The 137,799-nt window shown below is 57.4% G+C and overlaps 5 protein-coding genes across 11 annotated transcripts; 3 read left to right on the top strand and 2 right to left on the bottom strand.

The window, feature by feature from the left end:
- Positions 1–14,204: 14,204 nt before the first annotated feature.
- Positions 14,205–29,972, top strand: GIPR (gastric inhibitory polypeptide receptor). 2 transcript variants are annotated; one of them, XM_030544459.1, is made up of 13 exons: positions 14,205–14,442; positions 14,967–15,066; positions 15,944–16,051; positions 16,420–16,541; positions 16,910–17,013; positions 17,668–17,824; positions 18,545–18,704; positions 19,142–19,202; positions 21,134–21,203; positions 21,707–21,795; positions 28,452–28,590; positions 29,014–29,055; positions 29,532–29,972. In XM_030544459.1, the coding sequence occupies exons 1-13, from the start codon at positions 14,386–14,388 to the stop codon at positions 29,907–29,909; spliced, it is 1,587 nt and encodes a 528-aa protein (XP_030400319.1). In that variant the 5' UTR covers positions 14,205–14,385; the 3' UTR covers positions 29,910–29,972. The 2 variants fall into 2 exon arrangements, with proteins under 2 accessions (XP_030400319.1, XP_030400320.1); XM_030544460.1 differs by lacking the exons at positions 14,205–14,442; positions 16,420–16,541 and having other exon boundaries at positions 14,987–15,066.
- A 6,149-nt stretch (positions 29,973–36,121) lies between these two features.
- Positions 36,122–59,688, top strand: FBXO46 (F-box protein 46). 6 transcript variants are annotated; one of them, XM_030544456.1, is made up of 3 exons: positions 36,128–36,221; positions 42,813–43,004; positions 55,634–59,688. In XM_030544456.1, exon 3 carries the CDS (start codon positions 55,718–55,720, stop codon positions 57,704–57,706), a length of 1,989 nt encoding a protein of 662 aa, XP_030400316.1. In that variant the 5' UTR covers positions 36,128–36,221; positions 42,813–43,004; positions 55,634–55,717; the 3' UTR covers positions 57,707–59,688. The 6 variants fall into 6 exon arrangements, 5 of the variants coding, with proteins under 5 accessions (XP_030400314.1, XP_030400316.1, XP_030400315.1 ...); XM_030544454.1 differs by lacking the exon at positions 42,813–43,004 and having other exon boundaries at positions 36,122–36,221; XM_030544455.1 differs by lacking the exons at positions 36,128–36,221; positions 42,813–43,004 and adding an exon at positions 43,016–43,038.
- Positions 59,689–69,995: 10,307 nt separating this feature from the next.
- On the top strand, positions 69,996–78,284 carry QPCTL (glutaminyl-peptide cyclotransferase like). The gene is made up of 6 exons (XM_030544327.1): positions 69,996–70,217; positions 74,321–74,608; positions 75,154–75,306; positions 75,493–75,592; positions 76,176–76,292; positions 77,000–78,284. Exons 1-6 carry the CDS (start codon positions 69,996–69,998, stop codon positions 77,143–77,145), a joined length of 1,026 nt encoding a protein of 341 aa, XP_030400187.1. The 3' UTR covers positions 77,146–78,284.
- A 101-nt stretch (positions 78,285–78,385) lies between these two features.
- PGLYRP1 (peptidoglycan recognition protein 1) lies at positions 78,386–85,618 on the bottom strand. Its single transcript, XM_030544329.1, has 4 exons — positions 85,560–85,618; positions 83,844–84,045; positions 82,455–82,573; positions 78,386–79,230 (listed from the first exon to the last, which is right to left on the bottom strand). The coding sequence occupies exons 1-4, from the start codon at positions 85,612–85,614 to the stop codon at positions 79,046–79,048; spliced, it is 561 nt and encodes a 186-aa protein (XP_030400189.1). The 5' UTR covers positions 85,615–85,618; the 3' UTR covers positions 78,386–79,045.
- A 40,419-nt stretch (positions 85,619–126,037) lies between these two features.
- Positions 126,038–129,434, bottom strand: LOC115641311 (prolactin-releasing peptide receptor-like). Its single transcript, XM_030544357.1, has 2 exons — positions 129,234–129,434; positions 126,038–127,204 (listed from the first exon to the last, which is right to left on the bottom strand). The coding sequence occupies exons 1-2, from the start codon at positions 129,432–129,434 to the stop codon at positions 126,038–126,040; spliced, it is 1,368 nt and encodes a 455-aa protein (XP_030400217.1).
- Between the last annotated feature and the right edge of the window lie 8,365 nt (positions 129,435–137,799).

Raw genomic sequence — 137,799 nt, 5'->3', positions numbered from 1 at the left:
TGGTAGGCCAATAGATGCATTTCTAGATGTTCAGCTTATAGAATCATAGAATCATAGAATATCAGGGTTGGAAGGGACCTCAGGAGGTATCTAGTCCAACCCCCTGCTCAAAGCAGGACCAATCCCCAACTAAATCATCCCAGCCCGTGCTTTGCCAAGCCTGACCTTAAAAACCCCTAAAGAAGGCGATTCCACCATCTCCCTAGGTAACCCATAGAAGACACACTGGCTGCATCTGTGACAACCCACATCTTAGAAGAGTTAAATGCTTGTCAATGGGACCCCAAACAGAAGGCTGCTTGTGCATTTCAGGGAGCTACAACATTCTCTGGCAGAGTAGAAGCTTCGCTTAGAGAAAAGTATAACTCTCGTCTCTGCTATACACACTGTAGAGGCCAGCTTAACTTCAGCACCCAGAAAGAGAATGGAGCAAATACTAAAGTGATCAATTTGCAAACACCTAGAAGAAAATAAGGTGATAAGTAACAGTCAACATGGATTTGTCAAGAACAAAGCATATCAAAGCAACGTAATAGCTAGGGCCCTACCAAGTTCACGATCCGATCTGATCAATTTCATGCCCAAAGAGTTTTTTAATTGGTCAGTTTCACATTTTCAGACATTTACATCTGAAATGTCATAGTGCTGTAACTGTGCAGGTCCCGACCTGAAAGAGGGCCATGAGGGTCACAAAACTGTTGTAGGGGGGTCGTGGGATTGCCACCCTCACTTCTGCACTGCCTTCAGAATTTCCTGCAGTCAGGGGAGGTTCCCAGAGGTGCGTTTGATCTCCTCTGTACTGCCGGGGCTCCTAGCTGCTAGTCCCAGCGAGGGTGGGGGGCGGGGACAGGACCTTCCTCTTCCCCTGCATGGCTCTCGGGGGGAGATCAGACCCAACTCCAGGTACCTCCCGTGCCTGCAGAAAGCTCCGTGTCTGTGCTGCCTTCAGAGCTGGATTCTGAAAAGCTGCAGAGCTTCCTGCAGCCATAGGAGGTACCCAGAGAGGGGTCTGATCTGCCCCTGAGAGTGGCCATGCAGGGGAAGAGGAAGGTTCCATCCCTCCCCAGGCCAGCAGACTAGCAGCTGGAGCCCAGTGAATGGTAGGAGCCCCCAGCTGGGGCGCCCTCAGCTCTACCCATCCCTCTTCCCTCCAATAGCCAGATTTCATGGGGGTGGTCTGATTTCATGGTCAGTGAAGTGTTTTTCACATCCGGGAATTTGAGCCTGCTAATAGCTTTCTTTGACAGGATAACAAGTCTTGTGTATAGGGGGGAAGTGGTAGATGTGCTATATCTCGACTTTAGTAAGGCTCTTAATACTGTCTCGCATGACTGCCTCACAAACAAACTAGGGAAATACAACCTAGATGGAGCTACTATAAGGTGGGTGCCTAACTGTTTGGAAAACCATTCCCAGAGAGTAGTTATCGGTGGTTCATAGTCATGATGGAAGGGCATAATGAGTGGGGCCCCACAGGGATCAGTTCTGGGTCCAGTTCTGTTCAGTATCTTCATCAATGATTTAGATAGTGGCATAGAGAATACACTGATAATGTTTGAGGACAACACCAAGCTGGGAGGAATTGCAAGTGCTTTGGAGGATAGGATCCACATTCAAAATGATCTGGACAAACTGGGGAAATGGTCTGACGTAAATAGGATAAAATCCAGTAAGGACAAATGCAAAGTCCTACACTTAGGAAGGAACAACCAACTGCACACATACAAAATGGGAAATGACTACCTAGAAAGGAGCACTGCGGAAGGGACCTGGGGTTCATAGTGGATCACAAGCTAAATATGAGTCAACAGTGTAACGCTGTTGCAAAAATAGCAAATATCATTCTGGGATCATAGAATATCAGGGTTGGAAGGGACCTCAGGAGGTCATCTAGCCCAACCCCCTGCTCAGAGCAGGACCAATCCCCAATGAAATCAAATGTATTAGCAGGAGTGTTGTAAGCAAGACACGAGAAGTAATTCTGTTGCTCTACTTCACGCTGATATGGCTTCAACTGGAGTATTGTGTCCAGTTCTGGGCACCACATTTCAGGAAAGATATGAACAAATTGGAGAGAGTCCAGAGGAGAGCAACAAAAATGATTAAAGGTCTAGAATACATGACATACAAGGAAAAAATGAAATATTTGGGTTGGGTTGTTACAAGGAGAAGGGATAAAAATTGTTCTTAACCTCTGAGGACAGGACAAGAAGCAACGGGCTTAAACTGCAGCAAGGGCAGTTTAGGTTGGACATTAGGAAAAACTTCCTAACTGTCAGGGTGGGTAAGCACTGAAATAAATTGCTTAGGGAGGTTGTGGAATCTCTGTCACTGGAGGTTTTTAAGAGCAGGTTAGACAAGCACCTGTCAGGGATGGTCTGTATAATACTCAGTCCTGCCATGAGTGATGGGGACTGGACTAGATAACCTCTCAAGGTCCCTTCCAGTCCTATGATTCTATGATCTCCTCCACCAGCACTAGTATGAGCTACAGAATCTTCAAAATACATTTAAAAAGCCATAAATTTAATGTCTTCATTAGCCTCTTTTTTTCCCCAACAGAAGTCCAAAAGAACTGGAAGAAATAGAAGATGCTCTGGGTTTGAAGCTCCACTTAATCCAACCTGAGAAAACCCACTGGCTTTCTCATGCGTGATCCTTGGTTGTTGTCTTAAAATTATTGCCAACTGTTACTACCAGCTTTAGAAAGTATCTACCGAGATGGGACGGATCTCCATAGTGAGGCTGGTGGATTCCTTTTGCTACTACATTCAGAGAAGACTATCGCCGTTCTCTCTCTTGTAAGTCTACTGTTAAAACCACTTGGATCATTAAACAATGTCATCCAGGAACCTGCTAAAACAGTAATCAGAGGCGGCTCCAGGCACCAGCACGCCAAGTGCATGCCCGGAGCGGCAAGCCACAGGGGGTGCTCTGCCGGTCACCGTGAGGGAAGCAGGCAGGTTGCCTTTGGCGGCACTTCTGCAGAGGGTCCACTGGTCCAGCGGCTTCAGCGGACCTCCCGCGGGACCAGGGACCTCCCACAGGCAAGCCACTGAAGGCAGCCTGCCTGCCGTGCTTGGGGCAGCAAAATACCCAGAGCCACCCCTGACAGTAATAGAACTTTGTAGATCAATAGAAGCTGCCCTTGGATCCAGGGCCGGCTTTAGGATGTGCAGGGCCCGATTCGGAAGAGCTGCCACTGAAATGCCACCAAAGATGGAGGGCGAAGGATGTGGGTCCCCTCTTCTGGACACAGTGGGGCCCTCTTAGGTGCAGGGCCCCATTCCCAGGAATCGGGGGAATGGCCCTAAAGCCGGCCCTGCTTGGATTAATCAGAGCATTATCCATTGAAAATATTCTGGAAGAAGCAGACTTCAGTCCAGAAGTTGACTAATGAATGCACTTATAGTGGTTTGAGCATTGACCTGCTAAACCCAGGGTTGTGAGTTCAATCCTTGAGGGGGCCATTTAGGGAAGTGGGGACTGGTCCTGCTCTGAGCAGGGGGTTGGACTAGATGACCTTCTGAGGTCCCTTCCAACCCTAATAATCTGTGATTCTGTGACTTCTTAAGTGACGAGGACAAGAAGTGTTTGTTAAGCCAGCTGAAAAAGTACATAGACTTGATGTCACGGAGTGTGGGGAAGTCAGGGCCCTGCACCCCTCTTCCTGCGCTTCACCGTGACTCTAAGTCAGCCAGTAAAACAGAAGGTTTATTAGATGACAGGAACACAGTCCCAAGTGGAAAGTGTAGGTGCAACTAGAACTCCTCTACCAAGTCCTTCTGGAGGGGTTAGGGAGCTTCGACCCCACCTTGAAGTTCCCTGCATTGCACCCCCTCAGCCCAAGACTGAAAACAAAACCTCCCCCAGCCGCTCTCTTCCCCCTCCCCCCAGCTCCTCCTCTCCTTTGCTCAGTCTCCCAACCAGGATGTGTCACTTCTCCCAACCCCCCTCCTGGGTCAGGTTACCGCGCACGGTAGCTTCCTTCAAGTGAAGTCCCTCATCTCCAATGTAACTCCCATGCCACATTCTCAAGTCAAATCCGCCCCGCTTCCTGCTCTGTCACACTTGATTCTTAGACTTCTGGATTCTACTTAACCTCTAACTAGCTTTTACAGATCCCTGTCTTATTAAATATGGACAGTTGAGCGGAGTGAGGTGCTGCCAGCAATGGGGCTGCCATGTGATCAGGACAGAAGAGAGAATTTGAACACAGAGCCACTGGCCAGACACCATCAGTAACATCCACCTCTTGGAGAAGACCTGTCAACTCCCAGCAGAGGAAGAAATCAGAAGGAGAAGGTGGGGTTGGATAGGACATACACTACGTAAGCAGCCAACTAACATCACCAGACAGGCACTGCTGTGGAATCCCCATGGCAAGCGGAAAAGAGGCCATCCAAGAAACATCTGGCGATGCGACCTTCAGGCTGATAGCAAAAAATGGGCTATACCTGGAACCAGCTAGAGCGAATGGCCGAGGATAGAGGACTCTGGAGATCTGTGGTTGGCGGCCCATACCCCGATTGGGGTGACGGGCATGAGTGAGTGAGTGAGTGAGAGTGAAATATTATCCGCCGAATGAATGAAGATTTGACTTCAACTTCTTCTTTATCATCACAGGTGCCTCGACCCAATCTTTGTGATACGTTTCCTTGGATGAAAGAAGCAGGAATTCATCTCTTGCTACTCCCAGTCACGACAGCTAGAGCTGAGAGCGCTTTTTCCTCGTTGAATAGAATTTTGTGTTCTGAAAGACGTCGCCTTCTGCGTACCGGGTACACAAGAAGCCACCAAAGATGAACGCACTGCTTTCCAGAAGTTCATTAACAGAGTTGTGCAAAATTATAACGAGGAACCAAGAAGGATGTAGACGTCATGCTTCATAGAAAGCTTGAGTAGCCAACTTTCATTTGGGTGAGGATTTTAAAACATGAGTTAAATCTAATAAAATGGTCGTGAAACATTTTTTTCAGTTTTTACTGCGGTGCCATTCAACCCACCTTCACCCTCACGGTCTCACCCGCTGGCCCTCATCTCCCCTGTAAATTCGATCCCCCTCCCAATTCAGTTCCTGGGGAAAATACTGCCTGGCTTCAGCCGCTGATCTTGGCATAGGTCAGTTGCGCACTAAGGGCTTTGTGACCCAGCAGTAAAGGGCCCAGGGAACTGGCCACAGACTAAGAGTCACAACTCCTGGAGGGCATTCCCAGCTCTGCCTCCCTGTGGAAGCCTGGACAAGTTACTCCTGAGCTGCGTGCCTCAGTTTCCCTGTGCCAACCCCCCTTTGTGAAACTGCAAGGTACCTATTAAAAAGATGCAGCAACAGTGTCTATCTAGTACTGGCAATATCTTTTTTTTCTTTCTCAGACACAAGCCCCCTCCACCCTTGCAAGGGTTAATATAAATTGACTTAACCTCCGAGATTGGCACCTGCACTGCCCAATGAGAGCCCCTGCTGCACCCCGTCCCCCAGGCACCGGCTCTGCGCGACTGGTCCGCACCGTGCGCCCTGGGCGAGGTGCCTTGGGGAGGTGCCGGGCTCTGGCGGGAGGTGCTATTGAGCTGCCCAGGGGAGGGAGGGAGCCGGATCCCGGCGAACTCCAGCGTTTCCCCCCAACACTCACACACACCCCAACTCTCTTGCATCAATCCACCCCCGCCCCTTCCCCAGTCACCACGCGCTGCCAGCTCCAGCCGGGCGGGGGAGAGCGCCCCTTTAAACTTCGCTGCGCGCCCGGGGCTGCGGGACTCGGGGATGGAGGCTGCGGGCGCAAGGCGGCGCTTCGCCGGAGCGCACAGGTAAGGGGCTGCGTGCGCCGAGGGGCGCCGATGATCCGGGAGGCGCTGGGGAGTTCGGGGGCGCCGAGGAGCCGGGGGGCGCTGGGGAGTTCAGGGGGCGCTGGGGAGCCGGGGGGCGCCGATGATCTGGGGGGCGCTAGGGAGTTCGGGAGGTGCTGGGGAGCCGGGGGGCGCCGATGATCCGGGAGGCACTGGGGAGTTCGGGGGGAGCTGGGGAGTTCGGGAGGTGCTGGGGCTCCGAGGAGCCGGGGGGCGCTGGGGAGTTCGGGGGGCACCGAGGAGCCAGTGGCGCTGGGGAGGGGGGCCGGGCAGCGGGATCGCTTCTGCAGGGCTCTAGGAGGTTAGCAGGGCTCGGGCTGTCTGCGCTCCCACTCGCGTCTCTTTAGCGCAGCTAAATCCAGCCCAGGAACCTCAGAGACACTGGTTACACTTCCCTTCTTGAGGTCCTGGTCTCTGTCCACAGGGGGCCATCCGGATTGGGATCCCCATTTCCAGCAGGGGGCATCAGAAATCTGGTCTGTGTACACAGGAATCAATCCAGATTGTGGTCTCTGTGTATGGGTCAGTTTGGATGCGGATCCCTGTTTACAGCTGGGGTTCTGTGGACCCTGGTCTCTGTACACAGGGGTCAATCTGGATTCTGGTCTGTGTCCACAGAGATCAATTCGGATTCTGGTCGGATAAATTCAGAACCTGGTCTGTGTACACAGGACTCAAACTGGATTCTGGTCTCTGTGTATGGGTCACTTTGGATCTGGATCCCCATTTCCAGCAGGGGGCATCAGAAATCTGGTCTGTGTACACAGGACTCAATCTGGATTCTGGTCTCTGTGTACGGGTCAGTTTGGATGTGGACCCCTGTTTACAGCTGGGGATCTCTGGACCCTGGTCTCTGTACATAGGGATCAATCCAGAATCTGGTCTGTGTATGCAGAGATTGATCTGGATTCTGGTCTGTGCACACAAGGAACAATCTGGATTCTGGTCTCTGTATGGGACAGTTTGGATCTGGATCCCTGTTTCCAGATGGGGCTTTCTGGACCCTGGTTTCTGTACACAGGGATCAGTCCAGTTTCTGGTCTCTGTCTATGGGTCAGTTTGGATCCAGATCCTCATTTCCACCAGGGGCCATCTGGACTCTGTTCTCTGTACACAGGAATCAGTCCAGATTCTGGGCTCTGTCCATGGTCAGTTTGAATACAGATCCCCATTTCCAGCAGGGGCCACCTGGATTCTCTTCTCTGCATACAGGGAGGTCAGTTCAGATTCTGATCTCATTTCACAAGAGGCTTAATCAAGTTTTGGATCGTGGCTTTCCCCAGAATGGAGATGAACTCTTCTGTCAGCTTCCCCTGGCTCTGGTCCAGAATCGCTGCCTTGACACAAGCAGTGGTACTGCAGGAGAATGAGATCTGGGTTGGGCCCCACTGGTGTTTAATTTAAAGGGGTGCTCTTTCAGAAAAGGGAACTGCCATTTATGGACAAAAGTCATGGCTGAGGGGTTGAGGGGACTGGCTGGGTGGGAGTGGGGGGTGGGGAGGGTTGAAGAATGGGGGATGGAGGCTCTCCCACCCAGCACCCCTGTCTGGGCCCTGGCCCTGTGTGGCATGGGGAGGCATGTTGGCAGAGGCTGGGGGGCACAGTTGTGGGAAGCTTGCCCATGAATGAGCCTGGCCTTCTCCGGGGCTGTCAACCAGGCATCGCCGCCCGGTGCCAGCCACCGAGTTGGAGCCCAGAGCTGGGTTTGGAGGGGGAGTGTCAGGCTGGGCTGTGATGGTTTTGCTGGCTGGGGAGGGGTGGGAGTTACATCGCGAGGAGGTCCAAAGAATCAAGAGATGGCTCCTGCTTCATTTGCCCCTTGCAGATGCCCGCAGAGCTCAGACAGAGCAAGGTGGCCCGTGGGGCGAGACCTAGAACAGATTAGAATTCACTGCCAAAACCTGAATATCCCGGCTCAGGCATGGGGGGGTCAGACCCCTCCAGAGGGGCAGGGACCCCCAGATCCCAGCACACACCAAAATGCCAGGCGAGACCCCACAAGAAAAACTAGAATAGAGCCTTTGCCTTGTAGTCAGCGGAGTTCCTCTGGCTTTGTACCAGCATTGGGCCCAGAGCAGAATCGAGCCCCCACTCAGCTTCCTGGCCCTTGCTGTCCATTAGTGTAATGGGGATGGGTGCCCAGGACTGGGCGGGGGAGCACTCGATGCTTGGCTCCCATTCCGAATTGCAGCTGGGCTTTTTAATCAAATCAGAATGTTTTTATTTAGTTTATAAATGAGGAGAACGGTAGCAGCAGAACACGGCTCTGCCAGGGAGCCAACGCCGGACTGGTCAGGGTTCAGGCAACGAACTGTGAGGATGAAAGAGACTGAGACCAGAGCAGAAGTCCCCCTCAGAGCTGGGAATAGAACCCAGGAGTCCTAGCACCCAGCCCCCCTGCTCCGACCGCTAGTTCCCACAGCTGGGAATAGAACCCAGGAGTCCTAGCACCCCGCCCCCCTGCTCTGACCACTAGTTCCCACAGCTGGGAATAGAACCCAGGAGTCCTAGCACCCAGCCCCCCCCGCTCTGACCACTAGTTTCCACAGCTGGGAATAGAACCCTGGAGTCCTAGCACCCAGCCCCCCCCCTGCTCTGACCATTAGTTCCCACAGCTGGGAATAGAACCCAGGAGTCCTAGCACCCAGCCCCCCCTGCTCTGACCACTAGTTCCCACAGCTGGGAATAGAACCCAGGAGTCCTAGCACCCAGCCCCCCCTGCTCTGACCGCTAGTTCCCACAGCTGGGAATAGAACCCAGGAGTCCTAGCACCCAGCCCCCATGCTCTGACCGCTAGTTCCCACAGCTGGGAATAGAACCCAGGAGTCCTAGCACCCAGCCCCCCCTGCTCTGACCACTAGTTCCCACAGCTGGGAATAGAACCCAGGAGTCCTAGCACCCAGCCCCCCCATGCTCTGACCACTAGTTCCCACAGCTGGGAATAGAACCCAGGAGTCCTAGCACCCAACCCCCCCCTGCTCTGACCACTAGTTCCCACAGCTGGGAATAGAACCCAGGAGTCCTAGCACCCAGTGCTCCCCCCCCGCTCTGACTACTAGTCCCCACTCCCCTCCTGGAGTAGAACTCAGGAGTCCTGACTCCCCGTGCAGTGCCCTGTCCCCCCAGACTCACCTGCCAGTCCTTCACCCCCAACACATAGCTGCGTGATTTGGCTGGGAGCTGGAGATCTTCACACACAGAATTGGGGGACGGGGAGGAGTCTTCCACCCCCAGGCCTTGTTGTGAGGGGGGCTCTAAGGGCTGGAGTAGACTCTGCCCCAACCGCCCCCTCAGGGGAGGGGACTGGGCAGGATTCCTCCCTAGGAGATTGACAGTTCTGATCCTTTAGGAGGAGTTGGTGGTTCGGGTGAGGGGGCATTGGTCTCTCTCTCTCCCGGGTTCCCAGCCCCCCAACCCTGCCCGCCCCCAGCTCGGCTCTCTCTGACGTGAGAGGCCGGATGCTGGGAGACGCCGAGAAGTTAACATTGATTTTTTAGCTTCCCCGGTGGCTTTTAGCAGAGTAAATATTATTGCGCAGTGTCCGGGGAGCTGGCGGGTGATTGATTAGAGACGGGAACATGGAGCAGCCGGTTTGCATGGCTGGCTCCGTGCTTCTCCTGTGACTGATTTCCTCCACTGCCACCTCCTCAGTGGTGGGGGCCTAAGAGGGGAAATAAAGTCTAGTAGTTAAAGGAAAGGACTGGGCATTAGGACTTCCATCCACCTCCTTATACACCTATCCATTTAGTCATCCATCTCCACATACACCCATCCATCCATCCCCACATGTATCTGTCCATCCATGTCCTTATGCATCTATCTGTCCATCCATCTCAATAAACATCCATCCATCCATCTCCATATACACCCATCCATCCATCCATCCATCACCATACACATCTATCTATCCATCCACCCATCCCCTTATGTACCTGTCTATCCATCACTTTATATATCTATCTATTCGTCCATCCCCATACATAATCTTCCATCCATCCATCTTCTTACACATCTATTCATGCATCCATCCCCATACACACCCATCCATCCATCTGTCCATTCATCCCCATATACACTCATCCATTTATTCATCCATTTACATATACATCTGTCCATCCATCCATCTCCATATACATCCATCCATCCATCCATCTCCTTATACATCTATCTATGCATCCATCTCTACACAAATACATTCATCCATCTCCATGCACATCTATCTACCCATGCATCCATCTGTCCATCTATTTCCTTACACATCTATCCATCCACCTCATACACATCTGTCCATCCACCTCCATACACACCCATCCATCCATCTATCTTTCATTCATCCTTATATACACCTATCAATCTCTCCATCCCCATACGCACCCTTCTGTCTGTCTATCTGTAGTATCTGGGTCCATACATAGGTTAAACATTGCAGCAAAGCCCATCAACACAGGGCCATCAGCTGAGGGGTGCTCACTGGGATGCCTTCTGCTCTACTGGCAGGGACACACTTTGCCCAGCTCTCGTTGATCCCTTTTCACCCAAGTGCTTTCTGCCACTCCTTGCTGAAGCATGGGGCTGTGGGGCCTGTGGGTAGATCAGGACAGTCCAGAGGCTAATCCCAGAGCTGGTACTCAGAGGCTGTGGGACTGCAGCAAACCACATGCCCTCTCTGTGCCTCAGTATCTCTGGCTGTACAACAGGGATAATGGCCCTAATCTGGCGAAATTCCCCAAGACGCTGATGGGCCTCAGGAGAGCCAGCCATTGGGACTCCGGGGAGCCGTGTCCTAGAGGTTAGGTAGGAGACTGACCAAGAGCCAACTCCAGGCTACATTAGGAGTTTGCCCCCAGGCCCTCCCTCCTCTGATGGTTAGAACCTATCTCCTTTCCAGCCTCAATGATTCCTGGCCAGTTTATCCCCATTTGACTCCCTGGGGTGCTTTGGGATCCCCGGCAGAGAAGGGCTCGCGGAGTGCCACACAGCAAGAGGAGACAGGAGTTTCTGGGGCCCAGAATTTGGGGCAGGGTCCGGGCCTGGTTCTTACCAGACTCGAGCCTTCCGGTCCTTGCTTCCAAGGAGAAGCAGTCATATAGCACTGCTCTGGGTATAGACAGGTCCCTACATTCTCCCCGCTGCTGACTCAACATCCCCAACAGCCCCAACCTGGGCCAGGCATCCCAGGGTTTCCACAGGACAGACACTGGGGTGGGTTGGCAAGGCCCATACTAGGGTAAGAAGGTCTTTGCCCCACATGAGTGGCTGCTGTACTGTTTCTGGGTCAGCTCTAACAGCCAACTCTGGGGCTTGGCTCTTCAATTCTGCAGTAGGGATGTTCAGCACAGGGGGTTGCAGGTTCAAACCCTGCTGTCAGCCCAAGCAGGGCCAGTTCCCTCACCGCTGGGTCTCTAGCAGCCTTTGGTGCTTTCTCCAGGACCATGGGCATTCTGGGAAGGGCTTGGTCCTCTGTGTCAGCCAGTCCTTGGCAGCCCCACCCACCTGCTGCATCTCCCCAGCCTATCCCGGGAGCAAAGTCCAAGGCCGGCTGTGACGGTCTCCATGTGTCCTGATCTCAGCCAGGGCCTTTCCCGGCCAAACCCTAGGATGTGCCACTCCCTTCCCCAGCCGTAGTGGTATATCCTGGTATCTGCACCAGACAGATTAGCAGGGGCCAGACACTGTGGTCACATGTGTGGGGCACAGAGGATCTTTGATTTTCCTGCCCCCTGGGCATCTGATCCCTTTAGAGCAGTGGTTTTCAACCTGGGGTCCGCAGACCCTGTGCCTAAGATTTCCAAAGGAGTCTGCAGCTCCATCTGAAATATTTTAGGGGCCTGAAAATGAAAAAAGGTTGAAAACCACGGCTCTAGAGCGTCCACCCTCTGTACAGGCTCCCAGTCACCAGAGGGCGACATCCCAACCACTTGGAGAGCTGCTTTTCTCCAGCAGGGGGCGTTAGCCCCAGGCAGAACACCCTCGGGTGGGGACACGGTAACTGTGGGGCAGAACCTGCTCTGGGGGGTCTGCCTGTGTAATACTGGCTTCCCAGCCCTCAGCCAGGGTAACACCTGCCGCTGACCCACAGCTGGAGGAGTCAGCTCTGCAAGGACGCCTCCTCTGAGGTGCAAAACCCAGGACATCTGGGGCAATTCTGAGCTGGTCCAGCTGATGCTGGGCATCATACAAATTTCCCAGCTACCTCCAAAAAGGGCTGTGCAAAGCTGGCCAGGCAGCAACCCTCATTCAGGCCGTATGGGATTGTGCCTTGGCTGCGGGTTCAAATCCCACCTCCCTCACACGCTTGTGGGTCTGATGTTGTCTGGATTCCCTCTGGGATTCATTTTCTAGCATTATTTCCAGGCCTTTGCCAAGAGGTGGGGATGTTACAGGACAAGACCAGTGGGAGCTGCTAGTCAGTTAAGGCAGGACCCCACTCCCCTCTCAGAGCCAGGGACAGAACCCAGGCGTCCTGACTCCCAGTCCTCCCGCTTTAACCAGTGGACCCCAAAGCCAGGGACAGAACCCAGGAGTCCTGACTCCCAGCTCCAACCACTGGCCCCATCCCTGAGTACTAGAGAAGACGTAAGACAAGCAGCCTAGGAGATGTCCCCCAGGCCAGCCCCCTCAGACTAACAACAATGAGTGTGAAGAAGCCAGGGATGGGTTTGCATGGGGAAACTGAGGTCTGGCAAACTCAGAACTGGGATGGGCTTATCGACTTGGGGACTGTGGGAGATTCTGGCCCACGCGGCAGAGGGGCAAAGGGAGGGTTGATGGGGGACAGCGACGCTAGGCTGGGGCCAGCTCTTTCTTTAAGCCACAGGGAGCTGGACTCAACAGGGCCTTTCCCCCGACAGTGCCCCCTTGGAGGGGAGAGCGGCTTTCCGCTCCGAGGCCCCAGGACTTGCGGTGCTGGGGCCTCTATCTAGGTTAGATAAATGTCTATTAGGGATGGTCTAGACAGTATTTGGTCCTGCCATGAGGGCAGGGGACTGGACTCGATGACCTCTCGAGGTCCCTTCCAGTCCTAGAGTCTATGAGTCTATGAGTGCTGTGGTAACCATGGGTACGGCAATGTCGCCACTCCGAGGCAAAGAGCCTCTGGTCTCTGGTTGGGGCAGCCAGGAGCAGCTCTAGCTTTTTTGCTGCCCCAAGCATGGCAGGCAGGCAGCCTTCGGTGGTTTGCCTGTGGGAGGTCCCCGGTCCCGCGGATTCAGCGGTATTCCTGTGGGAGGTCCCCGGTCCCGCGGCTTCGGGGCGGGGGGGCACCTGCGGGAAGGCCCCAGTCTCATGGCTTTGGCGGCTTGCCTGCGGGAGGTCCCTGATCCCGCGGATTCGGCAGCTTGCCTTCCGGAGAGCTCCGGTCCTGCAGCTTCGGCGTATCCACCGCCTAATTGCCGCTGAAGCCACGGGACCAGTGGACCTCCCGCAGGCGTGCCGCCGAAAGCCACTTGACTGCCACCCTTGCAGGGACTGGCAGGGCGCCCCCTGTGACTTGCCGCCCCAGGCGCCCACTTGGAGCGCTGGTGCCTGGAGCCGCCACTGGGGGCAGCAGACTGGCGCTGGGGCCTGGGGGTCAATGGCCCATCAACACCGCCTAATCGGTGTGAGCTTCCCCGGCACCAGGAAACGCGGCTGTTCCTAGAAGGGCGGGGGCGGGGGGATGAAATTCCTGCCTCCTGCAGCTTCAACAGGAGACAAGAGTCTTCACATCCTGTCCTCAGCTGGGCTGCAGGACAGCAGTTGAGCAGCTCCTGTGCCCCACCCCAGAGGTGGCTGCATCTCAGGAACCTTATTAGGGGGACCAGATAGCAAGTGTGAAAAATTGGGACACTTTTTTGTGGGGGTGGGGTATAGTTGCCTATATAAGACAAAGCCCCTAATATTGGGATGGTCCCCCAAAACCCTATCCCAGCTGCCAGCCCCCCCATAGAAGCGGCCTGCTCCCCTGCCCCCAGGCTTGTCTGTGGACTGTGTATCGGAGACTCTTCCCTCCGAGGAGCTTCCTCCCGCTGTCAGGTCTCAGGCGTTGTTTTTATCCTGGGCTCCCTGCTGAACTTTCCACCCACTCGAACCCGGCTCCCTCAGCCAGGGCCCTGGATCACAGCTGGACGACACGTCTAATGTGCCCTATAAATAGCCCCTTCCCACCAGCTGCTGCTGCCTGAGGGTTCTCACGGGAACCAGGTCCTGCTCAGGAGGGTGGGGGGAAGTAGAGGGGGTCGGAGCCCTGCTTGAGGGTGGGATCTCTCTGTGCCCATCCCCATGGCATCAGATCCCTCTGCTTGAGGGCCAGGTGGGCAGAGCTCATGGCTTTGCTGATGGGGGATCTGTTGGAGAGGGAGGCAGGTGCCTTGGGCCTCTGCTCTGCAGTTGAGACCAGCAGGGAGCCCCGTTGCCAATCCATCCGGGTTGCTTCCTCCTAGGGCGCCTCTCCCCAGCTACACCCCAGCTCCGTTGGAGTGGGACCAAGACAACCGCCGGCGCCTGCAGGATCCCTGAGCCAGACACCGCTCACTGGCCTCATGTCTGCACTGCAGCTGAAGCATGTGGGAGCCTTTTATTCTCTTCCTGCTGCTTGTATCGCTCCAGGGAACAGCAGAGGTGAGACTGCACCCCAGGGCGCCCCCACCACGGCTGGCACTTAGCTCAGTACCGCCCCCCAGGCAGCACCTCAGACCCCTGTTGTTCTGTCTCGGAGCAATAGCATCCCCTGCAGCAACTGCACCGCAGCTGGCGCTCCTGCCCCGCTCCCCGCAGTGCCCCCTGCTGGGAAAGGCTGGGACTGGAGTAGCTGGGAGCTCTTGCACAGCCAGTTCCTGTCCTGCTCCCCATAGCGCCCCCTACTGGGAGACGCTGGGACTGGAGTAGCTGGGAGCGCCCCACAAGCCGGCTCCTGCCCTGCTCCCCACAGCGCCCCCTGATGGGAGAGGCTGGGACTGGAGTAGCTGGAAGCACTTCCCACACTCAACACTCCTGCCCTGCTCCCCACAGCGCCCCCTGATGGGAGAGGCTGGGACTGGAAGTTGTATTTCCCTCCACGTGAGCCCTGGGGCTGCAGTCTATTCAGGGGGACAGGAACACAGCTGCACGCAGAGCCCATTGCCCTGACTCCCATCCCGTTGCAGGCGAGCTCCTCAGAGAAGTCAGCCAAGGACATGTTTGCGGCCTGGCGGCAGTACCAGCAGGAGTGTGAGCGCAGAATGGCTGAGGAGCCGTATCCCGCAGGTGAGGGAAGTGGGTTGTCCCTCCTGGGCCGGGGTTGGGGTAGGGCCAGCGGGTCTCATGAGTGCACCCAGCGTCCACTTGGGCATCCCAGCCCCTCCTCTCAGCACGTGTTGCCATGTTTGAAAACCCATGTTGTTTGTGCTTGCATAGGGTAGCGTGTTGGTGTGGCCCACGTGCATGCCTGAGTGTGGTGTCTGTGTGAGCTTCTTTTGCATGTGCATGCATGTGGTTGGCATGTGCGTGAGGGGGCTGCCTGGATGGGGGTGGCTGTGCAGGCATGTTTCTATGTGTGTGCGTGATTTGCATGTGTGTCTGTGTTTGCAGAGGCGTGTTTGTGTGTGTGTGGTTTGCACATGTGTGTGATTTGCACGTCTGTATTTACAGAGGTGAGTTCCTGTGTGCGTGGTTTTCACGGGTGCATGTGATTTGCACTTGTCTGTGTTTACAGAGGTGAGTTTGGGTGTGAGTTACACATATGTATGTGATTTGCACATCTATTTAGAGGTGAGTGTGTGTGATTTGCACACATGTGATTTGCACATGTCTGTGTTTATAGGCTTGTGTTTGTGTGTTTCACACTTGCATATGATTTGCATATGTCTGTGTTTGCAGAGGCAAGTTTGTGTGTGTGAGTTGCACACGTGCATGTGATTTGCACGCGTTTGTATAGATGAATGTGTGTGTGTGGTTTACACACATGCACCTGACTTGCCCATGCCTGTGGTCCCTTAGGCCTGCTTGCCGTGCATGGGTCACACACGTATGAATGTGATTTGCACATGTATGCGTGTGGCCATCCAGACCTGCGTGACTGGTGTTTGCCCGTCTCTGTGACATGCAAGTGTTTTAAATGCCTCTTGTCTTCATCCCCTCCCAGGCCTGGTGTGTAACCGGACCTTTGACATGTATGCTTGCTGGGAGGACACTCGTCCCAATACCACCGCCATGGTGCCCTGTCCGTGGTACCTGCCCTGGCATCACCACGGTAAATATCCCTTCCAAGGCTCATTCCAGCCACACCACCTTCCCATGCCTGCCCCCTCGGCCCACCTGCTGGGACCCGCTCCCCGGGTGAAAGCTGGCCCAATTCTGATCTTAGCTACATGCTGGAGTCCAGAGTAGAGGCCTGGGGCTGCTCTGCAGAGGACCAGGCCTGCAAGCTCAGGCCCACGCAGAGTACGGTGATGTTAACCCTTGTGTCCCCACACCCCTATGACTCAGGCTGCAGGGGGGGTCACTTTAAGAGCAGGGCGGGGACATCTGTGGGCAGTGGCAGTGGGGCTGTGGCTGACACACACCCACATACCCCCCCCACCACCTGCCACTTGGCTCCCCTGGTCTCCTCCCTGGCAGTTCATGGTGGGTTCGTGATGCGGCTCTGCGGCCCGGCTGGCCAGTGGGTGACGGACGAGTCGGGGCTGCCCTGGAGGGACCACTCGCAGTGCGAGGATCTCAGCACAGACCACCCCTTCCAGGTCAGTGTCCCGGCCGGCCACAGGCTGCTTCCCAGCTTGGCTCCCAGCTCCCAAGCCACGCGGCTTTTTCTCCTGCCGCTCCCACCCAGCCTCCGGCTCCGTCCTGAGCCAGAGTCCCTCTGAGCTCTGGCAGCTCCTTCCTCTCCAGCGCTGGAGGGATCTGTTGGCTGGATGCAGTGCTGCCCGGGAAGGATCCAGCAGCTGAGTCCCCGCTCTGTTTGCAGATCAATGCCCTCGCCGGTCCCTGATTGTCCCAGCACGGGGTGCCCTCCCCTGTAAATGCTCCGAATGGCAGGGGTGGGGCGGAGGGAGGTGGGGAAGGAAGGGGCAAGGAGCTCAACCTGACCCTCCGCTGCGTCCCTTTGCAGAAGCAGGTGCGGTTCCTGGAACAGTTCCGGCTGATGTACACCGTGGGCTACTCCCTCTCGCTGGTCTCCCTGCTGCTCGCCCTGCTGCTGCTCCTGGCTTTCAGGTACTGCAGAGCCTGTGGGCGTGGCGGAGTTAATGGTCCAGCTCCTGATGTCAGTGGCCCTTGGGGAAGTGCACTGAGGCCACTCAGGATTTGCACCCAGGTCGAGGGGCAGAGTATGGACCCGTGGATTTAATCTGTACCGCCTCCCTCTTTAAAAAGCAAGTGTCTTTTAGTAATTAAGAGCCTGATCCTGGATTTGGGCCTGATGGGGGGCCACTCCCCAGTTTGACACGCCCTTTACTGCAGGAGTCACTCCTGTTTGACGCTCCGCCTGCTGTTGGTTTGCTCTGTATGGATGGGGCGCATGGAGCCAGATCTGCAGTGTAAAACCGGAGTAAGCGAGACTGGGACCGGGCCTGGACAGCTCCTCTTGATTTTTAGTTCCTGCGGCCACGCTGTCCGTTGCTGGCATTGGTGAATTTCACCCCTGGTTAGTCAGTGTCATGCCCAGGGCCCCAGCACAGAGCCCAGCGCGCTGGCTCAGCTGTCTTCACCCGCTGGCTCAGCGTGACACTTAGCATAAGGGCCTGGCACTGGGTCAGTGCCCGGTGACGCTTGCAGGCGCTCGGTGTCGACGGCCACAGCTGCTTAGTTTCAATGCTGGAGTACGGCTGCCCCCCATCCCCCTGATTGATGGTCCCCCCCCCTCCGCAGGAAGCTGAGATGCACCCGCAACTACATCCACGTGAACCTCTTCCTCTCGTTCATGCTGCGGGCCGTCTCCATCCTCACCCGGGATGCCCTCCTCCGCGTGCGCTTCTCCAAGGACCTGCGGCATGAAGGGGACCTCTTCCATCTCCTTGGGGACCAGGTACTGCCCGGTCGCGGGCATCACTCCCGGAGGAGGTGGGGGGAGTAGATCCAGCCAGCTGGGCTGAGGGATTGAGCCCCTTTCTGACCTCGGGGACGGGGGGAATCCCTACCTCCAAGGGGGGCACTGCAGGGAGCACCCTGTACATCGGGGGTGAAAGCCCGGAGACCCCTAAGGTCAGCAGCGAGGCAGTATGGGCCAGACCCCAGCTGGCTTAAATCAGCACTGAAATTCATGGAGCCGCGTCAGCTGTGATCCAGCACCAGTGGAGCTCTGGCCTGTTGACACCAGCTGGGGACCTGGCCCCAGGCTGACCCACTCCCAACAGGAGCCGTTGGCAGCAGGGTTAGGCATGGGATTAGCGAGCTGATCCGGGGGTGGGAGGGATCCACCTGCGTATCTGTACGGTGTCCCCACCAGAGAGGAAGGGCAATTACTCAGAGCTATGAGACGAAAGGCAGTATAGGGAAACTGAGGCTGGATTCCGGGCAAAGCTTCCTGACTTGAAGATCCATGGGGCAGGGGAGTTGCCTCCCCATGGGAAGGGCTGGCAGCCCATCCCGTTGGAATCTGGGCCAAGCCATGGGGGGACCGACTGTAGGGAACACCCCTGCCCTGAGTGGGGATGGGCTGGCCGTGACCTGATGGGGCTCCTCCGTCCGCCACCCTCCAGCATTCCCACCTCTCTCTGCTCCTCTCCCCCCTTCCCCGGGGGCTCAGGCTGCCGCTGGCTGCCGCCTGGCTCAGGTCCTGACCCAGTACTGCGTCGGGGCCAACTACTATTGGCTGCTGGTGGAAGGGCTCTACCTGCACAACCTGCTTGTGCTGATGGCCGTCTCGGAGGAGAGCTGCTTTGTGGCCTACCTGCTTGTCGGATGGGGTGAGTGGGGCCGTGCAGGCATGGCCGGGAAGGGGCATGGTGGAGGTACTGCAGTGCTGGCCAGGGCATAGGGAGACCACCTTTGGTGACCTAGGCAGTGCAGGCTGGGAGCTGGAAAGGACCCCAGGGTACGTCTGCATCCAGAAGCCCCCCGAAAGAATCCCCCTTAGATACTTGCTCCAGCGTGGCCCTGCTCTGCCGCGAAGGGTAGTGCGGGGTTCCACCCACAACGCCTGCGGCGTTCCACAGCAGGTCTAGGCATCTCAGTGGGTAACGTGCCGGAGTCCTGTCTCCACTACCACTAGCACTCCCACCAGTGGCAGAGATGCACCCACCGGAGAGGAGATGGAAAATGCTAGAGGGCGTGTACACAGGGGGGAATCTCACGGGTGGGGCTGGAGAACAAAACCCTAACTGCTGCGTCTGTCTGTCCATAGGAGCCCCCGTCCTGTTTGTCATTCCCTGGGTGATCATCAGATACCTCTATGAAAACAACCAGTAAGTCCGGCCAGCAAAATCTCTCCAGCTTGGGGTCCAGCACAGAAAGAAAGTGCTTGGAAATCCTCGAACTTTGGGGTGACCTTGTCAGAGGGTCTCTAGGAAGCGGGGTGAGAAACGAGGCTTTGGTGCCAGGAAACATTTTGAGGGGGGGAATTAAAAAATCCGTTTTGTTTTCTTCAAAAACATCCAGGTTTTCGTCAAAAATCCAAACCCTGAGGTTTAAAAAGTAAATGATTTTAGGATTTCAGCCAAAATTTCTCTGCCTTCAGTTGCCAAAAACAGGAGGGGGGAAATTGGCTAAAAACGAACATTTCCATTTTGACGAAAACGTCACTTCTTGTCCAGTCAAACGTCCCGAGTGGCTCCAGCCCAAGACGGACGCGGTTTTCCCCATCCCTGTTCCGCACCCATGTAAACGTGTGCCTGTGAGCTCTCTGCATTCACAGCACTTTGTGACTCCAGACCCACGCATGAGCGTCATTTGTAGGACTTGACCCATCCATCTCTGGTGTATCAGCTAACGGGCTAATTCTGCTAGCCAGAGCGAGTGACAGGTCCGAGGCTCTTCTGTGCTCCAGCTGGGGGATCTCAATCTTTTTCCTTCAGCTATAAAAACTCCACGGTCCACCTGTGCCACAACTGTTTTTCTGCCCCCACTCCACCCCTTCCATGAGGGCCCACCCCTTCCCCACCCCCATTTCAATCCCATCCCCCAAATCCCCACCCCAACTCCACCCCCTCCCTGCCCCTATTCTGACTCCTTCCCCAAATCCCCGCCCCAGACCCGCCTCTTCCCTGCCTCCTCCCCTGAGTGCGCCATGTTCCCGTTCCTCCCCGTCCCTGCCGGAGCGTGCTAATGCTGCCAAACAGCTGTTTGGCGTCAGCCGGGCGGGAAGCGCTGGGAGGTAGGTGGAGGCGCGAGGATGTGGTGCGCTCAGGGGAGGAAGAGCTGGGGTGGGAGGTGAGGGGAGCTTGGCTGCCGGTGGGTGCAGAGCACCCACTAATTTTTCCGCATGGGTGCTCCAGCTCCGGAGCACCCACAGAGTTGGCACCTATGCCACAAAGCTAAGTTGCTGAGGCTTCAACTTCAGCCCTGTCTGGCAGGGCTCAGGGCTTTGCAATATTCCTTGCAGTCCTGCGAGGTGGGTCTTTGGCTTTCTGCTCAGGGCCCTAATGAATCTAATGCCGACCATGCTTGGCAGACCCCCTGAAACCTGCTTGAGAACCACTGGCTCCAGCCACCTGTAAGGGTTAGGAAGGGATCCCCCCACCCCCTGCCCTGATGTATTCTGGGTTTGGGGTTTTTTAATCTCCTCTGAAGCGTCATGTACACAGCTGGAGAGGGGAGCATGGACTGGGTGGGCCACGGCTCCCTTGAGAATCCTCTCTCCGGTGCTTGGCTGGCTGGTTCTTGATCCCATGCTCAGGGTCGGATTTGGGGTGCGGAAGGAATTTGCCACCAGGTCAGACTGGCTGTGGCCTTGGAGGACTTTTTCCCCTTCCTTTGCAGTATGGGGCATGGATCCTCCAATCAATCCCCTGCCATTGGCGGGTCCCCAGTGCCCATGGTTCCCTGGTGTTCTCTGCCTGTGGCCCATTAGCGTTTAGTCTCCTGGGGGCTGTAATACTTTGATCTAATGGAGGTTGTCGGGCTTAGGGCGGGGGCGGCTGGATGGGATTTAATGGCGGGTGCTCACAGAAGCTCAGGCTGGATGATCTGATGGCCCTTTCTGCCCTTAAATTCTGTGGCACTGGTGGGAAGCAAAGGCCGGCCCTCGGCTGATCTGGGTCACAGACAGAACTGTGCTCACGGGGGGGAGAGAGAAGGTTGGTGCCACCTGGGTGCCACCTGCTAACTCCTGTCACCACCCTACCCGGCTGTGCAGGTTCCTCCCTCCCAGCCAGTTTGACGTGAGTTGGTTTTCCAGGTGCTGGGAGAGAAATGACAACATGGCCTATTGGTGGATTATCCGCTGCCCCATCCTGCTCGCCATCCTGGTGAGTTACAAACACCCACTGCATTTCAGACAGCCAAGCGGCAGCTACTCCAGTCCTGGTCTGCCCCAGCAGGGGGCGCTGTGGGGAGCGGGCACTGGCGGTGGGGGAAGCTCCCGGCTACTCCAGGTCTGGTCTCCCCCAGCAGGGGGCGCTGTGCGGAGGGTCAGGCGCTGGCTGTAGGGGGAACTTCTGGCTTCTCCATTCCCACTCTGACCCATCAGGGGGCGCTGTGGGGAGTGAGGTGAGTGCTCTGGCTGTGAGCGTGCTCCCGGCTATGCCAGTCCCGGTCTCGCCCAGCAGGGGGTGCTGTGGGGAGCAGGATGGGAGCGCTGGCACCTAGGGGGTGATGCTTTCTCCTCCCCATGTATAAAGCCCCACTCTCCCTCCCCTACGTAAACACCAGCCCTACTGCAGGGGCTCCAAGCCCATCCCCAGGGCAGAGGGTACTAGTGGGGAGTGATGCCCCCGACCTCCCCATGGGTAACTTACTCTCTCTCCCCCAGGTTAACTTTGTCATATTCGTCCGTATCATTAAGATCCTGGTCTCCAAACTCCGGGCTCACCAGATGCGCTACACGGATTACAAGTTCAGGTAGGCAGGGGTTACCCCTCCCGGCGGCACCCCCAGCTGGGAGCCCCGGCTCCCTGCAGCAGCATTGACTGGCTCTTAGATCTGGCAAACTAAGTGTGGTGGTACCACTTCCAGTGGAACAAATCCAGGGAACAGGGCAGGGGCTCACTAGGGGCGCTCTTCTCCGGCACTCAGTGTGAGCCTCAATGTTCCAGTGGGGCACTAGGGAGCGCTGTGTTGAAAGGTGGGGTGGAGGCTTCCTAGGGGGCGCTCTCCCCTTGCAGTCAGTACTGACCCCAGGGCCCCAGTGGGGCAGTAGGAGGTGCTGTGCTGCAGGGTGGGGTGGGAGCTCAGAAGGGGTCATTTGTGATGGGATCCCCAGCAAAGGCGCTGGCACCGTGGGTGCTGCGGGGCTGCAACACCCATGGGGAAAAATAAGCAGGTGCTCCACACCCACCGGCTGCCAAGCTCCCCCTGTCCCCACCCCATCCTTGCCTCCTCCTCCCCCTCCCAGCGCTTCCCACCCGCAGCCTAACAGCTGTTTGGTTGCACTTAGGACTTCCAGGAGGGAGGGGGAGGAGTGGGGACGTGGTGCACTCAGGAGAGAAGGTGGTAAAGAGGCTGGGCAGGGCGGGGCAGGGACTTGGGGGAAAGGGGTGGAATTGGGGTGGGGCGAGCATGGTGCCGGAGCTAGGGGCAGGGAGGTTAAACACCCCTGGGGCAGAGGGGAAGTCGGTGCCTATGATCCCCGGGGTACAACCTGGGACTGTGGGACTGCTGTGCCCCTTTAACTCTCCACCCAGCGCTGTCTCACACAAAGCTATGCCAGTGACAAACAGCAAAACCCCTCCAGGCATCGTGATCACTCAGCCACCAGGCTGTGGAGCCTACACCCAGCCAAACTGCATGAATGCTCCGTGAGTCACTCATGAATCCTACAGAGAGGCACTTGCCAGTCACCCCAGCCCCCAGCCTGGCACCCCAGAAATATACCAGCATACGCTGCTCAAGACACCCTTGGAACCTGCAAACTCATTAATTAGTTCGCCACTTGGTCAAAGGGAAGTGGCCATGCACCAGCCTTTGAAATCTGAGCTGAGATTCCCTGAGCATTTCAGCTGAAACCACGCCGTTCTAGGTAACATAGAAAACCAATTTATTAACGCCAGAAAGACAGATTTTAAATGATTCTATGTAGCAGGCAGAGAGAGCCAAGTTGGTTACCTAAGAAATAAACAGAAACACAGTCTAAATTCTAACTTTAACAAACGACGCGGGATTTGAATCAAGCAGCGTCTCTTGCGTCGATCCTAACAGATGTTACAGGCAGCTCACAGCTCCTCGGTACAAAGACTGGGTTCCTTTCCAGCCTGCGACCAGTCTCTCCAGTTCAAAGTCTTTGTCTTCCAGATGATCTTCCAGGTGTTGAGATCAGGGGAGGGGGGAAGAGGCCACGTGATGATGTCACTCCCCCTCTTTTAGACTTTCTTCCAGCTGCTAGAAAGATCCTTGCTGTGACATGGGGGTCAGACAGTCTCCATGGCATGCCCCAGTAGTTCTCAACCTTTCCAGACGCCTGTGCCCCTTCCAGGAGTTGGATTGGTCTCGCGTCCCCCAAGTTTCACCTCACTGAAAAGCTACTTGCTTACAAAATTCAGAGCTGAAACTACAGCAGGCTCACAGCGCACTAAAAGTGACAAATCACTCACTTTCTCATTTTTTATCAAATAAATCAATTGGAATATAAATATTGTACTTACATTTCACATAGAGTGGTATAAACAAGTCCATCCTCTGGATGAAATTTTAGTTGGTACTGACTTTGCTTGTACTTTTTACGTAGCCTGTTGGAAAACCAGGCAAATATCTAGATGAGTTGCTGTACCCCCCGGAAAGCTCTGTGTGCCCCCAGGAGTACACGTGCCCCTGGTTGAGAGCCACTGGTGTCAGGGTTGGATTAACTCTCCTGTGGGCCTGGGGCTATTAGGTTGTGTGGGGCCCCTGTGTACAGGGCCGGTGCAACCATTTAGGCGGACTAGGCGGTTGCCTAGGGCGCCAAGATTTGAGGGCGCCAAAAAGCGCCCCCCAATTTTTTTTTAAATGGTTGAGCAGCCGCTGCTGCTGGGACAGAGAGGGAGTCTCAGCTACCAGCGGCAGCCGGCAGCCCAGGGTGTCCCCTGGGTCAGGGCACCGCCGCGGCAGCTGGCAGTCCAGGGTGTCCCCTGGGTCAGGGCACCGCCCCGGCAGCCCGCAGTCCAGGGTGTCCCCTGGGTCAGGGCGCCGCCCCGGCAGCCCGCAGTTCAGGGTGCCCCCTGGGTCAGGGCGCCGCCGTGGCAGCCCGCAGTCCAGGGTGTCCCCTGGGTCAGGGCGCCGCCCCGGCAGCCCGCAGTTCAGGGGGTCCCCTGGGTCAGGGCGCTGCCGCGGCAGCCCACAGTCCAGGGTGTCCCCTGGGTCAGGGTGCCGCCCTGGCAGCCGGCAGCCCAGGGGCGGGGGTCCCCTGGCCCAGGGAAACCCTGGGCTTCCGGCTGCCGCGGAGGCGCACTGACCGTGGGTCAGGGTGCCGCTGCGGCAGCCGGCAGTCCAGGGTGTCTGCAGGGGGCGGCAGGCAGCTCCCATGGACGGTCGGCTGCTCGCAGGGCTCCAGTGGACCTCCCACAGACACTACTGCGGCAGCTCCACCGGAGCCGCGGGACCAGCGCGCGGGGCGGCGAAATTGCCGTCCGCCTAGGGCGCTCAAAACCCTAGCACCGATCCTGCCTGTGTACAAGTATTTTTCCTAATTTAAAAGAAAATGATCACAATTATGACACTGAAGCTATTAACGCTATACTAAATTTGCCTTTTAATTAACATAAAGCCGTTCTGTGGTTACATTTCAGTCTTAAAACATGTTGAACATAGTTCCGTTAACTCAGAATAGCCTACTTCTTACCTTAGAACAGCTGATATATTCGTTTCTTTCTGGGAGGGAGTTTGGGTGCAGGAGGGGGCTCCAGGCTGGGGCAGTGTTGGGGTGCAGGAGAGGGTGAGGGGTGCAGGCTCTGGGAGGGATTGGGTACAGAAGGGAATTCTGACCTGGGGCAGGGGGTTGGGGTTCAGGAGGGGGTGCGAGGTGTAGGCTCCGTCCGGGAGGTGCTTACCACAGGTGGCTCCTGGCCAGCAGTGCAGCAGGGCTCAGGCAGGCTGCCTGCATACCGTGGCTCCACGCTGCTCCTGAAAGCATCCGGCTGCTGGCACGTCTCTGCATGCCCCTTGGGGGAAGGGGACAGCAGGTTTCTATACACTGTCCGCGCCCACAAGTGCCATCCCCGCAGCTCCCATTGGTCAGGAACCGGCCAATGGCAGCTGCGGGGACGGTGCAGGGGGCGGGGGCAGCGCACAGCACCGCCTTCCCCCCACCCTGCCAGGGGCCACAAGAGATGTGCCAGCAGCCAGCCACTTCCGAGAGCGGCGTGGGGCCACGGCATTCAGGCTGCCTGCCTGAGCCCTGCTGTGCCGCTGGACTTTTCGCAGCCCGCACATCGTGATCAACTGGCAGAGGCTCCAGGATCGACCAGTCGATCGCGGTCGATGGGTTGGTGGCCACTGAATTGTCTATATTTATGGATTTAGGTTTGCGGGGGGCCCCCTTAGCCCGAGGCCCTGGGCTGCAGCCCCTAAAGCCCTGGCATTAATCCGTCCCTGACTGGCATCCATGCCCTTTGTAAGGAGCCTTTGGGAGAGTGGATTCTCCGTGATGGGCCATTAACACCTGTCTGGCCAGGGATAGTTGGTCCATTGTTGTCACTGAAAGGCCAGCTGTGGGCTTTCCCAGCCTCACAATATATCTCGGCCATGTCTACATCTAAAATTTTGCAGCGCTGGTTGTTACAGCTGTATTAGTACAGCTGTATAGGGCCAGCGCTGCAGAGTGGCCACACTTACAGCAACCAGCGCTGCAAGTGGTGTTAGATGTGGCCACACTGCAGCGCTGTTGGGCGGCTTCAAGGGGGGGTTCGGGGAACGGGAGAGCAAACCGGGAAAGGAGACCAGCTTCGCCGCGGTTTGCTCTCGCGTTCCCGAACCCCGCTGCAAACCGCAGGGAAGGAGACCTGCTTGCTCGGGGCTCCGGGAACTAGAGAGCAAACCGGGAAAGGAGACCCGCTTCGCCGCGGTTTGCTCTCGCGTTCCCGGAGCCACCCTGCAAACCGCAGGGAAAGAGACCTGCTTGCTCGAGGAACGGGAGAGCAAACCGCGGCGAAGCTGGTCTCCTTTCCCGGTTTGCTCTCGCGTTCCCGAACCCCCCTGCAAACCACAGGGAAGGAGACCTGCTTGCTCGGGGTTCCGGGAACACGAGAGCAAGCTGGGGAAGGAGACCAGCTTGATTACCAGAGGCTTCCTCCTTCCACGGAGGTCAAGAAAAGCGCTGGTAAGTGTTTACATTGGATTACCAGCGCTGGATCACCAGCGCTGGATCCTCTACACCCGAGACAAAACGGGAGTACGGCCAGCGCTGCAAACAGGGAGTTGCAGCGCTGGTGATGCCCTGCAGATGTGTACACCTTCAAAGTTGCAGCGCTGTAACTCCCTCACCAGCGCTGCAACTTTCTGATGTAGACAAGCCCTGTCAGTAACACACATAGCACAACTTCATAACTTCCCACTGACAGGACACACAACCCAACAGATCAAGACTTTTAAAATGATACCTCACAAGGCATTGCACAAAACACACCATAATCATCTCACAGTGGGGAATATGGGGGTCCCAGGGTGCTACTTTGAGGTACAGAATCTCACAGGACTCTTCCCTGGTAGTCAGTGCTGGCACCAGAGGGACACTAGGGGGCGCTGGGCTGCAGGGAGTGGAGCAGGAGCTCAGTACGGGGCGCTCTCCCTTCACAGTCAGCGCTGACCTTATGCCCTAGGGTGGTGTTAGGGGGCGCTGGGCTGCAGGGAGCGGGGCGGGGGCTCAGCAGGGGGGGCTGGGCTGCAGGGACCGGGGCGGGGACTCAGCAGGGGGGGCTGGGCTGCAGGGACCGGGGCGGGGACTCAGCAGGGGGCGCTGGGCTGCAGGGAGCGGGGCGGGGGCTCAGCAGGGGGGGCTGGGCTGCAGGGACCGGGGCGGGGACTCAGCAGGGGGCGCTGGGCTGCAGGGAGCAGGGCGGGGGCTCAGCAGGGGGCGCTGGGCTGCAGGGACCAGGGTGGGGGCTCAGCAGGGGGCGCTGGGCTGCAGGGAGCGGGGTGGGGGCTCAGCAGGGGGCGCTGTGCTGCAAGGAGCAGGGCGGGGGCTCAGCAGGGGTCACTGAGCTGCAGGGAGCGGGGCAGGGTCAGTAGGGGGCGCTGTGCTGCAGGGAGCGGGGGTGGGGGCTCGGCAGGGGGCGCTGGGCTGCAGGGACCAGGGTGGGGGCTCAGCAGGGGGCACTGGGTTGCAGGGAGTGGGGCAGGGTCAGTAGGGGGCGCTGTGCTGCAGGGAGCGGGGCAGGATCAGCAGGGGGCGCTGGGCTGCAGGGAGCGGGGCAGGGGCTCAGCAGGGGGCACTGGGCTGCAGGGAGCGGGGCAGGGTCAGTAGGGGGCGCTGAGCTGCAGGGAGCTGGGCGGGGGCTCAGCAGGGGGCTCTGAGCTGCAGGGAGCGGGGCAGGGTCAGTAGGGGGCTCTGGGCTGCAGGGAGTGGGGCGGGGGCTCAGCAGGGGGCACTGGGCTGCAGGGAGCGGGGCAGGGTCAGTAGGGGGCGCTGCGCTGCAGGGAGCGGGGCAGGGTCAGTAGGGAGCGCTGTGCTGCAGGGAGCTGGGTGGGGGCTCAGCAGGGGGCACTGGGCTGCAGGGAGCGGGGCAGGGTCAGTAGGGGGCGCTGTGCTGCAGGGAGCAGGACGGGGGCTCAGCAGGGGGTTCTGGGCTGCAGGGAGCGGGGCAGGGTCAGTAGGGGGCGCTGTGCTGCAGGGAGCGGGGCGGGGGATCAGCAGGGGGCTCTGAGCTGCAGGGAGCGGGGCAGGGTCAGTAGGGGGCGCTGCGCTGCAGGGAGCGGGGCAGGGTCAGTAGGGGGCACTGTGCTGCAGGGAGCGGGACGGGGGATCAGCAGGGGGTGCTGTGCTGCAGGGAGCAGGACGGGGGCTCAGCAGGGGGTTCTGGGCTGCAGGGAGCGGGGCAGGGTCAGTAGGGGGCACTGTGCTGCAGGGAGCGGGACGGGGGATCAGCAGGGGGTGCTGTGCTGCAGGGAGCAGGACGGGGGCTCAGCAGGGGGTTCTGGGCTGCAGGGAGCGGGGCAGGGTCAGTAGGGGGCGCTGCGCTGCAGGGAGCGGGGCAGGGTCAGTAGGGGGCGCTGTGCTGCAGGGAGCGGGGCGGGGGCTCAGCAGGGGGCACTGTACTGCTGGAAGTTCGATCTCACGGCCAAGACGCAGAAAGCCTGGTCCGTGCCCCAGCTGAGGCCAGGGACTATCCCATGAAACTGTGGAAACTGGGAGCATCATCCGGGTGCCCTGAACTGAGCAGTCTAAGAACTGAGCCTGCCACCTGGGGGGCTGGGAAGACACCAGGCTGGGATCCCAGCCCCGCTGGGGGAGGCCCAGACCCTGCGGCTGGTTCCCTTAGCATTGCCTCGGAGGGCCATGTGGTCTGGCTGGGCTCTGGCCCGAGGGACGCATGTGGGGCTTGGCAGGGGGGCAATTCACCCCCCCCCCCTTCCCTATCGCTCTCTCCCAGGCTGGCCAAGTCGACGCTGACCCTGATCCCGCTGCTGGGCATCCACGAGGTGGTGTTTGCCCTGGTGACGGAGGAGCAGGCCCAGGGGACGCTGCGCTATGTCAAGCTCTTCTTTGAGCTCTTCCTCAGCTCCTTCCAGGTAGGGAGCAGAGCCGGGCCCCCACCAGGGCTGGCGGGATGGGGTCTGGGGCAGAGGGGTGCCAGGGCCACCCAGCCCCGGAGGAATGAGGGTGAGGGCACGGGGACCGTCCCACCCAGGGGTTGGGCTTCAGCTCTGGGGATTGTTTGCAGGTGCCTGCTATTGGGTTGGACAGAGACGTGTCCCCAGCATCCCCCACTCAAGCCATGTGGGGCGCTGTGGGGTCAGCTTCGCCCCCTGGCACCAAGTGTGGTGCTGCCGGCGGAGCAGGGAGCTGGCCGAAGGCAGCTCCATGCCGAGCAGCCGTGGGATCCCGCCTGGGCATGGAGCCTCCCCAAAGACAGCCTCACCCCACCTCTTCACCCGTGGTATGTCCCAGGGGAGGTGGGCCCAGCCCTGCCTTTATCTGCTCTTGTCTTGCAGGGTCTTCTGGTGAGCATCCTCTACTGCTTTGTCAACAAGGAGGTAGGTCCCCCCCCCCGACCCATAGGAACTGAGCTGTTTCTGATTCTCCTTAACGGTTCACACGCTGCAGTGCTGGCTCCCGGGCGAAAGGGTGGGGGACAGTGCCCTTCCCGGAGCGTGGTGGGTGAGAGATCACACAGTGCAGGCATGCCACGGGGCGCTGGCAGCAGAGTCGGGCTGGGGAGGAGAGGCAAGGCGTTCCACAGTAACTACGGCCCATTGACACCATTGGAGCTACGGCCCATTGACACGAGCTGGGATCTGGCCCATTGATAGTGAACACCTTTCTTTGCATACAGCTCGCTCTCTCTCCATTTACAAGATGCAATGGGGTACCAATATCACATCATCATTTAACTTGTGTAAAGCCTCTTACACTGCTATGGCCTCCCCCTGCCCCCCATGCACCAAGGGTCTCATCCTGTCCCCTGGGCATTACTTGACCCCCCCACCTCCTTTTCTCTGCCCTGCTCCAGGTCCAGTCTGAGATCCGGAGGAAGTGGCAGAGGTGCCAGCTGGGCGCGAACCTGCTGGAGAAGCCTGGCCACAGCTGCAGCCATGGGCCGTCCTGCCGCTGCCAGCAGGACAAGGCCTCTGAGGAGGGCTGCCCCCGGCGCTCCAGCCACCCGGGGAAGAGAGGAGCTGAGGTGGAGTCCAACTGCAGCTCGGAGAACTCCATGGGCGGCTCCCAGCTGCAGCAGCAGCAGCGCCGCCCCTACACCAGTACCACGGGCAGCAAATCCTACTGCTACATCCTGGTCCAGACGCAGCCGGCAGGCAGGCTGGGGGGCCAGGAGCTGCTCCCCAGTGCTAGGGAGCCTGGGGACAACAAGATCTCAGAGAGCTGTTGCTAAAATCGAACTTGGGGCCCTTCCCGCCTGCTGGCCCAGGGGCTGGGAGAGAGGGGCCAGGTTGTGAACTCCTTCAGACTCTCCCTGTCTTGGGCAGGGGGCAGACACTGAACCACTAGGGATGGAGGGAAGGGGGTGTTGGGGGTGGGGCATGGCACACAGGGTCTGCAGGACCAGCATACCCACACTACCTGGTATCCTTTCCGCAAGGCATGGTGCCCGCCTGGAGTGCCCGTGGACAAATGACATGGACGCGTATGAGTCAGCTGTTGCTGAGACTCGGGGGACGTCCAGCTGGGGTCAGTGCAGAGGTGCATCTCCTTGGGCCTGTGGTGGGCACACTCAGCCCCTTGGGAATCCAGCCCCCTACCTCCCTTGTAGGGGTCTCCATGGATACTGTGGAGCTGGCATAAGGGGCCTGCTCTCAACCTCCTATGTAGAGGCGACTCAGGGCGCAGCCAGAGAGCACTGCACTGTGGCTATTCTCTGCCCCGCCCCCACCCCACCAGGGCCCACAGGGGGTGGATCAGGGGCATGGCCAGAGAGCACTGCGCTGTAGCTATTCTCTGCCCCCCCCCCCAGCCTATAGGGGGCAGATAGAGAGTGGAGCTGGAATCCACTGTGCTGTAGGTATCGGGCCCTTAGGACGTGGAGCAGCAGTTAGATCACCCCTGAGGTTGCCCTGACAGAGAATAGGAGCAAGGCAGGGCCTAGAGACTGCACTGGAGCTTAAATCCACCTCCCGCCATCCTTGCCTCAAGTGCAGAGATGGGGAAACGGGCCTCTGGTGTGTGTCCACCTTTTTTGAATGGCTGGTGACACCCTGTGGCAGCGAGTTCCACAGGTTAACGGTATGTGGCATTAAAAATGCGTTAATTTTCTTGCATGCGTTGCCTTTGAATTTGATGGGATTTGAACCTGCAGAGGTGTGGGGTACTGCCTGTGTAAGTGCAAGGCTTATGTGGGAGGGTGTGACGGGTTTGATCACAGAAACTCCTTTGGGGCTGCCAACTGATGTGCTGAGACTACTTCTAACCTGATTTCCCTGACAGCTCGGGACTCCAGAACCTTTCCTGTTTGAGCTAGACACACCTGCCTGCTGGAAACCCAGACCCAGCTCTGAACCACGTCCTCCACAAGCTGCAGGCTCCATTGAAAACAGCTTAAAAAGAAGTGCTCCTGTCTCCAACACTCAAATGCCCAGCTCCCAATGGGGTCCAAACCCCAAATAAATCCATTTTACCCTGTCTAAAGCTTATACAGGGTAAACTCATAAATTGTTCGCCCTCTATAAGACTGATAGAGAGATATGCACAGCTGTTTGCCCCTCCTCGGGTAGTAATACTCTGGGTTAATTAAAAAGTAAAAAGTGATTGTATTAAATACAAAAAGGTAGGATTGAAATGGTTCCAAGTAATAACAGACAGAACAAATTACCAAGCAAAATAAAATAAAACACGCAAGTCTAAACCTAATACAGTAAGAAAACTGCATTCAGATAAAATCTCACCGTCAGATGAAGAACTGCCACTTTTAGGTCTGTTATTGAATGACCAGAGAGGTTGACGTGTTCTCCAACTGGTTTTTTAATGTTATGATTCCTGATGTCAGATTTGTGTCCATTTATTCTTTTGCATACAGACTGTCCGGTTTGGCCAATGTACATGGCAAAGGGGCATTGCTGGCACATGATGGCATAGATCACATTGGTAGATGTGCAGGTGAACGAGCCCCTGATGGCATGGCTGATGTGATTAGGTGTCCCTTGAATAGATAACAAACCTCGATGCCAACTCTGCCCACGTATTTACACCAGCGACACCATCACAAGACCCAACCAGATCAGCCACAACATCGCCAATTCATTCACCTGCACATCCACCAATGTAATATACACTATCATGTGCCAGCAATGCCCCTCTGCTATGTACATCGGCCAAACTGGACAATCCCTCCGTAAAAGGATAAATGGACATAAATCAGATGTTAGGAATGGCAATTTACAAAAACCGGTAGGAGAACGCTTCAACCTCCCTGGACACACAATAGCAGATTTAAAGGTAGCCATCCTGCAGCAAAAAAAACTTCAGGACCAGACTCCAAAGAGAAATTACTGAACTTCAGTTCATTTGCAAATTTGACACGTCAGCTCAGGATTAAACAAGACTGTGAATGGCTAGCCACCTACAAAAGCAGTTTCTCCTCCCTTGGTGTTCACACCTCATCTGCTAGAAGAGGGCCTCATCCTCCCTGACTGAACTAACCTCGTTATCTCTAGACTGATTCTTGCCTGCATATTTATACCTGCCTCTGGAAATTTCCGACACATGCATCTGACAAAGTGGGTATTCACCTATAAAAGCTTATGCTCCAATAAGTCTGTTAGTCTATAAGGTGCCACAGGACTCTGTTGCTTTTTACAGATCCAGACTAACACGGCCAGACCTCTGATACTTGAATAGATATGTGGACAGAGTTGGCATTGGGATTCATTGCAGGGTTTGGTTCCTGGGTTGTTGTTTTTGTTGTGTGGTGTGTAGTTGCTGGTGAGTATTTGCTTCAGGTTTGGGAGCTGTCTGTAAGCGAGGACTGGCCTGTCTCCCAAGGTCTGTGAGAATGAGGGATCGTCCCTCAGGATAGGTTGTAGATCCTTGGTGATGCAGTGGAGAGGTTTTAGTTGGGGGCTGTCAGTGACGGCTAGTGGCGTCCTGTCACTTTCTTTTTTGGGCCTGTCTTGTAGTAGGTGACTTCTGGGTACCCTTCTGGCTCTGTCAATCTGTTTCTTCACTTCACCCAGGTGAGTATTGTAGTTTTAAGAATGCTTGATAGAGATCCTGTAGGTGTTTGTCTCTGTCTGAGGGATCGAAGCAAATGCGGTTATATCTTAGAGGTTGGCTGTAGATAATGGATAGTGTGATGCGGTCTCGATGGAAGCTGGAGGATTGTACGTAAGTATAGAAGTCAGCAGGTTTCCGGTATAGGGTGTTATTTATGTGACCATCGCTAATTAGCACTGTGTTTGTCTAGGAAGCAGACCTCTTGTGTGGATTGGTCCAGGCTGAGGTTGATGGTGGGGTGGAAACTGTTGAAATCTTGGTGGAATTCCTCCAGGGCCTCCTTCCCATGGATCCAGATGATGATGTCATCAATGTAGTACAAGTACATTAGGGGTGTGAGGGGACGAGAGCTGAGGAAGCATTGTTCTAAGTCAGCCATAAAAATGTTGGCATGCTGTGGGGCCATGTGGGTAACCACCTAAAAAATGGCACTTCAACAAAAAACCTTCAAAAAGAGACTCCAGCGTGAAACTGCAGAACTGGAATTAATTTGCAAACTGGACACCATCAGATTAAGCCTGAGTAAAGACTGGGAGTGGTTGGGTCATTACAAAACCTAAACCTATTTTCCCCAATACTAATTCCTCCCTATTGTTACTCACACCTTCTTGTCAACTGTCTGAAATGGATCACTCTCATTACCACTTGAAAAGTTCTCTTTCCTCCCTTGGTATCCTGCTGTTAAGTGAATTGTCTCGTTAGACTGACCTCCCATCCTTTCATGTATTTATACCTGCTCCTGTATTTTCCACTTCATTCATCTGATGAAGTGGGTTCTAGCCCACGAAAGCTTATGCCCAAATAAATTTGTTAGTCTCTAAGGTTAAAGATGGATTCCAGTTTAGGGCACATGAGAACGTCACTCTAAGACTTCATTACCCACTTGCCAGCACATACATATACAGGAAGACTTACGGGTAAAACAGAGCCATCTACAGTCAATTGTCCTGGTTAATGGGAGCCATTAAGATTCCAAACCACCACTAATGGCCCACACTTTGCATAATTACAATAGGCCCTCAGAGCTAGATTTCAAATTTCTAGTTTCAGATACAAGAATGATACATTCATAGAAATAGGATGACCATGCTAGTAGCTTATAAGCTTTGTAATGATACCTTAGAAGAGACCTTTTCCATGAAGCATATTCCAGTTACATTATATTCACGCTCATTAGCATACTTTCATACAATCATACAGGGTGCAATGGCCAGAGGGGATCCAAACCAAAGTGCTGGGGGCTGGTCACCGGTTTATCCCTGTCTCCTGCCGGACCAGGACCTGGTGTCCTACCTCTTGCCGTAGCTCAGACAAGCAATGGGCAATCATGCGACCAACCCCCACTCTATTCGTGTGCCGTACTCCAGAGCCTCGGACATGGGGGCAGGTGTGTGGAAGAGCCTCCAGAAATTGCACCAGCCCCCCCTGTATTTAACTGAATAAAATGAAACCATGGCGACAGCGGCTCATTGCCATGGCAGCAGAACTGCAGCAACAAAGCGTGGGGATGCCTTCTAGCTTGCCCACAAGTCAGGGGCGGCACACCCCGGCTGCTGGGCCATCGGGTCTGGGTCAGGATGGGCTTTAACCCAGTGGCTGGTCAGACAGAGGGAGGATACAAGGCCTGGCACCCCAGGGAGCTCCATCCTTAGCTCCAGCAGCAGGGCTGGGGCTGGGAGCTGGGGCTGGAGGAGGCGAGATCTAGGCTTTGTTCCCCGAGCGTGGCTCACAGCGGCAGTGCCCAGACAGATCCCAACCGTGGCTCTCTGGTGTCCCCTGCTGGCCACTTCCCCCGCCTCGATGAGACAATGCCCCCCTCCCCCTCACCCCCCAGGATGTGGGATCTGCCCTGCTGTGCCCCCACCTTGGAGAGGAAACCCCTGACTATGGCTGGTGAATGAGATCGGAGATAGCTCATATCAGGAGGAGAGGGCCAGAGACTACAGCTCCCAGAATGCCCCTGACCTGGACAGACCAGAGACTACAGCCCCCAGAATGCCCCTGCCCCGGACAGACAGAGACTACAGCCCCCAGAATGCCTCAGCCCCAGACAGCCCAGACACTACAGCCCCCAGAATGCCCCTGCCCCGGACAGCCCAGACACTACAGCCCCCAGAATGCCCCTGTCCCGGACAGACAGGGACTACAGCCCCCAGAATGCCCCTGTCCCGGACAGCCCAGACACTACAGCCCCCAGAATGCCCCTGTCCCGGACAGACCAGAGACTACAGCCCCCAGAATGCCCCTGTCCCGGACAGACAGGGACTACAGCCCCCAGAATGCCCCTGTCCCAGACAGACCAGAGACTACAGGCTCCAGAATGCCCCTGCCCCGGACAGACCAGACACTACAGCCCCCAGAATGCCCCTGTCCCAGACAGACAGGGACTACAGCCCCCAGAATGCCCCTGTCCCGGACAGCCCAGATTCTACAGCCCCCAGAATGCCCCTGTCCCGGACAGACCAGAGACTACAGCCCCCAGAATGCCCCTGTCCCAGACAGACAGGGACTACAGCCCCCAGAATGCCCCGGCCCCGGACAGCCCAGAGACTACAGCCCCCAGAATGCCCCTGTCCCGGACAGACCAGAGACTACAGCCCCCAGAATGCCCCTGCCCCGGACAGCCCAGACACTACAGCCCCCAGGATGCCCCTGTCCCGGACAGACAGAGACTACAGCCCCCAGAATGCCCCTGCCCCGGACAGCCCAGACACTACAGCCCCCAGGATGCCCCTGTCCCGGACAGACAGGGAGTACAGCCCCCAGAATGCCCCGGCCCCTGACAGCCCAGACACTACAGCCCCCAGGATGCCCCTGTCCCGAACAGACAGGGACTACAGCCCCCAGAATGCCCCGGCCCCGGACAGCCCAGACACTACAGCCCCCAGGATGCCCCTGTCCCGGACAGACAGGGACTACAGCCCCCAGAATGCCCCTGCCCCGGACAGCCCAGACACTACAGCCCCCAGAATGCCCCTGTCCCGGACAGCCCAGACACTACAGCCCCCAGAATGCCCCTGACCTGGACAGACCAGAGACTACAGCCCCCAGAATGCCCCTGTCCCGGACAGACAGAGACTACAGTCCCCAGAATGCCCCTGTCCCGGACAGACAGGGACTACAGCCCCCAGAATGCCCCTGTCCCGGACAGACAGGGACTACAGCCCCCAGAATGCCCCTGACCTGGACAGACCAGACACTACAGCCCCCAGGATGCCCCTGTCCCGGACAGACCAGAGACTACAGCCCCCAGAATGCCCCTGTCCCGGACAGACAAAGACTACAGCCCCCAGAATGCCCCTGTCCCGGACAGACCAGACACTACAGCCCCCAGGATGCAGTGCGGGGGAGGTGGACGCTCTGGGAACCCCTGTGCGTGCAGACCCTGGGGGCGCCTGCGCAATGCAACCCGGAAGCGTTGGGAGGTGGAGGGGTTGCTGTTGTGGGAGGGGGCAGCGCGCCTGGCCCCCGTCCAGGGGTAAGAGCTGGGGAGGGGGCTGTGGATATAGGGGATGGGGCTGTGGGGGAGGGGCATTCAGGGGATGGGGCTGTGAGGGTGGGGGAGGGCAGGCAGGGGTTATAGGCTGTTGGGGTGGGGGGGCTGTGGATATAGGGGAGGGTCTGTGAGGGTGGGGGAGGGGCGATAGGGATGGGGCTGTGAGGGTGGGGGAGGGCAGGCAAGGCAGGGGTTATAGGCTGTTGGGGTGGGGGCTCATGGGGCTGTGGGGGAAGGTCAATAGGGTGTTGGAGGGAAAGGGCAGGGGGTTTGGGGGTGGTGGGGGCTCATGGGGCTATGGGATGTCTGAAGGGACGAATTGGGTGGGGGATCTGGGGCGGAGGGGAGGGGAATGGGGTGAGGAGGGTCTGACTTTTGGTGGTGTGTTGCAAGGACTTCACCCTTATGTGTGTCTCGCTCACTGAGCATCCCCTGGCAAGGCCCCACCTGGCTGGTGCTTCCTTCATGGCCTGCAAGCCCCCTCTCAGCCCCGAATCACCTGATCACTGGTTTCCATCAGTAACGCATGGTGTGGTGGGGACTTGTGCATCCAGAAACCTGAACCTCCCGTGGCCCCTGCTCATTGGCAAGTGGTTTCCTGCTGGTGGGCAGCAAATGAGATGGGGGTTTCTCTGTCTGCTCTGGTTCAGTTGTAAGCATTTTGGGGCAAGGGTCTTGTCCAATGGGGCCATGTTCTTGGCTGGTTTTTAGATAGGACCATACTAAGCATCATGATTAATAACAAAGATCCAGTTGTGAAGTGACACCCAGGGAGCCCTCCCTTTGCAGGGCGGCCCCCCGCTGTACAGCTCTGGGGAGGCCTCATCTGGGATCCTTTGTTCTGCTTTGGGCACCTCGTTACCAGAAAGCTATTAACAGATTGGAGGGAATTCAGCCACAGGGAGCTGAAAGGATCGACGTACATACGGGGAAGCGACGCTGGTAATCAAATATTTAGCCTAAGGGGGAGGGGGCAGCTGTAGGCAATACTAAAACTCAGTCTTGCCTACAGCTCCATGCGGATGAAGGGGTCTACTGGCAGGAAGTTCCTTTCAGGATCGGGGGCGAGGGCAATGGGGTCTAGTGGATACAGCACTGGGGTGGGAATCAAGATACCTTTTCCTGGTTCTGACACTGTCCTGCTTGATGACGTTGGGCCAAGTCACTGCCCTCTAGGTGCCTTGGTTTCCCGTCTGTAAAACAGGGCAAATGATTCTGACGTCTTCTCTAAAACAGTTTGAGATTTGCTCACGAAAAGTGCTAAATAACAAAGTGGGATTACAAATTAAGCCCTGAAATGCCCAAGCAGGGAAAGGACTCATTTAGGCTGTTACAGATGGGTATAATGAGTGGTAAGGGGGTTAAATGAAATTTAGGCTGAGTATCAGGGGAAGCTTCTCACCCATCAGATGTATTTGGCTGCGGCAGCCCCTCGCCACGTGGGGCCTTTAAAACTAGGGCTGGGCAAAGCACTCGGAGCCAGGGCCGGCTCCAGGGTTTTTGCCGCCTGAAGCAGGGGGGGGAAAAAAAGCAATCGCGATCAGCTCCACAGATGCCTCTTCAGTCTTCGGCAGCAATTCGGCGGCAGGTCCTTCGCTCCGAGAGGGACTGAGGGACCTAACACCAAAGAGCCGGACGTGCCGCCCCTCTCTGTTGGCCGCTCCAAGCGCCTGCTTGCTGGGCTGGTGCCTGGAGACGGCCCTGCTTGGAGCTATTGCAAGGTGCAGGCCCGGAATGGGAATGGCTCAGGTGTGATCAAACTCACTTCTTGTCCTAGGCCGAGGCTGTCCTAGGTAGTTTGAAACGGATCTTCAAAAGATAGGGCTGCAAAGGTAGGTGGGCTCCCCAAAGGGGTGTCATAGCTGTGGACTGTGCTGAGCATGGTGCGGTCAGCAGCCCTGTCGCTCTGAGGCTGGGATCTGAGCAGGACCGAGCATGGGGCTGTGCGGAGCTGTGGCAGCTGCTGTTTGTAAATGAAGCCGTGGCAGGGTGTTCATTTGCCCCACAGTAGCTAGGAAAGGGGGTGGTGGGTGGATTATGCCGGATACTGGCACTGAATTTGCCTTAGGCCAGGTCTACACTACAGACCTATGTCAGTATAACGATATCACTCGGGGTGTGAAAAACCCACACCCTTGAGCCATGTAATTATATTGACCATTACCCCCTGTATAGACAGCATTATGCTGATGGGAGATCTTCTCCCACCGACATAGCTACTGCCTCTTGGGGAGGTGGATTAACTGTGCTGATGGGAGAGCTCTCTCCTGTCGGCCTAAGAGCATCTTCAGGGGCAGGGGTGGCTCAGTGGTTTGAGCATTGGCCTGCTAAACCCAGGGTTGTGAGTTCAACCCTTAAGGGGGCCATTTAGGGATAAGGGGCAAAAATTGGTTGGATGATTTAATTGGGGATTGGTCCTGTTTTGAGCAAGGGGTTGGACTAAATCAGCAGTGCCCGCCGGGGCATCTATGTGGGCCCACGTACTGGCTGGCAGACAAGCCTCTGCTGAAATGCTGCCGAAAAGAGGCGTCGCTGCCAAAATGCTGCCAAAAATCAGCAGTATTTCGGCGATGACGCTACTTGGGCGGCATTTCGGCGGTGACGCCTCTTGATATTGCCGCATTTTGGCGGATGCTTGTCTGCTGGCCACGGTCCTTGCTGGCTCGTCGTCCGGCGCCCGCCACCCGGAAGAGGTTGGGGACCACTGGACTAGATGATCTCCTGAGGTCCCTTCCATCCCTGATATTCTATGAAGCAAGCTGCATCGGTGCAGTGTTTTCAGTGTAGACGTACTCTCAGCCAATTGGAGGGGCTGTACACCAGAGGAGCAATTTCCTGAGCACTGATTGGCTGTGGAGGTCTGATTTGCATAACAGTTGTACGGTTGTTTCTCAGTAACTGCACAGTGATTATATAAATCCTGCGAGTCTGGGTACTGACCTTAGCTTCCTGGCCATGTGCCCATAACAAACGTGGCCACCTCCACTTCTGGCAACCCTCCCTCCCTTCCCTCTCAGCTTCCTGTCCGTGTGGCCACAACAAACATGGCCCCTCCAGCTTCTGTCATCCCTTGTTTGGCCCTGCACCGCCCCATCTAACTTGAGAGTACATATAATCCATCCCCCAAACAAGTGGTCTTTAAACTGTTGGAGTGGGGAGTGTGAAATGGAGCAGAGGCAGTGTGGTGCAGTGGTTAGAGCGGGACTCTTGGGTTCTTTCTATTCTTCTGCCGCCGAGGCAATGTCATGTAATTTCTGCTCATTGATTTCTCTCGTCTGTATAACGGAGACCCCCCCCCGTCGTCCTACCTCCTGAAGCACTTTGCCTGAAAAAACACCACTCAATGCTTGGTAGTGTATTGACAAGGGTGGGATCAAGTGGAGCGCCAGGGTCCAAAGTGGGGTAGCCACGTTTGGTGGGGCTGGGGAGTGCAGCAGGCAAGGAGGCGAAAGGAAAGAAGCCCAGTGTAACAACTGGGAGGTGAGCCTAGTAACAGCATTACGCCAGGCTAACCTGCATCTTGGCCTCAGAGTTCATTCAGCTTGGGACATGGTGGTCAACTCATCTGAGCTGCTCAGATACCTCGGTAATGGCACAGCCTATGAGCTTAAACAAGAATCAGCAGGCTAGAAATGCCGTAAACAGATCCTCCACCCCACCCCATGCGTGCAGGGAAATTCGACTCGTGTGTGTGTGTGTCCCTGCTTTGTCCATGCCCCACAGTCGGGCTGGGGTTTGAGAGGCAGGTGCTGCCCCCGAAGCATGAATGGGTTGTGTAGGCCTTACCCAAACAAATCAAAAGAGCTTGAAATGTTCCTGGAACCCAGCTTGTATTTCAGTCTAGGCGAAGGTGCTGCCTTCTGCCTGAGGCGCTCAGGCTGGATGATGTGAGGACGTTTCCTAGCAGGAAGCGGGTTCTCTTACCGGAGGTGGGGTTCATACCTGCGCTAATGCTCTGGTTTGGCCTGGGGTCATGAGGTTAGCTGGAAGGAGGAAGGCACGCTGGTGCGAATGTGTTGCCAGAAAAGCTCTGGCCCGAAAGGGGAACCTGCTCCTCAGTTAGAGGAAGGAGCCTGGCCAAATAGCAACCAGCGTTTGCTCTGCTTCAGGACCTTTGCTGCAAATACTCATCAGCTGGGCATGGCCAGCCTCCTATCTCATAGAACTGGAAGGGACTTTGGGTCATCCAGGCCAGTCCTCTCGTCCTCACAGTGGGACCAAGTACTCTTCTTGACAGATTTTTGCTCTAGATCACCCCCTCAAGGAGTGAACTTTCAACCCTGGATTTAGGAGGCCAATGCTCAAACCACTGAGCTATCCCTCCCCCCCCCGGCCAGCCTCCTGCAAGGCAGGTATTATCCCCTTTTATGGATGGGGAAACTGAGGTTCAGGGATGGGGGAAAGGGGCTTGCTCAAGTTGATGCCATGGCTGGGAGTGGAACCCAGGAGTTCTGACTCCAGCATGCTCTCCCGGAGCTCAGAGTCGAGCTTGTGAGTTCGTTTCTCGGGACATTTCTGCACCTAGATGTCCTTTTGGCCCCTTCTGCTACTGCAGCAGGTGGGGCATTGGGCTCGCTGCACCCTTGGTCCGTTCCAGTTCAGTCCTGAGTCCAGCAGTAGCCTGTCCTAACTGGTTCAGGAAGAGGTAAACCCCTGCTCCCCTACTATTCAGCTGACCAGTCAGATAGCACTGTACCACTGTCACCCACTGGAGATGGGGATACCCTCCTTCCTGCCTTCAAAAAACTGGCGTTGAAGGGCTCCCTGGAAATACCTGAGCTCGATCAAACTGTTTAGTAAATACGCTGGTACTCGAGGTTCAGTAGCCCTTGTGACTTTCATCCTAATGGATGCTTTCCTTGCCCTTAAATGCCTAATCCCTTTCTGAGTTCTTTGCTTCGGTAATACCCTATTGCAGTGAGTTCCACAGATGAATGACACATGATGCGTTAAGCATGCTCAGAGATATGCCCTGGGGTTACCATTTTTGATCTCCAGCTTTCCGCCGCCCCTCTGCTCTCCAGCCCTTGTGCACTCGGTGCCTGGGGAGCTGATGGGGCCTGCGGATGCCTGCGTCAAATGGGTGGGAGTTTGTAAATGTCAAATTCCTACCTAGGCCCTGGCTATAAAACAGTTGTCACCTGGCGAGGAAAGGCCTCTGCTGAGCCTCACAAGACCAGCCCAGGTTCAGCAGAGTCAGACGCTCCCATAGGCGTGGCTGGGATTGAGGCTAATCGAAACTCTGGGTTAAGATGATCTTGCGCAAGGAGGTGTCGCTTTGTCACTGTTGTGCAGTCGGGATACTGAGTGGGGAGAGAGAGGATCCTTTTGCTTTGAAGCGTCAGGCCTAATTGCAAGGGGCAAGACGCTATCCCTCCAGCTGGTACTTAAAACGCCCTTTTCATCACAGCATCTGACTTGTCCCGGGGTGGGTCGTCTGAACGGCTGGATTTGGGTTGAGGAGAGGTGGCCACGCGACCAAGGCTTTGAAAACCCAGCAAAACGTGAGCACTGTTCTAGGACTGGAGCAGAAAGCGCTACCCTTCTCATGCGGCATCTGCTGCTTTCCTAGAGCCGAGAGCCCACTTCCCGCTGGGCGCCCAGCTCCGGAGAAGCAGTGCGACGCTGCAGCAGTGGGCACGCTGGAAATTCATTGATTGCTGGAGCTTGGGCTGAGTTGGAGAGCAGAGCTGGGATGCTCAGGCAGCTTCCTGTCTGATCTAACTATGCAGCTGGCTACAGGTGGCGGCAGCCAGCTGTGGACATGCTGGGACCAGCCACGGAGTGGTGGGCGAGGAGCCAAGGGTGCAGAGCAGGGCTGGTAAATCCCCCTTGTTACTCGGAAGCTTAGGGAGTCGGCTCTGCCCTTGCAAGGTCTTTTTGAGGGGAGGGTGTTTCAATTCTTAGACCTATGGAGCCTTCTCCTCTCAGGCATCCTGGACACCCCTTCCTGAGCTGCCTGAGCAGATGGCAGTAGGGTTGCCTGTGTACCAGGGGCTGCTGTCTCTTTAAATGCAGCATGTCAATCAGTGCAGGGAGGCAAGGGAACATCTCAAATTGGCAACTCTCTTGCAGAAATGAAACGCTCAGGAGGGTCTAAAGGCAAGTTAGAAAGCAGATGGCACCAGCTTGGCGTAAAGGGGTGGCACAGAATTCAGTGGCCCGGTCCTTGCCCTGCTGAGATCTCACTCCTCATCATAACTCCTGGTGTTCAGAAGCTTGGGGGGCCAGAATATTGCGTCTACACTAGACTTACCTGGGATTATCTTGCCTCCATCACCTGCTTTTCTCTCCAGCCCTAGCTGCTTCTTGGCTTCCATTCTAAGGGCCCAGGAGCAGACCTGGCTGGGAGGAGAGTTGGGGATGGAGGAAGCCCCCTGAGCAGTGAAAATTCAGGGTAACTTTGAATTGAACTTGGAGAGAGGAAGAAAACCAGTGAAGGGAAACGGGGATGTTGGACCGGGGGAAGCCGGCCCAGGGAGTGTCGTGTGTGGGAGCGGGTGGAGATGTCTCCTAGGGCTTTGTTTGTATCCTGTTCAGATTTTTTCGTGACTAGCCCCTCTTGGCAAACAGGCAGATAAGTGATACCTACACAGTGAGGCTCCGGGGCACGGACTCTTTGTTACTTGCCTACCAGGCTGGGGAGCTGATCCACCACAACGGGGTGCTACTGGAATAGCGAGAATCTCAGGAGGAGAAGGCACTGGGTCTAATCCTGGCTCGGCCACGGACGTGCTGGGGGACCAGGGGCCTCCGAGCTGGGGTGTGAGGATGACGAATTCTGGCTGCCATTGCACAGGTTTCTCTAGAGGCATTGGCTGGGTGATGGAGGGGCTCTGCTGTTTCTATACGGCCTCATTGGCGGGAGCAGTGTGATGGACAGAGACTGTGTAATCCCACCAGGGACTTGTGCGTGGCCCTTGGGAGGCCTCCCCTAGAGAGGGAAAAGGAGATATTACTGCTGCTGGCTCCAGGGGGTCAAGTGTTTATAGAAGGAAAGGACCAGGGTTCTAATCCGGGCTCCCTCTGTGCTTGGGTGGGATGGTGGTTGCAGGACGAGGGGAGCTGAGTGTGCGCCGTAGAGTCCAGCACTGATGGGTATCGCAGTACAGCTGAGATTCAGGGGGCTAAGGCAGTGGATCTAGCTCCATGTGGATGTAGCATGAGCATAAGCATGCGAAGGTGGCATCAGCCCTGAGGCCAAGGAGTGTGTCTGCTACTGCAGAAAGGCCTAGTAGGGGAAGGCGGACACCCCAGCATGCTGTCAGGGTAACGGGCTGGAGGATTCTCCGTTGCTTGGAGTCTTTCCAGCAGCTGGGATGTGTCTATTTCTAGTTCCCCAGGAATTATTATCCTCTGGGTATGTTCTCTGCTCTGGGTTATGCAGGAGATCAGGCTGGGTGATCTGAGCAGCCTTCTCATCTACAATTAACGTGCACTGGGCCAGGATGCAAGTGCTGGGTGGGCGGATCACACCTTGCCATGCTCCCAGGCTGTCTGCAGAGTCAGGCAGACGTTGCGGCATAAGGTCGCGTGTGGATGATGAAGAGAGAAGGCCCCCAGCTTTCCAAGGGAGGTTTGCCTGCTGCATCCCCGGCTTGCCAAAATGAACCAGGGAGCTCCAGGAAACCAAGACAGGGAATGACCCTAAAATGGGGATGCTGCCTCTGCAGCCCGAGAGAGCAGATCTGGGGTGTTGGCTGTGCCGCTGTCCCGGAACCCCAAACCCTCTGGTTCACTGGGTTCCTGCTTCAGACTGTGTCCTGACCCACGGGAGGAGGCAAATGACAGGCTGAGAGGTGGCCATGGCTTGCGGGGGGTTCATACCGGAGACTTTCACCTCTAGGTCACCAGACCCAGCTCAGCGGTGAGCAGAAGCTTGACCCCATCCTAGTGAGGCTTCGCCCAAAGCCAGAGGGGGGCCTGCAGACCCCTCCCTGGCAGGGCGGGTGTTTGCAGGGCAGTCTGTGCCTCCAGGCTGGCACGGAGGCCAAGGAGGGGGCGTTGGCGCTGGGTTCTCCATGTGTTCAGCCATTGGGATAATCTCTCACGCCCCCCCCAGCAGCCCGGCCTTGCCCTGCGCCTGCAGCCAGGCGGGGGAACAGCTCCACGCTCCCTAACCGGGAAGCCCCTGGGTAGGCTGAGGTTCTGCTGTCATCCATATATGGGCATGCCCCAAACTCGGCCTTCTGATTGGCTGCCAGCCCCATGCATATGTCTGTCAACAAATGGCTGGAGCAGGCGGGGGGGGAGGGATCAAAGGCCCCTATTGTATTGTAGGGACCGGCGGGCCCGAGTAATGGGGGCGCTGCCCCTTTAAGGACCAGGAGCCCCCTGGCAGCTGAGCTCGGGGGTCCTGGGGGGGCAGATGCCGGGACCGCCCAGCCCAGGGTGGCTCCGCTGCGGATCCCCCCCCCGCCCCTCCGGAGGCTGCGCTGCAACCTGTGGCTGGCCGGGCCCCAGCAGGGAGCGGGCGGATCGGACCCCGCCTTGGGGCTCGGGTAAGGCGGCGGGGCCCGCGGGGCGGGGAGGGGGCGCTGGGGCTCGGCCGCCCGGCGGGTGTTTGGGGCGAGCCTCGAGCTTTGAACCCTCCCCGGGGACCGCCTGGCGGAGCCCACGCTGGGCTGGTAACTCGCCACTTCCTGCCCCGTGCCGAGCCTCCTCCGGCCTGAGCCCGGTGTGCCGAGGGGACGCAGCTCCCCCCCACCCGGAAGGGGGATTAGCCCCATTCGACAGGTCGGGGGGGAAACTGAGGCACGGGGCGACTAAGTGACTTGCCCCGGGGAGGGGGCTGTGTGGTAGAGCAGCCAGGACTCCCGGCGCTGGGCGTTATCCACCTGCCCCCAGCGCCGGGGGCTGGGTCCGTGGGGGAAACCGAGGCAGGCCCAGCTGGATCTCTGGCATGAGCCCGATCCTTAGGGTTGGTTTCTTCCCCAAATTCTGGCTTTGATTACTAGAGCTGTTTGTTAAATTTTAACTTCAAATGGGATCTCCAGAAAACGCCCCCGATCTGATCCAGAACCAGCGAAAGTGGAGGGGAAACGCTTTCCTCCTCTTAGGGGAGGGATGCCCGAAATGGAGACTCTGGGTCCCCCCGGGGGGCGGACAGGTGCAAGAACTGGCCCTTCTGAGCTCGAAAAGCAGGTCAGCTTGGGAGAGGCAAGGGGGAATTTGGGCAAGGTTTGAGGGGGGCCCGAGTGGTACCCTCACCCCCCACCCGCAAACCACTCTCAGGCCAGCAGCATGGCACCTAGTTTCAGGGTGGTGTGGATGAAAGGGCCCGGCAGATAAGCCCTTAGGGGGCAGGTTTGGGGCCTGTCCATCAGGATCATGCTGCTCTGTGCATGGTTAAAATAACGCCTGAAGGTGGGAGTCAAACCTGCCCCAGCAGGGCTGGCTGGCTGGCTGCATGAATGGGGGTGTGGGAGCCCACCTGAGGATCCTGTGGGGCACTTTGTGCCCCTGTCCCACCTGTAGGAATCAAACAATCAGCCGTTCAGCTGAACATAGGGATAGCTGCAGGCTGGTTAGCTAGAGGAGCTTGTCCCCCGACTCCCCAGCCAAAGCCAGCCGTGCCCTGCCCCGGGTTAGGCAGAGATCGCCGCCGTGGCTGGTCATTGCACGTTCTCTGCTCTGGTTTCTGGAGCACCTGGTGCTGGCCGTGACCGTGCGCAGGACTCGGTGCCTTTCTCCGCTGCTCTGATTGGTTATGGCAGCACCAGTCCATGATCCAGAGGGCACAGCCGGCTATGCTCCCTCCAGAACCCCGTGGAAGGCCGGCTTGCATGCCGCTCTAGCCAGTGCGTCTCATGGACTCCCATCAGTGGGGTGGACATGGGCTGTGGGCCCTCAGCATAACAGTACCTAGAGCCACTGTGCCGTACCTCTCCAAAGGCTTGATGTCCCCATTTTACAGATGGAGAAACTGAGGCATGGAGGGGCAGCGACATGCTAAGAGTCTCACATGGTGCCAGGGCAAAGCTAGGAATGGAACCCAGGAGTCCTGGGCCCCATCCACTGGAGCAGTCTGCCTGGCCTGGGATGTTGGCGGGATGCTCCAGCTGCCCTGTTGGCTCCCCAGCTCTTGCATTTAAATGCCCCTCTGACATCTCCCTCTTTTAATGCTAGTCTCAGATCAGGCTCCTTGCTGCCCCCCCGGCCTGCCTCTTGGGCCCATGCCCGTGACTGTCAATGCTGCGTGGATTTACACACCCACCCCGTGTGACAGGCTGGGGCTGCGTGGATTTACACACCCACCCCGTGTGATAGGCTAGGTCTCTGTCTGTAACCCACTGCAGAGGGAGGAGTTTGACTGGCCCTTTCCGAGTGCTTCGGACGCACCATGCGGCTGAGTGGTCAAGGAAGCGTGGGCTGGTGCCTTTCCCGGCTCCCGCGTGCTCAGATTTGCCACCTTAAGTGTCACGTTGACACTGAATTTTTTTTTTTCCGCATTGCGTTTCCTTTCTTGTAAGCCCGTCTGTGTCCTCAAATCCTGGCTTTTAGTCACCTTCCTTTGACTGGCCCAGGCTCCTGTCCTGTCAGGGCTCCTGGCTGTTACCCCTTGATCCACCTGAGCTTACAGGTGGAGAGGGCTACTCAGCAGAGCTTTGGCTCCCGGCTCTGGCAGTGCCCCCCCCCAGCCTGTGGAGTGAGACTGAGTGTCAAATGCAGGTTTCTTTCCCCACTCCCACCCATCCTCAGCAGGGGCAGGAGAGTGAAACTGAATGTGCAATGAAAGGAGTTTGGGTTATGCCCAATGAGCTTATGGAACTCATTGCCACATGATCCTGTTGAAGCCAAGTCTTCAGATGGCTCCAGACAAGGATTGGGGGGCGTTTAGGTGGATAACGGCGCCGCCTTCAGATAGATTTGGTAGGATACAGGTGTAAGTTTCGGAGGGATCTAAGATCTGGTGCCTCAGAGAATGAACTGATGGGCTGGTGGAAGGAGGAGACTTTCCGGGGCCAGCTATTCCATATTTGTCCACTGGGGGTTTCTTGCACCTCCCTGCAAAGCAGCCGGTGCTGGCCACTCTTGGAGCCGGGTTACCAGGGTAGATGGGCTCCTGGTCTGATGGATTCTTCTGTGCGTCTCTAGCCCCGCTGGCCCAGGGAGTGGGTTCTTTGTCCAGTCTGTCTCCCAGGAACTCGTCCGAACAGACGGGCAGCTGCCTCGGATGCGGGCATTTGGTCAGTGTGCAAATCTCTTCTGCGATCGTGTCTGGGATAAGTGAGACTCGATGCAGCTCCTGGACCAGAATCTGTCTCCAAACCGCCTCCACTCTGGCTCCCGCACAGGTCCTGAAAGAGCCAGTTGGTTCTGATGGGTCAAAGCACCTCACCCCATCTATGGCCTGGAGACCTCCCACCATGCATGGACAGATCAGGCCCAGCGGGCCCTTTGGCTGCCCCCAGCCCTTAACTTCTTGTCCCCTCCCCCATATTGTACTTTGTCAAATGAAGATACCATCAGGTCGGAGGATAACTCACCCTGTTCTTTCCACAGCATTTGGAAACGAGTGGGAGGCTGGGGGGAGATTGTGGCTGAACCAGGGACTTGGGAGTCAGGACTCCAGGGTTCTATTTTTGGCTCTGGGATGGGGAGAGTGGGGCTTAGTGGTTAGAGCTGTGGGGTCTGGGAGCCAGGACTCCTGCGTTCTTGGCTCTGGAAGGGGAGTGGGGTCTAGTGGTTAGTTGTGTGTGTGTGTCGGGGTGGGGGGAGCTGGGTGTCCGGACTCTTGGGTTCTACCGGCTCTGCCATGAAGTCACTGTCTCCCTTCCCTTGTGGAGGGTGCTGGGCTGTGCCTGCGCTTGCTGGGAGCAAGAGACTTACTCCTCTGGGTGTATAGGGAGCAGCATCGACTCCAAGAAGAACCCAGCCCAGCCACGGGCAGCCTCAGACTGACACGTAGCAGGCGCTGGGCCAGCGCTCTTGTCTGGTGTCGCTTGCAGGTGGCCAGCCCCTAACCACAGTCCTGGGGGGCGGGGCAGGGGGGTCGTGTCTGTGCCAGGCTGTCGCCTCTAGCAGGAGGTCACTGGCTATGCTGTGCTCAGTCGTGGCCAAAGGGGAAGAGGTGGCATCAGGGAGGGGGCCCTGTAGCCTGTCCTCCCCTGAGGGCATGGCCTGTGATTCTGTCCTGCCTCCCCGGGGGCTTTAGGCTGCAGAGGAAGGGATGCAGCTGTCCATACCTGAATACCTCCAGGTAGGGGGGGTGCAGCCTGTGGACATGAGCCCCTGGTGCTGCCCCAGGCCTCGGAGTCGGTGGGGGCAGACTCTGGACCTGAGCCCCATGGTGCTTCTCCAGGGGCAGACTGTGGGCATGAGATTTGGGGTACCCCTCATGGGGGCCTGAATTCCTGCCTCAGCCCAGCTGGCCTCTTGACCCCAGAGCTGGGGTCACAAGCTAGTCTGGTTAGTCCGTGGGTCGGAGATGGTGGCTGGTGCTCTCCCCAGCAGTCAGGGCTGACCCCAGTGCCCCAGCGTGGTGCTAGGGGGCGCTGTGCTGCAAGGAGCAGGACGTGGGCTCAGTAGGGGGCTCTCCCCTGGCACTCAGTGCTGACCCCAGTGCCAGCCCTAGGGGGCGCTGTGCTGCAAGGAGCAGGACATGGGCTCAGTAGGGGGCTCTCCCCTGGCACTCAGTGCTGACCCCAATGCCAGCCCTAGGGGGCGCTGTGCTGCAAGGAGCAGGACATGCTCAGTAGGGGGCTCTCCCCTGGCACTCAGTGCTGACCCCAATGCCAGCCCTAGGGGGCGCTGTGCTGCAAGGAGTGGGACGTGGGCTCAGTAGGGGGCTCTCCCCTGGCACTCGGTGCTGACCCCAGTGCCAGCCCTAGGGGGCGCTGTGCTGCAAGGAGCAGGACATGCTCAGTAGGTGGCTCTCCCCTGGCACTCAGTGCTGACCCCAATGCCAGCCCTAGGGGGCGCTGTGCTGCACGGAGCAGGACATGCTCAGTAGGGGTCTCTCCCCTGGCACTCAGTGCTGACCCCAGTGCCAGCCCTAGGGGGCGCTGTGCTGCAAGGAGCGGGACATGCTCAGTAGGGGGCTCTCCCCTGGCACTCAGTGCTGTCCCCAATGCCAGCCCTAGGGGGCGCTGTGCTGCAAGGAGCAGGACGTGGGCTCAGTAGGGGGCTCTCCCCTGGCACTCAGTGCTGACCCCAGTGCCAGCCCTAGGGGGCGCTGTGCTGCAAGGAGCAGGACATGCTCAGTAGGGGGCTCTCCCCTGGCACTCGGTGCTGACCCAGTGCCAGCCCTAGGGGGCGCTGTGCTGCAAGGAGCGGGACAGGCTCAGTAGGGGGCTCTCCCCTGGCACTCGGTGCTGTCCCCAGTGCCAGCCCTAGGGGGCGCTGTGCTGCAAGGAGCGGGACATGGGCTCAGTAGGGGGCTCTCCCCTGGCACTCAGTGCTGTCCCCAATGCCAGCCCTAGGGGGCGCTGTGCTGCAAGGAGCAGGATGTGGGCTCAGTAGGGGGCTCTCCCCTGGCACTCGGTGCTGACCCCAGTGTCAGCCCTAGGGGGCGCTGTGCTGCAAGGAGCAGGACGTGGGCTCAGTAGGGGGCTCTCCCCTGGCACTCGGTGCTGACCCCAGTGCCAGCCCTAGGGGGTGCCGTGCTGCAAGGAGCAGTACATGGGCTCAGTAGGGGGCTCTCCCCTGGCACTCAGTGCTGACCCCAGTGCCAGCCCTAGGGGGCGCTGTGCTGCAAGGAGCAGGACGTGGGCTCAGTAGGGGGCTCTCCCCTGGCACTCAGTGCTGTCCCCAGTGCCAGCCCTAGGGGGCGCTGTGCTGCAAGGAGCAGGACATGCTCAGTAGGGGGCTCTCCCCTGGCACTCGGTGCTCACCCCAGTGCCAGCCCTAGGGGGCGCTGTGCTGCAAGGAGCGGGACGTGCTCAGTAGGGGGCTCTCCCCTGGCACTCGGTGCTGACCCCAGTGCCAGCCCTAGGGGGCGCTGTGCTGCAAGGAGCAGGACGTGGGCTCAGTAGGGGGCTCTCCCCTGGCACTCAGTGCTGACCCCAGTGCCAGCCCTAGGGGGCGCTGTGCTGCAAGGAGCGGGACATGCTCAGTAGGGGGCTCTCCCCTGGCACTCAGTGCTGACCCCAATGCCAGCCCTAGGGGGCGCTGTGCTGCAAGGAGCAGGACGTGGGCTCAGTAGGGGGCTCTCCCCTGGCACTCAGTGCTGACCCCAATGCCAGCCCTAGGGGGCGCTGTGCTGCAAGGAGCGGGATGTGGGCTCAGTAGGGGGCTCTCCCCTGGCACTCAGTGCTGACCCCAGTGCCAGCCCTAGGGGGCGCTGTGCTGCAAGGAGCAGGACATGCTCAGTAGGGGGCTCTCCCCTGGCACTCGGTGCTGACCCCAGTGCCAGCCCTAGGGGGCGCTGTGCTGCAAGGAGCGGGACATGGGCTCAGTAGGGGGCTCTCCCCTGGCACTCAGTGCTGACCCAGTGCCAGCCCTAGGGGGCGCTGTGCTGCAAGGAGCAGGACGTGGGCTCAGTAGGGGGCTCTCCCCTGGCACTCAGTGCTGACCCCAGTGCCAGCCCTAGGGGGCGCTGTGCTGCACGGAGCAGGACATGCTCAGTAGGGGGCTCTCCCCTGGCACTCAGTGCTGACCCCAGTGCCAGCCCTAGGGGGCGCTGTGCTGCAAGGAGCAGGACGTGGGCTCAGTAGGGGGCTCTCCCCTGGCACTCGGTGCTGACCCCAGTGCCAGCCCTAGGGGGCGCTGTGCTGCAAGGAGCAGGACATGCTCAGTAGGGGGCTCTCCCCTGGCACTCAGTGCTGTCCCCAATGCCAGCCCTAGGGGGCGCTGTGCTGCAAGGAGCAGGACATGCTCAGTAGGGGGCTCTCCCCTGGCACTCGGTGCTGACCCCAATGCCAGCCCTAGGGGGCGCTGTGCTGCAAGGAGCAGGACATGCTCAGTAGGGGGCTCTCCCCTGGCACTCGGTGCTGTCCCCAATGCCAGCCCTAGGGGGCGCTGTGCTGCAAGGAGCAGGACATGCTCAGTAGGGGGCTCTCCCCTGGCACTCGGTGCTGACCCCAGTGTCAGCCCTAGGGGGCGCTGTGCTGCACGGAGCAGGACGTGGGCTCAGTAGGGGGCTCTCCCCTGGCACTCGGTGCTGACCCCAGTGCCAGCCCTAGGGGGCGCTGTGCTGCACGGAGCAGGACATGGGCTCAGTAGGGGGCTCTCCCCTGGCACTCGGTGCTGACCCCAATGCCAGCCCTAGGGGGCGCTGTGCTGCAAGGAGCAGGACGTGGGCTCAGTAGGGGGCTCTCCCCTGGCACTCAGTGCTGACCCCAGTGCCAGCCCTAGGGGGCGCTGTGCTGCACGGAGCAGGACGTGGGCTCAGTAGGGGGCTCTCCCCTGGCACTCGGTGCTGACCCCAGTGCCAGCCCTAGGGGGCGCTGTGCTGCAAGGAGCAGGATGTGGGCTCAGTAGGGGGCTCTCCCCTGGCACTCAGTGCTGACCCCAATGCCAGCCCTAGAGGGCGCTGTGCTGCAAGGAGCGGGACATGGGCTCAGTAGGGGGCTCTCCCCTGGCACTTGGTGCTGACCCCAGTGCCAGCCCTAGGGGGCGCTGTGCTGCAAGGAGCGGGACATGGGCTCAGTAGGGGGCTCTCCCCTGGCACTCATTGCTGACCCAGTGCCAGCCCTAGGGGGCGCTGTGCTGCAAGGAGCAGGACGTGGGCTCAGTAGGGGGCTCTCCCCTGGCACTCAGTGCTGACCCCAGTGCCAGCCCTAGGGGGCGCTGTGCTGCACGGAGCAGGACATGCTCAGTAGGGGGCTCTCCCCTGGCACTCAGTGCTGACCCCAGTGCCAGCCCTAGGGGGCGCTGTGCTGCAAGGAGCAGGACGTGGGCTCAGTAGGGGGCTCTCCCCTGGCACTCGGTGCTGACCCCAATGCCAGCCCTAGGGGGCGCTGTGCTGCAAGGAGCGGGACATGCTCAGTAGGGGGCTCTCCCCTGGCACTCAGTGCTGACCCCAGTGCCAGCCCTAGGGGGCGCTGTGCTGCAAGGAGCAGGACATGCTCAGTAGGGGGCTCTCCCCTGGCACTCAGTGCTGTCCCCAATGCCAGCCCTAGGGGGCGCTGTGCTGCAAGGAGCAGGACATGCTCAGTAGGGGGCTCTCCCCTGGCACTCGGTGCTGACCCCAATGCCAGCCCTAGGGGGCGCTGTGCTGCAAGGAGCAGGACATGCTCAGTAGGGGGCTCTCCCCTGGCACTCGGTGCTGACCCCAATGCCAGCCCTAGGGGGCACTGTGCTGCACGGAGCAGGACATGGGCTCAGTAGGGGGCTCTCTCGCGGCAGTTTGGGTTCACCGCTGCACGCCGGAGGCATCGTCTATCTGATAATACCTAAAACTGAGACTTTGGCTGTTTAAAAGAAAAATCCGTTGCACTTTTTGCGTGAAGCGGAAGGGTTAACCCCAGTCAGCGTCTGTGCAAAATTCAGACTAGTTCCTCCGGGAGCTTGTCCTGCCATTTCAGTTTGATAGGAGAGACTTCACTTCCTGTCCCAGCTGTGGCTGTGCGCTGTTAAACAGCTCCCATGTTCTGCCCCAGAGGCGGCTGCATTTCAGTGGGGATGGGTACTGCATGTAACCAAGAGCAAGACTTGACCTGAGAGGCGCCACAGGGACTTGTGGAGGGTGAAAGGCCCCCTAGCGCACGCAGATGGGGCGGGCAGCATGTGTGGGGTAGGCTAGGAAGGCATCTTCCTAGCTGGTAATCCCTGCAAAGTGCTCATTGCAGGGGAGCTTCGTTACGGAAACGTGGGCTGCGAGGGTTGCTGGCTCCCAGTCCTGTTTTGTACGTTACTTGTCCTAGTGCCAGGAGACAGCCCCGCAGACGAAGGGTGGGCATCGTGTGCCGTGGCCCGAAGCTCTGCTGCTCTGGAGCTGTGGAACGGGCACGGGGTGGGCGATCTCGACGTGGTGCTGTGTGCTTGTGCCCATCACCTGTCTGAGTGCTCCCGGGCCACGCTGGTTCATACGGACCAGCTGCCCCAGGGGTCCGGATCCGGCGTGAGAGGGGGCAGGCCATGCCAGCTGCTACCCTGGTGCTCGGTAGGGCACGAAGACCTGTCTTTGTTAGTGAATTTCCTGCCCTCTGTGCACGGAAGGGGGTGGCCCGGGCGACGAGAGGTTAGTGACCATGCTGCCAGGGGAGCTCACGATGGCTGCTGGGGGTCGGACTGAGCCACCCAAACGATGATGGAGTGGATCCGCCCACTCCCAGCTGCGTATGGGGAGCCCTGGCAGCCCGCCCGCAGCCCCCTGTGCTGGAGCAGTGGCAGAGCGTAGCAGAGGCATGTCCTGTTCCTCACCCAGCCTGGGACAGCGAGAGGGTGGCCGTGGTAGAGGGGGGATGGTGGTGAGAGTCAGCAGAGGGAGGCGGGAGAGCTTGAGACAGAGGGATGCATATGATCCGTTCTCTTAGCACTGCCAGGCGGCCCCTAGACTCTGGCCCGCCGAGCTGCAGTCCGGAGCCTCAGTACGAATCGGGCGTGACACCGAGAAGGCAGGATCGAGCCTGGGGCACCCCCTGGCTGGCACACTGGGCCAGGGTGGGTGGCGGAGAGTTAGTTTTTGCACGCCGCAGCAGGTTGTGCTCGGAGAAGGCCGGGAATGGAGGGGAGCAAGGTTTCCCGAGATGCTGCGGCGCGATCGGTTTCCGTCCTGCCTCACCGACTCTGCAGGGCGGCTCGGGGCCACGAGAGTTGAGGTCTCTTTCCCTGGGAGAGGCAGAAATCTCACCCGCTGGGGAAGGGAGCGAAAGTAGCTGATGTGTCCCCGTGTGGCCAGCCAGCTGCAGGTTTTCCCACCTGCTCCCCTGAGCTCTGCCCCCCCACTGCTGCAGAAAGACCCCGCCAGCTGAGGCACAGGCACCCCATGGCTCGCACTCCAGAATCTGCAGGCTCTCAGACTGCAGCCACCACCTGCACTCTGCCAGCTCTCTCATGCCTGCGTGGCAGGCTGGCCCCTGCAGCAGGTCCCACAGCCGGAAACCTGGGCTTCCTCCATGTGCCTGCTGCATGGATCATTCCCCATATGGGCTAAAATTTAATGTGTCCCCCGATAAGTCCCATCCCCACCCCCCCGATGTGTCCCCCAGGATAAGCTACTGCTAAGGAAGGTGCAAAAAACTCATTGGGGGCAGCCCAGGCTTCCCTGCCCCACAGATCCCTCCCTGTTCCTCTTCTCCTCAAGGCTTGAGGGCAGTCAGGTTCCTTCCCAAGCTCCCGACGATTAGCGTTCTAGGATTCGCTCTTCTAGCTCTGGGCACTAGTTTTTCCCCATGGTAGCAACCAATCCTATTTTGCTCTTGGTCTTCGCATTGTCCTGTGGCAGAGAGTTCCGCAGGCTCCCGGCACACCGGGAGAACATCTGTTCCCTCTGACCCCATAGGAACGTGTTGCCTTTCCATTTGGCATACTGCCCCCTAACCATCAGAGGAGTGAAGTTCTGGAACAGCCTTCCAAGGGGAGTAGTGGGGGCAAAAGACATATCTGGCTTTAAGACTAAGCTTGATAAGTTTATGGAAGGGATGGTATGATGGATTAACTTAATTTTGGCATTTGATCTTTGATTATTAGCAGGTAAATATGCCCAATGGCCTGTGATGGGACACTAGATTGGGTGGGATCTGAGTTACTACAGAGAATTCTTTCCTGGGTGCTGGCTGGTGAGTCTTGCCCACATGCTCAGGGTTTAGCTGATCGCCATATTTGGGCTCGGGAAGGAATTTTCCTCCAGGGCAGATTGGCAGAGGCCCTGGGGGGGTTTCGCCTTCCTCTGCAGCGTGGGGCACAGGTCACTTGCTGGAGGATTCTCTGCAGCTTGAGGTCTTCAAACCACGATTTGAGAACTTCAGTAACTCAGACATAGGTCAGGGGTTTGTTACAGGAGTGGGTGGGTGAGATTCTGTGGCCTGCGTTGTGCAGGAGGCCGGACTAGATGATCATAATGGTCCCTTCTGACCTTACAGTCCAGGAGTCCTCCTTGTCTCAGGAGGTTGGGCGAATGGAAGCCCCCACCCGCTTTCCCTCACATGATTGTTCCATCATAGCCGCCTCTCGAAAGGGGATGCTCCCCAGTGCCACCCCTCCCCTTACTGAAACTTGTGCTAACAGTAGAGACCTGCGCTGTGAGGGAAGCCAGGGGCTATGGGCAGCCGGGGCAGGGAGTGGGCAGAACGTTCAGCAACTGGGTTTGGTGCTGGGCCAGGACACGTCACTCTCCCTTTTTGCCGGTGGGCTGCAGTGGGGGCCATGTGGCATTAGTTGTGGGCTGGCTCATACTCCTAGGTCCTGGAGCCTGGGGTGGGCGACCCCCCAGGCTGGTTCCCAGGCTGGCAGACCGATTCGTTTCCATCCAGCCTTGCTGATGCATGTGTGTCTCTCCCTTTCCCCAGGTGGCTCCGAGCCGGTGAAGATCTCGGCGTCCGGCACCAGAGCGCCATGAGCTAGGGGGGCACCGCTTGTGCCATGAGCCCGGGATGGATCAGAACACCTTCTCGCACATCCAGCTGTGGTGCCCACGGCCCTTCGGCACCTACTCCCAGAACAAGCCGTGCGGCGGCAGCCCGGTGAAAAAGCCCTTTGGGGACTTTGCCTGCAGAACCAAGGAGGGGGAGGACAGCGGGGAGGCCTGCTCTGAGAACACCCCACCCGCCCCGGCCCCACCGCCTCCCTTGGTCTCCCCCAGCCCCAGCCAGGGGGAGGAGGGCCGGGTGCTGCTGGACACCTGGTACGTCATCAAGCCAGGCAACACCAAGGAGAAGATCGCCTTCTTCGTGGCCCATCAGTGCAGCAGCAGCAGCCGCGCCAGCACCATGAAGGTCAAGGGCAAATGGGGCAGCGACAGCTCCAAGGCCAAGCGCCGGCGGCGCTCGCATGACCCCAGCAAGGGCAAACCGTGCCCGGGGAAGGACAAGGACGGCAGCAAGGAGGCGGAGGATGTGTACCTGTGCCCGGAGGCCCACGCCGAGCCGGGCGGCGACACAGACCTGCTCTCCGTGGCCGAGATGGTGGCCCTGGTGGAGCAGCGCACGGCGCTGGCTCTGCAGAGCTACTCACGGCCTTGTCCTGGGGGGGCGCCTCCGGCCCCGGCCTCCCCCGTGGTGTTCCTCTCCACGGAGCAGGAGCAGGCGGACGGGGAGAAGAAAGTGGCGGGGGGTGGGAGAGGCCAGGACTGCAGCCGGGTGGCGGAGGTGGTGGCCCATTTCGAGTCGCAGCAGGAGGAGCGAAGCGTCCTGCGGCAGAACGGGCTGTGCCCCGAGGCGGCCGAGTGTGTGGCCAACTCCCAGCATAGCCCCGGCGAGGTGCGCATCGCCTTCCGCATCTCCAGCAGCCGGGACCCCCGCTCGCCCCCCGAGGTGGGCTCCGGCACCCGCCCCAATTGCATGTTCATGAGCTGCAGCACCGGAGGCTCCGCCACCGGCTCCGGTGCCCATACCAAGGACAAGATCACCTGCGACCTCTACCAGCTGATCAGCCCCTCCCGCGACTCCCTGCCCAACAATGTGGACTTCCTGCTGTCCAGTGCCGCGCCCAAGGGCGACGGGGCCAGCGAGCCGCCCGATTTGGAGATGAGCTGCGGCGAGAGCCAGGCCTTGCCGGGCAAGCTGGACGCCGGCCCCGAAGGCAGGGCTGGGGAGAAGCTCGGGGGGCCAGCGGCAACGCCCCGGGACTGCATGGCCGGCTTCCATGTGGATGTGGTGGTGACGGGCGTGGTGGATCAGTGCGTCTTCTTCGGCAAGGACAGCACCAAGAACATGAAGGAGGAGACGGTGTGTCTGACGGTGGGGACCCCCACCCCGGACGGGCTGTGCTCCGCCTGCGAGGATCCACCCCCCGGCCAGCTTTTCTTCCTTCATGCCCAGGCCCCCCGGACCGAGGACACCCGGGAGGCTGCCGGCTCCCTCTTGGACAGCAAGAACAACGGCGAGGGGGGCACGGAGTGGCCGGATGGGCCCGGGCTGGAGCCGGCGGCCTCGGACACCTCACTGTGCCGCCTCTACCGGCACGTCTCCCACGACTTCCTGGAGATCCGCTTCAAGATCCAGCGCTTGCTGGAGCCCCGCCAGTACATGCTGCTGCTCCCCGAGCACATCATGGTGAAGATCTTCAGTTACCTCCCCACCCAGTCGCTGGCCGCCTTGAAATGCACCTGCCACTACTTCAAATCCATCATCGAGACGTTCGGCGTGCAGGCCACGGACTCCCGCTGGAACAGGGACCCGCTGTACCGCGACGACCCCTGCAAGCAGTGCAAGAAGCACTACGAGAAGGGGGACGTGTCCCTGTGCCGCTGGCACCCCAAGCCCTACCACCACGACTTGCCTTACGGACGCTCCTACTGGATGTGCTGCCGGCGCACGGACAAGGACACGCCGGGCTGCCGGGTGGGGCTGCACGACAACAACTGGGTGCTGCCCTGCGACATGCTGAGGGACCGAGCAGCCAGGCGGGAGGATGGGAGGTGAGGTGGGGCGGACGGGCGCTGGTGCGGGAGCCCACGAGGTTTCGTGCGTGCATGTGTGCGTGTGTGTGTGTGTGTGGTTTGGTTTGTTTGCCTGGCTGTCTGGTGCTGATCTCAGCTGCAGCCCATCCGAAAAGAAATTGATTCACCCACCTGCAAAACTATACAGAGCCGGGGCCAGATTGCCTCCTCCCTCAGCCGCTCCAGCCTCCAGCCCCGCCTGCCTGCCTTGGGCAGGGGGTCCTTGCTGTGCCCCAGCAATGCAGGTCGTTGGTGGCTCTGGGGGGAGCGGCTGTGAATTCTCCTGCTAGCCGCCTACCCTTGTGTCCAGCCCCTCTCATCCGCCGCTCCTAGCTGCTTGGTGAGCACTGATTATCATCGGTGGATTCACCCCCAATCTCCTTCCCCAGCCCCTGTTGCCAGAGCAGAGCTCCCCTCAGCCCAGCTCTGTCCTGCCAGCGGGCACGTGGCAGCCCCCGGCGACCCGAGGGAGCACGAGATCGGAGCCAGGTTCTGCCATCTGAAGCTGTGAAAGCCCCACTGCCACTAGGGCCCGCTCCTGCCACACCCTCGTTCGGGGGCACCGCACCTGGTGTAATCTGATTAGCCCCGCCAAGAGAGGGTGGTCTGCTCCTGGCCCCGCAGGCTGGCACAGCGAGCATCATGCCGGCTGGGGGTCCCGTTTCCAATCCGAGCCGTTCACACGAACACATATCGGGGGGCAAGAAATCAGCCTCCGGGGGGAGAGAGAGAAGGGGGCAGCGGTCCCACTGCTGCTTGGTAGAACCTGTCAAGCTGAGGCCGGCCACCTCCATCCGCGGCTTGCTGGGGCTCAGAGCCAGCCAGTGGGTCACAGCAGCAAGGGAGCTGGGGGTGGGGGGGATTCCCATCCCTCCCTGATGGCACCCCCCCAGAGAGAGCGCCCCCTTTGTCCCCATCCCTGCCTACATGCAGCAGCCTCTCCAGAGCAATTGGCAGTTTGCCGTGACTGTGGGTTTCTTAGCATGGTGGCCACCAGTTGACTTTGCCGAGCCGCTGAGATGCCTGGGTTCTCAGCAAGAGGGGGTGGCGGCTGCTGGCCTCCCTCCAGCCATCGGCTGGTCCCTCCCCTTTTCTTCTAGCCGCGTTGCTTGTGGGAGGGGGGATTGTCAGTGGGGGTCAGCCCCAGCCTGGCCGGTGTCACTGGCTCTTTGGGGTCCAGTTCTGTAACTCGAACCCCTGTATGGACTGGTGGGCAAAGGAACCCGGCTCTAGGCCAGAGTAGCCCAGTGCCAGGGGTGGGTGGGCGTTGCTGTAACCACCGGGCCAGCCCCACAGCTGGAGTGAGTCTGCCTGGGCCTACCGTGCCAGCTCTGGGGGTCTGGCCCTCAGCCTCCCCCCTGTGGCTGGAACCGGGGCTAGCAGCCAGAGTGGTCTTTCACCCCTGGGGTCCTGATCCCCTCCCCCTACACACGGCCTTATCCCCTCATTGTTCCAGCTCCAGCCGGGGGCTGGGCTTCCATCAGCAGGGTCGGGGGGGGGGGGGGCCTTCTCCCCCAGCTGCTGATCGTTCCTCCGTTTTGCAGCCTTTTCATTTGAACCCACAAAACTTATCCCCTCTCCTCCACCCCCGCTCCCCCACCGCAAGTTGCCTTGAAATCCTAGCCCTGGTCTCTTGGCTTATGCACGAGTACGGTGGGGCCGGCCCCCGTTCTTGTGTCGCTGGGCTCGTGTGGCCAACGGCTGAACCTCAATTCCCAGCTAGTGTCGTGGTCCAAAATGAGGGGGCCGTCTCCTGCCCTCCACGTCGGGCCCATTTGCCCGCCCCCCAGCCCTGCCCTAAGTAGGCCGTTGGCCCGTGGTGCTCTGGTCCCCAGGTGCCAATCTGGTTCCGGGTCCCCCAGCACGGGCACAGCTCCGCCTGGTATTTATACGCCTGTCTCTGTGCATGTGTGACATTTCAAATGACTGTTGAGTGGAAAACAAATTAAACAGCAGAAAAACTGACTTTGGGAGTGATTTCTTTTCCCCCTCCTTGTCCCATCCCCTGGCATAAAGGGGCTTTTGGAAGTTAGAGAAATTGCCTCCTCTACTTTGCTTGCTCCCCGCTCCAAAATAAAATGATTCATGTCCCCCCACCCATGCAGCCATGTGGCATTAAAGGCTGGTAATGCATTCACCATCTTAATGCCGACCTTTTCCTAGGATAGCTCTTCAGAGCACGCTCCCCCTGCCCCGGTCTTCATGCATGAAAGGGTTAGCGGCGTTCGGCGTTGTGTCGGAGGCAGCTCCCGTTGAAATGAAACAGGCAGTCCGGATGTCTGAACTATTATTTCAGGCTCTCTGCAAACTCAGGCAGTGGCTGCCTTACTTCCCCTCGGGTCATGTGGGAGGAGCAGCGGTGCCAATTTGAAGAACTAAAGTGAGACGCAAGAGGCAAATTGCTGGGGAAATTTTGATAAGAATGTAAAAAATCGTTTTGGCCAAAATTGGCTGTGGGAAATTTGGAACTCCTGGGGGAAAGCAGAAGTATTGCAATGTGGCTGGCCTGCTGCAGTGCCTCATGGGAGTGGTAGTTTGGGTGCTTCCTGCTCCTAGTCCATCTGAGCTGCGGGCTGGGCGGTTTCTTCCAAGGTGCACCAGGCTCCCTGCTCATGGAGGGGGGCCGCTGGCTGCAATGCGGGAGACGATGTCCAGTTGGGAAGTCCGACCCGTGAAGGGGAATGACAGCTGCATACAGCTCCCATGAGCCTCTCTGACTTGAAATCATTTGCTAAGGGAGCGTGGGGGGCTGGGTTTTTTTGATGAACCAAATCTAAGTTGTGTGCAGGAAGCAGATGCCTGAACTATTGCATTTACTTAACCCAATTAGCCATCCAAAACACAAGTTTGGGGGGAAATTTTCCAAGCCAGTGAGGTCTGTCCCTGCCCCCACCCTGGCTAGATTTTCACTCCCCCTGCGCTCTGGGGGATGCCCCCCATCCGCAGTATATTGTGGCAGGACTTGGCTGGCCGTGCTGGGCCCGTGGGATGATGGTGGGAAGGTGCTGGAGGACTCGTCCGGAGCTAGCCTGCGTCGGCACTGAGGGCGGGTGAGTTTGCTCACGCGAATGTTAGCCCAGCTGGCGTTCCTAGCCCTGCTGCACTGTGGATGGTAGGTGATTGAGGCGCAGGGCTCAGGTTCTAACTCAGGGTAACGCTGCAGTGAAGACGAGCCTTTAATTGTGTGTGCGCACAACAGGTGTGGCGGTGCTGGGTAAGCTGCCAGCCGCCCTCCTGTTTGGCCCAAGGGGAGGGTCGCGGCAACTTTAAGCTGTCAATTCAAAGCTGATTAGGCCAGGTTGCTTCCCACGCTGCTCCGTTGGCCAGTGGGACTCCCTGCCCCATGACGCTACGGAGACCAAAGAGTCGAGGAGGATGCTGGAAAGAACTGGGCGCTTCTATGGCTAACGAGCATCTTGAATCAGAACAGCAAATGGTGAACTAGTCCCCGAAGGGCTGTGAACCAGCCTGCTTCTGGGCAGGACCAAGCCACTGCTAGGGGTCAGGAGGGAATTCCTGGAGGGCAGGTTATCCGCTAACTGCCCCCCCTGCAGGGATCTTTGCACCTCCCTCTAGCACTGGCCACCAGCAGGCTGGGCCGCCCCTGGTCCGATGCAGGCTGGTGGCTCTGCTCACCTATGGGTAGGTTGCCCCAGGCTGGCTGGGCTCACTGGGTCTGGGGCCCAGCTTCCCGAACCCCCTCTCTGGTCCTGTTATGGCCAGCAGTTGCTGTACCAAGCTGGATGGGGTGGGTGAGGCCTTGAGGGATTGGAGAGAAGCCAGGAGCTCAGTCTGTTCTGTTTGAGAGAGACAGTTAAGGGGTGATTTGATCCTAGTCTAGAACTACCTACCGGGAACAAAACCTTGCTCCTGGGCACTTTTCAGTGTAGTGGGCAAAGATCTGGTGAGATCCAAGGGCTGGAAGTTGAAGCTAGATGAACTGAGACTGGAAAGTTTTAAGTGAAAGTCCATAACCCATGTAACATTTGGGGGGTGATTTTCCAAGCCCTGCTTGTGACATGGAAAGAACCATGCAAGATTAAGGACACACCCCACCCCCCGGGTTTATATAATATGTGGGCAGCCCCTAATTAACCAGTTGCACAACTTACCCTGGGGCACAGTGGATGCTCCCTCACTAAACCACTTTTAAATCACGGTTGGCTGGTTTTCTAACAGATCTGCTCTAGGAATGGTTTGGGGCCAGTTCTGTGCTCTCCAGCGGGTCAGGCTAGGAGATCACCGTGGTCCCAGCTAGCCTTGGAGTTGAGGAGTCATACCGGGTGGCGCCATTTCATTAGGACGCACAGGGTCTCTCTGGAGCACGGACCACCCGCCCGTTAGCCAGACCAGTGGGCTTAGAGCCACCTTACTTTAACCGCCCTGGCACCCACACGCAGCTCATCTGCGTCCAAGGGAGTGGGCTGCCGCCAACCATGTCCCTGAGCCACGCCCCAGACTCTTGAGTATGTGCTGCGGGTGGCTGGAAACGGATGGAAAAGGTTTCCTCAGGCTGGGCCCGGCCCCCGTGACGGATCTACCAAGGTTCCTAGGGGGTGGAAACACCTCTGGGCTCCTTGAAGAGCAGGCATGGCCATTCAGCATAAGAACGCAGCCACCTAGCTTCCATGCCAAGGGGGGGGGGTTGGCCTTTGGAAATGGCACTACCCAGCCAAGCAGAGGGCAGCATGCCATGCTGGTTCGTGCGAGCTCCATGGTCCATCTCACACTCCCCTTCCCCACCTGGGCTCCAGAACCAACCTGGATCAAAGCTGAGGGGGAATGGCAGTGGGGGGGGGCACTATTTCTAATCTCCCCACCGGCGGATGGACACACGTGGCTGCATGGAGTCGAGGGGTCTGCCCTTGCCAGGCTGACGGGCCGTGCCTCAGGCTGGGCATGGGGAAAAGCTCTTGCCCCTGGGGGCTCCGCCAAGCTGTGTGTGGGGTGGGCAGCAAGCGACCTGAGGGGCTGGGCACCCTGATTCATCATAGCATCAGCTTTGTGTCCATCTGGCCACCTCGAGGAAAACGGGGCTCTGGGTGTGCGTGTGACGGGGCAGCGGAACGAAGGGGCTTGGGGGCTGCCGCACGCTGGGGGTTGAACTGTAGCGGCCTGCCTCCCCCTCTCCTCTCTCAGGCACCCAGCCACCTAGTGCCCCCTGGGAGATGAAAAACCCTCCCCTTGATGTGGCAGTTCTCAGGGTATCCAGAACAGTGAGTCACCCCCGACCTCCAGCGTGAGAGAGCCTGGCTGCTGGTAATGGGGTGTGAGCTGCTCCCGCCCCCTCCTCCCAGCTATGCCAGCCCTGGCTTCGCCCTGCAGGGTAACTCTGGGTGCACCAGGAATCCCAGCTCCTCTGCGCCCAAAAGGTGCAGCATGCCCCCGTTTAAACAAACTAGCACTCCAGTGATGCACAGCACCTGTAACAAACCCCAGGAAGGTTGATTTCGGAAAGAACAGAGGGTCCACTAGCAAGAGAGGGAGAGAAACAAATGGCTGCAACACAAAACAAAATCATTCAAGGCAACGGGGCCTTCGTTTTACTTTTCCTAGCTAACACAGCAAGTCCCTCCCATCCCAACGTTCGGTCCATTGCAGAGCTGGCTGCACGAAAACCCCACTCCCCAAGCCTCTCCGCGGTGAATGGATGCAGAGGACATCTCCCCACGCAGTGGTTGTGTTCTACTGAACAGTCGTTTGTCTCTATTCCCCGGCAGATCCCCTGTCTGGTGCAATGTTCCCTTCCACCTCCACGTGGTCTGGGTTGTCTGCGGTTGTCCTGGGTGGCTTTCTGTTGACTGTTCTGCGGTAGGGCAGAGGCAGGGAGGGTAGCAGCTCCCCCCCAGCAGGCCGTCACCCAGAGATCTCACTGTCCCCATCCTCCTTTTCACTTTAAGACCAGAAGGGCATAAATGCCAATATAGTGACACTGCTTAACTCTCACTTACACACGTCACGCCAGGATTGTGAGCGTTGATACATTGCCAGCTTCCAGCAGAGACCCCCCGTGTTACCCTTTACGGGCAAGTACCCTGCAGGCAATGTATTTGATGTCATGAATGTGCCCGGCCTGAGGTGAGGATTGTTTGCAAAGAACAGGGGACCCTTTGGCTCACACTTGAGCATGGTACATTCTAGCCCTTGCAGGGCCCTGACCCCCACCCCAGAGCATCGCCAAGCTCCTAAGTGCTCTCAGCTCCCCTCTTTGTCACTCAGCCTCACACATGGAGGGGGGGGAGGGTAAGGTCCCTCCCAACAGCCCTATGATCTGCCTTAGGGAAACTGAGGCTCAGAGCAATTGTGGCTAAATGTCACAAAAGGAGAATGCAAGAGTGTAAGGATTAGAACCCAGAGCTGTCCTAACCCAGAGCGGTCCTAACCCAGCCATCCTACGCAAGCCTTTTGGGGCTGAGTTTGTGGCAATTAGCCCTCCACAGCAGCTGGGCCCATCGATCTGCCATTCCCTCTAGGTACGTCAGAGCCAGTCTGCCCTTCACCTAGGTTTCCTCTTTCCTGCATGGGCTGATTTTAGGCTTTTCTGGGACTATAAAAGCCAAGGGGATTTAGGGGCTTTTCCTGGGAGCAGGAGCATCATTTCAGGGCTCTTCTGCTTTGTATGATTTTCTGCCTGTTCCACACACACTCAAGCCACAAACATAACCCGCACCTTGCTGCCTCCAGATGACTCAAAAAAAAATCTTTTCCCACTGCCTCAGGGGAAGTCTGGTATGAGCCTCAAGATCTGGGAGGAGGGAGCACCTCAGACTTTGGGAAGAGGCTGGCAAATTGTAGATGTGTCCTGAACTGCAATGTAGCATTGCTGTGCCCTGTATAAACAGCTGCTGTGTTCCACCCCAGAGGTGGCTGCATTTCAGTGCTTGGTGGGGGCGGATAGGATTCTGTATAAATAGCTGTTGTGAGTCACCCCAGAAGTGGTCTATAAAACCATGACTGGTGCGGAGAACATGAATAAGGAAGTGTTATTTACCCCTTCACTTACTACAAGAATCAGGGCTCACTGGGGGAAATTAACAGGCAGCAGGTTCAAAACAAACACAAGAACGTACTTCTCCACCCAGTGCACAGCCAATCTGTGGAACTCACTGCCAGGGGATGTCGCGAAGGCCAAAACTATAATGGGGATCAAAAAAGAATGAGATAAGCTCTTGGAGGACAGGTCCATCAGTGGCTATTAGCCAGGATGGTCAGGGACGCAGCCTCATACTCTGGGCATCCCTAAACCTCTGACTGCCAGAAGCTGGGACTGGACGACAGGGATGGATCACTCGATAATGGCCCGATTCTGTTCATTTCCTCTGAAGCATCTGGCACTGGCCACTGGCAGAATACTGGGCCAACTGGCCCTTTGCTCTGACCCAGTCTGGCCACTCTTATGTTGTGGAGCACAAGAATGCAATGACACGTGACTCGAAGGCGTGGCTGTGCGTGGCCAAATCTCCCTGAGACTCATGGTCCTTGCGTGGGATGAGTCCGGGGAAGCCAGAGTGTCTGCTGGTTGCTGTGTATCAGCAGGGCAGGTGGAAGCTGCTATCCCCTCCAGAGCCAGTGTGGCTTAGGGGTGTTTAAATGCCGGCCATGTAAGTAGAGAGAGGTGGCAGTGGGAATACAAAACTGGCAGCAGGGGGCAGGATGCTCATTCTCCCAACGTCCGGGCATGGGGGGCAGTGATGGTGTGACAAAGTGGGGATTTCCTGTAATATTGGAATGATGCCGATGCGTGCCTCAGTTTCCCCTAGCGTGTTCATGGTTACCTAATGGAAGGGAAAGGGACTGTTTGCCTCAGGGCAGGCAAAGGGACACCTGGGAATTGACCAAGGAGGTCAGATGGGGAGACACACAGAGTCTGGCTCTGGGAGTCATTCCAGCTTGGCTGGGCCTGGGCTGACCAGGCTGGACGAGACTTTAACCTCTGTGTCTCCGTGCTAACCTGGGGCCATCCCGTGGTGGGCTCCAGGGACCAATAAACCCGACCAGTCTGCCAGTGCTGCCGAGTGTCCCTGCAAGTGCTGCTGGGGCGTCAGTCCCTGCAGGGGGGACAAGGCTCTCCCAGGAGCCTGGCTGGCTCCACTCGGCAGAGCTCGCAGGGTGCAGCAGGAGGGCTGGAGCCCAGAGGTTCAGTCTCGGAGGTGGGGAGGCCACATTGCTGGCCCTGGAGGATGAGTGAACCCCCTGAGGGACCTGGCCCACTGACAGATTCCTCCAAGGGGCTGTTCCAAAGCTGGGACGTAGCCTTGATCCTGGGGCTCCGTGACAGATGGCACCAAGCCAGAGCCAAGGCCTCCAAAGGGCGTGGTGGATCCTGCAGGGTAAGAGGCCAAGAGGCCTTTCCTTTCTTCTGGTTTGATTCCAGCCCAAGGGGCCAGCAGCTAGAAATGGCTGGGATGAGTTCGTTGGGTCTCACCCACGCACCCCTATTTCCCCCCAGCTCCAGCCTCTCCCTGCTCCATTATTCCTCCTCTGCCCCGTCCTGGCACCCCTGTTTGCTTTCCTCCCACTGTGTGCGCGTGTGGGCGGTGGGGGAGCTGCTGCTGTGGACAGGAGGATGTGGCAGCTGCTAATCCCCCCCCCCGCGGCCCTGGACGGCACAGTGGGTGTAAGATGGAGAAACAGCGTGGAGGCCCAAAGTGGGAGTCCGTCCCTGAGCACCTCGCGGAAGCTGTCCCTAGCATCCACAAAGCTGAGGGAACCCTGCTTGCTGCCAGCTGATGGACGACGCTGCCACGGGGCCGAGTTGGGGGAATCCAGTGTCTATTGGGGGGGGGGGGAAGAACCTGTTCTCCCAGCATCCAGTCTGGGTTTAAATCCCCCAGCAGCACTAGGGCTCCATATGGGAGATGCCTCTGTAGCAAGAAAGGCTCCAAGCACATAGACGGTCATGCTGCCCAGCAAGGACTCCCTGGTTGGTCTGAATCCACCCGTCAGCTCATGTCTTATCTGGAGATCGTCAGCTCTTTGGGGCAGGGACTGCTCTGTGTCTGTACAGCACCTAGCGCAAGGGATCCTGGTCTGGTACTGGCACTTTAAGGCACTACAATTATCTGTATGATAAATAAGGATTTCAAGGAGGCCGCTGGTTGCATTTGGGTTGGCCGCAGTGTGGTTCCGGTCTGCAGTGTAAACTGAACTGCACCATGTCTGGTTGTCCAAAGGGCGCACTCTTCCGCTTCAGAAGCGAACTGTGTGGTACTAAGGCCTTAGCCAGGACTGCCTGCCCCGGGCCTGGAGAGCTCCAGGATATCCAGCCTCTCTTTCCACTTGTCCCCTCCCCTCGTTCTCTGACACTTTTGGATCCACAAGCCGCTCTGCCTGGGACATTTTGCTGCGTCAGGGAGTTGTCAGAACACGGCATTGCCAGTCCCAAGCATTCAAACAGCAGGAGTGGGGTGGTCCCCAAAATTATGCCACGGGCTTAAAAATCATTATCTTAAAAAAAATGGTAGTTCACTCCATCCCATGACTCTGGGAGCTGGTGCTTTAAGAGAGACACACCAAATACCAGGGGAACTGTGATGAAACCTCAAACACTGGCCACTTGGCAGCACCCTGTGTGTGCTACACAGCCTCACACACTGTGCTCTTGGCCATGTAAATGAGGGACAAATCCTGTGATAAACCATGTTATACAGCCCAGGAGGAAGGTGAAAACGCAGGGACCACCCTCAGTGGGACTGGGACCCATGAGGTTAGAACGTGAGCGCTATCGACACAGCGACATTAGTGCTGCAGACGGGCTGTGTGCCAGCAGCAAGGGGAGGGGGGTCAATCCAGCTGCTGCCAGCTGGGCTCTAAGCACTGTTTTCCTTGCTGGTATACTGAGGGGGCAGGGGCCCCCTCTATCTAGTCACCCATCAATTCCCGTACGCTTCCCTGCCCACAGCTTTCCAGGCCCAGCTGCAACAGTCAGTCTGTCCTTCCATGTGCTTGCTCTGTCCATATGGACCTGTCATCCATGTGCATCTATCCCCATTGCATCGGGACCCACTGAAGGGAGGAGTCAGACCTTTGGGTGCACCGGGGAGGGGAGATTCAGATCCATGGGTGCCCTGGGGTGGGGAGTCAGACCCTTGGGCAGGGGTCAGACCCATAAGTGTGTTGGGATGGGTCAGCTCCATGGGTGTGATAGGGGGACAGAGGTCAGACCCATGGGTGTGTTACTGGAAAGAAGGTCAGACCCATGGGTCCACAGCAGGGTTGTACCAATGGGTGTGATAGGGGAAGGGGGATTGTACCCAAGGGTGTGTTGGGAGGGGTCAGCTCCATGGGTTTGTTAGGGGAAGGGGGGTCAGACCCATGGGTGTGTTGGGGGGGGTCAGACCCAGAGGTGGTTTATGGGAAGGGGAGGTCAGAGCCAGGGCAGGGGTGCAGTGGGGGAGTAGGACCCAGGGGAGTGTTACTGGAAAGAGGGTCAGACCCATGGGTGCACAGCAGGGTTGTACCAATGGGTGTGATAGGGGAAGGGGGATCAGACTCAGGGGTGCAGTGTGGGGGGATTGTACCCAAGGGTGTGTTGGGAGGGGTCAGCTCTATGGGTTTGTTAGGGGAAGGGGGGGTCAGACCCATGGGTGTGTTGGGGGGGTCAGACCCAGAGGTGGTTTATGGGAAGGGGAGGTCAGAGCCAGGGCAGGGGTGCAGTGGGGGAGTAGGACCCAGGGGAGTGTTAGGGGAAGGGGGGGCAGACCCAAGGGTATGATGGTGGGGGGTAGGACCCGGGGGGGGACCCAGGGGTGCATGGGGGGAGGAGGGGCTACACTTTTCAATATGCTGCTATGTGATGAGTTGTCCTTACCTGGCCCCGCCCCCTCCTGACGTAGCTCCTCCCCCAGGGGCGTGTCCCCGCCCGAACAGGGCGTAACACGTCATGGCTCCTCCTCCTGTGGGTGGGCCTTGCGGATCGCCTTGCTCACAAGCGGCTGGGGCTTTATATGGGACCCGCCGCGCGGGGGCGTGGCTTGCGTTCGCCCCGCCCCTCGGGCCGTGGGCTCGTCTCGGGCCCTCCCCGGGGGCGGGGCCTGGCTGTGCCCCTCCCCGGGGGCGGGGCTCGCTGTCTTCCCTCGGCACCATGCGGAAAGGGCCCGGTGCGGGGGCCCGGCGCGGCCGGGGAGGGGGCGGCCCGGAGCCCAGCGCCCCCCCGCGCCGCGCCCCCCCGCGCCTCCTCCTCCTCCTGCTGCTGCTGCTGCTGCTGGCGGCCGGCGCCGGCCTGTACCTGGGCTGGGGGTCCGGGGCCGGTGGGGGGCAGCCGCGGGGCCCGCCCGGCGCTCAGGTGAGGGGCAGGGGGGACGCGGAAGTAGGGAGCATGAGGGGAAGGCTGCCCAGGAAGGGGCAGGAAAGTTGGGGTAGGGAGCATGGGGTGTGGGGGGCAGGGGAGTGGGCGTAGGGAGTATGATGTGCGTAGGGGCAGGGTGACGGACGGGGAGGGGGTGTAGGGCAGGGTGCCCAGAGATGGTGTGGGGGGGGTGTTGCAGTGGGGCATGGATGGGATAGGGTGCCTGGGAAGAATGGGGTGTGGGTCAGGGTGCCTTGGGGTAGGGACGGTGTGGGCAGGGTGCCCAGTGATGGTGTGTGGGGGGGTGTTGCAGTGGGGCATGGGTGGGATAAGGTGCCTGGGAAGAATGGGGTGTGGGAGCAGGGTGCCCGGTAATGGCGGGGGTGGGGGAGGTGTTGCAGTGAGGTATGGATGGGATAAGGTGCCTGGGAAGAATAGGGTGTGGGGGCAGGGTGCCCGGTAATGGCGGGGGGGAGGTGTTGCAGTGAGGTGTGGATGGGATAAGGTGCCCAAGAGGGAGGGGGTGTGGGGTCAGGGTGCCCAGTGATGGTGGGGGGTGTTGCAGTGAGGCATAGAAGGTGCGGGAGGGCTGGGCGATTTGAGTCCAGGGGCTGGCAGGCTGGGGGGAGGCCCTGGGTGTGACTTGCGGGTACCCAGAGCCCTCGGAGAGGCAGTAGCATCACCAGTGCTGGTATCTCCCCTCCTCCTCCACTCCACTGACTCTGGTGGGGGCAGGGAGAGGCCCTTTAACTCGCACTGGCTCTTGTGCTTTGTTCTCCGTCACCCTCGCGGGGTCGTGCAGCACAGGGGGATGCAGTGGGAGGATACCCCCTGTTTGCAGCCACTGCCTGTATTGGGGACAGGATGCCTGGGGAGCCCTAGTCACGGAGGAGGGCCCCGTTGTGCTGGGTGCTGTGCAAACACAAGGAAGGAGACAGCCGCTGGCTCGAGACTCAGACCGCGGGAGCCCTCTGCTGTCGCCTGGATGGTCTGGGTCCATTCCTGGTGCGGGGGGTGTTTTGAATGGTTCCTTGGATTCCAGTGCTGTTCCTTTCCACAGCTCGGCCACAAGCCTCGGAGCCTCTCCAGCAGCCAGGTGAAGCGGCTGGCCTCCTTGGTGGACCTCCCGCGTCTCTGGGGCTCCTTCCTGAAGCCCATGCTGATCGAGCGGTACCCGGGCAGCCCGGGGAACAGGAAGGTACGGCAGGTGAGTGTGGGCTGCGGCCCGGCGAAGCCTTGGGGATGTGCGGTCCTTGTGCCGTGCTGGAGACTGGGGCGCATCCTGGACTCAAAGGTCACCCCAGAATGTGGGACCCCAGTGTAAGCTCAGGCCCTGCACACTCCAGGGCATTGCCCTGCTGCAGCCAGTGGCTTGAGGCCAGGATTTGCTCTCAGGCAGCTTTGTCTGTTTCAGGTTCCAGTGCAAACAGAGGCTTTGTCTCCCTGCACCCGGAACCCTGGGCAGTCACTGCCATTGGTGCAAAGTGAGTGTGAGAGACCAGCTAACTCAAAGAGAACAGGAGTACTTGTGGCACCTTAGAGACTAACAAATTTATTTCAGCATGAGCTTTCGTGAGCTACAGCTCACTTCTTCGGATGCTGACTCAGTATCCGCAGGGCACTGAGGTTTATAATTGCACGAGGGAGAATCCAGCCCCAAGGAGCCACAGGGCCCCAGCTGCGGTGGGAACAGGATTAGTCTGTGGCCTTGTCTATGCTACACAAGCTCTACAGATATCCCCATACTGGTGTAGCTGTCCCGGCAGCACCCCCTGGTATAGACACAGTGGGCGCTGACAGAAGAGTTTTGCCCGTGTAGGAACAATTTCCCTGAACGACGCTGTGCCAGCAGAAGTTCTCTTCCATGGATAGCTGCGTCTACACTGGGCGTTTTGGCAGCTAGGGGCTTTTTCTTTTCTTTCACCCCAGACAACAAAGCTGGGTTTGTGGAGTAGCCCTGGCCTGAACTAGAGATGCAGAAGATCTTTGGGGCTGGGTTTGCAGGACCTCTTGAGGAAGCTACCCCCAGTTTGAAGTGGGTGCTGAAAGCTCAGCGTGTTTTGGAAGCGTCTGTGCGAACGACATGTCCATTGCAGACCCAGCATGCGGGGGTTCACACCGATGAGAATTGGTTTTCCTGTTTTGCAAATATTTTTGAAAGTTCCAAATATTTTCCTGTCTCGAATCAGGACAAAAATCTCAGGTATTTGCAGCCCCATAAGACCTTTTCTTTGCCAGTTCGGGTCAATGGAAATGGTTCGTTTGGATCAGTTTGCCATGTTTAATTTCAGTTTTGACCTTTTTTCAGTCTGATTAGCTGAAATTTCAGAACAAATTATTGTTTTGACCCAGAAAATGGGACTGTTTGAAGCGATCGAAACGTTTTACGTGGACAATTGAAACATTTTTTCGAGGCGGGAGCATCGTTGAACCTGACCCTGTTTCACAAAATTTGGATGAATTGGTGTTTTTTGACGGAAAAACGATTTGTCGGAAATGTCCCAACTGGTTGTAGGGGAAGAAGGAGGAGGATACTGGGGATTGGGCTGGTTTCCCCCACCATCTGATCGCATGATGGACAGACCCTGAGGCCGGATGTGAGGGACCCTCCAAGCTTCCCAGTTAGTGAAGCCTGGAAGTTCTCCTGCCCAGGGGAGATGGCTCCAGGGGGTGAAATTGCAGCAGAGGGGAGAAGATGGGCTGTGAGGTAGTGGGCTGTCGGGAATGTAGACAGCAGGGAGCTGGTGAACATGAAACCAGCTAGATGTAAAGGTCATGAGAAGACTAGATGGGTTTCTGGGGTGGAGCTCATGGTTCATGTTGGTAGCAATGGTGTGGAAAATAGGAAGGAGGCTGGGGTCGAGGCCTCAGTACCAGCTTTCTTGGAGAGGCTACTGGTTCCAGGCAAGCAGTGAGGACTTCAGAGTCTCGTTGCTTGATGGAGAAGATTATTTCAACTTCTAAGCACCACTTTGGACTAAAGAAGTTAAGTCACCGAGGCATGAGAGAGAAAATATTGTTTTGGATGCAAAACTGGCCAGGAGACAGGAAGCAAAGGAATTCAGGGAATGTCTACATTGCAGTGAAAGACTCGGGGCCTGGCTCAGCTGACGCGGACTGGGCTGTGGGTTTATAAAATTGCCATGCAGATGTTCCAGCTCCGAGACCCCATGAGGAGAGACGGTCTCAGAGCCCAGACTCCAGCCCAAGAGCGAACATCTACATGGCAACTTTTAGCCCTGCAGTCTGAGCCCCATGACCCGATGTCAGCTGGCCTGAGTCACAGTGTAGACTGTTCCCTCATCTATTGATTATCAGAGGGGTAGCCGTATTAGTCTGGATCTGTAAAAGCAGCAAAGAATCCTGTGGCACCTTATAGACTAACAGACGTTTTGGAGCATGAGTTTTCGTGGGTGAATACCCACTTCCTCAGATGCAAGTAGTGGAAATTTCCAGGGGCAGGTGCATATATATGCTAGCAAGCAAGCTAGAGATAACGAGGTCAGTTCAATGAGGGAGGATGAGGCCCTGTTCTAGCAGTTGAGGTGTGAAAACTGGCCTCGTTATCTCTAGCTTGCTTGCTAGCATATATATACCTGCCCCTGGAAATTTCCACTACATGCATCTCAGGAAGTGGGTATTCACCCACGAAAGCTCATGCTCCAAAACGTCTGTTAGTCTATAAGGTGCCACAGGATTCTTTGCTGCTTTTACATCTATTGATTGTGTATTAATTAGATTGACTATTTATCTTCCCAACCACTGTGCTGAGGTTTGGTGGGTTCCTGGCCCAAGAGCAGGCCAAGGAGTGGTTAGAATGACTAAGACCCGACATGCATAGTTGTGACCTAAGTTCCCTCTAAGCCGACGGCCATCATCTGTATTTCCTCACCCATCTAATGTCAGGGTGCCCTTCTCCCATAGTTCACTAGGCCTTCTACCTCAAATTTATTAGCATATATGTTAATTAGTTAGCATTGGTTTCCTATGGTTGGACAGCTACCGGTGTTCCTGTCTTAAAACATCTCCAGCTGTCAGCTGTTCAGGTATTCCCGTGGTCTGTCCTGTGAGATCTTGGCCTGGGGTTACTCCTGACTAGCTTCTTGGCCCGTGTGCCTTGTTTGGCAGTGCTACTGTCTCTCAGGCCAGAGGCTTGTATGTTCATTGCTGTATACCTGTGCTGTACCTAGCAAATACCTGTAGGCCACAGGCCATACCTCACATGGTCAGTTTCAGTCATGGCTAAAGGTCCTGTGTTGTTTAATATCTTTGTTAATGATCTGGAAGTTGGGATAGTAGCAAAATTATTGAGGGTAGCCAGGAGCAGAGAGGGCCGTGAGGAATTTCAGAGAGACCTGCAGCCTGGGGGGTGGGTGACGTGATGCCGATGGAATTCAGTGGTGATGGGCAGCGTAACGCATGCTGAATGCAAACGCCTCCGACTCTTCCCGGGTGCTAACCCAGCTGGATATGCTCAGGAATGGTCCCCATCTCACATGGCATAGCACTGAACAAAGGAGGTCCAGAGACGGGGGACAAGACTGAACAGAGCCTGGAAAACCTCTTGGGTGTAGCTGGGACTGATTGGGATCCTTACTCTGGAGTGGGATGAGCGAGAGGGATCATGGCAGCCATCTTTCCAGACCAGTTGTTACTTGATAGGGGAGGTAGGATGCTTCTCTCCTGTGCCCGGAAGGGGATGTTCCAAGGAATTAACATCTGGTAAAAGGGGGAGTCAAATCTGGTAAAAGGAAACCCTGCTTCCTGTGATGTGTGATTAGCCAGTGGAACTCACTGCCACAGGAATTCACTGTGGCTCAGAACTTAGTAAGATTAACAAAGGAATGGGACATTTGTATGGAGAACAAGATACGCAGAGCAGTGGGTGGACAGGACCAACAATCTGGTAGAGAGAGTGAACCCACGCCAGGGCTCGAGCCGGTCTCTAACTCAGGATGAGCCCAGTCGTGGAACGCAGATCATCCCACAGCTGCTACTGCAGGGTTCTGTTGCCTTCCATTGAAGCAGCTGGTGCTGGGCACCGTCCGAGGCAGGATGCCAGGCTAGGTGGGCCGTCGCTCTGACCTTGTCAGGCAGCGAGTGGGGTCCGTCTCGGAGCATCCTAGCTCCATTGCATTGGGCAGATCCCTTTGGAGATGGTGAGCATCTCTCCGCCCCTGCCCCTTGCCTTAGAAGGGTGAGACTGTTACCCCTGTTCCCCCCTTGGCCTGCCTGCTGATAGCCCCAAAACTGCTGCCCCCTGAGGCTCCCCCTAGCCGGCACCCTGACAGCTTCTCCATCTTGTCCCAGTTCATTGTGGATAGCCTGGCCACGCTGGCTGCGGGCTGGCGGATCGAGCTGGATGCCTTCGAGGACCGGACCCCGCGGGGTGTCGTGAGCTTTGCTAACGTAGTGGCCACGCTGGACTCCGCTGCCAGGCGGCGCTTGGTCCTGGCCTGCCACTATGACTCCAAGTACTTCCCCCGTGACCGGCAGGGCCGCATCTTCTTGGGGGCCACCGACTCGGCCGTGCCCTGCGCCATCCTGCTGGAACTGGCCACGGCCTTGGACGCATCGCTGCTGAAGGCCAAGGAGCAGGTGAGCGCTTCCCAGGTTGGGGGTTCTACTCTTGGCTGGGGAAAGTAATGGAGTCTAGTGGATAAAACCAGCGGCGGCTGGGAGCCAGGACTCCTGGGTTCTATTTCTGGCCCTGGGAGGGGAGTGGTATCTAATGGTTAGAGCAGGAGGGCTGGGAGCCAGGACTCCTGGGTTCTATCTCTGGCTCCAGCAGAGGAGTGGGGTCTAATGGTTGGAGCAGGGGGGCTGGAGCCAGGACTTCTGGGTTCTATCTCTGGGAGGTGTAAAAGCTACTGCTGGCCCCCCTTAATAGCTTACAAGCAGCCAGTGGGGGTGGGGGGGGCAAAAGCCTCACAAACACAGTAGCCTAAACTTTTAAAGTATCTCTTTTCTTCTGCCTCAAAGCAAAAAAAACTTGCTTCAAACCAGTGGTATTTCGTGGTTAGAGCAGGAGGGCTGGGAGCCAGGACTCCTGGGTTCTATGCCCAGCTCTGCTGCTGTCCTGGTGCAGTCCCCTCACCTGTTTGGGAGTGCCAGGGTTGAGTGAGCCCCGTGTCTCTCCCCAGGGCTCCGAGGTGACGCTGCAGCTGCTGTTCCTGGACGGTGAGGAGGCCTTTGGGGAGTGGAGTGAGAGTGATTCCCTGTACGGGGCGCGCCACCTGGCTGAGCACATGGCCAAGGCTCAGCACCGGCCGGACACCAGCCAGCTCCAGGCTATGGTGAGAGCCGCCCGCCTGCCCCTCTGGGGAGCTCTGCACAGGGGAGCTTTTAGGCTGAAGAGGGTTGAGGGGGTGCCTGGCTGGGGGGGCTCACTCTGTGCACTGGATCTTGGACCCGTCCCTACCTCAGATCCTTCCGGGGTGGTTGGGCCCCTGCAGATTTAATCCCTCGTTGCCTCCTTGCAGAGCCTGTTTGTCCTGCTGGACCTGCTGGGGGCCAGAAACCCGACCATCCAGAACCATTTCCCCCTCACCGCCTCCTGGTTCGACCGGCTCGTCGGCATCGGTATCGAACCTTCCTTCCTTCCAAGGGTGGGAGGGGGCTTGCCCTCCCAGGCACCCCTAGCAGAACAGCTATCTCCCTCCCCCACAGTCCTGATGGGCCTGCATCTGTCTGACAATGAATAAAAGTGCCTGGGTTCTAGCCCCAACTCTGAGAGTGGAGTGGGGTCTAGTGGTTAGAGCAGGGGGGCTGGGAGCCAGGACTCCTGGGTTCTATCCTGAGCAGTGGCAGGGGAGTGGTGTCTAGTGGTTAGAGCAGGGAGTGCTGGGAGCCAGGACTCCTGGGTTCTAGCCCCAGCTGTGGGAAAGAGTTGGGAGTTGGGGATTCAGTCCCCAGGGCTGTTGACCTGACATCTTTCACCAACACTTTATTTCCCTGAAACACGACATGTCAGGTTTGAAATCCCCGCTGTCTCTCCGATGTTTTCCCCTGCCTGCTCCCGGAGACAGCAGCGTCTCCATGTCCTCCGGGAGCTCTGCTGCGAGTGGCCAGGCAGGGCCCCCTGTGGGTCTTGTCCTGCCGCGCCCTCAGCCTCGCAGGTCCCAGGAACCAGCCCATTCCTCACCCTCTGCTCTGTGTCGCCCAGAGAAGCGTCTGCACCAACTGGGCCTGCTGCAATCCCACCCCCGGGAGCAGACATACTTCCAGCGAGAGCCTGTGTATGGAGCTGTTGAAGACGACCACGTCCCCTTCCTCCGTAAAGGTACCTGCCCTGCCCCTGGCTACCGGGTGTCCAGGCGCAGAGCAGTGTGGGATGGACAGCTGGGGGAGCCTCCCTGGAGGAGCTATGGCTTCGCCCCTGCCCTGCTGGGTGATTTTGCTGCTGTTTTCCTCGGTTTCCCCATTTAAGTGGGGGAAATCATTTTGACCCTCTTTGTAAAGTGCTTTGCGATCCCTTGAGGACAAGGCCTATACAAGAGCTAAGTGTTGTTATTTACAGGGGTAAAATGCTTTATAGATGTTGTTTGCATGCCTGGCAAGCTTCACCCCAGAGGTGGCTGCATTTTAAACATAGGCTCTGGGATCCTTGGGGGTGAAAGACTTTATAAACACATCATTGCTATCTCGCCACTTGGCCCTGACCTGTTTGATGTCCCTGGCCAACCTGGTTCCCATAATGCACCTAGCCAGCTGCTCGTTGCTAGGTCAGGGGAGCACAGGGCTTCTAGATATAAGGTCAGGTCGTGCCCGGATGCCTGAGGGCCTGGCTCCATCTGCGGAGGCAGTGTGTGGATTTAGATTGTGTCACACGTTGCCCTCTAGTGGCTGGGCCACATAGGGATAATAGTCTACTACTGCTGACACTAGTGGAATTACTCCTGTAGCTCCAGCAGTAGAGGCTGGTACTTGCAGCGCTGCAGGTCCCGGGTTGGATCCCTGCTGACCGTCTGTGTATCTGTCTGGCTGCAGGAGTGCCTGTGCTGCACCTCATCGCCACCCCCTTCCCGTGGGTCTGGCACACGATGGAGGACACGGAGCAGAACCTGCACCCCCCGACCGTGGAGAACCTGTGCAAGATCCTGGTTGCCTTCCTGGCTGAGTACTTGTGGCTGTGAATGCCCAGAGCCTCCTCAGGCGAGGGGACCAACCTCTCCTTGGGCCTCGCGGGATCCTTTGCCCCTCCTGGGCCGAGCTCCATGGGGCCAGCGGACAAAACACCTCAGGGACCAGGCAAGGCGGCTTGGCGGGCCCAGGCTGTTACAGCCCCACAGGGGCTGGGGGAGCTGTTATGATTCTGGTTTCTCAGAGAGGACAGGAACGAAGATTGCGCTGAGTCTGTTCAGAGGCTGCGGCTAGCCCAGGAGCGAAACCTCTTGATTGAGCCTCCTGAGGCAGGAATAACTGTGCTGGGGACAGGACACCGGGGGCCTCCAGCTGCCGGCCCACCAGGGTTTGCTCCTGTTTCCGGGGCCCGTTCAGCCCCAGGCCACCAGGCTCCCAGCCTAGCTTGGGGGCTGCTCCACAACGACTCTCATAACAAAGAGCTGCCCCATCAGGGCTGCTGCCCCCTCCCCATAGCTCCCCCTCATGCTGGGCAGCCCTGGGCACTGTAGGGCTGGCATGGCTGTTCCCTCTGCTCTGGCCCCCTCCCACAGCCCCAGCTCCCATCACCAGGACCAAACCCCAGCTCCCCTCCCCTTCCTTCAGCTCAGGGCTGCCAAGCCTGTCTGTGTAACCCGTGAAGAACCAGCGCCCCCTTCGTTTCCATCCATCTCCTCCCTCTGAACTGAGAGGCAGCACTGCCTAGTGGGCAGAGCACTTGACGTCAGCCCTTGGATCTGTTCCACGCTCTGCCACTGACTAGCCCTGTGAGCCTGTGTAAAACCCTTTCCCCTCCCGGTGCCTCAATTTCCCCTCCCACCCTGTGTCTAGTTAGACTGTGAGTTCTTTAGGGCAGGGACTGTCTGTCTCATGTTCTGTGTGTACAGCACCTAGCACAAAGGGGTGTCTTATTGCTAATCTGACAGACCATAATCTCGCCCTCTGAGCTCGCCCAGCCCAGCCCAGTGGCGGGGGGTGGTTATGGTTTAACAGGAGATGAAATGATTCACGGCGCTTCGACTTTTCATGTGCTAGAAGCTGGTTTATTGTCACTGCTCAGAAGCTCCCAAGCAAAGGAAGCGCTAAGCCGCAGGGCGCTGGGTTAGAGGCAAATTGCACTTGAATTAAAAACCCCTTTGTGGGACTCTGCGAACCACCCAACTGGTCCTTCCCAGGCACCCGCCATGTGAAGATCCAAACACTTCGCCCCCCCTCGGTGAGAGAGGCTGGTGGGAATGGAGTGTCAGGGTGAAAGGTGCTAGGGCTGAAAGCTTTGAGAGCCAGCCCCTGCGGGGCCAGGCAGAGCTGAGGGTCAGGGCTCGGGGACACTTGGGTTCCCTTTGTGGGGTGGGGTAAATAGCGACCAATTTCTGGGGGATTCTAGATGAAAGTTTTGCTGCAGATTTCAGGAGGGCTGGGGACAAAGGAGGATTTGACTCTGGAATTGAGAATTGTTCAGACGTTTAACACGGGAATGGAGGCGACATTCCCTGAGCTGCCCAGGGATTGGCAGGGCTGTCACCACAGAGCTCAGCTGAGGATTGGCCCCACCTCCTGGATGCTGTAAGACCCTGGGCCTGGCTGTGTATGGGCCAGGGCTGAGCTGATGTGCCTGTTCTGGGCGGCAGCGAGGGGTAGGCCTGGCGTCTGCTGAAGGAAGCAGCTTGGGGGAGGCAGGTGGCTCCCAAACGCCATTAGAAATCTGAGCCCCCTGGACCAGAGGGCAGCTGAGTGCTGGGGGAGACGGGAGCGTAACCCCAACTCTCAGATCTCTGCTCTCTCGGCCCCTGGAGGCAGCAGGTGGGCGAGAAGTGCAAGGTTGCCCCCTGCTGGGGGACAGAGGTGCTGCTTGAGCAGGCATAAGCCGCAGCCGGGGTCAGCAATGGACACGGGCTGCCCCGAGGCTGCAGGGACTCAGGGTTTGGCTTTGAACCTGGGCCACTTGCTGATGACCCTGTAGAGGGCGTTCCCAGGGCAGCTGGTCGGGTTCACGTTGCGATGCCCCGTCACGGTGTAGCTGCGTTTCAGGAAACCCCTGGAGATGGCGCATTGGATCAGGCTCTTGGCGGCGTTCAGGGCGGCAGCGCTGGGGATTCTGTCTGCAGGACAGAGCAGCCCCCTGTTAATCTCACCCTGGGCCCTGTCTCCTGCACAGGGGATGTAACTGTGGCCTGAGTAAATAACCCTCCTCTGCCCACGCTCTCGATTGGCCACGTCAATGTCACTCCCCCCTCGCCCCATTGCATTGGGTAATGCAGCCTCCCACCTGCTTCATTTCCTGGCCTCATGACCCAGCCTGGTGCCCCAGGCATGGGGAGCTCGACCGTGGCAGAGCCCAGCGGGATGGCGCTGAAGGCAGCTGGGTTAGCCCAGGGGCAGATCTCTCGCTGAATCCCAACCCCCACCGCCAAGCTCTCAGCTGGGAGGGGGCACCAGGTGCCCAGCGCCCCCAGCTGCAGCCAGTCTGTGAGTGCCCAGAGGATTCCTGCCATATGTAAAGCTATTTAAGGCAGGGGAGTGACATAATCAACGCTCGTTCTTCACTGAATCCCTGCCCAGGGTGACTGCTGGAACCAGCTAAGAAACAAAGATTGGGGCCAGGGGACAGAGAAGTGCTGAGCCCAGTCCGGAAGGGTGTCTAGCCTGTGAATGGAATATCTGAAGCTTTACGCTGCAGGCCAGTGCTGCCGGCCTACAAGAATCTCTGCAATCTGCCTAAAACATTTAAGGTGAGAAATTACTGCTTGTAGCCAGTTTCTTTATCTTCAGCTTATCTTGCATGTTTGTTTTACTTGCTTGGTAATCTGTTTGATCTGTTTGCTATCAGCTGTATTGATATCTGCTTTCAACTACCTGAAAGGGGATTCCAAAGAGGATGGATCTAGACTGTTCTCAGTGGTGGCAGATGACGGAACAAGGAGTAATGGTCTCATGTTGCAGTGGGGGAGGTTTAGGTTGGATATTAGGAAAAACTTTTTCACTAGGAGGCTGGTGAAGCACTGGAATGGGTTACCTAGGGAGGTGGTGGAATCTCCTTCCTTAGAGGTTTTTAAGGTCAGGCTTGGCAAAGCCCTGGCTGGGATGATTTAGTTGGGAATTGGTCCTGCTTTGAGCAGGGGATTGGACTAGATACCTCCTGAGGTCCCTTCCAACCCTGATATTCTACGATCCCTTATCATCACTTCAGGTCTATCTTTTGTAGTTAATCAACTTGTTTTTGTTTGGTCTAAAACCAGTGTGTGGAAATCATAATTGGGAGGCAGAAGCTGTGCCTGTCGTCCTCCACATGGGGGCGAATTTCATGAGCTTGCGCTGTGCAGGTCTCTGTCAGCGCAAGACGGTACAATTTTGGGTTTCTCCTCTTGGGGGGGGGGTGCACTGGGGTGCTGAGCCTTTCCATACAGAGCTGATCTCAGCGTCTGTGTGTTTCTGCAGCTGGGTGTGTCCCTACCTGCGTGTGCTGGCCTGGGCTTGAGAGACTGTCACAGCAGCACAGTGTGAAGGGAAGCCAGGCTGGTGGGTCAGGCAGGCTCAGTGGTACCCCAGTTCCAAGTGGCACCCTGGAAGGAACCTGTCACAGGGTGCCCAGTGCCCCCACCTGCAGCCACCCTGTGAGTGCCCAGCTCAGGTGCTCTCTGCCGGGGGAGGCCAGGGCCGCAGGCCCCACTTCCAGGCTGCACCCTGCAGAGCCGGGCTCTGAGCAGGAGCTAGGGGTCACAGGCCACACCTGAGCTCCCAGGGCAACGCAAGGACACGCAGGGCTCATGGGATCCTGGGCGGGGCAAACAGGGGAGTGGGGGCCAGGGAAGGGATTTTCCCCCTGTGTCCGGGGATGCTGGATCCTGCATCTGGCCCGGGGCCCACGTGATAAAAGGGATGTGGAAAAAGAGCCACAAACACAATGGCGGGCTGGAGAAATGGCCACCAGGGCGGGAAGGGCAGAGCCCAGTCCATCCAGCTGATCACTCGGGGGAAATATAGGACGTGCCGGGCGCGTTAGCCACGTGGAGAAAGGCAGAAGAGGAGCCAGGGGCTGGGAGCTGAAGCCAGACATGTTCCCATGGGAAATAAGGCCCAAATTTCGAACAGGGAGAGTGATTAGCAAGTGGAACAAACACCCCTGGGCCACCAGAGCCAGCCAGGGATCCAGTGATGGTGTATACAGGTGACTCCTCCCCAGCCCCCCAGGCTCCTACTCGCTCTCCCCTCCCTATACAGCCAAAGGTCACTACAGCTCCAGGGTCCTATGGGCGGCTCCCGCCCAGCTGCTTTCCCTGGCCCTAGGTCCTGTCTGGGTCGCTGCTTTCCAGGCTCCGGCCCATAGGTCTGGCCTGTGTTCCTTGGGCCCAATCCCTGCCTTGGGCTTGGCTGGATTAAAACCCCACGTTGTTTGCCTGCAGCCAGCCAGGTCACTCTGCAGCAGTGACCCGTCATCATTAGTTACCAATTCCTACATCACGGGAGGTGGCCCCTGCGGCAGAACCCCCTGTCCCATGTGTCAGGGCAGCAGGAGAGCGCAGGTGTGGGTGGCAGTCCTGCAGGCGGGATTCCCAGCTCCCAGCAGGGCCTACTAGGGTTGCCAACTTTCTAACTGCAGAAAACCGGACACCCTTGCCCTGAGGCTCTGCCCATACCCCTCCCCTTCTCTGAGGTCCCTTCCCCACTCACTCCATCCCCCCTCCCTCTTTCACGCTCTCTCCCTCACCCTCGCTCATTTTCACTGGGCTGGGGCACGGGGAGCATGAGCACTTGGGCTTCGGGCTCAGGCTCTGGGGTGGAGCCAGAGATGAGGGGTTTGGGGTGCAGGAGGAGGCTCTAGACTGGGGCCGAGGGGTTTGGAGTATGGGAAGAGACTCAGGACTGGGGCAGGGGGTTGAGGTGCAGGCTCTGGGAGCAAGTTAGGGTGCAGAAGAGGATTCTAAGATGTGGCAGTGGTGTGGGAAGGGATTTGGGGTGCAGACTCCAGGCGGTGCTGACTTCAGGCAGATCCCAGTATGTGGTGACGTGCTGCCGGCTTGGGGGCTCCACATGTTGTCTCTACCCCAAGCACCAGCTCCGCAGCTTTCATTGGCCAGGAACCACAGCCAATGGGAGCTGCGGAGCCGGTGCAGCATGCGGAGCCCCATGGCTGCCCTCGAGCTGGAAGGACATGCCGGCTGGTTCCTGGGAGCTATAAAGAGCTTGGTAGGGAGCTTGCCAGTCCCACACCAACTGGACTGTTATGGGCCCAGTCAGCAGTGCTGACCAGAGCTGCCAGGGTTCCTTTTCGACCGGGCACCTGGCAACCCTAGCAGGAAAATTCATACAGACGGCACCTACGTACTGGAGAAGTTGCCCAGGAAGCTGAATCCCAGTGACTTATGGTTCCACTTCTTGGCGTGGGCCCCCATGGTCTTCCAGCCTCTGCCCTCATAGACTCTGCCGTCCTCGCCGATCAGAAAGCTGCAGGCGGAGCGCAGTGTGAGACCCACACAGGCACGTGGGCCGCAGCCTCCCGTCCCCATCGCTCCCAGCAGTTCCTCCAGGGTTGTCGCTGGCCCTGCCCGGGTTTGAACCTGGAACCTTTGGAGCTAGCAGCTCAAGCCTCTGCCATGCAGCTAAAGACCCACTGAGGAGAGACAGGAAGTTGGGGGGGGGGCTAACCTGTATTGCACTGTTTGGCCACTAGTGGGCGCTGTGTGCAACACCCCTTATGGAAGCAGCCCTGGGCCCCACCGGGACACAGCTGGGGGGCGAGCGAGGGCTCTAGCTAGCCCAGATGTGGGGCAGGAGAACAGCACTGGGACCCGCTGCCCCACAGGAAATCCCCAGCTGGGTTTCCATCCCCCGCCGTCACCATCTCAAAACATTTCAGGGAGCAAAATCTCCAGCCAGGTTTTCGTTCCGGGGCATCAGGCTGCCCCAGGGAAAGGCGTCGATAACGCCGGCATGGGGCAGTGTCACAGGCGAGCAGGGTGCAGGCCGCGCGGTGTCTGTCGGCCGAGCTCCTGGCACAGCCAAGGGGCTCCCTGCAGCCCTCCATCCTCCCACCAGCTCCATGATTTCCCCGTCCCATCTATCCCCTGCTCTTCAGGGCGTCCCTCAGCCCCTCCCTAAACTGCCCCTGCCAGGGACTCTGTGCCCCCTTCCCCTCCCCTTATGCCAGGGTCCCATTCTCACCCCATGCCAGGGCGCTCTGTGCCCCCCATCCTTCTCCAGGGAAGACAGGGCTGGCAGAGCTGGGGGTGCAAACACATCTCTGCACCCGCCATGTTTTCCACCTGCCCCCTGCCCCCAGTGTCTCATGGGGGTGAGAGCAGGACGTGGGGGAGAGTCTGGAGCCACAGTCCAGCCTGATCCCATATTCCAGCCCTCCTGGGTTCTGGCCTGCAGGAGGGGCAGGAGCACGTGTGACAGCTGCTGGGGTGGATGGGGGATGGGACAGGGCACCAGCACTTGGGCAGGGCGTGGGGGGGGGGGCACACGGGGTGTCCGCTGCTGGGGAACTGCCTGAGAAAGAGGATCAGGAACTACTGGGTTGGCCCTTCCTGGCTTAGATCTGGTTCCCGCACTTCCAAGTCTTAGCGCCAACCCTGCCTCCCCATCATCCCTCCGACCCCTTCACCCCACCCCCATTTCACCTCTCCTGCCCCCTGTGGCTTCCTGGGGGCAGTGGCCTCAAATCTGCCCCTCACCTCTGGGGAGGCCCCCACTCCCAGTCTGCCCCGCTCACTTGTAGCCGATGTCGGACCAGCGCTGGGTGTTCATGTGGTAGTTCTGGATGCCCTTGACCTCCCGGCTGCAGGAGGCCTGCGAGGTGCAGCGATTCCCTGTCGTGTGGTGGATGATGACGTAGGGCACTGGGGTCCTCAGCGGGACCCTGCTTCTTGGGGGCCGGGCCCCCCACTGTCGGCGTGAGACAATGGTAGGGCAGCCTGTGCCATGCGGGGGAGGGGAGAAAGGGCTGGGTTAATGTGGGTGCCCCCCACCTGCCCCAGCCCATGCTGCAGGATTGGGCCCAGGGCTGGTGCTCTGAGTGGGTTAGGGCCATGGCAATGGGGTGGGGGTGGGGCCAGTAAAGGCCGTGCATGGCACAGGGAGGACGCACAGCCCTGCATTAAATGTGACGGGGCTGGAGAGAGGCCTGGCCGGGAGCCTGCTCACCATGCAGGAGCACCCACCCCTGGCAGCAAAGGGGCGAACAGGGAGCCAGGCCAGGCTGGAGGGAGGCCAAGCAAGGGCTGGGCTGGAGATGGCGGGTGAGGCTGGTGCTCTGAACTCAGCCCAGGCTGGGGAAGCTCCCACCCAGGTTGTTCGGCTCAGCGTCCGCCTGTCCCCTCTGCCCCCTCCGGTCATTTGGCATCCCCACTGCCTGTCTCCTCTGCCCTGCAGCCTTTCTGCTCTCTCTGCATCTGGGAGGCCCCTGATCCTTCTAGTCTCCCACTGCTGAACCCCCTGCCCCTCCACCAGGTCCATTCAGAGTCAGGGTGACCAGGATGGGGTCCAGTGCCCCAGAAACTGGAAGGTCAGAACATCTGACACTGAGAAAAGGCTCAATGGGCAAAATCAGCCTGTGGAACTCACTGCCACTGGCTGCCACTGGGCCATGAGCAGGATCCAGCAATGGATCAGAGGTTTCTATGGTGAATGAGAATAGCCAGCGTCACAGTGCATGGCACTGGACGGCTCCTGCCCCAGGGCTTGGGGCCACTAACTGATGGGAACACAAAGGAAACTGCCCTGTGGCTGGGTTATTCCATCATGGGCCATTAGGGCGTGCCTGGCAGCTCCCTCTGGAGCATCTGGCACTGGCGACTGCTGGAGCCGGGACACCGGGGTAGATGGGCCCTGCCCTGATCCAGGGGGCGGTTTCTAGGCTGCAGGGACATTCCCAGCATGAATCCTGCTAACGGGGCCTTGGTGGGAGCTGGGGACCAGCTAGTGTTGTTACTGCTCCCCCTAGCTCCCCTCTGCCCCTGCTCTCCCCCTCCCAAGCCCCCTTTCCGCCTCCCTCCCCACACAGCCTCAGCTCACTACCCCTCTGCATGCCAGGAGCTGGCACTTTCTGGCTCTTGTTTGCCCCAGGGCAGTTTGGATGGTGCTGGGCTGGCAGGGGGCACGGCCTGGGCGGGAGGTGTGCGACACTCTGGGATCGGCTCCCAGTGGACAGGGCCAGGGGTCTACTCCCTTGGGTGAACACTAGGGCCCTGGGAATGGGCAGGGGATGACCCAGCCCTGCCTCATGGAGGGATGGGATGGACAGGAGCCGAGGAGCATCTCCAGCTCTGCAGGGGCAAGTCCAGCTCCGGCCACCAGGCCAGGGGGCGGGTTAGTTGGGTGCCTCCATCAGTAATTTCCCACTCTTACATTTCCGCCCCCTCTGTTCTCAGCTGCATCAGGGATTCCAGCCTTGCCCCCGATCCCCCAGCCCGGGAGGAGCCAAACTCACCTAGCGTCGTGGCGCAGAGCGCTGAGAGCAACACGACTTGCGTCAGGAGCAGCATCTTCCTCTTGCAGAGCCCTGTGGGGACACGCACCCGTCACAGTCACCTGCCACCTGCCATCCCCAGGAAGGGGCCCTGCTGGGCCGGAGCCAAACACCCCCAGAGCCCCTGGGTAGCAGATCCCCCTGTGCTCAGGCTGCCCCTGGCTCCAAGCCTGGACTGTCACCTGAGGGCAGCATCTCAGCCCTGCCCAGACCCCCCTCCCCCCACGAGCTCCCCGGGTCCCCATGGCAGCCCCTAGAGCAGCAGGCTCGGCGCTGGCCCCAGCTGTACTAACAGCACCTGCCCAGCTGGGGGTGCGGGGAGAAGAGCCGTGCTGGGGGCAGAGCTGGTCCATGGACACCGGTGCCCCGTGGGGTGCAGAGGGGGGCTGGCATGTGCCCACCTGGATTCCTGCAGAGCCGGGAGCAGAGTGAGCTCTGGGCACTGGCACCTGCTGCTCTCTATAAGCGCCTGTTAGGGTGACGGGGTGAGGCCAGGGCGGCAGTTGGTCAAACTATTGTGCCAATGCTGGCAGGAACCCCAACCACCGAGGAGGAAGGGGGGGGGATTTCACCAGGGGCTGCAGTTGCTTAAGACCAAGCTGGGCTCGTGCAGCAAGGCTCAGGGGTCTGTAGCAACACCAGGCCTGACAGACTGCGTCCGAGTGGGAGGGAGCGATTCTGGCCTGGCAGCGCGATCCCAGGGGCAGAACCTTCATCCCAACGTGGGCATGGCTGGGCACAGAGCACAACCCGGCCTGGAGATCTGGGGAACGCCACACTGGGGGGGTGTCCGGCAAAGGGCTTTGGGCATCGCCCGGCCAAAGTCCCAGAGTCAGGACTGTCTGGGATGTGGGGTCTCCCTAGTCCTGAGTCGCTAGTGTCAGGGACAGGCCGTGTGCCTCCAGCCCCGGCTGGGGAGCCCTGGCCCATCCTCTCCCCCGGGCTCCAGGAGGACCCCAAGGCTGGCAGCTGAGCACTGCCCCAGAGTGCTCTGCGTCATGCCCCCCTCCCGGCTCACTTCCCGCCTGCCTCCCCAAGCCAGAGGAAAAAGCAAAGACCTGAACAAACCTGAGGGGACGTCTCTGACCCTGCAAATGCCCAGAGTCCTTCCCCTCAGCAGCTCAGGTAGAGCATCATCTGGGCTGGTCCCCTGGCTCCTGCAGAGCTGCGGATCCCAACCCTGCTCACCTCCTCTGGCGCCTTTCAAGGGAGCTGCTCTCTGCTCCCTGCCAAGCTCCTCCTCCAGTCGGGCAGGCCCTGCGGGTGGAGCAGGGCAGAGCTGCCAGGAGGGGTGGCCCATCACCTACATTGTATTTCTCAAACAAGGGGTGTTTCCTTAGCATCCCCACCCCACCCCACTTGCTGAGATTATCATCAACCTCATCGATAAGCAGGACTCACCTACCTTTGCCAGGCATCTTTCTTGCTGCTTTTCGCGGCGCTCAGCAGCTCCCGGTCTTGTTGGACAGAGATGGAAAGATAAGGGACGTCCCTTGTAATAAGGGATTGTTGGCAATCCTGCCACCGGGGCCCAGGGTAGTTCCCTGACCCCTCCCTCTTTGGGGCAGTTTGTGCATCCACCACAGGGTCCCGTCGTGCCAGGTGCTGCCCAGACACAGTGACTGAGATCAGGGCCCCGTCAGGCCGGGCGCTGCCCAGACACACAGTGACCGAGATCAGGGCCTCGTCATGCCGGGCACTGCCCAGACACACAGTGACCGAGATTAGGGCCTTGTCATGCCAGGTGCTGCCCAGACACACAGTGACAGAGATCAGGGCCCCGTCACACTGGGCGCTGCACAGACACACAGTGACTGAGATCAGGGCCCTGTTGGGCTGGGGTGCAGGAGAGGGTGTGGGGTGCCAGAGGGAGCTCAGGGCAGGTGCAAGGATCTGGGGTGTGGACTCCGCAAGGGAGTTTTGGTGCAGGAGGGAGCTCAGGGCAGGGGGTTGTGGCATCGGGGGGGTTTGGGGTGCGGGCTCTGGCTGGCGCTTACCTCAGGTGGCACCCGGGAAGCTGCCAACATTTCTCTCTGTCTCCTAAGCGGAGGTGTGGCCAGGTGGCTCTGCGCACTGCTGCTGCCTGCAGGTGCCGTTCCCCTGCAGTTTCCAGCCAATGGGAGATGTGAAGCCAGAGCTGGGGGTCCTGGGAGTAGCACCCTGAGCTCCCGTGACCACCCCTATGTCTAGGAGCCAGAGGGAGATGCCAGCAGCTTCCTGGGAGCCTCATGGAGCTGGGCAGGCAACCGAACTTTTAACGGCCTGGTCAGCACTGCTGACCGGAGCAGCCAAGGTCCCTTTTCAACCCGGCATTGCCATCAAAAACTGAACACCTGGCAACCCTAGCGCCAGGCGCTGTTCTCCTCATGGCACAGCAGGTGGGGAGGGGGTGTAGCTGCCCCAGGCTAGGAGACGGCTGGAGCTCCGTGTAGCTGAGGAAGGGGCAATGACGGTGTCACCACTCAGGGAAACTGCACCGATCCTGCCCCTCCGTGGGCCGGCCAGGGCACTAGAGTTGCCAGTTTTGATGGGATGTGTTCCTGGAGATTTCATTGCATGACATAATCTTTAATTAAAGACTCATCTTTAATTCCTGACGATTCCAGGCCAATTCTGGAGGGCAAACCTAATGGGCCCCCGCCCTGGGCCCCTGGCGTGCCAGCCACCACCTCTCATGGGCGGCGAACCGCCTCCCTCTTGCTCCTGCCAGATGCTCCAGGCTGCCCCATTTCCTGCTTGCACTGTGGTATCCCCAGCAAGTCAGACTACCCGAGCCGGCTGCTTTCCTGCCCCCTCAGAGGTTACAAGCCCTGTGAGCCCCACAGCTCTGGCTCCACCCAGCTCCCCCAAGCAGCACCTTGGTGTGAACGGTGCCAGCACCGCAGAGAACACGCGTTAAACCAAGCAGTAATGAGCTTTCCGGGGTCCCCCCTTCTCCTGGTCAGCTGTTCATGGGCATTTCTCTCACCCAGTCCCATGCAGCCTGGAGCTAAATGAGGGGGTCTGATCCCCCCGTCTGCTTTCAGGGCCCTAATAGCACCCCCCAAAGCACAGAAGAGGGGTTACCTGGCACCCAACCCCCGCCCCTTCTCGGGGCAGCCAGAGATCTGGGCTCTCGCAGAGCGAAGGGTTCTGCACTGGCAACATCAACCCACATTTCACTCCTGGGGCGCGTTTGATGGGGCATCACGACGTGGGGTTAACGACGCTCTCCACAGTGCCAGGATCTCTGCATCCACTGCGCGTCTCCCCTGAACTCCCACCTGCCGCTCCCCCTGGGAGCCGATGGACAGTTTACAATCTTAATAGGCAGGACAGATTATTACCCTTCTTTTACCAATGAACACCTGAGACACGGGGGAGATTAAGTTACTCAAACAAGGAGAACATTTCAGAGCCAGGCAATTGACCCCAGCTCTCCTGAGCTAGGTGGATTGATGCAAATGAATGTGATTTAAATCAACAATTTTATTCATGGTTTAAATCATCTGGGAGAAAAACCTGGTTTGAAGCACTGATTTTAATCTTGTTTTGCATTAGTATCTTTGAGCTATTTTCTTAAAAAAAAAGGGAGAGGGGTTATTTTCATTGCTTTTAACCATTAAAACATGTTGATTTGCAACTAGCTATAGCCTTTACATTGCCTTTTGTCATAACCAGGGGGACAGGTTATCTCTATATCTATGCATTTATTCAAGCAATTATATAGCTGGATAAACATTTATTTAGATTCTTAATTTTTTTACATTATGGCAAATGACTCATTTCTTATTGACTAGATGCTTTTTTTTTTTTACAAGCTGCGTTTGGATGCAAATCGGAATTCAATTACAAATGCACAAAAACCAGCATCTTAAAATTGTTTTCCATTAGCGAAATGGAACGTCATTAAGCGTGCTGGTTACACACACACACAAACAGTAACTTTGTCAAAACATGTTTTGCATTTTAAATTAACTGACTTGCTGAACAAAGGAAGGCGTAACTGTAGTTAATGAATTGTACTCAGGGTTTCTGGTCCCCAGGTCCTTCAAGATTTTAAGACTAGTAGCTGTCACCCTCTCTCACCTAGTTTATATTCACACATTTGTAAGGCGGGTTTGAATGACCTCGCCCCTGACATCTAGAGATGGGCTGGCGGAAAAGTCTTCGGGAATCGCCCTTTGCCTAGGTGCGCAGCGTGATGGAGCTACTTTGCCCAAATGGTCACTGTTGGCTAGCATTGGATTGCAAGTCACTTTGGTATTGGGTGCAGGGGTGATGAAAGTGGGTGTCCTTGTTGTGTGAGACGGGCGAGTGGCAGGGCTGTGCTTGGCCTGCATCACCCCCAACAAAACTGCACTTGCTAAGCAGAGGGTAGGTGTGATGGGCTCCCCGGGGTGCAACCTGGAAGTGTGGCCTCTGTGCCCCCTTAACTTTCCAGCCTGGGCTCTCTCTCACAATGCTTTGCTAATGACAAGCAGCAAACCCCTCCAGGGGCTGTGATCACTCAGCCAACAGCATACAGAAATACACCGAGCTAAGTTGCATGAATACTCCCAGAGCCATGCATGAACTATACAGGAGACACCAGCAAAGCCCCCTAACCTTGCACCCCAGAAATGTACCATCTTACACTGCTCACAACCATCTCTTCAACAACACAAGCTCATTAATTAGTTTGCCACTTCATCAAAGGATAGCAGCCATGCATCTGCTTTTGTAATCTGAGTGCAGAGTCCCCAACCACATTAGACAAACTCACTGGTAAGAATAAAACATTAACATAAGTTTATTAACTACAGAAAGAGAGATTTTAAGTGTTTATAAGCAGGGCCGGCTCTAGGTTTTTTGCCGCTCCAAGCAAAAAAATTTTTGGCTGCCCCCCACCGCAGCCCTGGGCTCTCACCCCCCCCATCAATGCCCTCCCCCACCCGCACCCCCTGCTGTCCCAGCCCTGGGCTCTCTTTTCCCCCCATCCCATCCGCACCCCCTGCCACCCCCGCCCTGAGTTCCCCCCTTGCCTCCAGCCAGTCCAGCGCTGGCAGGGTTGGAGTAAGCAGCGGGGCTCCTGGGCCGCGCCTCAGCCTGTGGTCCCTCCAGCAAGGGCTCCCATCTCCAGTACCAGCCAGGACCGGGAGGGCAGAGCTGGGGGACCGCCCGGCAGGGGGCTGAGGAGCCAGGGCAGGGTAGCCCCAGAGGGAGCAGAGCCTCGGAGTGCGGGATGCAGGCCCCACATGGCAGCACCCCGCCTTCTATGGCCCCGCTGCAGCTGCTCCTTCTGGCCGCAGTCCCTTGGGCTGCTTGGCCCGGGGCACCTGCAGGCAGCTCCGTGTGCCCTGCGGAGTGGCCCCCAGCCCGAGTGTCCCCCGCTCGGAGCCTGCCTGGCCCAGCCACAAGGTGCAGGTGCTGCTCCCCCACTACGCGAACCACAGCAGCCCCAGGGCACCACCGGGCACCACGCGCTGCTGCTGTCTGGGCCGGCTCTAGGCTTTTGCCACCAGAAGAAAAGAAAAAAATAGATGGCTGAAATGCTGCCCCTGAAAATGTGCCACCCCAAGCATGTGCTTGGTTTGCTGGTGCCTAGAGCCGGCCCTGTTTATAAGTGTTAGGCATAAAGGTCAGAGATAGTTACCTAAGAAAATAGAAAATAAACACACATTCTAAATCCTAAACTTTCAGACAAAGCAACATTTGAATCAAGCAGCTTTTTCATTGCCGGCAGGTTACAGTTCTTGATACACAGGCTGAATTTCCTTCTCCGCCTGGAACCAGTCTCCTCAGTTCAAAGTCTTTGTTCTTGTTGCCTTCAGCATAGGCGGGTGAGGAGATAGGTGGTCTCACGATGCCGCTATCCCTTATTCTAGACTCTCAATCCATGTCCCAGGGAAGGCATTGGCCCAGGCATGTCCTGATGGGCCTTGCTAAATCCCACATTGTGTGGTGCTTGCGCGCTGTCTCTCCCAGAATTATAAATCTCTTGTTTACAAATCCCCTGCTGGTCAATGGCTTGGGATGGTGGCTGGGTGTGGGTCGCCCCCTTTGTTGCTACTTGAGAGCCAGCTCCCAGGCACACGACATATTTCAACAACAACCCTGGAGCAGAATATCGTAACTCCACATCCGACGACGATACACATATTCTGACAGAACAGCGAGTTTCAGCTGACCATGACCTTTTGTATGGTACCCAGAGCCTCCCGGGGGGGTGAGGCAAGAGGGGCAATTTGCCCCAGACCTCTCAGGGGCCTCTATGAGAGTTTTTTGGGGCCCCTGGAGCCCCCCTCCTTCACTTGCTCCGGAGCCTTGGAAAACTCTCGTGGGGCCCGGGCCCCTGGAGCTGCTTCCGCTCTGGGTCGTCATCGGCAATTCGGCGGCAGGGGGTCCTTCCACTCCGGGATCCGCTGCCGAAGCGCCCCGAAGACCCGTGGTGGGGGGTCCTTCCAGCACTTGGGCGGCGGATCCTGGGGTGGGTCTTCGGCGGCAATTTGGCAGCAGGGGGCCCCCGCCGCCGAACACCCCAGGCCCCCTGAATCCTCTGGGCCGCCCTGGTGGTACCTTCCAAGGCATGCGTTGTGTGAAATAGCCCAACCATACAGCAATGGTAAATATGAGGGGTCCAGGTGCTACTCTGAGGTGCCGTATGTCACAGTGGACATGGCAGATCTCAGTGAAGGAGAAGACAGGAGGGGACAGGTGCTTTGAGTGGGTGCTGTGGGCTTTGCCTAGGAGCTCTGGACCCCATTTGGTCCTTGGTCTCTCTGCTGTTTAAAGACGGCGCTGACGGGGCTCAGTCGAGAGGTTTTTGTCTGGCCATTAGGTGCTGCAGCTGCAATCGGGGTGACGGATTCTTTCCAAAAGTGTGGGGGGGAGGGGGTACGAGTCCCCGCCCTTTCCCTGCCCCCACCTCTGCCCCTCCTCTCCCCACTGAGGCCCCATCCTTTGGCCAAGCCAGAAGCCGGAGTTGGGGAGCCTGAGAGCAGCCCCTGGCCCGTGTCCCCACCCTGCAGTTCCACCAGCCAGGGCGAGTGGAGGGTCTGTGGCTCCACACAGCTGCCAGCGTGGCTCTTACTCTGACTCAGCTCCAGCTTCTGGCTTGAGGGGGGGGCTTGGGGGCCAAAGAGCCGCAGCTGGGCCGTGATAAGAGCCGCTCGGGCATCTGTGGGGAGCCGTGGACCCTCCTTCTGCCCAGGGTGGGGGAACCAGGGGGGTGGGGATATGGGCTGGGGGCTGCTCTTGGTCCCTCCTCCCCCCAGGCAGGTGGAGGGTCCGCACCGCAGCTCTCACGGCTTCCCGGGATCTCCAGGCTGCTCTTACCCATGCCAGGCTCCAGCATCTGGCCTGGCCAGGGGGCAGGGCCTCAGGGGGAAGAGAAGTGGCCTGGGATGAAAAGTGGGAGGGCCTTGGCCCCTTGGCCCCCCCGTGCTCCGGTGCCCCTGACTGCAATCCTTGACAACCAAGTCTAAGTGTCCAAGCATTAGACCTGCTGTGGGGCTGCCCGGCCTGCACCTGCGTGAAGTTCCCCAATGAGCTGCTGAAATCACAGGGAGCCGGTGGAGTCGATGCAGCAGGGAGGCTGGTGGCAGCAGAAAAAGCAACAGCACATCGGCCAAGTGAACCACAATGCAGTGCCCGATGCCTGGGAGTGGGGCGTGGCACAGAGAGAGGGGAGTGAGGTGTTAATAGGACGTTCACACCATGAGGTGAGAAACTGAGGCAAAGGACACACGACCCAACATGCTCTGGGGTGGGTGCTTTGCTCCCGGGCATATGCTTGAGAATCCTGCTTGTGGCATTTCCCCAAATGAATGCCGGGTTTCTTTCCCCTTTTTAGTCAAAGTCTTTTCCTACCTAGACTTGGGGCTTGCGATAGGGGAAGCGTTGCCTCTCAGAGACACCCCGGTGTGGTGTGTAATTTTTCCAGGCTCAAGCCAGCTCTGTGTTGGGTTGTTAAGAGGAATGTTTAGATATTGAACCCGGCTCTTCTTGCTGTCGACTCCACCTGGCAGAAGGGTTATACACTGGAAGAGAGAAACAAGCTCTCCTACGTGCTCTGCTCCCAACCAGCATCTTCGTTTCAGCTGAGTGAGTCATTGAACGGAACTAGCTGAATAGACTCATAGACTCATAGACTTTAAGATCAGAAGGGACCATTATGATCATCTAGTCTGACCTCCTGCACAACGCAGGCCACAGAATCTCACCCACCCACTCCTGTAGCAAACCCCTGACTTATGTCTGAGTTACTGAAGTTCTCAAATTGTGGTTTGAAGACCTCAAGCTGCAGAGAATCCTCCAGCAAGTGACCTGTGCCCCATGCTGCAGAGGAAGGCGAAAACCCCCCAGGGCCTCTGCCAATCTGCCCTGGAGGAAAATTCCTTCTTGACCCCAAATCTGATCATCAGCTAAACTCTGAGTATGTGGGCAAGACTCACCAGCCAGCACCCATGTCACGGAGTCCCTGGGCGGTGCTCTGGAACTGCTCCCCACAAAGCCAGTCAGGACTCTGGGGAGCCCCCTCTCCCTTGGAGCAGACTTGTTCAGGGCAAGAAGCTCACACGGCTTCACCTCTGGGTCTCTCCTTGGAGCAATCAGCATCCTCTGCCCCTCTGTGCACTTCCCACAGCGAGCCTGCCCCAGCGGGGTCCTGGGGAAGCCACAGGCTCCTGCACCCCCACTTTGCAGTCAGACATGACTCTCAGCCAGACAGTAACACAGAGGTTTATTTGATGACAGGAACAGGGTCTAAAACAGAGCTTGTAGATACAGTGAACCGGACCCCTCGGCCGGGTCCATTCTGGGGGTCAGTGAGCCAGACCCCACGTCTGCACTTCACTCCTCATCCCCAGCCAGCTCCAGACTAACAACCCCCTCCAGCCCCTCCTCTCTGCTCAGCCCCTTCCCGGGGCCAGGAGGTCACCTGATCCCTTTGTCTCATAGACTCATAAGTCAGAAGGGACCAATATGATCATCTAGTCTGACCTCCTGCACAAGGCAGGCCACAGAACCCTACCCATCCACTTTTATAACAACCCCTAACCCAGGACTGAGTTTTTGAAATCCTCAAAATTGATTTGAAGACCTCCAACACCTTCAGCTGGCACCTTTGCAGAGGAGGGGCCCAGGCCATCAGTTGCTAGGAGACAGAGTGCCAGACATTTAGGTGCACTGGCCCCTTCCTCTGCAGCAATCACACACCCTTATTGCACCACCTAGATATTAAGAACTGCATAGGGGACACTGAGGCACCAACACAGTATTCAGAGGGAACATTAAGAACATTCCCAGTTTGTCACAGTCCAGGAAAGAATTCTCTGTAGTAACTCAGATCCCACCTCATCTAACATCCGATTACAGACCACTGGGCATACTTACCTGCTGATAATCAAAGATCAATTGCCAAATTAGGCTACCCCATCCAGGAGCAGCGCCAGGGTTTTTGGTGCCCTCGGTGGGGGTCCTTCCACACTCCCGGTCATTGGCGGAAATTCTGCGGCGGAGGGGGTGTCATTCTGCGCTGCCGGTCTTTGGGGCACTTCGGTGGCGGGTCCTGGAGCGAGTGAAGGACCTGCGGCAGAATTGCCGCCGAAGATCTGGAGCTCGGAAGGACCCCTCGCCGCCAAATTGCCGCCCCCCCCCAAATCCTAGTGCCCTAGGCGACCGCCTAGGTCACCTAAATGGAAGCACCAGCCCTGATCCCATCATACCATCCCCTCCATAAACTTATCAAGCTTGGTCTTGAAGCCAGATATGTCTTTTGCCCCCACTACTGCCCTTGGAAGGCTATTCCAGAACTTCACTCCTCTGGAATGAGAAACACATTCTGACACGGAGCCTTCCACAACCTCTGACTACGGGTGCTTAGACAGCAACTTCCCCCAGGTCACTGGCTTGACTTTCTGTAAAACTTCATCAGCAAACCCAACCGGCTTGACTAGTATTCTTTTAAAATTTCGTTTCAGTGATTTTAATAATGATCATCAGTTAAGCCTTAGCAGGTGTCATTATTTCAAATTTACATTCAGACGGGTTTAGATTTTAAAAGAAAAATCTCTTTAATTTATATGACAAGAATCCTATTTAAATAAAAAATCGGATTGAATAAATAAATAAATACAAATCAGGTTTTTAAATCATTAGTTTTTTTCCACCCTGCTACTGAGTCCTAACTTACCCATCCCCAGAACAACTTTTCTTTATGTTCTTCGAGCTGAGACTCAGAATAACCCCTCCTCCCAGAGCTGAGGCTTTCAGAAATATGCCCAAATTGGAGAGATTTGTGAAAAAATCCTGAGAATTGGCCACACCAGAAGGCTCCTGATTTTTCCCATTTAAAAAACAAACAAACTCTAGTTCTTGATTTTTCCCTTTAGATTTTTCAACTTTTCAAACAGAACAAAAAAATAACCCCATCAAAATTATTTTTCAATTTTCAGGTTGGAGGGGTGTGGTTTGCACTGTCAATTTTGAATGGTCTTCTTAGTCACACAGGGACAAAACGTTTTCCAGAGAGCTGCAGGCTAGACTTTCAGATGTTCAACACCCAGCAGGTAAGCAGTATATCAACAGGGGGCAGGTTTTTTCCCCCCAAAATAAAAATAAATGGATCATTTTTGAGATGCTGACTGAGTCTAATTGTGTGGATAACAGACTTTATCAGCCATAACTGACTAGGTGAACATAGAACCAACGTTTTTTCAGGACAAATGCTGATGGATTGGCAGGATCAAAGTTAGTTTGCATTCCCATTGTGTGGTGTATATGTGTGATCAAATTTCAAGCTATCATTTTAAATTCTCAGGTGGTTCCTGGTCCTGCTGGCAGGCTAAAGGACTCTGTAGGGCAGCGTGCAATCTGATTCAGACTGCAGAGAGCCAGCTTAGACTTGGGTGGGGTGAGTTGGGTCTCTCTTCATCAGGGAGCAGCCGGCCTTGTCTCCTCTGTTTTGGGTTCCTGATTGTCAGGGTTCTGGGTTTTAGGAAATAAAGTCGTTATGTTGCAACTTTCCAGCAAGAACACTGCATGTTTTTTTCTAACTTTTCTGGGCTCAGGGGTGGCTCCAGGCACCAGCGCACCAAGCCTGGGGTGGCAAGCTGTGGGAGGTGGCCTGCCAATCGCCATGAGGGCGGCAGCCAAGCTGCCCTCAGCAGCATGCCTGAGGGAGGTCTGCCGGTAACGTAGATTCGGCGGCATGTCTGTGGGAGGTCTGCCAGTCCTGTGGCTTTGGTGGCAATTCGGCAGAGGGTACGCCAAAGGCACGGGACCAGCAGACCTCCTGCAGACACGCCGCCGAAAGCCACCTGACAGCTGTGCTTGGGGCACCAAAATACATAGAACCTCCCCTGTCTGGGCATATGCCATGATCTGGAGGTCATAGCAGACCACAAGCTAATATGGATAGTTCAGTGGTTTGCACATTGGCCTGTTAACCCTAAGTTGTGAGTTCAATTCTTGAGGGGGGCCATTTAGGGAACTGGGGTGAACAATCTACTGTCTGGGGGTTTGTTCTGTTTTAAGCCGGGGGTTGGACTAAATGATCTCCTGAGATCACTTCCAACCCTGATATTCTATGATCCTATGAGTCAATGGTGTAACACTTTTGCAAAAAAAGGTGAACATCATTCTGGGATGTATTAGTGGGAGTGCTGTAAGGAAGACACAAGAAGTCATTCTTCCCCTCTACTCCGCTGATTTGGCCTCAGCTGGAGTATTGTGCCCGGTTCTGGGTGCCACATTTCAGGAAGTATTTAGACAAATTGGAGAAAGTCCAGAGAAGAGCAACAAAAATGATTAAAGGTCTAGAAAACATGAGCTATGAAGGAAGGTTGAAAAAATTGGGTTTATTTCGTCTGGAAAAGAGAAAACTGAGAGGGGACATGCTAACAGCTTTCAAGTACATAAAAGATTGTTACAAGGAGGAGGGAGAAAAATTGTTCTTGTTAACCTCTGAGGACAGGGCAAGAAGCAATGGGCTTATTTGCAGCAAGGGTGGTTTAGGTTGGACATTAGGAAAAGCTTCCTAACTGTCAGGATGGTTAAGCACTGGAATAAATTGCCTAAGGAGGTTGTGGAATCTCCATCATTGTGGATTTTTAAGAACAGGTTGGACAAACACCCGTCAGGGATGGTCTAATATTTAGTCCTGCCATGAGTGGAGAAAACTGGACTAGATGACCTTTCAAGGTCCCTTCCAGTCCTATGAGTCTATAACTCATGGTTTAGGGTTTAACAATTGTCTTCCAATGCCAGGGCTTCTCTGGGGAAGGAAATTCAAAAGGGGCACTGCTGATATCAGCTTTTTTAGGCGTTGTATGGGGGAAGATACTAACAAGACAGGGCTTTTACCATGGCTTGACGGGCTGCAGCTGATCGATTCCAAAATGTCAGGGGACGTTCTTATCATCAAGAGGCGGCATCCAACAGATTCTGGCGAAAATCCGAAGTCCGATTTTCACTCAGGCCAGCTCTACACTCAAAAGTTCAGTTGACCCAGAGGATTTTTCACACCCCCGAGCGACGTAATTATGCCGACCCAGCTTCTGGAGTAGACGGCACCATCGACCTAGCTAGCACCTCTCGGGGAGATGGACTAACCGCAGTGAATGATGTGCCACAGTGGCGCTGCTGTAGCATTTTAACGGCAGATGTAGCCTGTGATTAGCCACCCTGAGTCCTACAGGGAAAGAATCAGCCCAGCATCTGCTGCTGCCCACACACATCACAGGCAGCAGCTCAATATCCTGCTCTCTCAGGGGGTGGATGCTACCCCTTCCCTAGGTGGGGCCCTGTGTAACTCACAGTTTCACAAAAATGTGAAAAGGCCCCCGAGCAATGTGACCACTTCAATATTTTGCTTTTTAAAGGAAAACAGGACAAAGTCTTTAATACAAAAAATAATTGCCGTCGTAGCTAGTCAATTTCAGGGACCTTACTTGTAACAGTCCTTCTGTCCTCCAGCCTGGCTCCATTTAGTTGTAAAAGCCATTCCCTGCAATCTCTGCGAAATTCAACAGCCTGCCAGTTATGTGGTCTTGAATTTTCTAACAATCACTGAATCAATCATGAGTTCCCAGAGCTCAGTCCATAAATAACAACGAAAGCAAACATTTATTACACCCGGTGGGAGGGAGGGCAGAACGATTGTCCCTAGTGTACAGCTGGGAAACTGAGGTACGGACAGACTAAGTGACTTGGCCAACATCACACAGTGCAGCTGCAGCAGAGCAGAGGTTTGAGCCTACCCTTCCTGAGTGTCCAGCTAGCCCCCTAACCACCTGGCCACACTGCTAACTTGTGGCCGCTTGTGATTTGCTGTGACATATTTCACTCTGTTCCCCATTCCCACATATCTATGGGGCATCACCATGCCAGAGCACCAGAAGCGCCCTAGAAGTGAGAGGGGTCATCAGGGCACAAACCGTGACCCCGCCCCCTGTTCTGCCCCTTCCCTCCTAGGCTCCACACTTGCTTCGCCTCTCCCCCCGGGGCCCCTCCTTCACCCCGCCTCTTCCCCTAAAGCCCCGTCCTCCTCCGCCCCTTCCTCCAAGGCCACACCCCCACCTGTTCCTCTCTGCCCCTTGCTCAGGGCTGGTGCAACCATTTAGACAATCTAGGCGGTCGCCTAGGGCACTCGGATTTGGGGGGCGCCATTTTCTTCGGCAGTGACCGTGTGGCCGGATCTTCGGCCACCCTGGTGGCTGCCAGCACTTAGGCGGAGGGATCTGGGACAAGGGAGGGCCGCCTGCAGCAAGGAGGGGGGGGGCAGCACCCAGGGGAACTCCCTGCCCCAGCTCACCCCGGCCCCACCTCCTCTCCAAGCACGCCGTGGCTGCTTCACTTCTCCCGCCTCCCAGGATTGCGACGCCAATCGGCGTAGGCGCTGCAAGCATGGGAGGTGGGAGAAGTGCAGCAGCGACGGCGTGCTCGGGGTGGAGGTGGAGCAGGGGTGAGCTGGGGCGGGGGGGCGCCTCAGGGTGGAGGGTGGGGAGTGAGGAGCTGCCGCAGGGGGGGTGCCTCAGGGCGGAGGGTGGGGAGTGAGGAGCTGCCGCAGGGGGGGTGCCTCAGGGCAGAGGGTGGGGAGTGAGGAGCTGCTGTGGGGGGGGTGCCTCAGGGCGGAGGGTGGGGAGTGAGGAGCTGCTGTGGGGGGGTGCCTCAGGGCAGAGGGTGGGGAGTGAGGAGCTGCTGTGGGCGGGGTGCCTCAGGGCGGAGGGTGGGGAGTGAGGAGCTGCCGTGGGGGGGTGCCTCAGGGCAGAGGGTGGGGAGTGAGGAGCTGCCGTGGGGGGGTGCCTCAGGGGGGAGGGTGGGGAGTGAGGAGCTGCTGGGGGGGGTGCCTCAGGGTGAAGGGTGGGGAGTGAGGAGCTGCTGCGGGGGGGGTGTGCCTCAGGGCGGAGGGTGGGGAGTGAGGAGCTGCTGTGGGGGGGGTGCCTCAGGGCGGAGGGTGGGGAGTGAGGAGCTGCTGCGGGGGGGGTGCCTCAGGGTGGAGGGTGGGGAGTGAGGAGCTGCTGTGGGGGGGGTGCCTCAGGGCGGAGGGTGGGGAGTGAGGAGCTGCTGCGGGGGGGGTGCCTCAGGGCGGAGGGTGGGGAGTGAGGAGCTGCTGCGGGGGGGGTGCCTCAGGGCGGAGGGTGGGGAGTGAGGAGCTGCTGCGGGGGGGGTGCCTCAGGGTGGAGGGTGGGGAGTGAGGAGCTGCTGTGGGGGGGGTGCCTCAGGGCGGAGGGTGGGGAGTGAGGAGCTGCTGCGGGGGGGGTGCCTCAGGGCGGAGGGTGGGGAGTGAGGAGCTGCTGCGGGGGGGGTGCCTCAGGGCGGAGGGTGGGGAGTGAGGAGCTGCTGCGGGGGGGGTGCCTCAGGGCGGAGGGTGGGGAGTGAGGAGCTGCTGCGGGGGTGTGCCTCAGGGCGGAGGGTGGGGAGTGAGGAGCAGCTGCGGGGGGGGTGCCTCAGGGCGGAGGGTGGGGAGTGAGGAGCTGCTGCGGGGGGGGTGTGCCTCAGGGCAGAGGGTGGGGAGTGAGGAGCAGCTGCGGGGGGTGTGCCTCAGGGGGGAGGGTGGGGAGTGAGGAGCTGCTGGGGGGGGTGCCTCAGGGTGAAGGGTGGGGAGTGAGGAGCTGCTGCGGGGGGGGTGCCTCAGGGCGGAGGGTGGGGAGTGAGGAACTCCTGGGGGGGGTGTGCCTCAGGGCGAAGGGGGGTGACTCAGGGCAGGGGTTCGGGGACGGGGGAGGGCGCAAGGTGGAAGTTTCGCCTAGGGTGCGAAACATCCTTGCACTGGCCCTGCCCTTCCTCCCCATTGCTCACCCTTGAGGCAGGTAGAGGGTGGCGTGTGTGGAAGGGGAATATGCACTTGTGGTCATTGCACCCGTCTTAGCTACGGAGGCTGTGATTTATGTCCAACAAGGACCTCCCCTTCTGCTCCCCAGGCCTCAGCTGTACCCCTCTTTTTGTGCCCATGTAGGTGGTAGTTGTTTGGGCCCGGGGGGTTCCTTGCACAGTGGATCTGGAGCACGACGGGACCCACATCTCTCCATGCTACCGCAGCTGGAATAATAATTCCCCACGTGCGCTGCTCAGCCTGAGCCCTCCACGCTGCCATTGGAGATTCAGGCCTGGAGAACAAAGCCTCAGCAGCGCGATGTGCCGAAGAGAGGCCTGAGACAGCTGAGCGGTGACTATCGAGTGCCGGAGTGGTGCAATTACACCTAATTTCCCACTGAACGACGAACATGTCACCTCGAGCGGCTTTTCTGCCTTTCGCCCGCCCACACAGCTTGCTGAGCGCAACAATTAACATTTAAACCTGCCTGTCTGCCTTAGGATAATCAACCCATCGCAGCTTCCGCAACACCAGGGGCCTTGGCCGGGCTGGGCGAAAAGCAATTTCAATCATCGCTCATCCTCCAAGGGCCCTTCGCCATCATTACCGATGGCATTTTTAATGACATCTTCAAAGGATTTTGCTAAAAGAGCCTTTTGGGGGGGGCGGGGGCGGGAAATTGCGACCGCAACATGTGCCTCTTTAAAAACTTTTGCAGATTGCATGCTGGGAATTCTGTTAACTCCAAACTCCACCTTGTGGAATTCAGCTGCGGGTTGGCGGTGTCCCAGGACCAACCGAATTGAACGGATCTGATTGGCTTTTAGAGTGCGGATCGAGTGGTTGCTTTCAGTAAAGCTTTCACGGTGGCTGCCTGTGCTACCTTCCATCCCATCAGCACCTGGGCTTAATGAGTCAAAACCACAGGGCTTGCGCTCAAGTTACTCCAGTGTAGATCCCGGGTTTCCAGCAGCTCGAAGTGCCGGGCACGGGCTGATCCCAGGTTCTTATTTAGCTCATTCCTAAATCCAACCCAGGTGAGCAAGAAAAACCAGAAGAAAACCCATCCCTATAGCCTAGGGCTTTGCAGAAAGAGAATAAGGGGGCATATTGTACCAAGAAGAGATGGGAATAAATCCTACAACGCCCCAGAAAGACAGCACTGCCTGGCTGAAGCATCGGGGTCGGCACTGTCTCAGAGAGGAGAGCGCCCTCTACTGGCACTTCACCCTGCCCTCTGCGCCACAATGCCCCTTGGCATCATGCTGAGACATTCAGGTCAGCCTTGAGTCTGATAGGAGAGGGTCCCTACTCAGCAAGTCACCAAGTGACACAGATCTCTCTGCATCACTGGCTTGTGCCTTTCGGTATTTATCACTCCCCAGTTTTTGTGTCATCTGCAAACTTTATCCGTGTGAAATACAGCAGGGCTAGCGACCAATCCCTGGGGGACCCCACAGGCAACACACCCGCTTTGGGATGATTCCTCATTTCCAATCACATTTTGAGACTGTCCATTAGCCGGAATAATGCCACCCTGTTCTCTAGCCCAGAGCAACTCTCAGCCAGCGTAAAACAGGAGGGTTTATTGAGCATCTGAACCCAGCATAGGAAACTCTCAGGCAGGGCTGCCCAGAGGATTCAGGGGGCATGGGGTCTTCAGCGACGGGTCCCGGGGCAGAAGGACCCCCACCATGGGTCTTCGGGACACTTTGGTGGCAGGTCCCAGAGAGGAAGTATCCTCTGGCACCAAATTGCTGCCAAAGACCCGGCACTTCAGCGGCAGGTCCCGGGGCAGAAGGACGCCCTGCCATGGGTCTTCGGGGCGCTTTGGCGGCGGGTCCTGGAGTGAAAGGACCCCCTGCCGCCGAATTGCCGACGACAACCCGGAGCGGAAGAAGCTCCAGGGGCCCAGGCCCCACGAGAGTTTTCCGGGACCCCCGGAGCAAGTGAAGGACCCTGCTCCAGGGGCCCTGAAAAACTCTCGTGGGGGCCCCTGCGGGCCCTGGGGCAAATTGCCCCTCTTGCGCCCGCCTCTGTGCGGCCCTGATCTCAGGGCCCTCAGGCCTGGCATCCCTCAGCACAGTACATCTAGGTCTCTCCTGCATCCGGATAGGCTCTGCCTGCTCTCTCTCTCCAGTCCAGAGACCCTGCACTTTCCAGCTGGGCATCTGATATCAACAGCCCCAACAGCTCCACCCCTGTCCTTTGTCTTCCTTTGTAAACAGGTCGCTGGGACCCTCTCTCCTCCATCCTTTGTTCCCCCTTTGGCTGGAACTGGTTGGTCAGGTCATTGAGGTCCTCTCTCTTCAGCCCTTTGTCCTCCCACTGGCCAGAACTAGCTGATGGCCAACCTGGGGTGGGCCTCTTAGTCACCAGGTCACCGTTTCCCCCATCTCCAGGCCATTGTCCAGCGCTAGGCGAGGTCCTCTGCAACCACAAACCCTCTCCTACCACCTCATTAAACATGCAGCACATGGGGAAACTGAGGCACACACACACTATTCATTTAAAACACTACCAAAATCCCCAACTTAATCACAACTTTCCCCATCATTCAGCCTACTCTGTTGTTGGGGTCCAATTCCACCAGGGCAAATGCCCCAGCCCCCTTGGCAGGCTCTGACATGGGCAGAGCTCGACTGGACCCAGTGAGGGAACAACTGATGTCAGGGCACCGGGACCCATCTCGCCTCAGTGGGTCTGAGGACACGTACCACGAACCTCTCAGCAGCACACGCATGGTTCTCATCCACAGGGTCGGGCTGGGTTTAGCTTTTCTCCTTCTACCTTCCTAGCCTGCTCAGCTTCCCTGCTGCCTGATGACAGCTCCTTGCTGGGCAGAGATCTGCCCCCGCACCGCGCTCTCCAAAGCACTTGGACGTGCCTGGAGATGCCCTTTATCAGCCTGCTGAGAGCTGCAAGGAGGACAGCTGGAGCCCAGGGAGCAGTAGGGGGCCAGGGGAAAACTGGGAGCAAATCACTGCTGGAGGAACAAACTCCAGCGGGATTTCTTCTTCCTCTTTCAGCTCTCCTTGCCACAGCACTGAAATGCTCAGAGCAGAGACCAGCGGGTCTGGAGGAAAACAAGCCCTGTGTCCTGACATAGCCCAGACCCCTGGCAAATGAAACCTGGGGCCGCACCAGGCTCTGTGGTGGAGGAAGCTGGGAACACGATGGCTGTTCGGGGATCCATTCGGTGCAACAGGTGTGTCGGGGGGAACAACCCAGGGGCTTCGTTTATAAGCGAGGCAGCAGGCAGAGCTCTAGATCGGGGATCTCTCCCCAGCTCTGCTGCTGGCCGACTTGAGCAAGTCACCCCTCCACCCTATGCCTCGGTTTCCCCATCTATAAAAATACTGATAAGGAAGGATCATTGCCTTCTTTATAAAGCGCTTTGAGCTCTGCTGATAAAAAGCACCAAGGATTGCTCTTGTTAGCCTGGCCAAAACATTCTTTTGCCTGGGTCTAGGTATTTCGTTCGGGGCCTGTTATGAGTTATTCCAGCTAAAGGACTCTTTGGCCAGCATAAGCTGCATCTGCGCAAGGTGAGGAGGTGCTGATATGACTATACCATCAACCTCTGATAGTGCAGGCACATTCTGAGCCAAGGAAGGAAGGTTGCCTAGCAGTTAGAGCAAGGAGACTGGGAAGCAGAACAGTGGGGTTTTATTCCCAGCTCTGGGAGGCGAGGGGCGTCTAGTGATTAGAGCAGCGGGGCTCAGCAGGGAACATGGTGCTGCAAGGAACGGGGGGTTGGGGCAGGGCAGGACCGCTGTCCCCACACAATCAGTGCTCACTGAAGCTAATCAGGAAACCGAATTTCTGCTCTGTGATAGTTTTCAAATCTGGGGGAAATTCTTCGTCCTGAAACAGGATGAAAAGCAAAAAACTTGACATTTTCCCCAGCACTGAAATCCTGCCAGTTTTCATTTTGGGAGCATGGACATGGGGTGTTTCCAAATGGAGACATTCTCCCTGGGAGCCCCACCTTCAGGGACTGACTGAAACTGACATGATTCTTGTCTGTTTCACAACTAGGCACCAGTGAAATGACCAGACTGGCCCAGTCAAGGAGCCAGTCACCCAAGGTTCTCACAGCTAAGGGAGGCCTACCTCTGTGTTTTTTGCATGGGCCTGCTAACGCCAGGGTTGTGAGTTCAGTCCTTGAGGGGACTACTTAGGAATGTGGGACCAAATCAGTACTTGGCCCTGCTAGTGAAGGTAGGGGCTGGACTCAATAACCTTTCAGGGTCCCTTCCAGTTCTATGAGATAAGTATATGTCCGTACATCATTTTATAATGGCACCCACAAAACTGGGGCCACAGTTACCTGTGGGTACAAAATTGGTGGGGTGGACTGGGCAACTGGTTTTAAAAATCCAGATTTACTTGGATTTCCTGATGTTTATTCCAGTGTGAGTATGATAAATTGTGGGGGTGGACACCCAGCCAGCTGGCAACAGAATCCCTCTTGGTGGTTGTTCTGAACTTGCTTTACCTGTAAAAGGGGTTAACAAGCCCACAGCTAAAAGGGAGAGGGCACCTGACCAAAAGAGCCAATGTGAGGGCTAGAACTTTTAAAAACTGGGGGAAAGATTCCCTTTGTCTGTGCAGTGTTGTTCTCTGAGAAGGAGGGGACCAGGGAGCAGTTATGCTGTGAAACGCTGAAAGCCAGGTGTGAAAAACCATCTGATCATACCTAGAGGTTGCTTAATACCAGCCTGGAGTGGCCAGTATTAATTTTTATAATTCTTGCGGGCCCCCACCTTCCGCACTCAAAGTGCCAGAGGGGGCAATCAGCCCACATCCCCAGTGATGCCAGGAGACCAAATGGCTTATCTGCGGTTAGAATAGGGAGGTCCTGGGAGTCAGGACTCCTGGATTCAATTTCTGGCTCTCCCCTGATTTTGCTGTGCGACTACGGGTGGGTCGCTTTGTCTCCCTGTGCCAAGGCTGTAGAATGGGTTTCATAGCCCCTTCGTCAAGTGCTTTGAGATCCTCAGGCTGCAACTGCTCCTTGGAGCTGTGTGGTGTTATTACCCCGAGTTTTTCTTTCTCTCCCCGACCCAGTGGCCCCAGGAAGAGCGAAGCAGCAAACTTCAGCTTCAGTCCTTGGCGTTTCGCCGGCTAATTAACGTTCCTGGCTTCCAATTTCCTTTCACCATAAGAGAACGCCCAAGGGCCCTTCAGAGATTTCTCTTGCTAACCCTCACGCTCAGCTTTGAGCAGTGATGCTGGAGGCTGGCTTCTGAACAAACTCACCCCTCGGCCTCCAGGTCCTGGCACAGCTCTAATACACACAGAGCCGGAGAAATGGTGAACACACAACCCAGGAGTCCTGACTTTCCAGCTCTAACCACTCCACCCCACACTCCTCCCAGTGCTGGGGAGAGAATCCGGGTGTCCTGGCTCCCAGCCCCCTCCGCTCTAACCACTAGATCCCACTCCCCTCAGAGCCGGAGATAGAACCAAGGCTCCCAGCCCCACCTGCTCTAACCATGGGATCTAATTCCCCTCCCAAAGCAAAGGAAGGCAAATAGCTAGCTAGCTAGCTCGACTGAGCAATCGATGGGTCACCTAAAATGCACCCTTTGGACCCTTGTGCTTTGGGCGCTTTTCACTTGTTTAAGATGTGCAGACCGACAAGAGTCCCTGCTTCCCCATCACAGACAGTACCTCAGACTCTCCTGACTGCCCAGCCTGCCCAGCTGCACCAGACCCAGGAGCTTATGCAAATCACATCAGCCTTCTATGAGCCTGGCTTCTGGAGGGCACAGCCACCCGACACGAGGTGTCCCAGGGTAGCCAGGCCTCCTCCGGAGAGAGGCGCTCGGAAATAGACCTGTCAGCTGGTGCCTGGCTCCTTCGATGTGCCGGCTCCTGTATCAGCTATTTGGTCTGACTAGAAACGAAGTAACTGAACTGCTGTTTGATTTTGCCGGTCAGAGATGTGGGGGCTGGGGATGAAAACAAACCTCAGATCCCATCAGGAGCAGAGCACGCTGGGGACCCGGGGCAGCAGCCTGCTGGACTGATACACAAATCTAAACCCGGCATTTAAGACTTTGGAGAGATGCCATTGCCGTAGCAACAGAAATAACAGCCAGATTCTGGCTGTGAAGACTAAATATCAGCTGCGGTGGCTCACAGGGCCTCAGCTGGGCAACAGATCCCCCCGAGTGCCCATCATGCAGTGCGGGCGCCATCGCCACCTGGCCTGGCTCTTGGCTTGGCGTATGGGGTGGATGCAGTGCTCTGAACAGCAGTCTGAGACATACAAAGAGACAGGGGCTGCTTAGCGGTTCTGGCACTCAGACGCCCCACAAGTCTCCGAACACCCCCAGGTCGCAGTTCCCAGTCCAGAGAACAAGGGTCAGGATCCCTTTGTCTATACGGACTATAAACTCCTTTGGCCAGAGGCTGTGTGTGTCTGTATGGTACCCGGCGCAAGGGGCCCTGATCTCGGTCACCGTGTGTCTGCACATTATCCGGTGCGACGAGACCCTGATCTCAGTAACTGTGTGTCTGGGCAGCGCCCGGTGCGACGGGGCCCTGGTCACTGTGTGTCTGGGCAGTGCCCTGATCTCGGTCACTGTGTGTCTGGGCAGCACCTGGTGGGACGGGGTCCCAATCTCGGTCACTGTTTGTCTGGGCAGCGCCCAGTGTGATGCGGCACTGATCTCGGTAGCTGTGTGTCCGGGCAGCGCCCGGCCCAATGGGGCCCTGATCTCAGTCACTGTGTGTCTGGGCAGCGCCCGGCCCGATGGGGCCCTGAGCTCGGTCACTGTGTGTGTGGGCAGCGCTCGGCGTGATGGGGCCCTGATCTCGGTCGCTGTGTGCCTGGGCAGCGCCTGGCGCGACGGGGCCTCAGTCTCGGTCGCTATGTGTCAGGGCAGCGCCCAGCCCGACAGGGCCCTGATCTCGGTCACTGTGTGTCTGCATAGTATCCGGTGCAACGAGACCCTGATCTCAGTAACTGTGTGTCTGGGCAGCGCCCGGTGCGATGGGGCCCTGATCTCGGTCATTATGTGTCTGGGCGGGGCCCTGATCTCGGTCACTGTGTGTCTAGGCAGCGCCTGGTGGGACGAGGCCCCGATCTCGGTCACTGTTTGTCTGGGCAGCGCCCAGTGTGATGCGGCACTGATCTCGGTCACTGTGTGTCTGGGCAGCACCCGGCCCGATGGGGCCCTGATCTCGGTCACTGTGTGTCTGGGCAGCGCCTGGCATGACGGGGCCTCAGTCTCGGTCGCTATGTGTCAGGGCAGCGCCCGGCCCAACAGGGTCCCGATCTCGGTCGCCGTGTATCTGCACAGATTCGGCACAGTGGGGTTCTCTGTGGTCCGTCAGTACTGGAGATGCTGATGTTCGGATAGATGGAACAAGCAGAGACACGTAGGAAAAGCATGTTCAGCACAATGAGGGGCTAGTGGGTATCTTTGCCCTCTGACTTTCCTGTGAGAGGGAGCAGAGGGGGAAATAGGCTCTGGGATCTCCCACCCATCCCTGCTGTGCGGATTCCCTGCAGGAAGCAGAGCTCGGCGGGCGGCTGCCTACCCATGCAATTCATTGAAGCCAAACTGGGGGGAATTATCCCCAGCAGCTGCAATTACACCAGCCAGCAGCAGGAAATCGTTGCTTTGCTGCTCCCCTCTCGGCTCCAGCAAATTGCCTGTGATTAGCCCAGGACTGATCAACTCCCTGTTCCTAGCCGCAGCAGGGAAAGGACAAAAGGGCCATTCTGGATCCAGGGAGGGAGAGGGGCAGGTTTAATCCTGGGAGCAACTGGCCAGGGTGGCACAGGTACGAGGGGCCCAACAGCAGGGGATGGGGAACAGCAGGGCAGGTTCTGAGCAGCCACCGAGCCCCTGAAGAATCTCTGTGGTGCTCAGCAGCCTCCGCTTCCAAACCAGCCTCCCTACTGCCCCCATGACCCCCTACCTCCATCAGTCCCTGGTGCCAGAATCCCTCAACTCCACCCAACCCCATCCCCTGCCACCAGAACCCCTCAACCCTCATCCCCTGCCACCAGAACCCCTCAACTCCACTCAACCCCCATCCCCTGCCACCAGAACCCCTCAGCTCCACCCCAACCCCCATCCCCTGCCACCAGAACCCCTCAGCTCCACCCCAACCCTCATCCCCTGCCACCAGAACCCCTCAGCTCCACCCCAACCCCCATCCCCTGCCACCAGAACCCCTCAACTCCACCCCAGCCCCCATCCCCAGCCACCAGAACCCCTCAGCTCCACCCCAACCCTCATCCTCTGCCACCAGAACCCCTCAACTCCACCCCAACCCCCATCCCCTGTCACCGGAACCCCTCAACTCCACCCCAACCCCATCCCCAGCCACCAGAACCCCTCAGCTCCACCCCAACCCCCATCACCTGCCACCAGAACCCCTCAACTCCACCCCAACCCCCATCCCCTGCCGCCTGATTCCTTTGTTCTCCAACACCTTTAGCAGTGGGGAAGGGCCCAGGCCATTAGTTGCCAGGAGACAGAGTGTCAGCCATTTATGTGCACTAACTCTTCGCTCTGCAACAATTACACCCCCTTATCCCACCACCTAGAGACTTAAGAAATGCATAGGGGAAACTGAGGCATCCCTACAGCATTCAGAGGAAACATTAAGAACACGTTGTCACATTACCATGTCGTCACAGGGCGTGTTCTTAATGTTTCCTCTGAATACTGTGTGGGTGCCTCAGTTTCTGGCTGACACTGTCTCCTGGCCCTTCCCTCTGCAAGGGGATGCTAAAGGTGGAGGGAGAACAAAGAAGTCAGGTGACCTCCTGGCCTGGGATAGGAATTCAGCAGAGAAGGAGGGGCTGGAGGGGGTTTCAGTTTGGAGCTGGCTGAGGATGGGAAGTGAGGGCAGACGGGGTTGTCTGGCTCGCCGGGCCCCAGAATGGACCCGGATGAGAGGTCCCATTATCTGTATCTACAAGCTCTGTTTTAGACCATGTTCCTGTCATCTAATAAATCTCTGTTTTACTGGCTGGCTGAGACTCACGTCTGACTGTGAAATGAGGGGACAGGACGCTCTGGCTTCCCCAGGACCCCACCTGGGCAGACTCACTGTGGGAAGCGCACGGAGGGTCATATGCTGAATGCTCCAAGGTCAGACCCAGGAAGGTGAAGCCGTGTGAGCTTCTTGCCCTGAACAAGTCTGCTCCAAGGGAGAGGAGGCTCCCCAGAGTCCTGACTGGCTTTGTGGGAAGCAGCTCCAGAGCATCGCCCGGGGACTCCGTGACACGCCCGCTGCCACAGGTGATGCGGGGAAGGAGGGTCATGGCTCCCCACCAGATTTTTTAGTTGTGTTCCCCCCAGCCCAGGGAGGCTGGGTGGGCTGCTGAAGTCAGTCAGGGGCTGGAGGTGGCGCTCCCTTCCTAAGCCCTGACGTGTGGGGCTGGTCCCACCAAGCCAGGCCCGACCCCACCCCTCTGTGGCATTGCACCTTGGGTGGCTGTCCCAGGGCAGGGACTGGCTGGCTCAGGGAGCAGGCAAGGGGTCCTGGGGCCTTTCCCCTCCAAGGGGCGCCAGCTCCCATCCACCCCGTGGGCAGGGACTGGCTGGCTCAGGGAGCAGGCAAGGGGTCCTGGGGCCTTTCCCCTTCAGGGGGCACCAGCTCCCATCCACCCCGTGGGCAGGGACTGGCTGGCTCAGGGAGCAGGCAATGGGTCCTGGGGCCTTTCCCCTTCAGGGGGCACCAGCTCCCATCCACCCCGTGGGCAGGGACTGGCTGGCTCAGGGGGCAGGCAATGGGTCCTGGGGCCTTTCACCTCCAGGGGGTGCCAGCTCCCATCTGCCCCATGGGTATGGGGGGAATTTCTCCCCTCCAAGGAGCTGACCATGTCTCTCCCCCACCCTGAACAGTCCCGTGAGGGCAGCCAGGACACAGAGGCCTCTCCCAGCCCCTCTCACCATACTCCATTTCCCCACCCTAGTCGCCCTTCCTCGACCCCAGGGGCAGCAGTGGGGCAGCAAAGCAGGTTAGGTGGGAGATGCAGGTCCAGGAGCTGGGAGTGGGACAGGCTAGGCAGGTCAGTGCCGTGGGGCGAGGGGCACTGGGGAGCCAGGGCTGGGCGTGGGGAGCTGTCCGGGGTGCTGAGGGAGGGGTGGAAGCAGGGCGAGGGGTGGGGGGCAGGTCCAGCTAGCCATCCCCAGGGTGTCCCAGGGCAGGGTTGTCTCCTACTGAGAACCCCAGGCCAGGGACAGTCCCATCTGCCATCCCCCCGCCTGTCCCCACCCAGGTTTCACCCCCATGAGCCCATGGATCAGCTGCAGATGCAGGCAAAGGTTTGATGGAGGCTCCAGCCGCATAGAGCCGGGCACCCCCTGACTGGCCGGACTGGGGAGCTGGGGGAACCCTTTTTGTGGTTTGGGCTGCTGTGTAGCCAGGAGGTGCCGTGTTAGAGCTGGCATGTGCCGTGTGGCCATGATAGTCTGGGAGTCCTGGCTCCCAGCCTGCTCTAACCACTAGACACCACTCCCCTCCAATGCTGGGGATGGAGCCCAGGAGTCCTGGCTTCCTGCAGTGACATCCCCCACCTGCAGTGCGAGGAGGGCACCAGGCTAAGGGGGCCCTGCCTGGGACGCTCCATCCATCACTTGCAGGGGGCTGGGAATAAGGGGCACCAGCAGAGCTAGGGTGAGCCCAGGGCTGGGATACCTGGAGGCTGCGATTCAGGACTGAGGTGCCTGAACCCCCCATGCTGCAGCAGACCATAAATCAGACACTGGGTTGTGTGCACACGCCTATGGGTGTGCAGCCGTGTGCAGGCATGTGGGTGCATGTACCTTTGTTCCCGATCGCTCACCGTCCAGCTGCCTGGGCTCTGCAATCGCTCTGCGAATGGAGCCCAGCTCCTGCCAGTCATCCCCTGACCCTGGCCCCACAGCAAAGCTGGAAGCATAATTACTGCATCTCCCCCTGCCCCCAGCGTGCCCTGGGGAGCAGAGAATTCTGCTCTGGGGGCCAGGTGGCAGGTTCTGGGACCAGGGTGGTGGGTGTCGGGAGGTGGGGGCAGGTGGGTCGGGGTGTAAGGGACTCAGAGCTGGATGTTGGGTGCCAGAGGGGGGTGGGGTGGGGCTGAGTGATGAGACTCGGCGGCTGGTTTCTCAGGGCCCAGCAGGGAGCCATGGGATTTGTCTCCATCTCTTCAGGGGATGGACAATGGCTGCAACATTAGCACCGTTTATCGCAATAAAAGACATTGGATCGACCAGGCACTTTCTGCTGTCTCCACTTGGTACCAAAGGCCCTGAATTGTGGGTGGGGGGGGGGTGTTTGGTGGTGGCGGAAATCTGATGAAAGAGTTGAAACTAATTTGTTGTAGGCTGGGAGTGACGGGATGGGGAGCCCAGGGCTGGGCTAGCAGGGGGCTGGGGTTCAGGAGTGAGGGGCACCGGCAGAGCTGGGGGGAGCCCAGGGCTGGGCTAGCAGGGGGCTGCAGGTCAGGAGTGAGGGGCACCGGCAGAGCTCTGTGCCTTTGGTTGTGATGTGGGAAATAGCCCAGTCCCAACCCCTCCACCGCAAGGACCCGGGACAAACACCAGCCCGGAGTTGAAGACGTTTAAGTCTCTAACCTGGGAAGCGATTGCAGCAGCCGAGCTGCTACCGAGCCAACCCAGGGCTACTCCGGGATCAGGGGCTGCCCAGCACCGGAGCCGGGAGTGAAAATGAGCTTGTGCTGCAGAGAGGCAGCAATGAGAGGCCCAACACCCCCTCTCCATCGGCCCCCTGTCATAACATTTTCCCCAGATTTAGATCTTAGCATCCAAAATATGGGGGTTAGCATGAAAACCTCCAAGCTTAGTTACCAGCTTGGACCTGGTAAAGCTGCCACCACCCAAAAAATTAGAGTATTTTGGGGCACTCTGGTCCCCCCAACAACCTTCCCTGGGGACCCCAAGACCCAAATTCCTTGAGTCTTACAACAAAGGGGAATAAACCATTTCCGCCCCCCCCCTTCTCCCTTCCAGGTGTTCCCTCCCTGGGTTCCTGGAGAGATACACAGAAGCAAGCTCCGTGAATCTAAACAGAGGGACTCCACCCTCCCTATTTCCAGTCCTGGAAACAGAAGTATCCAGAGATCTAATCCCCCCGCCCCTTCACCCAGAGGGTATGCAAAGTCAGGCTTAGTAAATCTAACACAAAGAGATTTTCCCCCCTGACTTCTTCCTCCCACCAATTCCCTGGTGAGCTGCAGACTCAATTCCCTGGAGTCCCCACTAAAGAAAAACTCCAACAGGTCTTAACAAGAAAGCTTTATATAAAAAGAAAGAAAAGGACATAAAAATGGTCTCTTTGTATTAAGGTGACAAATACAGGGTCATTTGCTTAAAAGAAATATGAATAAACAGCCTTATCCACAAAGAATACAATTTAACACATTCCAGCAACTACACACATGTAAATACAAAAGAAAACAATATAAACCTATGGTCTTCCTAGCTTTGTACTTACAACTTGGAAACAGAAGATTAGAAAGGCAGGAGACAGAAAGATCACTCTCAGAGCCGAGAGGGTCAGACACAAGACAAAGAACAAAGAACTCACACACAAACTTTGTTCCACCCAGATTTGAAAAAGTCTTGTTTCCTGATTGGTCCTCTGGTCAGGTGTTTCAGGTTACTCCTTTCCAGGTAAAAGAACATTAACCCTTAGCTATCTGTTTATGACACGCCCCCCAAACTGCAGACAGTGAGGAACCTCACTGGCGGCGATTTCCTCCTAGAACTTTAAAATAAATAGATTAATACAACACATGCACCTTTACATATACCACTAAGTATATAACTAACAGACTTTTACATTTTAAGAACACTTTTTAACTACTGGATTCTGGGAAACTCTCACGGGAGAGAGCATCAGCTAGTTTGTTAGAAGCTCCTGAGATGTGCTGAATTTGAAAATCAAAATCTTGGAGAGCTAAACTCCAACGAAGAAGTTTCTTGTTGTTCCCCTTGGCAGTATGAAGCCACTTTAGCGCAGCATGGTCAGTTTGTAGCTGGAACCGCTGTCCCCAAACATACGGGCGTAGCTTTTCCAGGGCGTACACAATGGCGTAGCATTCCTTTTCACTGACTGACCAGTGACTTTCCCTCTCAGTTTCTTGCTGAGACACACGACAGGATGGAAGTTGTGATCCGTTGCTTCCTGCATGAGAACTGCTCCTATACCACGCTCAGATGCATCCGTGGTTACTAGGAATGGCTTGTTAAAGTCCGGGGCCCTGAGCACAGGGTCAGACATGAGCGTCGCCTTAAGTTGGGTAAAGGCCTTTTGACACTCATCAGTCCACTTAACTGCATTTGGCTGGGTCTTTTTGGTCAGGTCGGTGAGTGGGGCAGCGATTTGGCTGTAGTGTGGTACAAATCGCCTGTAGTACTCGGCCAAGCCTAAGAAGGATTGGACCTGTTTCTTTGACTTTGGGACAGGCCACTTTTGGATAGCATCCACCTTGGCCTGTAGGGGGTTTATGGTTCCTCGACCCACCTGGTGCCCCAGGTAAGTCACTCTGTTTTGGCCTATTTGACACTTCTTGGCCTTAACAGTTAGTCCGGCCTGCCTAATGCGCTCAAAGATCTTTTCCAGGTGTAGTAGGTGTTCGGGCCAGGAGTCCGAAAAAATGGCCACATCATCGAGGTAGGCAACTGCAAATTCTCCCAGTCCTGCTAGTAGACCATCTACCAGCCTCTGGAAGGTGGCGGGTGCATTTCAAAGCCCGAAAGGAAGGACATCGAATTCATACACCCCCGCATGGGTGACGAATGCTGACCTCTCCTTGGCAGGTTTATCTAGCGGTACTTGCCAGTACTCTTGGTTAAGTCTATTGTAGAGATGAACTGGGCACGTCCCAACTTCTCCAATAGCTCATCGGTGCGTGGCATTGGATAGTTGTCCGGACGAGTTACCGCATTTAGCTTACGGTAGTCCACGCAAAAGCGTATTTCCCCATCTGGTTTGGGTACCAGAACCACTGGAGATGCCCATGCACTGGTAGATGAGCAGATTATACCCATCTGTAGCATGTTCTGGATCTCCTGTTCTATAGCAGCTTGGGCATGAGGAGACATCCGGTAGGGTGGGGTTCTAATGGGGTGAGCATTACCTGTGTCAATGGAGTGGTATGCCCGTTCAGTCCGTCCTGGGTGGCTGAGAACAATGGGGAGAAGCTAGTGCACAGCTCCTTGATTTGTCGCCGCTGCAGATGTTCCAGGGTGGTTGAGAGGTTCACCTCTTCCAAGCCACCGTCTTTCTTCCCGTCGTAGTAGACACCGTCAGGCCACTCAGCATCATCTCCCTGGACTGTAAACTGACAAACCTGTAAGTTTCTGGAATAGAAAGGCTTGAGAGAATTAACATGGTACACTCTGGGCTTTAGTTAGGAATTGGGAAATGCTATGAGGTAGTTCACAGTTCCCAGGCGCTCTTGGACCGTGAATGGCCCTTCCCTTGATGCTTCCATCTTATGGGCCTGTTGTGCCTTCAAGACCATAACCTGGTCTCCTACCCTGAAGAAACGTTCTCTGGTATGTTTGTCATACCAGGCCTTTTGCTCTTCCTGAGTATCCTTTAGGTTTTCTTTAGCAAGGGCTAAAGAGAGTCGGAGGGTGCTTTGTAGGTTGCTTACAAAGTCCAGAATGTTAGTTCCTGGAGAAGGCGTAAACCCCTCCCATTGCTGCTTCACCAACTGTAATGGGCCCTTAACCTCATGACCATACACAAGTTCAAATGGTGAAAACCCTAAACTGGGATGTGGTACAGCCCTGTAGGCAAACAGCAACTGCTGCAACACTAGTCCCAATTATTGGAGTGTTCGTTGACAAATTTACGTATCATGGCCCCCAAAGTTCCATTAAACCTTTCCACCAGGCCATTGGTTTGATGGTGGTACGGGGTGGCAACCAAGTGGTTCACCTCATGAGTTTCCCATAGTTCTTTCATGGTCTCTACCAGGAAATTAGATCCTGAATCTGTAAGGATGTCGGAGGGCCAACCTACCCTGGCAAAAATGTCTGTTAGGGCCAGGCACACAGTGTTAGCCCTGGTGTTGCCCAGAGCTACAGCTTCCGGCCATCTGGTAGCAAAGTCCACGAAAGTCAGTACGTACTGCTTTCCTCTGGGCATCTTTTTTGGAAAAGGACCCAGAATATCCACAGCTACTCGCTGAAATGGGACCTCAATTATGGGGAGTGGCTGGAGAGGGGCCTTGACCTGGTCTTGGGGTTTTCCCACTCTTTGGCATACCTCACAAGACCAGACATACTTGGCAACATCCTTGCCCATCCCCTCCCAGTGGAAGGACTTCCCCAACCGGTCCTTGGTTCTGTTCACCCCAGCATGGCCACTGGGATGATCATGGGCTAAGCTTAAGAGCTTCCCCCGGTACTTAGTTGGAACCACCAACTGTTTTTGCGGCTGCCATTCTTCCTGGTTTCCACCAGAAAGAATCTCCTTGTATAAAAGTCCTTGGTCTATAACAAACCGGGATCGATTAGAAGAGCTGAGAGGCAGTGGGGTGCTCCGTGCCGCCGCCCAAGCTTCTGAAGGCTGTCATCTGCTTCCTGCTCAGTCTGGAACTGTTTCCTTGAGGCTGGGGTCACCAGTTCTTCCTCAGACTGTGGACTTGGGCTTGGTCCCTCTGGAAGCGATGTAGGTGATGGGGTTGTTTCCGTTGCTGGTGAACCACTCTCCGCTGGTGCACCTGAGGGTATTTCAGGCTCTGGCTGAGCCTTTTGGGTATCTCTGTCTGTTGCTTCTGCCAGTTCTGGCTCGCTGGCGCCCTCTGGCGTTGAGTTTGAAGATGTGGTTGCAATTGCTGGTGCTGGTTGCTGTTCCAGGTCCGGGCCTGGGACTGGAGGTGCTGTGGCTGTTTAGTGGTTGGCATGGAATCTGGGTCCACTACCTCTGTCTGGGTCTCTGGTAACACAGATGGGGCCCTTGTGGATGGTTCAGGAACAGGAATGGCTCTGGAAGCTTGTCTGGTTTGGCTGCATGTAACCATTCCCACTCTCTTGGCCCGCTTCACCTGGTTGGCCAAGTCTTCCCCCAGTAGCATGGGGATGGGATAGTTGTCATAGACTGCAAAAGTCCACATTCCTGACCAGCCTTTGTACTGGACAGGCAGTTCAGCTGTAGGCAATTCTACAGCTTGTGACATGAAGGAGTAAATTGTCACTTGGGCCTTTGGGTTGATGAATTTGGGGTCTACGAAGGATTAGTGGATAGCTGACACTTGTGCCCCCGTGTCTCTCCATGCAGTAACCTTCTTTCCGCCCACTGTCAAATTTTCCCTTCGCTCCAAGGGTATTTGAGAGGCATCTGGGCCTGGGGATCTTTGGTGTGATGGTGGTGTAATGACTTGCACCCGGCTGGGGTTCTTTGGGCAGTTTGCCTTGATATGTCCCAGTTCATTACACTTAAAGCATCTTCCATCTGACTGGTCACTGGGTCGAGGTGGGTTACTGGAGATTGGTGAGGTGGAAGAATAGTGTGTCTGTGGCTTTCCTTGGGTTGTAGGTGGGGTCTTTGGTTGTCCTCGGTAGTAGGGTTTATGGTCGGTGTGCCCTCTGGGGTATTCGTTCCCCTTGACAGTAGCTTTCTTGCTTTCTGCCACTTCCATCCATCTGGCTCCAATCTCCCCCGCCTCGGTGAGATTTTGGGGTTTTCCATCTTGTATGTACCGTGTTATGTCCTCAGGAACACCATCCAAGAACTGCTCCATTTGTATGAGGAGGGTGCAGTTCGTCTATGGATTTAACATTGTTTCCTGATATTCAGGCCTCATAATTTTTCCCAACGTAGTAGGCATGTTTGGGAAATGACACATCTGGTTTCCACTTTTGGGTTCTGAAACGCTGACGGGCATGATCCGGGGTTATCCCCATTCTGTATCTGGCCTTGGTTTGAGAACGTTTATAATCGTTCATTTTCTCCTTAGGCATTTCAGCTGCCACCTCTGCTAAAGGTCCACTGAGCTGTGGCCTCAATTCTACCATGTACTGGTCTTCAGGGATGCTGTACCCAAGACAGGCTCTTTCAAAATTTTCCAAGAAGGCCTCGGTGTCATCACCTGCCCTGTAGGTGGGAAATTTCTTGGGATGTGGAACCATAATTGGTGAAGGGTTGTTAGGATTGGCTGGAGCATGTTGCTTAGCCTTTTCTAATTCCATGGCCTGTCGGTGAGCTTCCCTCTGTTTTTCCAACTCTCGTTGGTGGGCTGCATTGTTGGCTTCTTCTTGTTTTTGTAGCCTTTCCATCTCTTGTTTGTGAGTTGCCTCTTCTTCTTCTAGTTTCCGTTTGTGGGCTGCCTCTTTGGCTGCTTGTTCTCTTTTGTAGGCTGCCAGTTTGGTGTTTTCTTCCTTTTCTTTCAGCTCCACCTCTTTTTGTCTTTTTTCCAGTTGTCGCCTGTGTTCAGCTTCTTTGATTTGTTCTTCGGCCTCCATTTTTGTATTGGAAGGCATGGTTCATGTTTTCTTGTGTTGGGGTGCCCTCTGGTGTTTATTGTCTGAACTGCAGGCTCTGTTGCCTCCTGAGGTCTGCCTAACAACAGTGCCTTCTCCCCTTTCTTCCTCTAGCTAATCTTTTAAATGTAAAGTAAACTAGAAAAACCACTTTATTTGCATGTGTATTGTGCTGGTACTTGACTCCTAATGGGAGTGCTATGTCTGACAAAAGACCCTTTTGTCACAGCTTAATGGTTCCTTGCTTAATATGCAAGCTACTGCCAGGAGAGAACAGAAAAAAAAATTCTCTCTGGTTCCTTTTAAAACCACACTGTTTCTCTCTGCTTAAAAGCCCCTAGCAGAGAAAAGAAAAATATAATATTCCTACTGGCTTCTGGATTCTATCTATCTATCCCACCACTGCACACCATGTCATAACATTTTCCCCAGATTTGGACCTTAGCGTCCAAAATATGGGTGTTAGCATGAAAACGTCCAAGCTTAGTTACCAGCTTGGACCTGCTAAAGCTGCCACCACCCAAAAAATTAGAGTGTTTTGGGGCACTCTGGTCCCCCCAACAACCTTCCCTGGGGACCCCAAGACCCAAATTCCTTGAGTCTTACAACAAAGGGTAATAAACCATTTCCCCCCCCCCCTTCCAGGTGTTCCCTCCCTGCGTTCCTGGAGAGATACACAGAAGCAAGCTCCGTGAATCTAAACAGAGGGACTCCACCCTCCCTATTTCCAGTCCTGGAAACAGAAGTATCCAGAGGTCTAATCCCCCCCCCCCACTCCTTCACCCAGAGGGTATGCAAAGTCAGGCTTAGTAAATCTAACACAAAGAGATTTCCCCCCCTGACTTCTTCCTCCCACCAATTCCCTGGTGAGCTGCAGACTCAGTTCCCTGGAGTCCCCACTAAAGAAAAACTCCAACAGGTCTTAACAAGAAAGCTTTATATAAAAAGAAAGAAAAGGACATAAAAATGGTCTCTCTGTATTAAGTTGACAAATACAGGGTCAATTGCTTAAAAGAAATATGAATAAACAGCCTTATCCACAAAGAATACAATTTAACACATTCCAGCAACTACACACACGTAAATACAAAAGAAAACAATATAAACCTATGGTCTTCCTGGCTTTGTACTTACAACTTGGAAACAGAAGATTAGAAAGGCAGGAGACAGAAAGATCACTCTCAGAGCCGAGAGGGTCAGACACAAGACAAAGAACAAAGAACTCACACACAAACTTCCCTCCACCCAGATTTGAAAAAGTCTTGTTTCCTGATTGGTCCTCTGGTCAGGTGTTTCAAGTTACGCCTTTCCAGGTAAAAGAACATTAACCCTTAGCTATCTGTTTATGACACCCCCACCGTCCCGACTCCCTCTGCTCCCCTGACTCAGGCAGGGCCAGACTAACCTTTGGTTGGCCTGGCACCAAACGCATTTGTGAGCCCCCCACTAGATGTCTATGGCCAGTGATTCCCAAGCCCACTATGGCTACCCCCCGCCAGTGACTGCCCCACAGCCCCAGCCCCACGACTGCCCGGGTTCCCACTGCCCAGTGCCCCAAAGCCCACAAACCTCCCCCCCAAGCCCCCTCCCACGCCCTGCCCCCGGCTGCACAGACTGGTCCTGCTGGGAGGTGACCATGTCCACCGGACTGAGCCAGCTGGGGCTGGTCATGGGGCAGAGATCACTTCAGCCCCTCGGGAGCTGTGCCATCAGCCAGGCCAGAGTGGGAGTGCAGCCTGCCCCCACCAGGCTTCCTCAGGACCCACTTGCCAGGTGGGGCCCGACCAAGCCCCGCACGCTGCCCTCCCCCCACTGGCCAAGACGGGCTCAGCCCTTGCACAACTCCCAGCTGGCTCTGCCCTGAGGAGATGGGTGGCACCTGACCTGCACTGGAGAGTGGGGCAGACCTCTGGATGTGACCCCCAAGAGCCCCGTGGCCAGCAGTGCTGCCCAGACACACAGTCCCTGCTCTGAAGGTCTCACCATCTAAGTAAACAGGGGAAACTGAGGCTCAGAGAAGGGCAGTGACTTGCCCTAGGTCACTGGCAGAGCTGGGACTAGAACCCAGCTCTCCTGAGGCCCAGTCCAGTGCTCCGCCCACTAGGCTTCACCGGCAGCTCTACACCAATGAGCATGGCAAGGCAAATTCTGCACAATACTTGGCCAGATCCCCAGCTGGTGTCAATGGGTGTTGGTCACTGTGTGTCTGGGCAGCGCATGGCGCAACGGGGCCCCGATCTTGGTCACTGTGTGTCTGGGCAGCGCCTGGCACGACGGGGCCCTGATCTCGGTCACTGTGTGTCTGGGCAGTGCCTGGCGCGACGGGGCCCCGATCTTGGTCACTGTGTGTCTGGGCAGCGCCTGGCCTGACGGGGCCCCGATCTTGGTCACTGTATGTCTGTGCAGCGCCTGGCACGACGGGGCCCCAATCTTGGTCACTGTGTGTCTGGGCAGCGCCTGGCCTGACGGGGCCCCGATCTTGGTCACTGTGTGTCTGGGCAGCGCCTGGAGCGACGGGGCCCCGATCTCGGTCACTGTGTGTCTGGGCAGCTCCTGGCACGACGGAGCTCTGCTCTGCTCTCGGGTGGAACTAGCGACGCTGCTGTCATTCAGTAACCTTAATTAAAGCACAAACCAAATACACACGGAACATGAAATCGACGCTGCTGGCTTTGCCGCCCAAGCTGGGCGCAGGGAAATCAGCGCGCGGAAGAGACGACGTAAGGTCACCTCGCTCTCTCCCTCTGTGTCTGCAGCGTGGCTCCGGGGGTTAATGAAAACACGGGCAAAGCGTCTGCAGAGACCAAACTTCCCCCCTTCCATTAGCTCCGGCTCAGCTCGCTCCCCAAGCAGCTTTGAACCGCTGGCTCTGCTGGTGCTACAGAAGCCCAAGCAGGCAATCGACTTTGAATTAGACACCCTGTAAGGGCCCCTCGCTCTCCCACTCGGAGGGGGGCCACTCAGGCTGGCCCTGTCACTCCAGGACTGGAGGCTGCGAGACAGCCAAGGGGCCACAATAGGGCTGGGTGAGTAATAGTCCCTGTCAGGGGGTAGCCTGGGTTTGGGTAACGCAAGCAGCCAACCCTTAAACAGAACCTATCCAGGCTGGCTTTAGCCGGGGCGGAGCTCAGGAAGCCAGTCAACAAGACAGTCCACGGGTGAGCTGGGTCTGGACTGGAGTCAGGTGCAACCATTTAGGCGACTTAGGCGGTCACCTCGGGTGCTAGAATTTGGGGGGCGGCATTTTCTTCGGCAGCGACCGCGGCAGCCGGATCTTCGGCCGCCCCGGTTGCCGCCAGCATATAGGTAGAGGGAGCTGGGGCAGGGGAGCGCGGGGAGGGCCGCCTGCAGCAAGTAAGGGGGGGGGGTGGCATGCAGGGGAACTCCCTGCCCCAGCCCCACCTCCTCCCCGAGCACGCCGGGGACAGGGGTGAGCTGCTTCACTTCTTCCGCCTCCCAGGCTGGCGGAGCCTGAGCTGATTGGAGGGTGCAAGGTGGAAGTTTCGCTTAGGGAGCGAAACATCCTTGCACCAGCCCTGGCTGGAGTAGGCTCAGGGTCCCAGCAAGCAACAGTTTAAGTCTGGCATTAGCCTGGGCGGGGCGCAGGCAGCCAGCAAACGGACCGTCTACGGGGGAGCTGGTAAGGGAGGCTCCTTCTTCAGGGCTGGAACTTCCCTGCCCAGTAAGGAATCAGCCACCCCAGGGTGGGGCAGCAGGGGGATGCGGGCCCACCCTACTCCAGCGCGTCCCAGCCCAGGGCCCGGGCAGGGGCAGGATTGGCTGCCCCTGCGTCGGCAGGGATTCAGCCGCAACACGTCTACTGAGCCTGGCTAGGCAGCCGGCTGCTCCGTGGCTACCCCTGGGCTACTTCCTGCCAGCCCAGGGTTCGGTCCTTCTAGCCCCAGTCCTCTTCCGGCTCCCTCGGGGTAGACGGCAGCAGGCACTCCGGGCAAGTCCTCGTCGGTGTCTGCGGATGGGGCACCGCTCGGCGAGGGTTCCTCTCGGGGACACAGACGAACCGGCAGAGCGCCCTTCTCCTCCACAGGCTCCCCTCCACCTGTGCTGCAGGGCCGGCCTTTTCTACTTCCAGCCATTCCCCGGTACTTCTGGCGAGAGGGGTGGGGCGATCTAGGCTCCACCCTCCACGGGGTGTGTAATGGTCTGTCGCTCTCCCGCTCGGAGGGGGGCCACTTGGTATCACTACACGGCCCTTCTTGCTCCTCTCACAGCCACCCTGCGCCCTGGAGATCAAGCTGCAATTTCCCCTGGAGATGCTCGTTTCCTTTCCCCCTTCATTTCCATGCTGTGTCCAATTGGAAGGTTTCTGGAGCCGGAACGTGCATCGGGGCACCCCAGGCGTCAGGGGGAGACGAGCTGTTTCCTTTGCCTCGCACAGAACGTCCCCAAATGGTCCGCAAACGCGCACCGTCTGTGGAGCACCATCTCGCCAGCCAGAGTGACCACAGTTGATGGTGTCACACCAGACAGTGTGTAGATCTGGCTCAGTCCTGAGGTGCCACAAACTTCGGGGCAGCCCCATCGGGTCAGGAAGCGGCCCACCCGTCGCACATCGGTGCAGCATTCGAGAGCACGGTGCGCTGAGTGGGCGAGGTCGTTCATCCTGGCGATATGGCTGGAGAACAGGCAATGCTGCTTTTGAATATAATGAATGACTGGAGGCAGGAGAGATCGTTGTGGGACTGGGACATTTCACACAAAGTCAGACTATGTCCATAGTGAGACCTGGACTCGTGCAGGAGGTAGTGAGACCTCTCCGTGGGGGAGCGTCCCGTTCGCTGCCACCAGTCAAACTCTGCCAGCAGTCTAGGTAGATGAACTCATCCCCACTCCCCATGGTGCTTGGCCCCACCTGCACCCGGGGTTCTGCTGGCCCAGCTCCGAGGTCTGGATTTTGGTCTTCTGCCAGGAGACGTTCAACCCCACAGTGTAGCGGGTGGGGCTGAGATTCTCTGCCTTCCCCACAAGCCAGGCAGCCCTTAGTCAGTGACCAGGTCTTGACCAACCTTGATTCCGACGGGGTAGCCCGGCAAGTCCTACTAGCCAGTTGCTGGTGTAGAAACATGGTGAGAGCCGGGAGCCGGCACACACTCTGGTACCGGTGTGACAATCACGTGCCAGATTTAGCAGAACGCGCAGGGCACCACTGGCGCCTTTCAGTGTGAGCCCAAATGCTGAGCACGTGCAGTGTGATGGTAGCCATCTCGGTCCCACAATATTAGAGAGACAAAATGGGGGAGGGGATATCTGTTACTGGTCCAACCTCTGTTGATGAGAGAGAAGCCTTCAAGCTACACAGAGCTCTTCTCCAGGGCTGGAAAGGTACAGAGCATCCCAGCTACATCAGGAGCGCCACCAGCTTTTCTGGTGCCCTAGGCGGCGGAAGGTCCCGCCCCCTAAATATTGACAACGACCGGGGCGGCTGAAGCTCCAGCTGCCGCAGTCGCCGCCCCCCAAATGTTAGTGCCCTAGGCAACTTCCTAGGTCGCCTAGTGGGTTGCGCCGGCCCTGAGCTCCAAACAAGATTAAGGAATTAACACAGATTTCAAGGCCCCGTTCAAGGCAGAATCGCCCGTTAATGCCCCTGCAGTCACTGGACACGAAGAGGGGTTGGTGGGTTACCAACTGCTGTAATAAGCCATAAATCCAGGCTCTCCGCTCAGACCAGGATTTCTAGTTGTGACAGGTTGGGTCACAGAACCCCCCCTTGGGAGCTGCCACCTGATGTGCTGAGTCTATCTCTGAGCCCATTTTCTCTGCCAGCTTGGGACTTCAGTACCCTGCCTTGTGGAGCCAGGCATGCTAGCCTGCTGCAACACAGAGCCAGGTCTGAACCACATCCCCCAAAAGCTGCAGGCTTCACTGAAAACAGCTTAAGAAGTGTTCCTGTCTCCAACACCCAGATGCCCAGCTCCCAATGGGATCCAACCCCCAAATAAATCTGTTTTACTCTGTATAAAGCTTATACAGGGTAAACTCATAAATTGTTCGCCCTCTATAATACTGATAGAGAGGTATGCATAGCTGTCCCCCCCTCCCCAGGCATTGATACCTATTCCGGGTTCATTAATCAGTAAAAAGTGATTTTATTAAATACAAAAAGTAGGATTGAAGTGGTTCCAAGTGATAACGGACAAAAGCAAGTGAATTGCCAAGCAAAATAAAATAAAACACACAAGCCTATGCCTAATACAGTAGGAAAACTGAATACAGATCAAATCTCACCCTCAGAGATGTTCTAATAAGCTTCTTTTACAGACTAGCCTCCTTCTAGTCTGGGTCCAGCAGACACTCACACCCCAGTAGTTGCTGGCCTTTGTTCCAGTTTCTTTCAAGTTTCCTTTGGGGTGGAGAGGCTACCTCTTGAGCCAGCTGAAGACCAAAACAGAGGGGGTTCCAGAGGCTTAAATAGACTCTCTCTTGTGGGTGGAGACCCCAGCCCCTCTCCTATGCAGAATCCAGCTGCAAGATGGAGTTCTGGAGTCACATGGGCAAATCACATGTCCATGCACGGCTCAGAACTTTACAGGCCGAGCTACGTTCCCAGGAAAGCTCAGATGTGGATTGGCGTCTCTCAAAGTTCATTGTTAGCTAAGTGTTTCTTGATTGGGCACTTACTGAGAATAGTCTGTTCTCAAGACGCTGATCAACTGCTTCGCTGAGGCTGCTTAAAATCAAACAAGTACACAGTCAATATTCAGAACTTCGAATACAAAAATGATACATGCATGTAAATAGGACGAATATATCCAGTAGATCATAACCTTTGCAGAGATATGTTACATGGCATCTCTAGCAGAAAACATATTCCAGTTAGGTCATATTTACACTCATAAGCATATTGCTGTAAAGTATTATGGGGTGCAACATCGCACTAGTTAGGAATTTAAACTCCCGGGTAGGTTTCTGTTGAGGAGGAGGAAGGAGAAGTCAGTTATGGAGCAATCGCTTTATGGAAAGTGTTCGCCCACAGGGGACGGGGTGGTTTTGTCTTTTGTCAGTTTCCAGTGAGAGCTCATCCGTGAGCGCAGGGACTGTTCGGCTTCACCCACATGGTTGTGATGGGGGTGTTTAGTGCACTGGATGAGATTGCACCACATGTTGTGCTAGGTAGGGGCAGGACCCACGGACCTGGCACGGTGTGTTGTGGGGGGCATCGATCACTGTAGCAGTGGAGATATGGCTGCCGGTTTTGCATCTGTTGTTCTGGCGGGGTCTGGTGCTGCTTTGAGTTGGTGGGTCCGTACTGTGGCTGATGATGTCTGTTGAGGAGCGGCTGCGTCTCAAAAGGCCGGGGAGATGAGGTGGCAGGCTGGGGTGAGGGAAGGACATGGATTATGGCATTAAAGTGAGAAACAGTCATGCAGTGCTCACACAGCAGATGCAAGTCCGATCGGAAATAGGTCAGGTTCTGTAGTCCCATTTCACAGAGAGGAAAACTGAGGCACAGGTGGGGTGCAGTTAGGACTCGAGGTCAGTGGCAGACCTAAAAATAGAACTGAGGAGTCCTGGCTCCCAGCCTCCCCCTGCTCCAACCAACTAGACCCCTCTCCCCTCCCAAAGCAGCATGGAACCCAAGAGTCCTGACTCCTGGCCCAGTGCACCTCCCGCTCCTTTCTTCTCTGGTTCCCCCTCCCCAATTCCTAATGCCCTCCCCTCCCCACACCCTAAACCCAAGGGCGCGCCCCAGGCATGGCAGCCGGACCCTGCTCCCAGTGGGAGGGGTTGCAGGGCCCTTCCCTAGACCGCATTGTCCCTGGCAGCTCAATCGTCCTGTCCCAGCCCCGGGCGTCAGGCAGGAGGCTGAGGCAGGTGTTGGCGCGGGTGCACTGTCCGATGTGCCGCTGCCTGTGCCGGACGGAGCCGCGCAGGTGGGCTCGGCACTTGCGGTGCAGCGAGGCGTAGATGAAGGGGTTGTAGCAGGCTGAGCTCATGGCGACCAGATGGCAGGAGACCTGGGCCAGGTTGATGTAGCGCTTTTCCAGGAGGGTGAAATCGGGGTCCAGGTCCCGGAGGAGGTTGAGGACCTGCAGGGGCAGCCAGCACAGGGCAAAGACCAGGACAGAAACCACCAGCAACAGGAAGGTCTTGCGCTTCGTCTTGTCCCACCGGGCCTGGCTGAGGTTGGCCGAGCCGGGCAGGCTCCTTCGGCGAAGGTGGGCCGAGATGGAGCAGTAGGAGATGGTGACGGCCAGGAGGGGCACCACGTAGGAGAGGAGGAGCATGGCGCAGGAGTAGACCAGCCGCTGCCTCTCCATATGCCTCCAGAACTCCTCACAGATGATCAAGTCATGTCCGATGGGCCGCAGATCCACGTAACTGGTGTGCCAGGCGGGCGGGGCAGCCAGGGCCAGGGCCAGGGCCCAGATGGCAGCCACCACCAGGCCGCAGTAGCGCGGGGCGATGCGCCGCCGCACGGGGTAGGCCACCACCACGTAGCGGTCCACAGCGATGGCCACCAGCGAGAGCACCGAGACGTAGACGGTGGCGGCCTGCAGCAGGGCCACGGCGTGGCACATGGCGCGCCCGAAGAGCCAGCCCCGCCCCTCGAAGGCGTAGGAGGCCGTCAGGGGCACGCAGGTCAGGCACATCAGCAGATCGCCCAGCGACAAATTGCCCAGGAAGAAGTTGGTGGTGTTGTGCAGCTTCTTGTTGGCGGCGATGCAGCCCACCAGGAAGGCGTTGCCCAGGCAGGCCACAGCCACCAGGAGGCAGTAGAGGGGGATGAAGAGCGGCTTGAAGTGCAGCAGCAGTTCCAGACCGGCAAAGAGATCCTCGGGGCGGCTGGTGTTACCCGGCCGGGGGCTGCTGCCATTGGGCTCCATGGACTCACCCTGGGAGAGAGGGATCACAGTCACCTATGGGTGGGGCATTCTCCCAGCAGGGGCGCTGTGGGGAGCGGACCAGGAGCACTGGCTGTGGAGGGATAGATAGATAGATAGAGGGGGTGTATGGGGATAGATAGATAGATAGATAGATAGATAGATAGATAGATAGATAGATAGATAGAGGGGGTGTATGGGGATAGATAGATAGAAGGGGTGTATGGGGATAGATAGATAGATAGATAGATAGATAGATAGATAGATAGATAGATAGATAGATAGATAGATAGATAGATAGATAGAGGGGGTGTATGGCAATAGATGGATAGATAGATAGAGGGGGTGTATGGGAATAGATAGATAGATTTGTATGGCGATGGATGGATGCATGGATAGATAGAAGGTAGGACAGATAGGTAGAGGGCTGAGTATGGGATGGATGGATGAATCACAGGGGGATGGATGGATGGATGGATAGGTAGAGGGGTGTGTATGGGATGCATGGATGGATGGGGGATGGATGAAGAGATGGATGGATAGGTAGAGGGGTGTGTATGGGATGCATGGATGGATGGGGGATGGATGAAGAGATGGATGGATAGGTAGAGGTCTGAGTACGGGATGGATGAATCACAGGAGGATGGATGGATGGATCGATCACGGGGATGGATGGATGATAGAGGGGTGTGTATGGGATGGATGAATCACAGGGGGATGGATGGATAGGTAGAGGGGTATGTATGGGATAGATGGATGGATCACGGGGATGGATGGATAATAGAGGGGTGTGTATGGGATGCAGGGATGGATGGGGGATGGATGAACAGATGGATGCATAGGGGGCTGAGTACGGGAGGGATGGATGGATGGATGGATGAATCACAGGGGGATGGATGCATAGGTAGAGGGGTGTGTATGGGAGGGAGCCCAGCCTGGCAGCTGCAGAGGCAAATAGCTCCTGCCCAAGGACAGGATCCCCCTTCCCAGCGAGAGTTGGCTCAGATTGGAGCCCAGCTGGTGCCAGCATCTGGTGGCAGCTGTGGGCCCCAGGCTGAATCAGCCCCATCTCCCTCCTCTGCCCATAACCCTGCCCTTCACTCTCAGAACACACCCCCATCTGCTAAAGCCCCAGCCCTGCTGGGGGGAGCCAGGGGGGTTGGGATCCCATAGGGCAGGACCCTGTTGATCATGGTGTGAGATCACAGCTCCCAGATCCACCTCTAGGGCGGGGGCAGTTCAGGAAGGCAGCTAAGCCGAAGCCCGGAAGGGCTGGGGATGGCAGGTGGGGCAGCCCCTGGGTTTTGATAGAGCTGGCAGATACCTCATGTTATCTGCTGTCCCACTGTACGGTGCCAACCCACCACCTTCCGCCAGTGACCTACGGTCGAGTACCACAACCCGGCTGCAAGTGCTAGCAAGTTAAACTCCCTGCCCTGGCAAGAGAATATCAGGATCCCATTGGGTGGAGAGGGAAACTGAGGCAAGGAGTCAGGAATAAAACCCAGACATGCGAACTCCCAGACCCTGGTCAAATGCTAGACCCCACAGCGCCCTCCCCGAGCTGGGGAGATAACCCAGGAGTCTTGGCTCCCAGCCCCCACCTGCAGTAACCACTCGACCCCCCTCCCTGAGCTGGGATAGAACCCAGGCGTCCGGGCGCCCAGCTCCACACCCAGTGTCTGTCCAGCCGCGCACAGATAAAGTCGAGGGGTTCAGGATCCGTCCTCCGCTGGTTGTCTTGCCCGGGGCAGGTTTCTCGGAGACTCTCTGGGTTTTAGGACTGACAAAGCCAAGCAGCCCATGAGGAAAAACTTTCCCCAGCCCGGGTCCCCTCCCAGCTGCCAATGCACCGACCGGCCCCAGAGGAGGGCGGAACCCGGCTCCTGTGGGGCGCGGATCCCTCCAGCCCCTGACCCGGATCATCCCAACTCGCCCCCTCTTCAGAAACCTTGCCGGGCTCGGGCCGATGCTGATTGACAGCTGTCAATCACACCCCGAGATTCGCGGCTCCCCGGAGACTCTCCCCGCGGCTCCGTACCTGGGCGGCTGCTCCCGGGGCTGGGGGGGTCCCGGCGGCTGAGCAGCCCTGGGCAGGTTCCGAGCGTCCCTCTGGCTGCTGCGGCTTCTGCATCGCCCCCGACCCCTCCCCCGCTTGGGAACCAGACTCGTTAACTCCTTCAGCGCCGGCCGCGCCTGGGGGGGGGGGGAAGGAACCCGGGGGCACACGGGGCACCTCCATTCCCGAAGCGCCCGGGGCGGGGCAGGGACCGGGCCCCAGGCCGGACGCTGAGCCAGGGTCAATCCGGTTTTTGCCACCTGTATCTGGCAGTGCCCGGGCCGGGTGGCAGAGCCCGCAGGCAGCAGCTGGGCATTGGGGCTGAGTGGGGGCGAGGGTCTCCGAACAGCTGGGAAACAGGATTGTTCCTTCTCATTAATCCCACAATCCTGCTCCCCACCGCCCTTCACCCGCTGCTGGTAGAGTCACGCCGCCCAGCAGGGAACCCCGAGACCAAGGGGCTGGGAAGGGCTTGTGGGGCTGCAGTGACCTGTCCGGAGGGACAGACCCACCCCTGGGCCGACATTCGGCCCAATTTACCTCAGGAGCCACTTACGTCCAACTTCGCCCCCGTGGGGTCAGGAGCAGAGGAATTCCCATGATACCTACAAGCCCGAGATTAGAACACAGACCCCGTCGGGCTGGGCACTGCCTAGACACTCGGCAACTGAGATTGGGGCCCGTCAAGCTGAGCGCTGCCCAGACACACAGTGACCGAGATCAGGGCCCCGTCAGGCCAGGCGCTGCACAGACACACAGTGACTGAGATCAGGGCCCCGTCAGGCCGGGTGCTGCACAGACACACAGTGACCGAGATCAGGGCCCCGTCAGGCCAGGCGCTGCCCAGACACACAGTGGCCGAGATCAGGGCCCCGTCAGGCCAGGCGCTGCACAGACACATGGTGACTCAGATCAAGGCTTTGTTGTGCTGGGTGCTGCCCAGACACACGGCACCTGCTGCTCTCAATAAGCACCTGGGAGAAGCGGCAGGGCTCCCATGGCTATATAAAGGGCCAGGGTGGTAGAAGCAACAGGAGCCCTGGACTTTTTAAATAGCCCCCAGAGCCCCACAGCTCTACCCCAGGGCTACAGCAGTTTAGCCCTGGTGGCAGTTTAAAGGGCTGGGACTCCAGCCTCTGCTGGGAGCCCCAAGCCCTTTAAATTGCCCCCTGGGGAAGCCAGGCCACCCCAGTGTGGCGCACCAGCTCTTGCCAGAACGCTGTACCGTGGCTTGGGCGCGGGGCCTGATTCAGGGGAATTGGGTGAATCGGCCTAAAGCCGGCCCAGGTCACACGCCATGCAGAAGGATGGGATGCGGTTTCACTGGGTGCTACTAGTTTCATGAGGTGATGGGGGAGGGAGTTTGTTGTTACAGAGGACCAGTGAGGAAACTTGGGACCACATCCAGAACTACCACATGGACGACAGGGGCTGGTCTGACATCGGCTACAAGTGAGTGGGGTGCGGGCTTCCCCATAGTCATGGGCAGACTCAGGGCTGCTGCCCCCAAGAAGCCACATGGGGGCAGCAGGACCATATTCAGGGGTGGAGGGGACTTGTCCACAGAAGAGATTTGATTTTTGCATTTAATATTTTTGGCTGAAAAGGGGGAATTGGGGAGGGTGCACCCAGAGTCTCTGCAGTGGGGGAGGGGGATTTGGGGGGCATAGAGCCCCTGGCAGGGGGAGACGGGGAAGGCGGCTCGGGGATGGGGAGACTGAGAGAGTCACGGGGATGGAAACCCAGCTGGGAATTTCCCATGGGGCAGCAGGTTTCTGCACTGTTCTCCTGCCTCTGATCTGAGCGGCTACAGCCCTCACTTGCCCCCCAGCTGTGTCCCAGTGGGGCCCAGGGCAGCTTCCATAAGGGGTGTTACACACAGCGCCACCTAACGGCCAAACCGCGCAATACAGGGTAGGCCCCCAATTCCAGTCCCTTTCCTGAATGGGTTTTTAATCTCCATGGCAGAGGATTGAGCTTCTAGCTCCGAGGGTCCCAGGTTCAAAGCTGGGCAGGGCCAGTGACGACCCTGGGGGAGCTGCCTGGAGCAATGGGGAGGGGAGAGTGCGGCTGACGTGCCTGTGTGGGTCTCACATTGCGCTCTGCCTGCAGCTTCCTGATCGGCGAGGACGGCAGAATCTACGAGGGCAGAGGCTGGAGCACCATGGGGGCCCACGCTAAAAACTGGAACCATAAGTCACTGGGATTCAGTTTCCTGGGCACCTTCTCCAGTATGTGGGTCACGTCTGTACAGATTTCCCCAGCTAAGCCCTGAGAGGAGCTGGGAATTCCTCCTGCAGGGCTCCTGCCCTCTCCTTTGCTGACCTGATGCCCAGGGCAGAGGGTTTTGCAGCAGGGACCATCTCCAGGTGACCTAGGAATAGGTAACTAATGACGACGGGTCACGGCTGCAGAGCAAGCTGGCTGGCTGCAAGTAAACAACCTGGGGTTTTAATCCAGCCAAGCACAAGGGCAGGGATCGGGCCCAAGGAACGCAGGCCAGACCTACGGCCTGGAGCCTGGACAGCAGGAACCCAGAAAGGATCCAGGGCCAGGGAAAGCAGCTGAACAGAAGCCGCCTGTAGGACCCTGGAGCTGTAGTGACCTTTGGCTGTATAGAGAGGGGAGAGCGAGTAGGAGCTGGGAGGGGGGAGTCACCTGTATACAGCATCACTGTATACAGCTCCCTGCCTCTGACTCCCCTGTTTGTCCCACCCAGTATCTCATAAGCTCTGCATGTCCCCGTGCTGCCCTGGGGGCTCGGGTGTGGCTTGTAACCCCTAGATCCTGCCCAGAGCCTGGCTCTCCAGGGTGCAGCCCCCGGGCTGGAGGTAGAGCCTGGGGCCCTCGAGCTGTAACTGTCTGTGGGGCTGGATAAAATGCATTTGGTTTGCCTGGGCCCAGCTCACGCTGTAGCACGGCCCTGGCTTCACTGGGCAGAGAGCGCCTGAGCTGGGCACTCCCAGGGCGGCTGCGGCGGGGGGCGCTGGGCACCGTGTGCCCCTTCCCAGCTGAGAGCCTGGGGGTGGGGGATGGGATTCAGTGAGAGATCTGCCCCTGGGCTAACCCAGCTGGCCTCAGCACCATCCCGCTGGGCTCTGCCACAGTCAAGCTCCCCATGCCTGGGGCACCAGGCTGGGTCACAGGGCCAGGAAATGCAGCAGGCGAGAGGTTGCATTACCCAATGCAATGGGGCGAGGGGGAATGACATTGACGTGGCCAATCAAGAGCGTGGGCAGAGGGGAGTTATTTCTTCAGGCCACAGTCACGTCCCTTCAGCAGCAGAGAGGGGCCAGGACCCAGGGTGAGATTAAAAAGGGCTGCTCTGTCCTGCAGGCAGAATCCCCAACGCTGCCGCCCTGAACGCTGCCCAGAGCCTGATCCAATGCGCCATCAATAGGGGCTCCCTAAGCAGCAGCTACACCCTGAAGGGGCATCGCAACGTGAATCTATAGGGTCATCAGCCGGTGTGCCAGGTTCAAAACCTGCGTCCCTGCAGCCTCGGGGCAGCCCCTGCGCCCATCGCTGACCCCACCCATGGCTTCTGCCTGCTCGAGCACCACCTCTGCCCCGCAACAGGGGGCAGCCTCGCACTTCTCACCCACCAGCCTGGGAAGGACCTGTTGGGTGGTTCGCAGAGTCCCACAAAGGGGTTTTTAATTCAAGTGCAATTTGCCTCTAACCCAGCACCCCCATGGCTTAGCACTTGCTTTGCTTGGAGCTACTGAGCAGTGACAATAAACCAGCTTCTAGCACATGAAAAGTTGAAGTGCCGTGAATCATTTCATCTCCTGTTAAACCATAGCCACCCCCTACTGCTGGGCTGGGCTGGGAGAGCTCAGAGGGTGAGATTATGGTCTGTTGGATTAGCAATAAAACACCCCTTTGTGCTAGGTGCTGTACACACAGAGCATGAGAGAGACAGTCCCTGCCCTAAACAGCTCATGGTCTAACTTGACAAAGGGTGGGAGGGGAAACTAAGGTATGGGAAGGGGAAAGGGTTTTTCCCAATCTCCCAGGCCAGTCAGTGGCAGAGCAGGGAACACACCTGATGGCTGCAGTCCAGTGCTCTGCCCGCTAGACTGTGCTGCCTCTCAGTCCAACTGTAAGACAAATAAGGGAAAAAATAGAAAAGTTTAAGGGAAACAAAGGCCCCACACTATGGGCAGGGCCAGCCCTCGACCAAACAGCGCCCCAGGTGAGCACCGTCTTCGGCTTCATTTTTATCTAAGCTGATAGACGCTTTTTTTATTTTAAGAATAACTGAAATGTTCTAACATGAAGAAATTGATCTGCGCCCCAGCCTTGGGCAGGCCAGTATTAAATAGCGTTACTGCCGGTGGGAACGTTAGAATGGAAACCCTCGTCGTTCAGTTCCCAATGGTGCTTTTCTCGCCTCGGCCCTCGCAAACTGATGCTCACCACTCACAACTGTGCCCTGCCCTGTGAGCAGAATCCTCAGAGCTCCCCACGCACTAGGATCTGCACCATGCATAAATTGGAGAACTGGGAGGGGAGAGTCGCTTCCCGTGTGGCAAAATGTGACAGGTGTTGGCCAATTCGACATAGGTTCTTTATCACTGACAGCTGAACATTCCCCGTGTGTCAGCGTTCGGGGGAATTGTTCAAGAGTGTTTTTCTGTCCACCGGCAGCTTACCAAGGTCTCACACACACACACACACCCTTCCGGTCTTTTCATAGTGCTTCATTGGCCAAATTTTTGTCGATGGACACCTGAGCAGTGTCCCCTGATGGAGTCACGAGGCTGGCCTAGAAGGCCCCTTGTCTGGTGACATTTCCCTGTGCTGGGCCCTCTGCCCAGGTTCCCCTAGCTCTCCTCAGCTGCTCGCCGCGCTCGGCTGCAGGGTTACATGTGATACAGCCAGTGCCCCGTCCTGGATCTGGGCCCATGGCTCCCGCTGCAGCTCGGCCCAGGCTCCCCGCTGGTGTGGCTGGTCTGCATTGCCCCAGCTCCCGGCTCCGGCCTGCTCCAGCCCAGCTCGGCCCCCTGGCTCTGCTCTGCTCCCAGCCTGGCTCCGCTCCCCTTAGCTCTGCCCTGCTCTGCCTCAGACAGACCCAGCTCACACAGAGGATGGGCCCCTGGGCGCCTGCCTCTCTCACTGGTCTGCTGCCCTGTCAATCGGGGAGACGAGGTCATTGGCTTCTCCCCATGGGCCCTGGGCACTCTCAATGCCAGGATCCTGATTTCTCTTCAGCCCTTCTCCTTTCTCCTGGCGTTGGGACAGGGCAGCCAGAACCCCACTAAGTGTCAGTGAGGGGCCAACAGCCCCTGACACATGGATGGGGGGTTTCCTCTGGGTTTCACCCCACACTCGTTGGCCCCCAGCCCTGAACGGGTGAGATGGGCCTAGAGCAAGAGGGCAGAGGCTGGCACAGCTCAAGGACCCATCAGAGCCTTCTGCGTCTCTGGCACCTGAGCCAGCAAAGGAAATTGATTGCCCCCCTCCCTCCAACCTGTTTGGCTAGCATCAATATCACCCTGTGTTGGTGCTGCCCCCCTGTGGGAAGAGATGGGTAGCAGTGACCCAATGGGGGTGTTGGGGTGACCAGCTGCCTGGCTGCCCCCATCACGGGCAAGAAATGAAATGAGTGAATGGAGCAACAACCTGGGGCATATCCCATTGTGCTGGCAGCCCCAGTGTATAGCACGATCCGGGCAGGGCACCATGTCACTTGGATTTTGCAGCACAGAGAGAGCCCTGCCAAGCAGAAGCTCACACTAGAAGGGTCTGAACTTTGATAGGGTCCAACCATAACCACTAGAGCCCCCCTCCTCTCCCAGAGCCAGAAATAGAACCCCGGCATCCGGGACCCCAGGCTTCCCTCCCAACAACTACTAATCCTCCCGCCCCTCCCAGAGCTGGGACTGCAACCCAGGAGTCCTGGTTTCCAGCCGTAGACATGGTTTCCCACTGCTTTGAGCCAGGATCAGTCAGGGGCCATTCTAACACTGTCTGCCCTCGCTTGGGGGCAAAGCTCAGCAAATCCCAGCAGCATCCATGTGGCAGATCCATGTTCCTGTGGTGCTGCCACGCCAGCCTGGCCTGGGATCTGCTGGCTGCACTGGAGCAGCTGGGCGCAGTCTCTGGTTAGGAGGTGGAACCTGGGGGCTTGGCTACGCAGCCCAGCCGCAGCTGTCAGGCTCCAGGCTCAGGTCTGGAGTTTAGATCTCAGCTGGGCCTCGAGCTCCCACAGATCTGTAATTCCAGTGTCATTTCCAGTCTGCTCCGCTGGCCCCTCTCCCAGCCAGGGGGATAAAGATTGTGAGTCCCCAGCATGCCCAGGGGATGCAGAGGGAAGTGTCTGGCTAGTTTGAACTTTGCCCTTTAGCATCTTCTGTTTTCCCACTGCCCCATAAAAGCTTTTTTCCTTCAGGTGCCATCCAGTGAAACGCCCCGAGGGGTTGTTCCCTGCTCTGGAGCGACTGAGCTTAACACACTGAAAGCACGGCTGCGATTTTAAGCAAATGAAAATGAAAATGAGGTGAATCTTCGCATCTGCATAATAATAATAGGCTGTGCATGTGAAAGGGGAGGGGCCAGGGAATTAGCAATAACACAACATCCATCAGGCCCCATCCTCAGCCAGGGTGAGTAATACCCAGCTCTCGCACCGGGCCTTTCTCCAGCAAACCTTAGAGTGCTTCATAAAGCATCATCCACTTTTATACAAGGGGAAACCAAGGCACAGAGCGAGGTGACATGCTCTAATGGGTTCCGCAGGTTGCAGCTTGGAACTGGGGTACCGCTGAGCACTCTGCCTTAACAGCCTGGGCTCCCTCTCCCACTGTGATGTTGTGCCAAGCTTCAAACCTCTCCATGTACTGTACTTACACAGACATCCACAGGAAGGGACACACAAAGCTGAGTTACAGGAATGCTTCTCCTAGCCACTCATGAACTAATGATAGAGAGACTCCGGCCAATTCCCCCAGTTCCCCAGCCTAGGATCTCAAGCCTGCACTGTTTTGCCCAGGTCAGAAGCCTGACCAGTTTAAGTTTATTACCCAGTCCACCCCTCCCTCAATGTGGACAGGACATGCACCAGGTCTTGTTCCTGAGCAGATTTCTCAAGCACTTCAACTTACACTGTTGTAAGTAAAATAGAAAACAGGTTTATTAACTCCAGAAAGACAGATTTTAAGTGATTATAAGTAACAAGCACACAGACCAAAGTTGGTTAACTCAGAAATAAAAGTAAAATCACAATCTGAGTTCTATAAAGTAGACAGGATTTGAATCAAGCAGTGTTCCACCCTGATAGATAATACAAGTAGGTTACAGATCTTCCATCCACAGGCTGGAACTTTGCTTCAGCCTGGGACCTTCTCACTCCCGTTCAGTCTTTGTCTTCCAGATGAGTTTCCAGGTGTTGAGTTGAAGGGGAGTGGGGAACAAGGCCAAGTGATGATGTCACTTCCCCTCTTGTATACTTTCTTCCAGCTTGCTGGAAAGACACTTTGCTAGGATGTGAGTCGAGCAGACTCTATTGTCTGTGTGCTGTCTCTGAGACATCTCCATGGTATACAGTTCTTTGGATAGTCTTGGGAGTGTGGATTCCTTCAATGGCCCATCAGCAGAGTCTGACTCCTCCATTGTGGTACTGAAAGGCTGGTTGTGGGTGTTCCCAACCTCACAACATATTTCAGTAACACACACAAAGCACAACTTCATAACTTCCCATCCAATGATAGCACATACGATCCAACAGGGTATTAACATTCAACAGATCAAAATGATACCTCCCAAGGCACACTGTGTACAAACCATATCATAATGATATCACAGCAGCGAATGTGGGGGCTCCAGCATGCCGCTCTGAAGCACAGTATGTCACACATGCCCAAGGTAACCCAGCAGGCCATCTACAACACACAGGGCTCCTGGGAGCCATGCCAGTGCTCTACCCACTCAGCCACACTCCCTCCAACTGTGGCTACATTGCCCTTCACTTCTGCATGCCGGGGTGTGTCAAGCTGAGCTCAGCTGTGGCCCAAAATCCTGCCAAGAGGCATCAGAACCAGGCGACAATTTAAAATCTGCAGACTTTGTTTCATTTGTAATTTCAAAGGTCTAACCACTAGACCCCACTCCTCTCCCAGGTTCCCATGGCCCCAAACAACCTGCCATCATTTTAAACAACTGCCCTTTGCCCCCTCCGCAGTGGCACTCCTCCCCCTGTTCTCCCCCACTCGGAGACCCCGGCATCCTGCCACCGTGATGGTTATGGGGGAGGGGGGCAGGGGAAGCAGCAGCCTCCAGTGAGCAAACCACAAGATTTTTAATTTAAACCCAAATATTACAAAATGACAAGCCAGGAAAATGCAGACGCCCCCTCTGTCCACATGACAGCCACTTCCTCCAGCTTGTTTCATTGGTCCCTATTTGCCCAGGCAGCATCCCCTGCACCTGGAACAGGGTCAAGTTTGGGGGCCCAATTCTCAAAGGCACCTAACTCCTCTGGCATGAGCACACCCAGCGATGCAGGGGGACAGAGGTGGAGGCCACCCTCTTCGCACCACTGCAC

Source organism: Gopherus evgoodei, unplaced genomic scaffold (genome assembly GCF_007399415.2).
Source record: "Gopherus evgoodei ecotype Sinaloan lineage unplaced genomic scaffold, rGopEvg1_v1.p scaffold_34_arrow_ctg1, whole genome shotgun sequence".
NCBI lineage: Eukaryota > Metazoa > Chordata > Testudines > Testudinidae > Gopherus > Gopherus evgoodei.
Note: the sequence above shows the minus strand (reverse complement) of the source record. Positions and strands in the feature narration are given on the sequence as shown.

What these genes read in the sequence shown, in the direction of transcription:
- FBXO46 (XM_030544454.1), top strand. Translation starts at nt 55,718, where the DNA reads ATGGATCAGAACACCTTCTCGCACATCCAGCTGTGGTGCCCACGGCCC.
- PGLYRP1 (XM_030544329.1), bottom strand. Translation starts at nt 85,614, where the DNA reads ATGCTGCTCCTGACGCAAGTCGTGTTGCTCTCAGCGCTCTGCGCCACG. An exon ending in GCTCTGCGCCACGACGCTAG is followed by an intron (nt 84,046 to 85,559) that starts GTGAGTTTGGCT and finishes CGCATGGCACAG; the next exon opens with GCTGCCCTACCATTGTCTCA. An exon ending in CTTCCTGGGCAACTTCTCCA is followed by an intron (nt 79,231 to 82,454) that starts GTACGTAGGTGC and finishes TCTGTCCTGCAG; the next exon opens with ACAGAATCCCCAGCGCTGCC.
- GIPR (XM_030544459.1), top strand. Translation starts at nt 14,386, where the DNA reads ATGTGGGAGCCTTTTATTCTCTTCCTGCTGCTTGTATCGCTCCAGGGA. An exon ending in TGAGGAGCCGTATCCCGCAG is followed by an intron (nt 15,067 to 15,943) that starts GTGAGGGAAGTG and finishes ATCCCCTCCCAG; the next exon opens with GCCTGGTGTGTAACCGGACC. An exon ending in TACCTCTATGAAAACAACCA is followed by an intron (nt 19,203 to 21,133) that starts GTAAGTCCGGCC and finishes TTGGTTTTCCAG; the next exon opens with GTGCTGGGAGAGAAATGACA.
- QPCTL (XM_030544327.1), top strand. Translation starts at nt 69,996, where the DNA reads ATGGTCTGGGTCCATTCCTGGTGCGGGGGGTGTTTTGAATGGTTCCTT. An exon ending in GGAACAGGAAGGTACGGCAG is followed by an intron (nt 70,218 to 74,320) that starts GTGAGTGTGGGC and finishes ATCTTGTCCCAG; the next exon opens with TTCATTGTGGATAGCCTGGC. An exon ending in CGACCGGCTCGTCGGCATCG is followed by an intron (nt 75,593 to 76,175) that starts GTATCGAACCTT and finishes TGTGTCGCCCAG; the next exon opens with AGAAGCGTCTGCACCAACTG.
- LOC115641311 (XM_030544357.1), bottom strand. Translation starts at nt 129,434, where the DNA reads ATGGAGGTGCCCCGTGTGCCCCCGGGTTCCTTCCCCCCCCCCCCAGGC. An exon ending in CCCCGGGAGCAGCCGCCCAG is followed by an intron (nt 127,205 to 129,233) that starts GTACGGAGCCGC and finishes CCTCTCTCCCAG; the next exon opens with GGTGAGTCCATGGAGCCCAA.